The sequence below is a fragment of the Cherax quadricarinatus genome, chromosome 48, assembly GCF_038502225.1.
Source record: "Cherax quadricarinatus isolate ZL_2023a chromosome 48, ASM3850222v1, whole genome shotgun sequence".
NCBI lineage: Eukaryota > Metazoa > Arthropoda > Malacostraca > Decapoda > Parastacidae > Cherax > Cherax quadricarinatus.
In genome coordinates, this window is record NC_091339.1 from 31039779 (window position 1) to 31183957 (window position 144179).

General features: G+C 42.9%; 1 protein-coding gene across 3 annotated transcripts; it reads left to right on the forward strand.

The window, feature by feature from the left end:
• Positions 1-30966: 30966 nt before the first annotated feature.
• LOC138854080 (zinc finger protein 84-like) lies at positions 30967-92985 on the forward strand. Of its 3 annotated transcripts, none has more exons than XM_070095062.1 (2): positions 30967-31139; positions 75170-92985. In XM_070095062.1, exon 2 carries the CDS (start codon positions 88351-88353, stop codon positions 89338-89340), a length of 990 nt encoding a protein of 329 aa, XP_069951163.1. In that variant the 5' UTR covers positions 30967-31139; positions 75170-88350; the 3' UTR covers positions 89341-92985. The 3 variants fall into 3 exon arrangements, with proteins under 3 accessions (XP_069951163.1, XP_069951161.1, XP_069951162.1); XM_070095060.1 differs by having other exon boundaries at positions 30985-31139; positions 75170-77541; XM_070095061.1 differs by lacking the exon at positions 30967-31139 and adding an exon at positions 37597-37720 and having other exon boundaries at positions 75170-77541.
• The last annotated feature ends 51194 nt before the right edge of the window (positions 92986-144179 follow it).

Sequence of the window (144179 nt, forward strand, 5' to 3'; positions counted from 1 at the left end):
AGGTAACTGTGTGAGGTAACTGTGTGAGGTAACTGTGTGAGGTAACTGTGTGAGGTAACTGTGTGAGGTAACTGTGTGAGGTAACTGTGTGAGGCAACTGTGTGAGGTAACTGTGTGAGGTAACTGTGTGAGGTAACTGTGTGAGGTAACTGTTTGAGGTAACTGTGTGAGGCAACTGTGTGAGGTAACTGTGTGAGGTAACAGTGTGAGGTAACTGTGTGAGGTAACTGTGTGAGGTAACTGTGTGAGGTAACTGTGTGAGGTCTCTGTGTGAGGTAACTGTGTGAGGTAACTGTGTGAGGTAACTGTGTGAGGTAACTGTTTGAGGTAACTGTGTGAGGCAACTGTGTGAGGTAACTGTGTGAGGTAACTGTGTTAGGTAACTGTGTGAGGTAACTGTGTGAGGTAACTGTGTGAGGTAACTGTTTGAGGTAACTGTGTGAGGCAACTGTGTGAGGTTACTGTGTGAGGTAACTGGGTGAGGTAACTGTGTCAGGTAACTGTGTGAGGTAACTGTGTGAGGCAACTGTTTGAGGTAACTGTGTGAGGCAACTGTGTGAGGTAACTGTGTGAGGTAACTGTATGAGGTAACTGTGTGAGGTAACTTTGTCAGGTAACTGTGTGAGGTAACTGTGTGAGGTAACTGTGTGAGGTAACTGTGTGAGGCTTCTGTGTGAGGTAACTGCGTGAGGCTTCTGTGTGTGGTAACTGTGTGAGGTAACTGTGTGAGGTAACTGTGTGAGGTAACTGTGTGAGGCTTCTGTGTGAGGTAACTGTGTGAGACTTCTGTGTGTGGTAACTGTGTGAGGTAACTGTGTGAGGTAACTGTGTGAGGTAACTGTGTGAGGTAACTGTGTGAGGTAACTGTGTGAGGCTTCTGTGTGAGGTAACTGTGTGAGGTAACTGTGTGAGGCTTCTGTGTGAGGTAACTGTGTGAGGTAACTGTGTGAGGTAACTGTGTGAGGTAACTGTGTGAGGTAACTGTGTGAGGCAACTGTGTGAGGTAACTGTGTGAGGTAACTGTGTGAGGTAACTGTGTGAGGCAACTGTGTGAGGCATCTATGTGAGGTAACTGTGTGAGGTAACTGTGTGAGGTAACTGTGTGAGGTAACTGTGTGAGGTAACTGTGTGAGGTAACTGTGTGAGGTAACTGTGTGAGGTAACTGTGTGAGGTAACTGTGTGAGGTAACTGTGTGAGGTAACTGTGTGAGGCAACTGTGTGAGGCATCAATGTGAGGTAACTGTGTGAGGTAACTGTGTGAGGTAACTGTGTGAGGTAACTGTGTGAGGTAACTGTGTGAGGTAACTGTGTGAGGTAACTGTGTGAGGTAACTGTGTGAGGTAACTGTGCGGGGTAACTGTGTGAGGTAACTGTGTGAGGTAACTGTGTGAGGTAACTGTGTGAGGTAACTGTGTGAGGTAGCTGTGTGAGGTAACTGTGTGAGGTAACTGTGTGAGGTAACTGTGTGAGGTAACTGTGTGAGGTAACTGTGTGAGGTAACTGTGCGGGGTAACTGTGTGAGGTAACTGTGTGAGGCAACTGTGTGAGGCATCTGTGTGAGGTAACTGTGTGAGGTAACTGTGTGAGGTAACTGTGTGAGGTAACTGTGTGAGGCAACTGTGTGAGGTAACTGTGTGAGGTAACTGTGTGAGGTAACTGTGTGAGGTAACTGTGTGAGGTAACTGTGTGAGGTAACTGTGTGAGGTAACTGTGTGAGGTAACTGTGTGAGGTAACTGTGCGGGGTAACTGTGTGAGGTAACTGTGTGAGGCAACTGTGTGAGGCATCTGTGTGAGGTAACTGTGTGAGGTAACTGTGTGAGGTAACTGTGTGAGGTAACTGTGTGAGGCAACTGTGTGAGGTAACTGTGTGAGGTAACTGTGTGAGGTAACTGTGTGAGGTAACTGTGTGAGGTAACTGTGTGAGGTAACTGTGTGAGGTAACTGTGTGAGGTAACTGTGTGAGGCAACTGTGTGAGGTAACTGTGTGAGGTAACTGTGTGAGGTAACTGCGTGAGGTAACTGTGTGAGGTAACTGTGTGAGGTAACTGTGTGAGGTAACTGTGTGAGGTAACTGTGTGAGGTAACTGTGTGAGGTAACTGTGTGAGGTAACTGTGTGAGGTAACTGTGTGAGATAACTGTGTGAGGTAACTGTGTGAGGTAACTGTGTGAGGTAACTGTGTGAGGTAACTGTGTGAGGCAACTGTGTGAGGTAACTGTGTGAGGTAACTGTGTGAGGTAACTGTGTGAGGTAACTGTTTGAGGTAACTGTGTGAGGCAACTGTGTGAGGTAACTGTGTGAAGTAACTGTGTGAGGTAACTGTGTGAGGTAACTGTGTGAGGTAACTGTGTGAGGTAACTGTGTGAGGTCTCTGTGTGAGGTAACTGTGTGAGGCAACTGTGTGAGGTAACTGTGTGAGGTAACTGTTTGAGGTAACTGTGTGAGGCAACTGTGTGAGGTAACTGTGTGAGGTAACTGTGTTAGGTAACTGTGTGAGGTGACTGTGTGAGGTAACTGTGTGAGGTAACTGTGTGAGGTAACTGTGTGAGGTAACTGTGTGAGGTAACTGTGTGAGGTAACTGTTTGAGGTAACTGTGTGAGGCAACTGTGTGAGGTTACTGTGTGAGGTAACTGGGTGAGGTAACTGTGTGAGGTAACTGTGTGAGGTAACTGTGTGAGGCAACTGTGTGAGGTAACTGTGTGAGGCAACTGTGTGAGGTAACTGTGTGAGGTAACTGTGTGATGTAACTGTGTGAGGTAACTTTGTCAGGTAACTGTGTGAGGTAACTGTGTGAGGTAACTGTGTGAGGGAACTGTGTGAGGTAACTGTGTGAGGTAACTGTGTGAGGTAACTGTGTGAGGCTTCTGTGTGAGGTAACTGTGTCAGGTAACTGTGTGAGATAACTGTGTGAGGCTTCTGTGTGAGGTAACTGCGTGAGGCTTCTGTGTGTGGTAACTGTGTGAGGTAACTGTGTGAGGTAACTGTGTGAGGTAACTGTGTGAGGCTTCTGTGTGAGGTAACTGTGTGAGGCTTCTGTGTGTGGTAACTGTGTGAGGTAACTGTGTGAGGCTTCTGTGTGATGTAACTGTGTGAGGTAACTGTGTGAGGCTTCTGTGTGAGGTAACTGTGTGAGGTAACTGTGTGAGGTAACTGTGTGAGGTAACTGTGTGAGGTAACTGTGTGAGGCTTCTGTGTGAGGTAACTGTGTGAGGTAACTGTGTGAGGCTTCTGTGTGAGGTAACTGTGTGAGGTAACTGTGTGAGGTAACTGTGTGAGGTAACTGTGTGAGGTAACTGTGTGAGGCAACTGTGTGAGGTAACTGTGTGAGGTAACTGTGTGAGGCAACTGTGTGAGGTAACTGTGTGAGGTAACTGTGTGAGGTAACTGTGTGAGGTAACTGTGTGAGGTAACTGTGTGAGGTAACTGTGTGAGGTAACTGTGTGAGGTAACTGTGTGAGGTAACTGTGTGAGGTAACTGTGTGAGGTAACTGTGTGAGGTAACTGTGTGTGGTAACTGTGTGAGGTAACTGTGTGAGGTAACTGTGTGAGGTAACTGTGTGAGGCAACTGTGTGAGGTAACTGTGTGAGGTAACTGTTTGAGGCAACTGTGTGAGGTAACTGTGTGAGGTAACTGTGTGAGGTAACTGTGTGAGGTAACTGTGTGAAGTAACTGTGTGAGGCTTCTGTGTGAGGAAACTGTGTTAGGCAACTGTGTGAGGTAACTGTGTGAGGTAGCTGTGTGAGGTAACTGTGTTAGGTAACTGTGTGAGGTAACTGTGTGAGGTAACTGTGTGAGGTAACTGTGTGAGGTAACTGTGTGAGGTAACTGTGTGAGGTAACTGTGTGAGGTAACTGTGTGAGGTAACTGTGTGAGGCAACTGTGTGAGGTAACTGTGTGAGGTAACTGTGTGAGGTAACTGTGTGAGGCAACTGTGTGAGGTAACTGTGTGAGGTAACTGTGTGAGGCAACTGTGTGAGGTAACTGTGTGAGGTAACTGTGTGAGGTAACTGTGTGAGGTAACTGTGTGAGGTAACTGTGTGAGGTAACTGTGTGAGGCTTCTGTGTGAGGTAACTGTGTGAGGTAACTGTGTGAGGTAACTGTGTGAGGTAACTGTGTGAGGTAACTGTGTGAGGCTTCTGTGTGAGGTAACTGTGTGAGGTAACTGTGTGAGGTAACTGTGTGAGGTAACTGTGTGAGGTAACTGTGTGAGGTAACTGTGTGAGGTAACTGTGTGAGGTAACTGTGTGAGGTAACTGTGTGAGGCAACTGTGTGAGGTAACTGTGTGAGGTAACTGTGTGAGGTAACTGTGTGAGGTAACTGTGTGAGGTAACTGTGAGGCATCATTCGCTGCCTAACCACGGTAGAGTGAGGTTGTGCTCTGCACCTTTCTGCTGTGTTTAGGCGAGCTCCCTTGTCAGTTACCTGGCGGCCGTGGTGTCATGTGGTGCTGTTGCGCCTCTGCTGACAATATAGGCGTAGTGCGGTTGTCAAAATGGTGGTTAGTCTGAGACGCCGGATGAATACTGTCGGCATAGAGCTACTTCGAGGAACGATAACGCCTAGTTCTGTGCAAGTTTCATTGCCAAAGATCAACCGGGAGACGTATGGCATACAAGATGGTGACTTATATGGAGTAGCATTAAATGGAGCCCAGACCTTGAACTGCACCTCTGTAATGTTCTCAGTACCACCCACATTGTAGCACAGACTTCAAACTGCACCTCTGTAATGTTCTCAATACCACTTACGCTATGTAACCTACAGCATGAACTGCACCTATGTAATGTTCTCAATACGACCCACACTATGTAGCCCAGACCTTGAACTGCACCTCTGTAATGTTTGTAATACAATCCACACTATGTAGCCCAGACCTTGAACTGCACCTCTGTAATGTTTGTAATACAATCCACACTATGTAGCCCAGGACTTGAACTGCACCTCTGGAATCTTTTCAATACCACACTCACTATGTAGCCCAGATCTTGAACTGTACCTCTGTAATGTTCTCAATACCTCTCACACTATGTAGCCCAGACGATGTACTGCACCTCTGTAATTTTCTCAATACCTCTGACACTATGTGACCCAGACCTTCAACTGCACCTCTGTAATGTTCTCATACCACCCATGCTATGTAGCCTAGACCTTGAACTGCACCTCTGGAATGTTCTCAATGCCTCTCACACTATGTAAATCAGACGTTCAATTGCACCTCAGTTATGTTCTCAATATCAAACACACTATGTTGCCCAGATCTTGAACTGCACCTCTGTAATTTTCTCAATACCACCCACACTATGTAGTCCAGACCTTCAACTGCACCTCTGTACTGTTTGTAATACATTCCACACTATGTAGCCCAGACCTTGAACTGAACCTCTGGAATGTTTTCAATACCACCCTCACTATGTAGCCCAGACCTTGAACTGCACCTCTGTAATGTTCTCAGTACCTTGAACTACACCTTGAACTACACCTCTGTAATGTTCTCAATACCACCCACACTATGTTGCCCAGACCTTGAACTGCACCTCAGTAATGTTCTCAATACCACCCACACTATGTAGCCCAGACCTTGAACTGCACCTCAGTAATGTTCTCAATATCACCCACACTATGTAGCCCAGACCTTGAACTGCACCTCTGTAATGTTCTCAATATCACCCACACTATGTAGCCCAGACCTTGAACTGCACCTCGGTAATGTTCTCAATACCACCCACACTATGTAGCCCAGACCTTGAACTGCACCTCAGTAATGTTCTCAATATCACCCACACTATGTAGCCCCGACCTTGAACTGCACCTCTGTAATGTTCTCAATATCACCCACACTATGTAGCCCAGACCTTGAACTGCACCTCAGTAATGTTCTCAATACCACCCACACTATGTAGCCCAGACCTTGAACTGCACCTCAGTAATGTTCTCAATATCACCCACACTATGTAGCCCAGACCTTGAACTGCACCTCAGTAATGTTCTCAATACCACCCACACTATGTAGCCCAGACCTTGAACTGCACCTCAGTAATGTTCTCAATACCACCCACACTATGTAGCCCAGACCACGAACTGCACCTCAGTAATGTTCTCAATATCACCCACACTATGTAGCCCAGACCTTGAACTGCACCTCAGTAATGTTCTCAATATCACCCACACTATGTTGCCCAGACCTTGAACTGCACCTCAGTAATGTTCTCAATATCACCCACACTATGTAGCCCAGACCTTGAACTGCACCTCAGTAATGTTCTCAATATCACCCACACTATGTAGCCCAGACCTTGAACTGCACCTCAGTAATGTTCTCAATATCACCCACACTATGTAGCCCCGACCTTGAACTGCACCTCAGTAATGTTCTCAATATCACCCACACCATGTAGCCCAGACCTTGAACTGCACCTCAGTAATGTTCTCAATATCACCCACACTATGTAGCCCCGACCTTGAACTGCACCTCAGTAATGTTCTCAATATCACCCACACCATGTAGCCCAGACCTTGAACTGCACCTCAGTAATGTTCTCAATATCACCCACACTATGTAGCCCAGACCTTGAACTGCACCTCAGTAATGTTCTCAATATCACCCACACTATGTAGCCCCGACCTTGAACTGCACCTCAGTAATGTTCTCAATATCACCCACACCATGTAGCCCAGACCTTGAACTGCACCTCAGTAATGTTCTCAATATCACCCACACCATGTAGCCCAGACCTTGAACTGCACCTCAGTAATGTTCTCAATATCACCCACACTATGTTGCCCAGACCTTGAACTGCACCTCAGTAATGTTCTCAATATCACCCACACTATGTTGCCCAGACCTTGAACTGCACCTCAGTAATGTTCTCAATATCACCCACACCATGTAGCCCAGACCTTGAACTGCACCTCAGTAATGTTCTCAATATCACCCACACCATGTAGCCCAGACCTTGAACTGCACCTCAGTAATGTTCTCAATATCACCCACACTATGTTGCCCAGACCTTGAACTGCAACTCTATAATGTTCTCAGTACCACTAACACTATGTAGCCCAGACCTTGAACTGCACCTCAGTAATGTTCTCAATATCACCCACACCATGTAGCCCAGACCTTGAACTGCACCTCAGTAATGTTCTCAATATCACCCACACTATGTAGCCCCGACCTTGAACTGCACCTCAGTAATGTTCTCAATATCACCCACACCATGTAGCCCAGACCTTGAACTGCACCTCAGTAATGTTCTCAATATCACCCACACTATGTAGCCCAGACCTTGAACTGCACCTCAGTAATGTTCTCAATATCACCCACACTATGTAGCCCCGACCTTGAACTGCACCTCAGTAATGTTCTCAATATCACCCACACCATGTAGCCCAGACCTTGAACTGCACCTCAGTAATGTTCTCAATATCACCCACACCATGTAGCCCAGACCTTGAACTGCACCTCAGTAATGTTCTCAATATCACCCACACTATGTTGCCCAGACCTTGAACTGCACCTCAGTAATGTTCTCAATATCACCCACACTATGTTGCCCAGACCTTGAACTGCACCTCAGTAATGTTCTCAATATCACCCACACCATGTAGCCCAGACCTTGAACTGCACCTCAGTAATGTTCTCAATATCACCCACACCATGTAGCCCAGACCTTGAACTGCACCTCAGTAATGTTCTCAATATCACCCACACTATGTTGCCCAGACCTTGAACTGCAACTCTATAATGTTCTCAGTACCACTAACACTATGTTGCGCAGACGCTGATCAGCACCTTTGTAAAGTTCTCAGTACCACCAACACTGTAGCACAGACTTTGAACTGCACCTCTGCAATGTTCTCGGCTCCACTTACACTATGTAACCCGCAGCATTAACTGCACCTCTGTAATGTTCTCAGTACCACTAACACTATGTAGCCCAGACCTTGAACTGCACCTCAGTAATGCTCTCAATACCACCCACACTATGTAGCAAAGACCTTGAACTGCACCTCTGTAATGTTCTGAACACCACTCACACTATGTAGCCGAGACCTTAAGTTGCACCTCAGTAATGTTCTCAATACCACTCACTCTATGTAGCCCAGACGTTGAACTGCACCTCTGTAATGTTCTCAGTACCATCCAGACTGTAGCACAGACCTTGAACTGCACCTCTGTAATGTTCTTAATAACACTCACATTATGTAGCCCAGACCTAGAACAGCACCTCTGTAATATTCTCAATACTAATCACACTTTGTGGCCCAGACCTTCAACTGCACCTCTGTAATGTTCTCAGTACCACCCACACTATGTAGCCCAGACCTTGAACTGCACCTCTGTAATGTTCTCAATGCCTCTCACACTAAGTAATGTTCTCAATACCACCCACTATGTAGCCCTGACCTTGAATTGCACCTCTGTAATGTTTGTAATACAACCCACACTATGTAGCCTAGACCTTGAACTGCACCTCTGTAATGTTCTCAGTACCACCCATACTATGTAGTCCAGACCTTGGACTGCACCTCTGTAATGTTCTCAATACCACAAATACTATGTAGCTTAGACCTTGAAATGCACCTCTGTTATGTTCTCAATGCCTCTCACACTATGTAGATCAAACGTTCAACTGCACCTCTGTAATGTTCTCAATACCACTCACACTATGTAGCCCAGACCTTGAACTGCTCCTCTGTAATGTTCTCAGTACCACTAACACTATGTAGCCCAGACCTTGAACTGCACCTCAGTAATGCTCTCAATACCTCCTACACAATGTAGCAAAGACCTTGAACGGCACCTAAGTAATGTTCTCAATACCACACATAGTATGTAGCCTAGACCTTGAACTGCACCTCTGTAATGTTCTGAACACCACTCACACTATGTTGCCGAGACCTTGAGCTGCACCTCTGTAATGTTCTCAACATCACTCACACTATGTAGCCCAGACGTTGAACTGCACCTCTGTAATGTTCTCAGTACCATCCAGACTGTAGCCGAGACCTTGAGCTGCACCTCTGTAATGTTCTCAATATCACCCACACTATGTAGCCCAGACCTTGGACTGCACCTCTGTAATGTTCTCAATACCACAAATACTATGTAGCTTAGACCTTGAAATGCACCTCTGTTATGTTCTCAATACCACTCACACTATGTAGCCCAGACCTTGAACTGCTCCTCTGTAATGTTCTCAGTACCATTAACACTATGTAGCCCAGACCTTGGACTGCACCTCTGTAATGTTCTCAATACCACAAATACTATGTAGCTTAGACCTTGAAATGCACCTCTGTAATGTTCTCAATACCACCCTCACCATGTAGCCCAGACCTTGAACTGCACCTCAGTAATGTTCTCAATACCACCCTCACCTTGTAGCCCAGACCTTGAACTGCACCTCTGTAATGTTCTCATTACCACCCTCACCTTGTAGCCCAGACCTTGAACTGCACCTCAGTAATGTTCTCATTACCACCCTCACCTTGTAGCCCAGACTTTGAACTGCACCTCTGTAATGTTCTCAATACCACCCTCACCATGTAGCCCAGACCTTGAACTGCACCTCAGTAATGTTCTCAATACCACCCTCACCATGTAGCCCAGACCTTGAACTGCACCTCAGTAATGTTCTCAATACCACCCTCACCATGTAGCCCAGACCTTGAACTGCACCTCAGTAATGTTCTCAATACCACTCACACTATGTAACCCAGACATTTAACTGCACCTCTGTAATGTTCTCAGTGCCACCCTCACCATGTAGCCCAGACCTTGAACTGCACCTCTGTAATGTTCTCAATACCACTCACCCTATGTAGCCCAGACGTTGATCTGCACCTCTGCAATGTTCTCAGTACCACCCACACTCTAGCACAGACTTTAAACTGCACCTCTGTAAAGTTGTCAATACCACTGACACTATGTAACCCACAGCATGAAATGCACCTATGTAATGTTCTCAATACCCGTCACACTATGCAGCCCAGACCTTCACCTGCATTTCTGTAATGTTCTCAATACCACCAACACTATGAAGCCCAGACCTGGAACTGCACATTTGTAATGATCTCAATACCACTCACACTATTTAGCTACAGACCTTGAACTGCACCTCAGTAATGTTCTCAATACCACCCACACCATGTAGCCCAGACCTTGAACTGCACCTCTGTAATGTCCTCAATACCATTCACACTATGTAGCCCAGTCGATGAACTGCACCTCTGTAATGTTCTCAATACCACTTACGCTATGTAACCCAGAGCATTAACTGCACCTATGTAATGTCATCAATACCACTCACACTATGTAGAACAGACCGTGAACTGCACCTCTGAAATATTCTCAATACCACTCACACTATGAAGCCCAGACCTTGATCTGCACCTCTGTAATGTTCTCAATAACGCTCACACTATGTAGCCTAGACCTTGAACTGCACCTGGAGTTTACCTGGAGAGATTTCCGGGGGTCAACGCCCCCGCGGCCCGGTCTGTGACCAATCCTCCTGGTGGATCAGAGCCTGATCAACCAGGCTGTTGCTGCTGGCTGCACGCAAACCAACGTACGAGCCACAGCCCGGCTGATCAGGAACTGACTTTAGGTGCTTTTCCAGTGCCAGCTTGAAGACTGCCAGGGGTCTGTTGGTAATCCCCCTTATGTGTGCTGGGAGGCAGTTGAACAGTCTCGGGCCCCTGACACTTATTGTATGGTCTCTTAACGTGCTAGTGACACCCCTGCTTTTCATTGGGGGGATGGTGCATCGTCTGCCAAGTCTTTTGCTTTCGTAGTGAGTGATTTTCGTGTGCAAGTTCGGTACTAGTCCCTCTAGGATTTTCCAGGTGTATATAATCATGTATCTCTCCCTCCTGCGTTCCAGGGAATACAGGTTTAGGAACCTCAAGCGCTCCCAGTAATTGAGGTGTTTTATCTCCGTTATGCGCGCCGTGAAAGTTCTCTGTACATTTTCTAGGTCGGCAATTTCACCTGCCTTGAAAGTGCTGTTAGTGTGCAGCAATATTCCAGCCTAGATAGAACAAGTGACCTGAAGAGTGTCATCATGGGCTTGGCCTCCCTAGTTTTGAAGGTTCTCATTATCCATCCTGTCATTTTTCTAGCAGATGCGATTGATACAATGTTATGGTCCTTGAAGGTGAGATCCTCCGACATGATCACTCCCAGGTGTTTCGCTCTATTTTGTGGCCAGAATTTTTTTTGTACTCTGATGAAGATTTAATTTCCTCATGTTTACCATATCTGAGTAATTGAAATTTCTTATCGTTGAACTTCATATTGTTTTCTGCAGCCCACTGAAACATTTGGTTGATGTCCGCCTGGAGCCTTGCAGTGTCTGCAATGGAAGACATTGTCATGGAGATTCGGGTGTCATCTGCAAAGGAAGACACGGTGCTGTGGCTGACATCCTTGTCTATGTCGGATATGAGGATGAGGAACAAGATGGGAGCGAGTACTGTGCCTTGTGGAACAGAGCTTTTCACCGTAGCTGCCTCGGACTTTACTCTGTTGACGACTACTCTCTGTGTTCTGTTAGTGAGGAAATTATAGATCCATTGACCGACTTTTCCTGTTATTCCTTTAGCACGCACTTTGTGCGCTATTACGCCATGGTCACACTTGTCGAAGGCTTTTGCAAAGTCTGTATATATTACATCTGCATTCCTTTTGTCTTCTAGTGCATTTAGGACCTTGTCGTAGTGATCCAATAGTTGAGACAGACAGGAGCGACCTGTTCTAAAAGCATGTTGCCCTGGGTTGTGTAACTGATGGGTTTCTAGATGGGTGGTGATCTTGCTTCTTAGGACCCTTTCAAAGATTTTTATGATATGGGATGTTAGTGCTATTGGTCTGTAGTTCTTTGCTGTTGCTTTACTGCCCCCTTTGTGGAGTGGGGCTATGTCTGTTGTTTTTAGTAACTGAGGGACGACCCCCGTGTCCATGCTCCCTCTCCATAAGATGGAAAAGGCTCGTGATAGGGGCTTCTTGCAGTTCTTGATGAACACAGAGTTCCATGAGTCTGGCCCTGGGGCAGAGTGCAAGGGCATGTCATTTATCGCCTGTTCGAAGTCATTTGGCGTCAGGATAATATCGGATAGGCTTGTGTTAATCAAATTTTGTGGCTCTCTCATAAAAAAATCATTTTGATCTTCGACTCTCAGTCTGGTTATCGGCTTGCTAAAAACTGAGTCATACTGGGACTTGAGTAGCTCACTCATTTCCTTGCTGTCATCTGTGTAGGACCCAACTTGTTTAAGTAGGGGCCCAATACTGGACGTTGTTCTCGATTTTGATTTGGCATAGGAGAAGAAATACTTTGGGTTTCTTTCGATTTCATTCATGGCTTTTAGTTCTTCCCGCGATTCCTGACTCCTAAAGGATTCTTTTAGCTTAAGTTCGATGGTTGCTATTTCTCTGACCAGTGTCTCCCTACGCATTTCAGATATATTGACCTCTTTTAGCCGCTCTGTTATTCTTTTCCGTCGCCTGTAAAGGGAGCGCCTGTCTCTTTCTATTTTACATCTACTCCTCCTTTTTCTTAGAGGAATAAGCCTTGTGCAAGCATCGAGTGCCACCGAGTTAATCTGTTCTAGGCATAAGTTGGGGTCTGTGTTGCTTAGTATATCTTCCCAGCTTATATCGGTTAGGAATTGGTTTACTTGGTCCCACTTTATGTTTTTGTTATTGAAGTTGAATTTGGTGAATGCTACCTCGTGACTAGTCTCATTATGTCTGTCTGGGGCTCCACGCATACATGTCTGAACCTCAATTATGTTGTGATCTGAGTATGTTGTTTTTGATATGGTGACATTTCTTATCAGATCATCATTGTTAGTGAAGATGAGGTCTAGTGTATTCTCCAGTCTAGTAGGCTCTATTATTTGCTGGTTTAAATTGAATTTTGTGCAGAGATTTAAAAGCTCGTGTGAGTGTGAGTTTTCATCAGAGCTGCCTCCTGGTGTTATTACTGCAACAATATTATTTGCTATATTCCTCCATTTTAGGTGCCTTCAGTTGAAATCCCCCAGGAGCAAGATGTTGGGTGCAGGAGCTGGAAGATTTTCCAGACAGTGGTCAATTTTTAACAGCTGTTCCTGGAATTGCTGGGATGTTGCATCCGGAGGCTTGTAGACTACCACAATGACTAGGTTTTGGTTCTCGACCTTTACTGCTAAAACTTCCACTACATCATTTGAGGCATTAAGCAGTTCTGTGCAAACAAGTGACTGCAATGTACAGGCCAACCCCCCCCCTTTTGCCTGTTCACTGTGTCACATCTGTATAGGTTGTAACCTGGGATCCATATTTCGTTGTCCAAGTGATCCTTTATGTGGGTCTCAGTGAAAGCCGCGAACATTGCCTTTGCCTCTGCAAGCAGTCCACGGATGATAGGTATTTTGTTGTTTGTTGCTGGCTTTAGACCCTGTATATTTGCAAAGAAGAATGTTATCGGACTGAGTAATGTTCTGAATAACACCCGCACTGTGTAGCCAAGACCTTGAACTGCACCTGTGTAATATTCTCAATACCGCACATAGTATGTAGGCTAATCCTTTAACTGCACCTCTGTAATATTCTGAATACCACTCACACTATGTAGCCGAGACCTTGAACTGCTCCTCTATCATATCATATCCCATATCATAAAAATCTTTGAAAGGGTCCTAAGAAGCAAGATCACCACCCATCTAGAAACCCATCAGTTACACAACCCAGGGCAACATGCTTTTAGAACAGGTCGCTCCTGTCTGTCTCAACTATTGGATCACTACGACAAGGTCCTAAATGCACTAGAAGACAAAAAGAATGCAGATGTAATATATACAGACTTTGCAAAAGCCTTCGACTATTGTGACCATGGCGTAATAGCGCACAAAATGCGTGCTAAAGGAATAACAGGAAAAGTCGGTCGATGGATCTATAATTTCCTCACTAACAGAACACAGAGAGTAGTCGTCAACAGAGTAAAGTCCGAGGCAGCTACGGTGAAAAGCTCTGTTCCACAAGGCACAGTACTAGCTCCCATCTTGTTCCTCATCCTCATATCCGACATAGACAAGGATGTCAGCCACAGCACCATGTCTTCCTTTGCAGATGACACCCGAATCTGCATGACAGTGTCTTCCATTGCATACACTGCAAGGCTCCAGGCGGACATCAACCAAATCTTTCAGTGGGCTGCGGAAAACAATATGAAGTTCAACGATGAGAAATTTCAATTACTCAGATATGGTAAACATGAGGAAATTAAATCTTCATCAGAGTACAAAACAAATTCTGGCCACGAAATAGAGCGAAACACCAACGTCAAAGACCTGGGAGTGATTATGTCGGAGGATCTCACCTTCAAGGACCATAACATTGTATCAATCGCATCTGCTAGAAAAATGACAGGATGGATAATGAGAACCTTCAAAACTAGGGAGGCCAAGCCCATGATGACACTCTTCAGGTCACTTGTTCTATCTAGGCTGGAATATTGCTGCACTCTAACAGCACCTTTCAAGGCAGGTGAAATTGCCGACCTAGAAAATGTACAGAGAACTTTCACGGCCCGCATAGCGGAGATAAAACACCTCAATTACTGGGAGCGCTTGAGGTTTCTAAACCTGTATTCCCTGGAACGCAGGAGGGAGAGATACATGATTATATACACCTGGAAAATCCTAGAGGGACTAGTACCGAACTTGCACACGAAAATCACTCACTACGAAAGCAAAAGACTTGGCAGACGATGCACCATCCCCCCAATGAAAAGCAGGGGTGTCACTAGCACGTTAAGAGACCATACAATAAGTGTCAGGGGCCCGAGACTGTTCAACTGCCTCCCAGCACACATAAGGGGGATTACCAACAGACCCCTGGCAGTCTTCAAGCTGGCACTGGACAATCACCTAAAGTCAGTTCCTGATCAGCCGGGCTGTGGCTCGTACGTTGGTTTGCGTGCAGCCAGCAGCAACAGCCTGGTTGATCAAGGGCTGATCCACCAGGAGGCCTGGTCACAGACCGGGCCGCGGGGGCGTTGACCCCCGAAACTCTCTCCAGGTAAACACTCCAGTACATAATGACGCAAAGTGTGACAATAGACAATAGTCCATCTGGCAAAGTTTACATTTCGTTTGGTCTACATCTGGTGGTGGTGATTTAACCTGCCATAGATACTTGTAACCCAGCCGGAGCCGGGCAGTAGTGACATCCAAGAGTCTGCTTATCTTGTTGGATGCACCATAGACATGTGGCTCCTCCTGCATGATGGAATGATGATAGATGGACTGACTGGTGTCAATCTCCCTAAGTCTTAAGTCAATGAAGTTCATTTGAAGTTCTTTTCGTATTATTGTTCTCAAACTGCTAACTGACAACCCAAGATTGTAATCTACCCCCTCTTTAAAAGCATACAGCTTAGCCAATTTATCAGTTCTATCATGCATCTGAAGACCAATGTGAGATGGAATCCACAGCATGTGCACTCTGACTCCACTGTCCACAATCTTACCATACCTATGTCTGGCTTCTGACACAAGCATGCCACAATTTATACTTAATGAGTTGAGAGCATTTTTGGATGACAGAGAATCAGTTACAATTAAAGTGTCAACCTTAGATACATGGACACATCTGAGTGCAAGGAGTATGGCAAACAGTTCTGTTTGAAGGGTAGAGGCCCAGTTATTGATGCGTGCTCCAATTTCTTTATGAGAGCCATCACTCTGAGTGACAACAGCAGCACTACCAGCTGCACCAGTGGACTGGTGAACAGAACCATCGACGTAAATAATTTGTGAAAGAGTGTTCTGTGTGACTAAGTTATCAATACAGCTTAAGGCATCATGTTTGGCTTCAAGACGAAGCTTTGGTTGTGATTTAAGAAGAGTTTTGGGGGGAAATGGAGGAATGGTAGTTTGGAAAGGGGTAATATCCCATGGAGCAGGGAAATGTCTCTGTTGTCTAACTTGATGTAGATCATGTAGCTGGTTCATGCGGAGGTCGGTTCCAGTTTTTTCGATCCATCTGGAAGGATGTTCACCAGTGCTGAGGAAAGTTTGGAGGGCTTCTGTGCAGGGGTTTGAATGGGCTAGCCTAAGCATATTAACCCCAATAAGGATATTTCTTTCAGTAACACGATCTCTAATGCTTGGAATATTAAGTTCTTTCCGCATATTTAAAATTTTAGCAGTACGAGGGGATCCTAGGATGATCCTCATTGCTCCATGTAATGTATGGTAGGATTCCTCGTAATAATAATTCATGACTAGAGGGAACTACAAATACCATAACTGTGTGTCTTACTCATGAAGTCGTGCCCTAGTATGATTCTTCCATAGAGGATGGAGTTTACCTGGAGGTGTTGAGCCAGTGCATAAATCGTGGGAATTAGACAGCATTGGAATAAGTGTAAATGAAGAAAGTCCAGACGATTCTTTTACTCAGGAGCAATACCTGAGAGATGTAAAATTTGAATCTGGACAATACTGGGTACGACTTCCGTGGAGACTGAACCATCCAGAATTGCCCACTAATTACAGAATGGCATATGGACAATTAAAGGCTCAGCTCCGCGAACTGAGTAAGACACCAGAATTGTTAACTGCCTATAATGATATAATTGCTGAGCAGTTAATTAATAAATTTATAGAAGAGGTACCTCCTGAGCAAGCCAAAATTTATGGTCACTATTTGCCACATCACCGAGTGAAGAAGTATTCTAAGACCACTCCTCTTTGAATTGTGTTTAATTGTAGTGCCAGGAGTAACAAAAATGTACCTAGTTTAAATGACTGATGACAGGTCCGTCGTTGACGGAAAAATTAGGAGATATCTTATTAAATTTCAGAGTGAAGCATTATGCCTTTACGGCTGACATAAGTAAAGCTTTCCTAAGAGTGGGTTTACAAGAGGCTGACCGGGATTGTACCCGCTTCTTATGGCCTGAGAATCCTAGTGACCCACTTAGCACTCTGAAAACCTTTCGCTTTAGGAGCGTATTATTTGGTGCTACATCCAGTCCATTCCTACTTCAAGCGACGATAAATGCACACCTTAAATGTATGGAAAGTCCATTGAGTAAGGTAATGAGCAAACAATTTTATGTGGACAATTTCCTGGGTGTGACGTCAACTGAAGAGGAACTGTTAATGACTTATGGAGAGGCTAATAAAATAATGCAAAGTGCAAATATGCCTCTGAGGGAATGGAATAGTAATTCGTCCAAATTAAAGGACAAAATAAGTAAAGATTACCCTGGAGATGAAGTGCCAAAATGTAGTAATGTATTGGGTTTAACTTGGGATACTGAGAGAGATTTGATAATGTTAAAACCTAATAATTACAGTATGCTCAATAAATTAACTAAGAGAGTCTTGCTTGCTGAAGTTTCCAAATGTTTTGATCCACTAGGTTTAGTGTCACCCCTTACTATAAGAGGGAAATTATTAATTCAGGAAGCATGGAAACTTAAATGTGCTTGGGATGAAATTCTACCTGAGGAATTCATTAACAGGTGGGATGAATTAATTGGTGATTATGAGAAAATTCCAATGTTGGAGTTCCCACGCCAGGTGGCCAATCAAAATCGGAAAAATGTACTCCACATTTTTTGTGATGCTTCAAAATTGGTATATGGAGCAGTTGCTTACCTTCAATGTAATAGTGTTATTTCTCTTGTTATGTCTAAGGTTAAAGTGTCTCCAATTAAATCACGTACCTTACCTCAGTTGGAATTCACAGCCATTTATGTAGGTATCAAATTAGCTAATTATATAAGAAATAAGTTGCAGCAGATAATATTAGCGACACTGTAATTTGGTCTGATAATGAGGTATCCTTACAATGGATTCATAATGGAAACAGTAAAATTGTGTACCTACAAAACAGTCGCTGGTGAGGAGAATCCAGCTGATTTCTTGTCTCGAGGTTTACCTTATACTAAATTTGTAAATGCTGTATCATGGTTTAAAGGACCGAGTTGGTTGGTAAATAAAGCTAATTGGCCTGTGCAAAAGGCGTATATTGCTCCTGTTGAAATTACTGTGACCACCACTCCAATAGTTTGTCCTTCGTTAGCCATTGATATAAATAGTTATTCCTCTTTACCCAAACTAATCAATGTAACTAAGTTGGTGTTTAAATTTCTAAACAAGATGAATATTTCACATAAGTTTTCACATCCTCTTGAATATTGGATAAAGAGGGTACATGAGGAAATCTATGGAAATGAGATTAAATTGATGATGGAAAGAAAAATTGTGAAAGGTTCCATAATAGAGAAATTGGGGCTGTATTTAGAGAACAATGTAATTAGGTGCAGAGGTAGTGTGAAAATTTGTGTGGACTGCCTCCAAGTGAGTCGCCTATCCTGGCAAACTCTGTTGACACCGAGCTCTGAGGTGGGTATGTCAGCCTCACAAGTGCCTTATAGGACAGCTTTTCACAAATGATTGATGTTGCAAGAAACTCGCCTGCGTGCATGTATAAAGGACTAACTTACTTGGTGTTGCAGCATTTATGCTGATCTTCAACTTCCCTAAGCTTAGCCTTAGCCCCCTTTGAACTTCCCCTCAGAAACCACGTGCAACTGGGAGCCTTAATTCCTGCAATATTCAATCGTTATTAGTGACCTACCTGCACCTCAGAAATTCCTATATCCAAGAGGGTGTGTATCCCCTAGTATAACTATGCAGACACGGACACTAGCTTCCAGACTGCCAAGAGACACTGGTACTTACTGGGCATGCACTGCCTGCTGCACACCAGGCCCACAGATCAAACTCACTCACAATTCTCCCCAGACACTGGCCAGAAATCTACGAGATAAAGTGGAGGTCTTGTCTTACTGTATGGGCCTGACGGAGGTCATCTACGGTACATCGAGGTGCCTCTACCAGATTTCCCTAGGTCTCAAATGTGAAGACACGTGGGGGTGCCGTCTGCTGATCACGGCATGTCTTGTCCAGTTGGTGTCTGTCTTAAGAAGAACGAGCTGGTCTCTCTTCCAGACCCTCATCTCGTCATTCAAACTAGGGCTGCCAGTTCTCCCTAGCTAACTTATCCTAGTGTTTGCCTACATTATCGGCCTATTACTACCTATGTTAAGGTCTTAGGTCTACATTATTATTATCTACAGTTGCCTCAATGATCCTAATATTAGTGTACTACCAGTAAAACTACCTACTCCTTCGCTGAAGGGTAAATCTATAAATTAAATAAGCTTACCAACCACGCCAACTCGGGGAGAATGCTTTTTGTTTGGGTGGGTTTAAGGGCCACTCAGCTCAGCCATTCCATTACGGCTATGCTGGGACCCCTTCATACGCCATATCTGTCCTGTGGAACTTTAGGGACCAAATAAATTTCCACATCCTCCCGCCGGCGAAGGTAGGCGCTAAGTCTAAATCAAGTTCACCTTCCGCGAGCCCCCACAGCGGACCCTGGACAGGAGTGCTGTCCGGCCACTCTCGTCGAGCAGACTCCGGTCTAACTTCAACCGTCCAGTTTCCCCTGCATGGACCTCTGGGGGTGTAAACTTGTTGGTTCCGGTGGTCTTAGCATCCTTTCCTTTAACTTTAATGTATTTCGTATGTCTAGCCTTGACTGAGTGGCTCCGTACTTTCCCACCCAGTGGCCCACATGCCTTGGTAGCCTTTCCTCCCACTGTTACGAGGTTCCCTAGATTTAATGGCAATCTATCTCCCTCTTTATGTACCCTGTAAAAGTGTTTTCCCAAGGTGGCCGAGTGTTCGTCACTACCTATCTGGTTCAGCTTCCCTGGCGGTTCATAGTGTATACTGGTATTCATTATCACTACTTCCCCAACTATCATGGGGACAGCTTCTCCTCTATCTGGCGTGGCAGGGAATTCAGGTGGAATCCTGCCACCTATGATGTATCCTACTGGGGATCCGTCGTGTAGACAGGAAGTCATCTATATGATTGGCTCCCACCAGGATACCTACATTTCTGACTGTGTCAGTGGTAATTCCCTGGTCTGCCAGCTTCACGTCAAGGTCTTTCAATCACTTAGCTGCTGCAGCAAGACCTCTCGCTGTAATTGCCCTGGGTAATGTCTCTACCACCAAGGCTGTAATGTCTCTGCGATGTCCACCTAATTTGACTGTGACATCCACCACATCATAAGATTTGGGTGGGACCTGACTTATAGCCCCTCCCAACATCATACTAACTTTCTTTGAGGCCTTCAACTTTAATTTAGCCACCAACTTCTTTGTTATCAAGGATACTTGTGCTCCTGGGTCAAAGAATAATCGGGTTGTTTCGGACCTGTGCCCACTCACAACCTTTGCCATGACTGTAGGTAGGGCAGCACCTCCGTGATTCTCACTCGGATTAGAGACTTCACTCCCACTAATCACGCTGGCTACCATTTCAGGCTCGGACTCACTTTCTATCTCTACCTGAGAGATATCCCTACTAGCTTGGGGTTCCCTTAAATTATTGGGACATAGTGCGGTATGGTGCTTACCTTTGCAACAAACTCGACACTCACTGAGCTGGGTGCCACAGTCTCTCACAGTGTTCCCCACAACACTTAAAGCAGAGTCTCAACTCCCTAAGTCTCTGTTGCCTACTGCTCAGTGTTGTATACTCCGAGCAACTCCTGCTAGTGTGTTCGCCTTCGCAGAACACACATATTCTGGCATGAGTGCCTCTAAGGTTCTGCTTAGAGGTTCTTACCTTAGACACTTCTTTACCATAGTACACTCCAACGTTAGTCGTACGAGCTTTAGACTGATCTCTCGAGATCTTTGAGTAACTGTCTGGGTATTTATGTGGTGATGGGGGTGACTCTTCTCTCACACCTATACTCAAATGAGAAACGAGATCTCCCAACCCCTCAACAATTTGTTTTATCGTGAACCTATTCGTCCGATATTTTAAGTGCAACTCATGCACTGTAGTGCTAGCCAGTTTCCTCTGAATCACCTGACTGATGAACCATTCCGACTTACCCCAATCATGTAAATCTTTAAGACTATTCGTCAAACTCATAACTTCGATTCGGAACTTCTCTAGGCTCTGACGGTCATGGCGACAAGCCTCTAGATCCAACAACCGATAAAGTATAGCTACTTTTATCTCCTCAGTGTTGCCAAACGTGTCCTTTAATTGGTCTTTGGCATGTTGGTAATTGGTGTCGGTGGTTTGGTAATGCCGGACCAAGTCCAAGGCTTTACCCTTGAGCTGTGAACGTAAATATTGTAATTTGACGGCATCTGACAAATCGTCTCTGTCATCTATCTGGGCTTTAAACTGATCCCAGAAAGCAATGTACTCTGTTAAGGTTCCGTCGAACGTTGGTAAATTCAACTGGGGCAATCTGGGCAACACATTAACAGGTGTGCTGTTGTTCGTGTTCCTTGAAACATTTGCTCCCCCTGCTGTACTGGCCTTCAAAGTCTTTATTAACTGCCTGCAGAGTCTCATCTCTGCATTACACTCTGCCCTTCGTTCGTCATAGTCCGTCCGTGCTACTTCGACTGTATATTCAGACTCGCCTGTAGTATAGGCCTCTGTATCATAAAGGATAAATGATCTCTCAAAGGCCTCCAGTCTTTGCTCCAAAGGTTTCAGGCAACTCTCTAGTTCCTCCCACTCTACGTCTTGATCTTGCCTGACCGTACGACACTCCTCACATGCTTTGCTCAGGTGTCCCTTATAGGCTCCCATAGACCGCTTTAATTGACTTAGAGCTGGGACAGCTAGTACTACATCTTCACCTACCATAGTTGCGGTTTAGTTAAGATCACGGTACTAATTTGTACTTCAATTAGCCCACCCCACAGCACGAACGGTATTAGGTGAGAATGAACGAGTCTCAAGGCTTCTCAACAAGCTTAACAATTCCCTTTATTATATTGACTCTACTCTGAATCAAAAATGTACATGTTAGCTCTCAAATCCCAATCGAAATGTGTATTGGTGTGAAAGCTTAACCTAGCAATTTCCTGTACAATGTCAGCTAATAATTACAGGACTTAACCTAGTCTCAGGTACAATTCACAAATCCCATATTAAAATGAATCAAAGACAATGAAAATCACACAATAAAAAGTGCAGTATACAAATTAAAATCACTTGGTTAACACAAATAAATTCAACAATTCAACTTGTTAAACAGTAAGTGAATAATGTATGTAAACAGCTTGGCCTAGCTTACTCACTCTAGCATGGATGGTTGGATAAGGTAAATCCTAACCTAACTAGTGTGCTAGCTTAATTTAACCTAGCTTTAGAAATTCCTGTAAATAATAACTAGGTTAAATCTGTCCTAGCTACTATAACTGTTGTAAATATTGCACAAGCCTAGCCTAACAATAGCTACCTTGCAAATCCACTGTAAGTAATTAACACACAAGTCTCCTACTCTGGATTACTTGTAATCACTGCTGTAAATAATTAAATTCACAAGCTTCTCTAGCCTACCTGGCCTGCCTGTAAATTACTGCAAATAATAACTTGTGTATAGTCAGCTTGGCCTAGCCTGTGTAACTCTTGGCCTAGGTGTGCTAACTTAACCTAACTCTGTTAAACTGGTTCCTAACTGAGGCCTAGCTATGATAGCTTAACCTAGCTATTCCACATCACGGTTTCGAAGGACCACTTTTGTGAAAATTTGTGTGGACTGCCTCCAAGTGAGTCGCCTACCCTGGCAAACTCTGTTGACACCAAGCTTATAGGTGGCTTATAGGACAGATTTTCACAAATGATTGATGTTGCAAGAAACTCTCCTGCGTGCACGTATAAAGGACTAACTTACTTGGTGTTGCAGCATATATCCTGATCTTCAACTTCCCTAAGCTTAGCCTTAGCCCCCTTTGGACTTCCCCTCAAAAACCACGTGCAACCGGGAGCCTTAATTCCTGCAATATTCAATCGTTATTAGTGACCTGCCTGCACCTCAGAAATTCCTATATCCAAGAGGGTGTGTATCCCCTAGTGTAACTATGCAGGCACGGACACTAGCTTCCAGACTGCCAAGAGACACTGGTACTTACTGGGCATGCACTGCCTGCTGCACACCAGGCCCACAGATCAAACTCACTCACAATTCTCCCCAGACACTGGCCAGAAATCTACGAGATAGAGTGGAGGTCTTGTCTTACTGTATGGGCCTGACGGAGGTCATCTATGGTACATCGAGGTGCCTCTACCAGATTTCCCTAGGTCTCAAATGTGAAGACACGTGGGGGGCGCCGTCTGCTGATCACAGCACGTCTTGTCCAGTTGGTGTCTGTCTTAAAAAGAACGAGCTGGTCTCTCTTCCAGACCCTCGTCTCGTCGTTCAAACTAGGGCTGCCAGATCTCCCTAGTTAACTTATCCTAGTGTTTGCCTACATTATCAGCCTTTTACTACCTATGTTAAGGTCTTAGGTCTACATTATTATTATCTACAGTTGCCTCAATGATCCTAATATTAGTGTACTACCAGTAAAACTACCTACTCCTTCGCTGAAGGGTAAATCTATAAATTAAATAAGCTTACCAACCACGCCAACTCGGGGAGAACGCTTTTTGTTTGGGTGGGTTTAAGGCCCACCCAGCTCAGCCATTCCATTATGGCTATGCTGGGACCCCTTCGTACGCCGTATCTGTCCTGTGGAACTTTAGGGACCAAATAAATTTCCACAGGTAGGTTACAAAATGCTGAATTGGGTGATTATGCTAAACACCCTATCTTATGTGTGTACTCACCTAGTTGTACTCACCTAGTTGAGGTTGCAGGGGTCGAGTCCAAGCTCCTGGCCCCGCCTCTTCACTGGTCGCTACTAGGTCACTCTCCCTGAACCATGAGCTTTATCGTACCTCTGCTTAAAACTATGTATGGATCCTGCCTCCACTACATCGCTTCCCAAACTATTCCACTTCCTGACTACTCTGTGGCTGAAGAAATACTTCCTAACATCCCTTTGATTTGTGTGTGTGTGTTTGTGTGTGTGTGTGTGTGTGTTTGGGCGTGAGTGTTTGTGTGTGTGTGTGTTTGTGTGTGTGTGTGTTTGTGTGTGTTTGTGTGTGTGTGTGTGTGTGTGTGTGTGTGTGTGTGTGTGTGTGTGTGTGTGTGTGTGTGTGTGTGTCTGTGTGTGTGCGCTCGTGTGCGCGCGCGTGTGTTTGTGTGTGTGTGTCTGTGTGCGCGCGCTCGTGTGCGCGCGCGTGTTTGTGTTTGTGTGTGTGTGTTTGTGTGCGTGTGTGCGTGTGTGTGCGTGTGTGCGTGTGTGTGTGTGTGTACTCGCCTAATTGTGGTTGCAGGGGTCGAGACTCAGCTCCTGGCCCCGCTGAGTGTGTGTGTGTGTGTATACTCACATATTTGTGGTTGCCTGGATCTCTGCTATGTTTGTGTATGTGTGTTCACATATTTATGGTTGCATGGGTCTCTGCTGTGTGTGTGTACTCACCTAGTTGTACTCACCTAGTTGAGGTGTGTGTGTGTGTGTGTGTGTGTGTGTGTGTGTGTGTGTGTGTGTGTGTGTGTGTGTGTGTGTGTGTGTGATTATGTGTGTGTGTGTATGAATTTGTATGTGTGTGTGTGTGTGTGTGTGAGAGAGACTCAGCAATCAACATTTGCACCAATAACTCACTACAGTTGTGACCGGGTGTGGAAGTGTGAATTGCTCATTACTCTAAAATTTGTTCATGATTGCAGCCATGTATACACGTAAGTAACCATTCTTACAGTATTCATTACCTTTGTAACTTGTGAGTTCATTACCTTTGTAACTTGTGAGTTCATTACCTTGTACCTAGTTCAGCCATCAAAACTTTGGAGCTCGGTCCCTGGACCCATTATGTACCTCTGTAATCTGTAAATACCTTTGTAACTTGTCATGATTGTGACTAGACCTACCTGGAGTTCATTACCTTTGTAAATTGTGAGTTCATTACCTTTGTAAATTGTGAATTCATTACCTCTGTAACTTGCTCAACTATCAAAACTTTGAGGCCCAGTCCCTGGACCAATTATGTACCTCTGTAATCTTTTGACTACCGCCCACTGGATGGGTATGGGGTGCATAATAAACATATTAAACTAACTAACTAACTTACTGCCCGAAACTCATCATCTAACAAATATTTTTGTTCTAAATGCCCATAAAAATGTAATGCATGGTGGGGTACAAGATACCTTAAATTGTATTAGGGAAACTTTCTGGATTCCACAAGGACGGCATAGTGTAAAAAGAGTGATTAAATCTTGTGTAATATGTCGCCGTGTGGATGCCAGATCCTATATGTACCCAGGTCCTCCACCATTGTCAAATGAGCAATTTGAGTCGTTTAGCCTGGTTGATCAGGCGCTGATCCACCAGGGGGCCTGGTCACAGACCCGGCCGCGGGGGCGTTGACCCCCGAAACTCTCTCCAGGTAAACTCCAGGTAGCAACGAACTCCGACCGGCCTCAGTGTGGAAAATACTGTATATATTTTCCGGAAATACGGTAATTTATAGGTAAATAGATGCCCTATATTGTATTTTTAAAAGAAGTATGTTATCGAAAATGGGAAACCTGCGGCTGGGGAGGTTAGTCGCCATTTTGTTTGAATTGAATAACACCTTATGTATGTGTGTATATATAATCCTTTTTTAATTTTAATATACAGTCCACAAATTTACATATTTACCAGAATACCAGGTGTTGTATTTTTCATTTGTAAATAATAGGTCCAGAGCAACTTGTGGATATGAGAGTGGTAGGTATCGAAGGGGGACATTTTTTGCGTCCTAGGTGTCCCAAATTCCTACTTGTCTAATTGATAAATAATAATTATCTATGTTCATTTACTGTTATGTATATAATGATACATTCAGATAAATGCAATTTTCCACAATTATTATTATTATTATTATTATTATTATTATTATTATTATTATTATTATTATTATTATTATTATTATTATTATTATTATTACTATTTAACATTTGCAAATTATTTTTAATATTGATATTACCGTAAAAGTAATAAATTTACAGATTTAGATTTTTTAGATTTTGCCACCGAAGTGGCTAGTTTATTGTGCACCCCATATCCATCCTGCGGACGGTAGCGCGAGAGCATATGGATACACAAAAGGCCTAGGAACTAGGCCCCAAAGGGTTAACAGGAATACATATGGATTTATATCTACATATCTATAGTTCACTTATCTGTTAAAAGCAAATTTAGGAAATTTGCTTAGTATATCTGGTATCTTATTTTCATTAATAAGATATCTTGACATGTCACATAGGTTATTATACTGTCTGTCTCTGTATTCCTCAATAAGTGGACAATTAAGCACATAGTGTTCAAGAGAGTGACCATATGCCTGATCACATAATTTACATTTAGTTTGATCATCATCTGTGTGTCTCCCAAACTGCCAGAAGTACTTGTAACCAAGCCTAAGCCTGGCCACTACAACATCAGTCAGTCTGTTCACATTGCAAGTTGCTCCATAAACATACTTATCTACGTTCATGTTATCATAGTGGGTTATAGATCTACTCAGGCTTCTAACTGCATTCCTATAACAATCATTTTCATTATTTACTTCTCTCCTAATATTATTCCTAATGCTAGACACAGTTATACCAAAGTTATATTCTACATTCTCCTTCTTGGTACTCTTTTTGGCTAACATATCAACTTTATCATGAAGGAGTAATCTAATGTGTGATGGGATCCATAGCAATTGTACATTAATTCCTTTGTCCCTAATTTTTGAGTATCTATACCTGGCTTCCCCAATGAGCATGTTGTTGGAGTCATTATATGAGTCAAGAGCCTTCAATGATGACATAGAATCAGTAATGATGATAGAGTCAAGCTCAGTGTCATAGGTTAGCTTTAGCGCCATTAGGATTGCAAACAATTCAGTTTGCAGTGTAGACGCCCAGTTGTTAATTCTTATGCCTAACTCAACAAATTTATTATCGTTCTTAACTAGGGAGGTGGCAACAAGAGCAGATGCAGCCCTGCCAGAAGACTCCTGTTTAGATCCATCAGTGTATATAACTTGTGATAACTTATTACTACCAGCTAGGTGAGAAATTTCTTCTTGAGCAGTTGCTCTAACAAGAGATTTAAGGAAGGGATTACTAGCAATGAGCTTCTTGGGAGGGACTTGTAGGTATGTGATATTAAATGAACACATCATCCATGGAGGGGTGAAATGCTCTTGTTGCCTACAGTGATACAGTTCATGTAGGTTATAAAACTTAATGCAATTGCACGTTTTCACAACCCATTTAGATCTGCGTGTATTTACCTCTAGACACTTGGTAAGATTCACTGTGACAGTGTCTGGTTCGTTTCTCAACATTCTAATACCGAGTACAGTGTTAATTTCAACAATCCTATCACTGATACTAGAAATACCAAGCTCCTTCCTCATGTTAAGAACTTTTGTAGATCTGGGACAGCCACGAATAATCCTGAGAGCTTCATTTTGCATTAACTCCAAGGGTCGGAGAGAACTTTCTCTAGCTAATATCAACATGGGAGCAGCATAATCAATTTACAGTAGAAGCGTATACTGAAGCGTTACTGAATTCACAAACACAATGAGTAACTGTATGTTGCTACCAACAGTAACAAAACCTACAAGAGTTACAGAGACTAGTGTTTCCCTACTTGACCACATCTGGACCAACACCATATCCCCTTTAAAATCAGGCATAATTACAGATAATACCACAGACCACTACCCTACTTTCCTCATAACAACTCTTGGTAAATTACCCCAAGACACTACTAAAGTCACCTTCAGACTTCACAATGAGGCAGCCATTAATAACTTCACAACAGCAGTAGCAAACATTGACTGGCACACTGAGCTAGAAATCTATACAGATATTGACGAATGTATTAATAATTTTCTAAAAAAGACCCAATACCTCTATAACAAGCACTGCCCTAAAAAAACTAAACAGATAACAGCTAAGAGACTGAACAGTCCCTGGCTAACACCCAGCATTCTCAAATCCATAAATACAAAACACCAATATGAAAAACAGTACAGAATGGGTCACATAACCAGAGACCAAACAAAACGTTACTCGTCAATCCTAACCAGCCTGATAAGAAGGGCAAAAAAATTGTATTATGAGAACAGATTATCCAACTTACGAGGTGATATAAAAAAGACCTGGAAAACCCTATCAGAAATTCTAGGAACAAAAAAGATATCACGAAATATCGAAATAAAATTAGCAAAATCAGATGAACCCCAACTCCCACCAACAGAAACAGCAAACAGACTCAATGATTTCTTCTCCACTATAGGACAAAACCTTGCCAATAAAATCCCAAGCTCAGATACCCCACCAAATGACTACCTCACCGGCAACTACCCGGACACACTGTTCCTAGCTCCGACTAACCCATACGAAGTCTCCCTTATTATCAACACACTAAAAAACAAGGCAGGAGATTTAAATACCTTACCACCCTTTATATACAAAAAAGTGTCACAGGTGCTATCACCAATCATTGCAACACTCTTTAACAAATCCATTGAATCCTCCACCTTCCCTACAGTACTCAAAATAGCAAGGGTCACCCCGATCCACAAAGGAGGAGACCAAACAGAGTTGAATAACTATAGGCCAATATCCAACTTACACCCTCTCTCAAAAATCTTCGAAAAATTAATTCATAAACGAATCTACTCCTACCTTATCTCCCAGAACATACTCAACCCCTGCCAATTTGGATTCAGGCCTAATAAAAATACTAATGATGCTATTATATACATGCTAGAACATATATACACTGCAATAGAGAAAAAAGAAGTCCCACTGGGGATCTTCATTGACTTACGTAAAGCTTTTGATACAGTTGACCATGACTTGCTCCACGTAAAATTGTCACACTATGGTATAAGAGGGCACTCCCTCAACTACCTCAAGTCATACCTCAGCAACAGAAGCCAATATGTGTATGCAAATGGGGCAAACTCTTCTGCACAACCAATTACAGTTGGTGTCCCACAGGGAAGTGTCCTTGGCCCTCTTCTCTTTCTCCTATACATAAATGACCTACCAAATGCTTCGCAATTACTCAAACCCACACTATTTGCAGATGACACTACATACGTCTTCTCCCACCCGAGCCCAGTCACGCTAGCCAATACTGTAAATACCGAATTACAGAAAATATCTACCTGGATGAGGACTAACAAACTTACACTAAACATTGACAAAACCTACTTCATTCAGTTTGGTAACAGAGCTACAGATGTCCCTCTTAACATAATGATAAACGGATCACCTATCACAAAGCTAACAGAGGGAAAATTCTTAGGAATCCACCTTGATAATAGACTCAAATTTCATACACATATACAACAAATTTCTAAGAAAATTTCCAAGACTGTAGGCATACTATCGAAGATACGGTACTATGCTCCACAGTCAGCCCTCCTGGCCCTATATCACTCTCTTATTTACCCCTATCTCACCTATGGAATTTGTGCATGGGGCTCAACAACAAGTAACCATCTCAGACCACTAATTACCCAACAAAAGGCTGCAGTTAGAATGATAACAAATTCTCACTACAGGCAGCACACTCCACCAATATTCAATACACTAAACCTACTCACCATACAAAACATCCATACTTATTACTGCACCTATTACATACATAGAACACTTAACTCTGATATTAACCCTCCCCTCAAACATCTCCTTGCCAACCTCAACAGAACACATGACCATAACACAAGGCACAGATCACTCTTTGATGTTCCTCGTGTCCATCTCACGCTATGCAAAAACTCACTGCACATAAAAGGCCCTAAAATCTGGAATTCATTACCTGTAAATATAAAAGAAACACAACCTGTTTATAAATTCAAGTCTCTTCTCAAAGAGAAGAGACTTGAATAATAAATACTGAATAAATACTGAATAATAAATACTGAATAACTGAACCTTATAAATTGTATATCTTAAATGTTTCTCACAATTATATCACAGAAATGTTAAACCTAAAACCCAATCTAACTTTATTATTTTTTAAATACACTACCTAACAGAATACTCCATTCTACTGAATGTACAACAATGCATGCAACCATATGACCTGTCTTTGCCCCATTTGCGTACTGCACCTATTACATACATAGAACACTCAACTCTGATATTAACCCTCCCCTCAAACATCTCCTTGCCAACCTCAACAGAACACATGACCATAACACAAGGCACAGATCACTCTTTGATATTCCTCGTGTCCATCTCACGCTATGCAAAAACTCAATGCACATAAAAGGCCCTAAAATCTGGAATTCATTACCTGTAAATATAAAAGAAACACTACCTGTTTATAAATTCAAGTCTCTTCTCAAAGATCACTTACTCACCCAAAACCAAATAAATACTGAATAACTGAACCTTATAAATTGTATATCTTAAATGTTTCTCACAATTATATCACGTAAATGTTAAACCTAAAACCCAATCTAACTTTATTATTTTTTTAAATACACTACCTAACAGAATACTCCATTCTACTGAATTTATAACAATGCATGCAACCATATGACCTGTCTTTGTAATAATCACTTGTGCTTTATAGTAATCAGTTTACATTAATGTTTTTCACTGATTTCATCATTGCTTAGTTAATCTTAAGTTAATTTTAAGCCAGCCCGTAATGCTATGCATAGTATAAGTGGCTTTGGCATGCTGCTCTTATCTGTATTTTTTTGTACCTCTGTATGTGTGCTCAAATTGTAAATAAATAAATAAATAAATAAATAAAAAATATGAAGACTCACGCTTGTTGATCTTCTCTTGATCAGAGGTTCCAATATTATTTCACTACAATATTGTTTAGCTGAAATATTTTGTATTAATTCAGTTACAAAAGTTGGGTGAATGTTCTAAGAGTTATTATTCATTGCAATAATTATTATCTGCAATAACAAGAAGAAATAAATAAGTGTGAGCCACTGTTATGGTGTTTTACAAAGATTTTATATAGATACTTGGTAAGTAGCGGATACTGGTAGTAAACACTGGAGTCAGACTGAGGTACACAATAATTTATACTTCACCTTATCGCTGCCTTAACCTGCACTTTTCAAGTATCAATATGGATTCCTGCTGCTCACAAGTAAGTCCATAACCAGTGTCAAGGTGTCTAGAAGTTAGATAAGCAAAAGTATTAATATAAAGATATTTTATGATGAAATAACCAAGACAAAAAATCGGCTCTGGATAATCCAGGATAGCGTGTGTTATCCTCCCAGGATAATCCAGGATAGCAAGTGTTATCCTCCCAGGATAATCCAGGATAGCGAGTGTTATCCTCCCAGGATAATGCAGGGTAGCGAGTATTATCCTCCCAGAATAATCCAGGATAGCGAGTATTATCCTCCCAGGATAATCCAGGGTAGCAAGTATTATCCTCCCAGGATAATCCAGGGTAGCGAGTATTATCCTCCCAGGATAATCCAGGGTAGCGAGTATTATCCTCCCAGGATAATCCAGGGTAGCGAGTTATCCTCCCAGGATAATCCAGGATAGCAAGTGTTATCCTCCCAGGATAATCCAGGAAAGCAAGTGTTATCCTCCCAGGATAATCCAGGGTAGCGAGTTATCCTCCCAGGATAATCCAGGATAGCGAGTGTTATCCTCCCAGGATAATCCAGGATAGCGAGTGTTATCCTCCCAGGATAATCCAGGGTAGCAAGTTATCCTCCCAGGATAATCCAGGATAGCGAGTGTTATCCTCCCAGGATAATCCAGGATAACGAGTGTTGTCCTCCCAGGATAATCCAGGATAGCGAGTGTTGTCCTCCCAGGATAATCCAGGATAATCCAGGATAGCGAGTGTTGCCCTCCCAGGATAATCCAGGATAGCGAGTGTTGTCCTCCCAGGATAATCCAGGATAGCGAGTGTTGTCCTCCCAGGATAATCCATTGCAGACACTGCAAGGCTCCAGGCGGACATCAACCAAATCTTTCAGTGGGCTGCAGAAAACAATATGAAGTTCAACGATGAGAAATTTCAATTATTCAGATATGGTAAACACGAGGAAATTAAATCTTCATCAGAGTACAAAACAAATTCTGGCCACGAAATAGAGCGAAACACCAACATCAAAGACCTGGGAGTGATTATGTCGGAGGATCTCACCTTCAAGGACCATAACATTGTATCAATCGCATCTGCTAGAAAAATGACAGGATGGATAATGAGAACCTTCAAAACGAGGGATGCCAAGCCCATGATGACACTCTTCAGGTCACTTGTTCTATCTAGGCTGGAATATTGCTGCACACTAACAACACCTTTCAAGGCAGGTGAAATTGCTGACCTAGAAAATGTACAGAGAACCTTCACGGCACCATAACATACATGATTATATACACCTGGAAAATCCTAGAGGGACTAGTACCGAACTTGCACACGAAAATCACTCACAACGAAAGCAAAAGACTTGGCAGACGATGCAACATCCCCCTAATGAAAAGCAGGGGTGTCACTAGCACGTTAAGAGACAATACAATAAGTGTCAGGGGCCCAAGACTGTTCAACTGCCTCCCAGCATACATAAGGGGGATTACCAACAGACCCCTGGCAGTCTTCAAGCTGGCACTGGACAAGCGCCTAAAGTCGGTTCCTGACCTGCCGGGCTGTGGCTCGTACGTTAGTTTGCGTGCAGCCAGCAGTAACAGCCTGGTTGATCAGGCTCTGATCCACCAGGAGGCCTGGTCACAGACCGGGCCGCGGGGGCGTTGACCCCTGGAGAGGGGTAAACTCCAGGTTATCCTCCCAGGATAATCCAGGATAGCGAGTGTTATCCTCCCAGGATAATCCAGGGTAGGGAGTGTTAGCCACTCAGGATAACCCTGAGTAGGAGTGTTATCCACCCAGGATAATCCAGGATAGAGAGTGTTATCCTCCCAGGATAATCCAGGGTAGGGAGTGTTATCCACCCAGGATAATCCAGGATAGCAAGTGTTATCCACCGAGGATAATCGAAGGTAGGAGTGTTAGCCACCCTGGATAGGGAGTGTTAGCCACCCAGGATAACCCAGGGTAGGGAGTGTTAGCCACCCAGGATAACCCAGGGGAGGAATGTTAGCCACCCAGCATAACCAAGGGTAGAAGTGTTAGCCACCCAGGATAACCCAGGGTAGGAGTGTTATCCACCCTGGAAAATCCAGGATAGGGAGTGTCATCCACCCAGTATAATCCAGAATAGGAAGTGTCATCCACCCTGGATAATCCAGGATAGGGAGTGTTGTCCACCCAGGATAATCCAGGATAAGGAGTGTTATCCATCCAGGATAATCCAGGATAGGGAGTGTTAGCCACCCAGGATAACCCAGGGGAGGAATGTTAGCCACCCAATATAACCTAGGATAGAAGTGTTAGCCACCCAGGGTAGAAGTGTTATCCACCTTCGAAAATCCAGGATAGGGAGTGTCATCCACCCAGGATAATCCAGAATAGGGAGTGTCATCCACCCTGGATAATCTAGAATAGGGAGTGTTATCCACCCAGGATAATCCAGGGTAGGAGTGTTAGCCTCCCAGGATAGGGTGTGTCACTCACCCAGGATAATTCCTGGATAGGGAGTGTTATCCACCCAGGATAATCCAGGGTAGTAGTGTTAGCCACCTAGGATAACCCAGTGTAGGGAGCGCTAGCCATCCAGGTTAGGGAGTGTTAGCCACCCAAAATAACCCAGGGTAGGAGTGTTAGCCACCCAGGATTACCCAGGGTAGGAGTGTTAATCACTCAGGATAACCTAGGGTAGGAGTGCTAGCCACCCAGGATAACCCAAAGTTGAAGTGTTAGCTACCCAGGATAACCCAGAGTCGGAGTGTTATCCACCCAGGATAATCCAGGATAGGGAGTGTTATCCTTCCAGGATAATCCAGGATAGGCAGTGTTATCCACCCAGGATAATCCAGGATAGGAAGTTATCCACCCAGGAAAATCCAGGGTAGGAGTGTTAGCCACCCAGGATAATCGAGGGTAGGAGTGCTAGCCACCCAGGATAGGGAGTGTTAGCCACCCAGGATAATCCAGGATAGGGAGTGTTATCATAAGAGCATAAGAAAGGAGGAACACTGCAGCAAGCCTGTTGGCCCATACTAGGCAGGTCCTTTACAATCCATCCCACTAACAAAATATTTGCCCAGCCCAATTTTCAATGCTACCCAAGAAATAAGTTTTGATGATTCTTTTTACTCATTACACAAGTCTCACTCAAATCCAACCCCTCTCACTCATGTATTTATCTAACCTAAATTTGAAACTACCCAATATTTTAGCTTCAGTAACCCTACTAAGCAGACTGTTCCACTCATCAACTACCCTATACCCAAACCAATACTTTCCTATATCCTTTCGAAATCTAAACTTATCTAATTTGAATCTATTATTGCGGGTTCTTTCTTGAAGTGATATCCTCAACACCTTATTTATATCCCCTTTGTTAATACCCATCTTCCACTTATACACTTAGATCATGTCTCCACTCATTCTTCATCTTACAAGTGAATGTAGTTTAAAAGTCTTCAATCGTTCTTCGTACGGAAAATTTCTAATGCTATGTATTAATTTGGTCATTCTACGCTGGATATTTTCTAACGAATTTATATCCATTCTGTAATATGGAGACCAGAACTGAGTTGCATAATCTTGGTGATGCCTTACTAATGATGTATAAAGCTGTAAAATAACCGCTGGACTTCTGTTGCTTACACTTCTAGATATAAATCCTAGTATTCTATTTGCTTTGTTATGTACGCTTAGGCACTGCTGTCTTGGTTTAAGGTTGCTGCTTACCATAACCCACAAATCCTTTTCGCAATCTGTATGGCTTAGTTCTACGTTATTTAACTGATAAGTACTAGGGTTATGTACACTCCCAAGCTTCAGAACCTTGCATTTATCTACATTGAACTGCATCTGCCACTTTTCTGACCAGGAATTGAGTTTGTCTAAATCCTCCAGAAGTTCCGTGACATCTAAGTTTGAATCAATTATCCTACCTATCTTTGTGTCATCGGTGAATTTGCTCATTTTATTTTATTTTATTATCACACTTGCCGATTCCCACCAAGGCAGGGTGGCCCGAAAAAGAAAAACTTTCACCATCATTCACTCCATCACTGTCTTGCCAGAAGGGTGCTTTACACTACAGTTTTTAAACTGCAACATTAACACCCCTCCTTCAGAGTGCAGGCACTGCACTTCCCATCTCCAGGACTCAAGTCCGGCCTGCCGGTTTCCCTGAACCCCTTCATAAATGTTACTTTGCTCACACTCCAACAGCACGTCAAGTATTAAAAACCATTTGTCTCCATTCACTCCTATCAAACACGCTCACGCATGCCTGCTGGAAGTCCAAGCCCCTCGCACACAAAACCTCCTTTACCCCCTCTCTCCAACCTTTCCTAGGCCGACCCCTACCCCGCCTTCCTTCCACTACAGACTGATACACTCTTGAAGTCATTCTGTTTCGCTCCATTCTCTCTACATGTCCGAACCACCTCAACAACCCTTCCTCAGCCCTCTGGACAACAGTTTTGGTAATCCCGCACCTCCTCCTAACTTCCAAACTACGAATTCTCTGCATTATACTCACACCACACATTGCCCTCAGACATGACATCTCCACTGCCTCCAGCCTTCTCCTCGCTGCAACATTCATCACCCATGCTTCACACCCATATAAGAGCGTTGGTAAAACTCTTATATGGGTGTGAAGCATGGGTGATGAATGTTGCAGCGAGGAGAAGGCTGGAGGCTCATATCACTAGTAATTCCCTCATCAAGGTCATTGATATATATTATATATCAATATATATTATCCAACCAGGATAATCCAGGGTAGGAGTGTTAGCCACCCAGGATAACCCAGGGTAGGAGTGTTAGCCACTCAGGATAACCCAGGGTAGGAGTGTTAGCCACCCTGGATAGCCCAGAAAGGAGTGTTAGCCACCCAGGATAATCCAGGATAGGTAGTGTTAGCAACCCAGGATAACCAAGAAAGGAGTGTTAGCCACCCAGGATAATCCAGGATAGGGAGTGTTAGCCACCCAGGATAATCCAGGATAGGGAGTGTTAGCCACCCAGGATAACCCAAGGTAGGAGTGTTAGCCACCCAGGATAACCCAGGGTAGGAGTGTTGTCCACCCAGGATAATCCAGGATAGGGAGTGTTATCTTTCCAGGATAATCCAGGATAGGGAGTGTTATCCACCCAGGAAAATCCAGGGTAAAAGTGTTAGCCACCCACGATAGGGAGTGTTAGCCACCCAGGATAATTGATGGTAGGAGTGTTAGCCACCCAGGTTAGGGAGTGTTAGCCACCCAGGTTAGGGAGTGTTAGCCACCCTGGATAATCCAGGATAGGGAGTATTAGCCACCCAGGATAATCCAGTGTTGGAGTGTTAGCCACCCACAATAGGGAGTGTTAGCCACTCAGGATATTCGAGGGTAGGAGTGTTAGCCACCCAGGATAGGGAGTGTTATCCACCCAGGATAACTCAGGATAGGAAGTCTTAGCAATCATAACTGCACTAGCGCACATAGAACCCAGCATGACCCAAGATAAACAGCAGTGATACCTACAAACTGAGAAATTACCGATTGAAGCGAAGACTGCCCCTCAAACTCCAAGCACAGCCTCTCTGCCAAACGACTACCTACTCCAAGCTCTTGACTAATTTAGTTTCTTCACCTGACCACAGCAACTCCTGTACTACTATGAGACCAACTCATAGAAGAAACAGCACTAAGAACAGCAAGGCAGCACCTAGAAACCAACTATTCCATAAGACGACCCAGCAGGACGCCGGTGCCCCATCCAGCCCCCTCACCACCCAGAGCGACTCATCACCAACAACAAACATGGCCAACTCCACCTCACCCACCAACCAAGGCGACTCCACTACAACAACCGTGACTGACTCCCTCTCTACATCTACTACCTTCATAGGATTTAACCCATCTGATACGCTCCCAGGTATGACTAATGATCCTGACACTAAAGGTTAGGGAGTGTTAGCCACCCAGGTTAGGGAGTGTTAGCCACCCAGGATAATCCAGGATAGGGAGTGTTAGCCACCCAGGATAATCCAGTGTAGGAGTGTTAGCCAACCACAATAGGGAGTGTTAGCCACTCAGGATAATCGAGGGTAGGAGTGTTAGCCACCCAGGATAGGGAGTGTTATCCACCCAGGATAACTCAGGATAGGAAGTCTTAGCAATCATAACTGCACTAATGCACGTAGAACCCAGCATGACCCAAGATGAACAGCAGTGATACCTACAAACCGAGAAATTACCGATTGAAGCGAAGACTGCCCCTCAAACTCCAAGCACAGCCTCGCTGCCAAACGACTACCTACTCCAAGCCCTTGACTAATTTAGTTTCTTCACCTGACCACAGCAACTCCTGTACTACTATGAGACCAACTCATAGAAGAAACAGCACTAAGAACAGCAAGGCAGCACCTAGAAACCAACTATTCCATAAGACGACCCAGCAGGATGCCGGTGCCCCATCCACCCCCCTCACCACCCAGAGCGACGCATCACCAACAACAAACATAGCCAACTCCCCCTCATCCACCAACCAAGGCGACTCCACTACAACACCAACCGTGACTGACTGCCTCTCTACATCTACTACCTTCATAGGATTTAACCCATCTGATACGCTCCCAGGTATGACTAATGATCTTGACACTAAAGAACTACATCACCACCCTAACAGCGTATAACTTGAATCTTTGTACTGAAAATATGGCCCTTAGTGCAACAATAACAAACCATGAATCTAGGTTACTTCACCTAGAGAATAAGATCAGCAGCCTTGAACAACAACTAAAATCAACTGGCATGGCTGATTTTGGCAAGACCCTCCAGGCAGTCATAGCCAGTCACACAGATCAAATAACTTCCCTAAACACGAAGGTTGAAGATGCCGTCAAGGACTGGAAAATAAATATGGATACCCAATTGAACAATTATTTTGCTCACCAAGATGATAAGGCAGAGCAAGATAAGCTAGCCGATGCAGTAGTGATTAACAGTCCACTCTTTCCTAGTGAATTAAACCATACCAACTGCAAAGCTACAACTCTTCAGATCATACAAGACCACCTACATGTTAGTGTGCCAGTGTCAGAAATAAAAGAATCACGGTTACTACGGAATCAAAGGAGAAAAAGTGTTATTCTCAGATTTCACACACAAGACAGAAAAAAAGATATACAGTGGACCCTCGACCAGCGATCGCATCGATTAACGATAAATCTGACTAGCGATACATTTTATCGCAAAAATTTTGCCTCGATTAGCGCTAAAAAACTCGACCAACACTATTCGTTCCGTCTGAGACACGTCCACTTCTGGCCAATGTTTACAAGCCAGCCACCCACCGTGGTCGCTTCCAAGCATACAATCGGAACATTTCATATTATCACAGCCTTTTTAGTGATTGCACCTGCAAAATAAGTCACCATGGGCCCCAAGAAAGCTTCTAGTGCCAACCCTACAGCAAAAAGGGTGAGAATTACTATGGATATGAAGAAAGAGATCATTGCTAAGTATGAAAGTGGAGTGCGTGTCTCCGAGCTGGCCAGGTTGTACACAAAACCCCAATCAACCATCGCTACTATTGTTTCCAAGAAAACGGCAATCAAGGAAGCTGTTCTTGCCAAAGGTGCAACTATGTTTTCGAAACTGAGATCGCAAGTGATAGAAGATGTTGAGAGACTGTTATTGGTGTGGATAAACGAAAAACAGATAGCAGGAGATAGCATCTCTCAAGCGATCATATGTGAAAAGGCTAGGAAGTTGCATGACGATTTAATTAGAAAAATGCCAGCAACTAGTGGTGATGTGAGCGAATTTAAGGCCAGCAAAGGTTGGTTTGAGAGATTTAAGAATCGTAGTGGCATACATAGTGTGATAAGGCATGGTGAGGCTGCCAGTTTGGACCAAAAAGCAGCTGAAAAATATGTGCAGGAATTCAAGGAGTACATAGACAGTGAAGGACTGAAACCTGAACAAGTGTTTAATGGTGACACTGACAATGTTGTGAAACACTTTAGGAATGTCATAAAGGAATGGGAGGTACAGGCCTCTATGGGCAGATATGTTGTGCGACAGAGGTCCAGTGACTCTCAAGCTGGTCCTAGTGGCATTAAAAGAAGAAGGGAAGTAACCCCGAAAAAGGACTTGCCACCTCAAGTCCTAATGGAAGGGGATTCCCCTTCTAAACACTAAGACCATCAACACACTCCCCTCTTCCCATCCCATCAATCATCACCAGATCTTCAATAAAGGTAAGTGTCATGTAACTGTGCATGTCTTCTTCAGTTTGTGTGTATTAAAATTAATATTTCATGTGTTAAAATTTTTTTTTCAATACTTTTGGGTGTCTTGCACGGATTAATTTGATTTCCATTATTTCTTATGGAGAAAATTAACTTGACTAACGATTATTTTGACTAACGATGAGCTCTCAGGAACGGATTAATAGCGTTAGTCGAGGGTCCACTGTATACATAAATGAGTGTCTCACAAGAAAACGACAGAACCTCTTGTACAGAGTGAGAAAACTGAAACGTGAGAATAATGATAAAATTCACCAGTGCTTTGTACGTGATGGATGAATTCTAGTAAGAAAAACAAATGTAGGCCATGTGTACTATATTACAAATGAAAACGAACTATCAAACTTCTTTTATAATGCAAACATTGCAGAGTCTGACTGATATTAGTGACCAAATCTTTGTACTACGTTAGTGTACGTTATTATGCCATTATTGAATTAATCCCTGTACTATCACCTCCTGGATAGTATTTACTACCTCATTATCCCATGTGTCCCACACAGTTCCTTGTGTGACTCAGTTTGTATTATCTTCCCAGATGTCACATTCACAATTTATTATTTGATAATAAGATACTTATTCTATAATAATATTTGTGTTACCATTTATTCCTGCTTAAGCACTTATAATTCTCTTATAATCTTGCCAAATTTTCCCTTTGCTACCAAACTACAAATAGCCAACTAGTGTATGTTCCTACTACACTACTGTGCAATTCCTTGTACCATCTTTCACTAGCTAGTATCTGGAGTTTACCTGAGTTTACCTGGAGAGAGTTCCGGGGGTCAACGCCCCCGCGGCCCGGTCTGTGACCAGGCCTCCTGGTGGATCAGAGCCTGATCAACCAGGCTGTTGCTGCTGGCTGCACGCAAACCAACGTATGAGCCACAGCCCGGCTGATCCGGAACTGACTTTAGGTGCTTGTCCAGTGCCAGCTTGAAGACTGCCAGGGGTCTGTTGGTAATCCCCCTTATGTGTGCTGGGAGGCAGTTGAACAGTCTCGGGCCCCTGACACTTATTGTATGGTCTCTTAACGTGCTAGTGACACCCCTGCTTTTCATTGGGGGGATGGTGCATCGTCTGCCAAGTCTTTTGCTTTCGTAGTGAGTGATTTTCGTGTGCAAGTTCGGTACTAGTCCCTCTAGGATTTTCCAGGTGTATATAATCATGTATCTCTCCCTCCTGCATTCCAGGGAATACAGGTTTAGGAACCTCAAGCGCTCCCAATAATTGAGGTGTTTTATCTCCGTTATGCGCGCCGTGAAAGTTCTCTGTACATTTTCTAGGTCGGCAATTTCACCTGCCTTGAAAGGTGCTGTTAGTGTGCAGCAATATTCCAGCCTAGATAGAACAAGTGACCTGAAGAGTGTCATCATGGGCTTGGCCTCCCTAGTTTTGAAGGTTCTCATTATCCATCCTGTCATTTTTCTAGCAGATGCGATTGATACAATGTTATGGTCCTTGAAGGTGAGATCCTCCGACATGATCACTCCCAGGTCTTTGACGTTGGTGTTTCGCTCTATTTTGTGGCCAGAATTTGTTTTGTACTCTGATGAAGATTTAATTTCCTCATGTTTACCATATCTGAGTAATTGAAATTTCTCATCGTTGAACTTCATATTGTTTTCTGCAGCCCACTGAAAGATTTGGTTGATGTCCGCCTGGAGCTTTGCAGTGTCTGCAATGGAAGACACTGTCATGCAGATTCGGGTGTCATCTGCAAAGGAAGACACGGTGCTGTGGCTGACATCCTTGTCTATGTCAGATATGAGGATGAGGAACAAGATGGGAGCGAGTACTGTGCCTTGTGGAACAGAGCTTTTCACCGTAACTGCCTCGGACTTTACTCTGTTGACGACTACTCTCTGTGTTCTGTTAGTGAGGAAATTATAGATCCATCGACCGACTTTTCCTGTTATTCCTTTAGCACGCATTTTGTGCGCTATTACGCCATGGTCACACTTGTCGAAGGCTTTTGCTCCCTCTCCATAAGATGGAAAAGGCTCGTGATAGGGGCTTCTTGCAGTTCTTGATGAACACAGAGTTCCATGAGTCTGGCCCTGGGGCAGAGTGCATGGGCATGTCATTTATCGCCTGTTCGAAGTCATTTGGCGTCAGGATAACATCGGATAGGCTTGTGTTAATCAAATTTTGTGGCTCTCTCATAAAAAATTAATTTTGATCTTCGACTCTCAGTCTGGTTAGCGGCTTGCTAAAAACTGAGTCATATTGGGACTTGAGTAGCTCACTCATTTCCTTGCTGTCATCTGTGTAGGACCCATCTTGTTTAAGTAGGGGCCCAATACTGGACGTTGTTCTCGATTTTGATTTGGCATAGGAGAAGAAATACTTTGGGTTTCTTTCGATTTCATTTATGGCTTTTAGTTCTTCCCGCGATTCCTGACTCCTAAAGGATTCTTTTAGCTTAAGTTCGATGCCTGCTATTTCTCTGACCAGTGTCTCCCTACGCATTTCAGATATATTGACCTCTTTTAGCCGCTCTGTTATTCTTTTCCGTCGCCTGTAAAGGGAGCGCCTGTCTCTTTCTGTTTTACATCTACTTCTCCTTTTTCTTAGAGGAATAAGCCTTGTGCATACATCGAGTGCCACCGAGTTAATCTGTTCTAGGCATAAGTTGGGGTCTGTGTTGCTTAGTATATCTTCCCAGCTTATATCGGTTAGAACTTGGTTTACTTGGTCCCACTTTATGTTTTTGTTATTGAAGTTGAATTTGGTGAATGCTCCCTCGTGACTAATCTCATTATGTCGGTCTGGGGCTCCGCGCATACATGACTGAACCTCAATTATGTTGTGATCTGAGTATATTGTTTTTGGTATGGTGACATTTCTTATCAGATCATCATTGTTAGTGAAGATGAGGTCTAGTGTATTCCCCAGTCTAGTAGGCTCTATTATTTGCTGGTTTAAATTGAATTTTGTGCAGAGATTTAAAAGCTCGCGTGAGTGTGAGTTTTCATCAGAGCTGCCTCCTGGTGTTATTACTGCAACAATATTATTTGCTATATTCCTCCATTTTAGGTGCCTTAAGTTGAAATCCCCCAGGAGCAAGATGTTGGGTGCAGGAGCTGGAAGGTTTTCCAGACAGTGGTCAATTTTTAACAGCTGTTCCTGGAATTGCTGGGATGTTGCATCCGGAGGCTTGTAGACTACCACAATGACTAGGTTTTGGTTCTCGACCTTTACTGCTAAAACTTCCACTACATCATTTAAGGCATTTAGCAGTTCTGTGCAAACAAGTGACTCTGCAATGTACAGGCCAACCCCCCCCTTTTGCCTGTTCACTGTGTCACATCTGTATAGGTTGTAACCTGGGATCCATATTTCGTTGTCCAAGTGATCCTTTATGTGGGTCTCAGTGAAAGCCGCGAACATTGCCTTTGCCTCTGCAAGCAGTCCACGGATGAAAGGTATTTTGTTGTTTGTTGCTGGCTTTAGACCCTGTATATTTGCAAGGAAGAATGTTATCGGACTGGTGGTATTGTTGGTACTGGGGGGGGGATTTTTTTTCCGGCATTAGTATCTGTATCTGTTGGTTTGGAGTGGAGGCCATCGACTGTGGTTCCACTCCAGGAATGACTGGATTTGGTGTACGATTTCTGCCATTTCCTGCCAGTTTTTTTTCCTTCTTGGCACTAAAAAGCCTCTCCCTCTTGAGTGGCTGTGGCTACCCAGGTTTTCCCATGGCCTGGATGTTTTGTATCTTTTTGTCCCCTTTAGATGGTATGCCTGGCAATTTAAGTTATAGCACAGTCTTTCCTGTACTGAAGAGGTACACAGTTCAGGGTGAAAAAGCTTACAGGAAGGGAGTTTGCATTTTCCTGTTGTCATATGGGCATGGCATTTTCTAGGGTGGTCATAGTATCAACTATGTATCTCAAATAATAATTCTTTTTGTGATATTAATTGCTCAAACTTTATGCTATAAGGCAAATCCTACTCTCTGGTTAATTTCACATCATAGTGACTATCTCTCCTTTAACCCTTTCAGGGTCCCCAGGCCCTCTCTGAGACTTGTTCTCAGGGTCCCCAAATTTAAAAAAAAAATTATTTTTTCTTATGAAAAGATAGAGAATATTTTCCTAATCATAATGACGCCAAAAGTATGAAATTTGATGGAAAACTTACGGAATTATGCTTTCGTGAAGTTAGCAGTCTCGACGATGTTTACGCATCGGCGATTTTGCCCACTTTGAGCCCTATTTTTGGCCAATTCGTACTAGTCAACAAAAATCATAACTATTTCGCTAGAACTCCATTTTTTCTATCGAATGAGTACAAGAAACCACCCATTTACCAATTTCAACTATCCAATAAAGTGGTCAGAATTTAGCAATTTTGCGAATTTCACACAAATTTCAAAAGATGGGGAAGTGGAAAAGAATCTTTCCTCCGTAAGCCATGCGTGTCGTATGAGGCGACTAAAATGCCGGGAGCAATGGGCTAGTAACCCCTTCTCCTGTATACAATTACTAAAAAAGAGAAGAAGAAAAACTTTATAAAACTGGGTTGCTTAAATGTGCGTGGATGTAGTGCGGATGACAAGAAACAGATGATTGCTGATGTTATGAATGAAAAGAAGTTGGATGTCCTGGCCCTAAGCGAAACAAAGCTGAAGGGGGTAGGAGAGTTTCAGTGGGGGGAAATAAATGGGATTAAATCTGGAGTATCTGAGAGAGTTAGAGCAAAGGAAGGGGTAGCAGTAATGTTAAATGATCAGTTATAGAAGGAGAAAAGAGAATATGAATGTGTAAATTCAAGAATTATGTGGATTAAAGTAAAGGTTGGATGCGAGAAGTGGGTCATAATAAGCGTGTATGCACCTGGAGAAGAGAGGAATGCAGAGGAGAGAGAGAGATTTTGGGAGATGTTAAGTGAATGTATAGGAGCCTTTGAACCAAGTGAGAGAGTAATTGTGGTAGGGGACTTGAATGCTAAAGTAGGAGAAACTTTTAGAGAGGGTGTGGTAGGTAAGTTTGGGGTGCCAGGTGTAAATGATAATGGGAGCCCTTTGATTGAACTTTGTATAGAAAGGGGTTTAGTTATAGGTAATACATATTTTAAGAAAAAGAGGATAAATAAGTATACACGATATGATGTAGGGCGAAATGACAGTAGTTTGTTGGATTATGTATTGGTAGATAAAAGACTGTTGAGTAGACTTCAGGATGTACATGTTTATAGAGGGGCCACAGATATATCAGATCACTTTCTAGTTGTAGCTACACTGAGAGTAAAAGGTAGATGGGATACAAGGAGAATAGAAGCATCAGGGAAGAGAGAGGTGAAGGTTTATAAACTAAAAGAGGAGGCAGTTAGGGTAAGATATAAACAGCTATTGGAGGATAGATGGGCTAATGAGAGCATAGGCAATGGGGTCGAAGAGGTATGGGGTAGGTTTAAAAATGTAGTGTTAGAGTGTTCAGCAGAAGTTTGTGGTTACAGGAAAGTGGGTGCAGGAGGGAAGAGGAGCGATTGGTGGAATGATGTAAAGAGAGTAGTAAGGGAGAAAAAGTTAGCATATGAGAAGTTTTTACAAAGTAGAAGTGATGCAAGGAGGGAAGAGTATATGGAGAAAAAGAGAGAAGTTAAGAGAGTGGTGAAGCAATGTAAAAAGAGAGCAAATGAGAGAGTGGGTGAGATGTTATCAACAAATTTTGTTGAAAATAAGAAAAAGTTTTGGAGTGAGATTAACAAGTTAAGAAAGCCTAGAGAACAAATGGATTTGTCAGTTAAAAATAGGAGAGGAGAGTTATTAAATGGAGAGTTAGAGGTATTGGGAAGATGGAAGGAATATTTTGAGGAATTGTTAAATGTTGATGAAGATAGGGAAGCTGTGATTTCGTGTATAGGGCAAGGAGGAATAACATCTTGTAGGAGTGAGGAAGAGCCAGTTGTGAGTGTGGGGGAAGTTCGTGAGGCAGTAGGTAAAATGAAAGGGGGTAAGGCAGCCGGGATTGATGGGATAAAGATAGAAATGTTAAAAGCAGGTGGGGATATAGTTTTGGAGTGGTTGGTGCAATTATTTAATAAATGTATGGAAGAGGGTAAGGTACCTAGGGATTGGCAGAGAGCATGCATAGTTCCTTTGTATAAAGGCAAAGGGGATAAAAGAGAGTGCAAAAATTATAGGGGGATAAGTCTGTTGAGTGTACCTGGTAAAGTGTATGGTAGAGTTATAATTGAAAGAATTAAGAGTAAGACGGAGAATAGGATAGCAGATGAACAAGGAGGCTTTAGGAAAGGTAGGGGGTGTGTGGACCAGGTGTTTACAGTGAAACATATAAGTGAACAGTATTTAGATAAGGCTAAAGAGGTCTTTGTGGCATTTATGGATTTGGAAAAGGCATATGACAGGGTGGATAGGGGGGCAATGTGGCAGATGTTGCAAGTGTATGGTGTAGGAGGTAGGTTACTGAAAGCAGTGAAGAGTTTTTACGAGGAAAGTGAGGCTCAAGTTAGAGTATGTAGGAAAGAGGGAAATTTTTTCCCAGTAAAAGTAGGCCTTAGACAAGGATGTGTGATGTCACCGTGGTTGTTTAATATATTTATAGATGGGGTTGTAAGAGAAGTAAATGCGAGGGTCTTGGCAAGAGGCGTGGAGTTAAAAGATAAAGAATCACACACAAAGTGGGAGTTGTCACAGCTGCTCTTTGCTGATGACACTGTGCTCTTGGGAGATTCTGAAGAGAAGTTGCAGAGATTGGTGGATGAATTTGGTAGGGTGTGCAAAAGAAGAAAATTAAAGGTGAATACAGGAAAGAGTAAGGTTATGAGGATAACAAAAAGATTAGGTGATGAAAGATTGAATATCAGATTGGAGGGAGAGAGTATGGAGGAGGTGAACATATTCAGATATTTGGGAGTGGACGTGTCAGCGGATGGGTCTATGAAAGATGAGGTGAATCATAGAATTGATGAGGGAAAAAGAGTGAGTGGTGCACTTAGGAGTCTGTGGAGACAAAGAACTTTGTCCTTGGAGGCAAAGAGGGGAATGTATGAGAGTATAGTTTTACCAACGCTCTTATATGGGTGTGAAGTGTGGGTGATGAATGTTGCAGCGAGGAGAAGGCTGGAGGCAGTGGAGATGTCATGTCTGAGGGCAATGTGTGGTGTGAATATAATGCAGAGAATTCGTAGTTTGGAAGTTAGGAGGAGGTGCGGGATTACCAAAACTGTTGTCCAGAGGGCTGAGGAAGGGTTGTTGAGGTGGTTCGGACATGTAGAGAGAATGGAGCGAAACAGAATGACTTCAAGAGTGTATCAGTCTGTAGTGGAAGGAAGGCGGGGTAGGGGTCGGCCTAGGAAGGGTTGGAGGGAGGGGGTAAAGGAGGTTTTGTGCGCGAGGGGCTTGGACTTCCAGCAGGCATGCGTGAGCGTGTTTGATAGGAGTGAATGGAGACAAATGGTTTTTAATACTTGACGTGCTGTTGGAGTGTGAGCAAAGTAACATTTATGAAGGGATTCAGGGAAACCGGCAGGCCGGACTTGAGTCCTGGAGATGGGAAGTACAGTGCCTGCACTCTGAAGGAGGGGTGTTAATGTTGCAGTTTAAAAACTGTAGTGTAAAGCACCCTTCTGGCAAGACAGTGATGGAGTGAATGATGGTGAAAGTTTTTCTTTTTCGGGCCACCCTGCCTTGGTGGGAATCGGCCGGTGTGATAATAAAAAAAAAAAAAATTGTGAATAGGGTCCAGAGTAAACAAGAAAGACATTCCTGGTGCTAAAATAACAAGTTGTCTGTTCGTTAGTCACATCCCCAGGCCCCTCTTATATTTCTTTGGCTTTCCACTTTGAATTTTTATTCTTACAAAAAATAGAAGATTTACTGTTATGCAGACTACTGCATTAGTGTAGAAATGGTATAAATAATATCAGCGCACTTGTGAAAGAATATTAGATTCGCCAGTTGACGTGTATTGGACGCTTGGCATGATTTGTTTACTTTTGAACTTTGGTAAAAATCGAACATTTCTGCTCATTTGAGCTCAATTTCAAGGTACTTTTCATTGTAAAACCAGTCAAAATCATCTTATTTTCTGTAATATGTCTTCCATTCTATAAAATGAGACCAGGAAAACTAGAATACAACAATAAATACCATACAAAAATACAGTGCAAAGTCGCTGTTTTAGTACAAAAACACGGTCAAAGTTTTTTTTTTTCTCATTATGCACTGTGTGGCAGGATTTTTTTTATATTGTGCACACTGACCACATAGACCCATTCTTTCACATGTAGGCCTACCAGCTTTCTCTCACTAGATTTGAGTGCGCTAGAATTTAGGCATACTAGTATGTCAAAAACCCTGGGGCGTAAGCCGTACTAGTACGGCTTAAACCCTGACAAGGTTAAAGGTTGTTTACCACTACTTAATTTAGTCCCTTTTTTACATTTCTCCTTAAATAATTCTCTATATACCAATACAATACCGCCCTTTATTCAGTAATTGCTATACTCTTAATTTTAACCCTTAAACTGTCCAAACAGATATACGTTCACATGCGTAGTGCTCCAAAAGTAGATCTATATTTTTTTGCATGTTTTCAAATATAACAAAAAAAAACGTAGATCTAAGTTTTTTTACACATTTTCAAATGTAAAAAAAAAAAAATAGGTTATGTTTTTTTACGTACTTTCAAATGTTGAAAAAACGTAGATCTACGTTTGGACAGTTTAAGGGTTAATAACATTTAAAGGGCCACTTTCAGGTGATATAATATTTTTCCCTCTTGTCCATATAGTCACATTTATTAAAATACTCCAGGTGTTATTGACTATCTCAGGTGCTACTGTTTTTGTTTTTTAATTCATTCTTTGATTATTATATTCAATAGCTCCTTTATTTTAGCTGTAAATATTTACCGTAGTTCATAAGCTCACATTTGTTAAAATAATTAAGGTGCTATTTAGATCCCAAAGTGTATAACTGAATTATCTATTCTATAATAATCCATAGTTCTTTTATATTTTTAAAAGTTTTAGAATAATTACATAGTATTATTCCTAAGTCTAGTTGTAGATTCAATATAACTCTTATATTATTTTACTCAGAAAATCTAGTTTGTAAAATTACTCTCATCTTATGATTACAGGCATAGATCCTGATGTAAACTTTTTACTAAATGAATTACATGAATCAAACAGCAACTGTAATTACTATACAGGAGACCAAGCAAAGACATTACTCAGTGCAAACAATGACATATCCATCTTTAACTACAATGTCAGATCCTTGAGCAAACATTATGATGACCTTACTGTATTTCTCAATTCCCTTCATTCCAATATATCAATCATCACACTGACAGAAACCTGGCTTAAGCCTGATATTACAGATGTCTATACCATTCCTGGCTACATGGCCATACACAACTGTAGAACAGATCAGCATGGGGGAGGAACAGCTATATACTACTCAAATCAACTCCAATATATCAATAAATCTTGCACAAGGGATGAACATGGAGAATTTATCATAGCCAAATTTAAATCAAAACACCTGCAAAAACCCCTCGCAGTTATAAACATCTACAGAGTACCACAGTCAAACATTTACCACTTTAGTGAAAAACTAGGAAACATGATTACTGATGCACACATGAATAAAGACCACCTGCTACTAACAGGTGATTTCATCATAAACATACTACACGACCAGGACCCAGAAGTAACCAAATTCACAAACACTATGAGCAACTGCCTGTTGCTACCAACAATATCTAAACCTACAAGAATCACCGAAACAAGTATCTCCTTAATAGACCACATCTGGACAAACACCATATCCCCTTTAAAATCAGGCATAATCACAGATAACACTACATACCGCTACCCAACCTTTCTCATAAATAATCTGGGCAAATTGCCACAAGACATTACTAAAGTAACCTTCAGATTACATAACGAGACAGCAGTTAACAACTTTATAGCAGCTATGAATAACATCGAATGGCAAAATGAGCTTGAAACATATACAGACATGAATGAATGTATAAATAATTTTCTGAAAAAAGCCCAGTGCCTGTACAACAAACATTGCCCCCAAAAAACAAAACAGATCACAGCAAAGAGACTGAATAGTCCCTGGCTAACACCAAGCATCCTCAAATCTATTAACACACAGCAGAAATATGAAAGACAGTATAGAATGGGTCAAATAACTAGAGAACAGTCTAAACACTACTCGTCAGCTCCTACCAGCCTGATAAGAAGATCAAAAAAATTGTACTATGAAAATAGATTACATAACATCAAAGGTGATATGAAAAAAAACCTGGAAAACTCTATCTGAAATTCTTGGAACTAAAAAGTTATCCAAAAACAAAACAATCAAAGTAACAAAATCAGACGAACCCGTACTCACACCAACTGAAACGGCAAACAGACTCAATGTTTTCTTCTCCACCATAGGAAAAAATCTAGCGAACAAAATACCAAGCTCAAACATCGGTCCATCAGACTACCTCATAGGTACCTGCCCAAATAAGCTATTCCTAGCTCCAACCAACCCACTAGGAGTCTCGCTCAATATCAACACCCATAATAACAAGGCAGGTGACATAAACAACTTGCCTGCTTTTATGTACAAAAAAGCTTCTCAAGTATTGTCACCAATTATTGCAACACTCTTTAACAAATCCATTGAATCATCTACCTTCCCAACAATCCTCAAAATAGCGAGGGGTCACTCCAATCCATAAAGGAGGTGACCAAGCTGACTTGAATAACTATAGACCAATATCTAACTTACCACTGCTCTCTAAAATCTTCAAAAATTTAATTCATAGATGGATCTATTCCTACCTCGACTCTCACAACATATTAAACCCTTGTCAGTTTGGATTCAGGAATAATAAAAGCACAAATGATGCTATCATACACATGCTAGAACTAATATATACCGCGCTCGAAAAGAAAGAAATCCCGCTGGGCAATGTCATTGATTTACGTAAAGCTCTTGATACAGTCGACCACGAACTGCTGTACTCCAAATTAACACACTGTGGTATCAGAGGCCATTCCCTCAACTACCTAAAGTCATACCTTAGTAACAGAACTCAATATGTGTATGTAAATGATGCAAACTCTTCCACCCAACCAATCACAGTAGGAGTCCCACAAGGAAGTGTCCTTGGACCACTCCTCCTTCTCATCTACATCAATGATCTACCGAATGCATCACAGCTACTCAAACCCATATTGTTTGCAGATAACACAACATACGTCTTCTCTCACCCAAACCCAGTCATACTAGCAAACACTGTCAATGCCGAATTGCAAAAAATATCTGCCTGGATGATGACTAATAAACTTACCCTGAATACTGATAAAGCATATTTCATTCAGTTTGGAAACAAAGCTGCAAATCATCCAATTAACATAACGCTAAACGGATCATCTGTCACAAGACTTACAGAGGGAAAATTCCTAGGTATCCACCTTGACAGTAGCCTTAAGTCCCAGACACACATACAACAAATCACCAAGAAAATCTCTAAGACTGTAGGTATATTATCAAAGATAAGGTACTATGTTCCACAATCAGCTCTCTTGGCACTGTACCATTCACTCATATACCCTTACCTCACCTATGGAATTTGTGCATGGGGATCAACAACATTTAATCACCTAAGACCTCTAATAACCCAGCAAAAAGCAGCAGTCAAAATGATGATAAATTCCCACTCCCGCCAGCATACTCCACCAATTTTCAAAAGTCTGAATTTGCTCACCATTAAGAACAGCCATACTTACTCATGTGCCTACTACATGCACAGAACAGTACACGCAAATATAAACCCCCCACTCAAACTTCTCCTTACCAACCTTAGCAGGACACATGACCATAACATAAGACACAGATTTCTTTTGATATACCTCGTGTCCATATCACACCGTAAAAACTCTTTGCACATAAAGGGCCCCAAAATTTGAAATTCATTACCAGAAGATACTAAAGTAACCTGGTCTGAAAATCAATTTAATACTCTTCTCAAAAGCCACTTAAATGCTAAATACTCAGTACACATATATTCTCACGTACTTCCACATCATAATTTCAACAATTACCTTGAACCTTTAATCCATTGTTGACAAGAATATAATTGAATCATTGTTTTCACAAAAAGCATTTTTGAATTATTGTTTTCACAAAAAGCAGTTTTTGAATATATGAATATAGCTTTTGTCTTATATAAATTAGATTCACTTATAATTAATAATCTACTGTACAACTATGATATAATTAATATTCTACTGTACAACTATGATATAATTCTTAGTGTTAAGTAGTCTGTAAGCCAATAATGTTAAGTCAGCCCATAATGCCTAAGCATAATAGAGGCTGTCTTTGCATTGCAACCCATTATTGTAAATACAAAATATCAATGTTCTATTTGCAAAGACATAAATAAATAAAACAATATGTTCACCCATAAGTAAGTGGGTACCTGGGTGTTAGTGGACTAGTGTGGGTGTTATCCTGGGACACTGACCTAATTCGCTTGAAATGCTTAGCATAGCTAGGCCTGTATACCATGTACAGGAAGGCCCCGCTTTACGGCGTTTCACTTTACGGCGTTCCGCTAATACGGACATTTCAAATTATGACCAAAACTCACTATACGGCTCCCCCCACCTGACTTTCTAATACGGTCACCGTGCCCCACCCTGTTTGTTTACATTCTCCATGAGCTCAGTAAGCACTAAGTCTCTCCATTTTGTCTGGAAACTCCAAAATTTCAAATGTTTTTAAAAGTTATTTCATATTTTATATATACTCTGATAATTATACTTATGTATACCTGTACCTAAATAAACTTACATACATCGAGTCATTTAAATGTCGTATATTACGTTAATATACACATTTTCATTAATCCATCCATGATATTTTTTTCAAAATCATATAATAAACACGATGCATAACATATAAATAAGATAAATACACCCCACAGTAGAATAAATAAACAAATGTGAGATGTCGTAGCAGACGACTTGCACAAGTGGTGATAATAACAATACCGAGTCTCATTAAATGTCGTATATTACGGTAATATACACATTTTCATTAATCCATCCATGATATTTTTTTCAAAATTATATAATAAACACGATACATAACATAAAAAGATGATAAATACACCCCACAATAGAATAAATAAACATAAATATAAGATGTGGGAGCCACATAACTTGTACAAGTGACGCCAAGAATAACATTTTCTCTAATCTAACATAAGAGTAAATGTGTTACTGGGGGTAACTGTAGAAAATTATTCCTTTCGTATGTATGTAAGTAAGTTTATTCAGGTATACACAAATACAGTTACATAGATTATCATACATAACAACATACGTGTAGAGAACCTAGGATAACCCAAAAAAGTCAGTGTGACTTATTTCCATTGCCTTCACTCAGAGCTTCATTTCTTCTCAAAATGATGTTACATGAGAATGGGAGTGTTCTTCTTTATTAATTCTACCGTATCAATGTAGAGACAACCTGTACACAATGTAACTTGTACACAAACCAGACGTGTACACTTCGTTTGTTTACAAAACTTACCTTCGCCTGGTTTGTTTACATAACTGCGCCTGCCCCCTCTCATGTATTCATTCTTTCTCTCTCTCATTTATTCGTTTTATCTCATTTACTTACTCCTGACCCTACATTAAGACTACAAATATTTTAAGGTAAGTAATGAGTGAACTGTATATACATTTTATCGCTCTGGGATGCTTAAATATCATAGAATAGTATGTGTGGGTGGGGTGGCCTGGTGAGGCTATTACAATACATACCACACTTGATTTCTTACAATAAATACTACTTGTCTCACCCTAGATTAAGACTATAAATATTTTAAGGTAAGTAATGAGTGCACTATGTGTGTATTGTACCTTTTTATTGTTTTTTGATGCCTGGTTCTATTGCTAACTTAATATATGTTAGTGTAAACTTGTTATCTAGTGTTTGTATGCATTTATAAGTGGAAAAAAAGGGTGTTCCACTTTACGGCGATTTCCGCTTTACGGCGGTAGCCTGGAACCTAACCCGCCGTATAAGTGGGGCCTTCCTGTACATGTAGTAAATAATAAAGATATTATTGTTATTATTATTATTATTTTTTTTTCTCTCAGTTGTTTGTTGGGCTATCTTATTGAAAACTTGGGCAATGTATGATAGAAAGATGCTTCTTAACGTACACCAAAAATTAAAAAAAAAAAATGGACGATAAATAAGGGAGTTTACTTCTCAGCCATTAGCCGCCTCGTAGGGTTTTTCTGGTTGTATTTTCATTTTTTTGGTCTCATTTGATAGAATGGAAGATGCATTACAGAAATATATGATTTTGATTGATTTCACAACGAAAAGTACTTTGAAATTGAGCTCAAAGTAGCAGAAATGTTCGATTTTTGCCGATCAATGAACTTTGTGTAAGTCAAGTTGGTTAATTTTATTAAGTGTATTCTAACCTAACCACTCTGTAATCCGGCAAACTCAGTAATCTGGTACACTGCAGGCTCCAGTGATGCCGGATTTGTGATGGAGGACTTGTAGTAGGTTTTGTCTAGGTATGTAAGAGTATGTCTGCTGACTGCCTAATGTTCTAATTTAAGGTGGAGGATATTGTGGTCTACTGCATTGAATGCTTTCTGCAGGTCAATGAAGAGTCCCAGAGAATATTAATTTTTTTCAAGAGCTGATACACTGCTCTCCCAACCAGTCACAATGCAGGAAAAATCAAGTAAATTTGCTAAAACTAAATAAAACTTACAAGATCAAATCTTGCCATCAAAATACAATAAACTCTAATGCCCAAGTTAGTGATTACCTCACTGATAATTACCCAGTCTCTCTATACTTAGCATCAACCAAGTCTACAAAGGTAATTTTAACCCTTTCACTGTCCAGACTCACCAAATAAAACTTGCATTTCATGTCCAAAATTACTTCCCCCCCCCTCCCCCTTCCCTTCCCTCCCCCGGCCTCCCCACACAAAAAAAAATTATATAATAATATCTTTATTTACTACAAGTACATGTACATGGTATACAGGCCTAGCTGACAACAATGACATACTACTACATAGAAAGCCCCTTAGAGAATCATCTGAAGGTAATGAGACAAAGATGATGAAGTATGATGATAAAAAATCTTTTTTTGAAGGTAAAGAAACCAAAGGCACGATATTTGATGGATACTTAGGAATTACACTCTCATGAAGTTAGCGGTCTCGGCGATATTTACGCACTGGGGATCTTGCACGCTTTGAACCCTATTTTGGGCCAGTTCCATTGGTCCAGTTGACCAGACTCATAGCTGCTTAGCTAGAACTCCTTTAATTCTATTGACTGAGTATTTACTGAGAATTTACTGATTTGGCCAATTTCACACAAAATTCAAGAAAGGCCAATTTCAAAATGGGTCCATAATAAATAATATAGACATTCCCAGCACTAAAATAACATTTTCTCTGTTCATTAGTCATGTCTCCAGGACCCTTTTATATTAAGCTTGCTTTTCGTTTTGAATTTTTATTCACAAAAAAAAATAGAGAACTTACCGTCATTCATTCTACTGCATAATGGTAATAATTGTACAAATAATGTCAGTACCTTTGTGAGTGCATATTAGACTGGCCAGTTGATGTGTATTGAATGCATGACTTGTTTTGTTTACTCTTGAGCATCAGCTAAAATCAATCATATCTGCTATTTTGAGCTCAATTTCAAGCTACTTTTTAACTGTAAACATTTAAAATCATCTCTATTTCTGTATTAAATCTTCAGTTCTATCACATGAGACCAAAAACCAAGAATACAACCATAAAAACCATATGAAAATACATACGACACAAAGTCGATGTTTTACAGTGAGTCTCAAGAAATGTCCCTATGTACACCACAGGGAGGAGTTCTCATTCCTATGCTATTTAATGCTGTGATTAATACTCTCTTAAATGCTCTACCTGCCTCACCTAAGCATATAGCTATAAGCTATTCTGATGACATCATGATACATACAAGAGGGAATAAGATGAGTACCATTCTTAATGAAATTCAAGCAATTTGTAATCAATTAGGCCTCATAATATCTTCCTCTAAGACAAAGATATTAACAAGCAAACAACATCCCCCAGCTGTCTATTTGCAGGGTGAAAACATTAGCTACATTAAATCTTACAGATATCTTTGTGTAGTTGTACCCTTCAATAAATCCACCATACCACAACTAAATAAGAAATGCAAAGATAGGCTAAATGCTCTAAAAGCTGTTGCTGGCTGCAACCTCAACTATGGTGCTAATGTGAGAATCGTGAGAATGATGTACATAGCCTATATTAGATCCATAATTGATTATGCTGCTCCCATGTTGATATTAGCTAGAGAAAGTTCTCTCCGACCCTTGGAGTTAATGCAAAATGAAGCTCTCAGAATTATTCCTGGCTGTCCCAAATCTACAAAAGTTCTTAATATGAAGAAGGAGCATGGTATTTCTAGTATTAGTGATAGGATTATTGAGATTAACACTGTACTCGGTATTAGATGTTAAGAAATGAGTCAGACACAGTCACTATGAATCTTACTAAATGTCTTGAAGTAAATACACACAGAACTAAACGGATTGTAAAAACATGCAATTATATTAAGTTTTATAACCTGCATGAACTGTATCACTGTAGACAACAAGACCATTTCACCCCTCCATGGAAGGTGTGTTCATTTAATCCTTTCATGGTCCACAGGCCCTCTCAGAGACTTGTTCTCAGGGTCCTCCAAATTTAAAAATAAAATAAATTATTTTTTCTTATGAAAAGATAGAGAATCTTTTCCCGATCATAATGACACCAAAAGCATGAAATTTGACGGAAAACTTACGGAATTATGATCTTGCGAAGTTAGCAGTCTCGACGATGTTTACACATCGGTGATTTTGCCCACTTTGAGCCCTATTTTTGGCCAATTCATACTAGCCGACAAAAATCCTAACTATTTTGCTAGAACTCCATTTTTTCTATCGAATGAGTACAAGAAACCACCCATTTACCAATTTAAACTATCCAATACAGTGGTCAGAATTTAGCAATTTTGCCAATTTCACACAAATTTCAAAAGATGCCAATTTCCAAATAGGGTCCAGAATAAACAAGAAAGACATTCCTGGCACTAAAATAACATTTCCTCTGTTCATTAGTCACGTCCCCATGCCCCTTTTACATTCTTTTGCTTTCCACTTTGAATTTTTATTCTCACAAAAAATAGAAGATTTACTGTTATGCAGACTACTGCATTAGAGTAGAAATGGTATAAATAATATCGGCGCACTTGTGAAAGAATGTTAGACTCACCAGTTGACGTGTATTGGACGCTTAGTATGATTTGTTTACTTTTGAACTTTGGTAAAAATCGAACATTTCTGCTATTTTGAGCTCAATTTCAAGGTACTTTTCATTGTAAAACCAGTCAAAATCATCTCACTTTCTGTAATATGTCTTCCATTCTATAAAATGGGACCAGGAAAACTAGAATTCAACAATAAATACCGTATGAAAATACAGTGCAAAGTCGCTGTTTTAATCCAAAAACACGGTCAAAGTTTTTTTTTCTCATTATGCACTGTGTGCTGCAGGATTTTTTTTTATACTGCACACACTGACCACATAGACCCATTCTTTCATATGTAGGCCTACCAGCTTTCTCTCACTAGATTTGAGGGCACTAGAATTTAGGCGTATTAGTACGTCAAAAACCCTGGTGTGTAAGCCGTACTAGTACGTCCGAAACCCTGAAAGGGTTAAAATTACATACCTGCAAGTCCCTGCCAAGAAGTTCGTTGTTAGTATTCCCTTTCTTAAATCACTTGTTAAAGCAACTTCCCAAAAAGAAATTTCTCACCTAGCTGATATTACCTGGAATATACCTGGAGAGGGTTTTGGGGGTCAGTGCCCCCATGGCCTGGTCTGTGACCAGGCCTCATGGTGGATCAGGGCATGATCAACCAGGCTGTTACTGTTGGCCGCACACAACCCGACGTACGAACTACAGCCCAGTTGGTCAGGTACCGAGTTTAGGTGCCTGTCCAGTGCCTTCTTGAAGACAGCCAGGGGTCTATTGGTAATCACCCTCATATATGCTGGGAGGCAGTTGAACAGCCATGGGCCCCTGACACTTATTGTGTTGTCTCTTATCATGCTAGTGGCACCCTTGCTTTTCATTGGGGGATGTTCCATTGTCTGCCCAATGAAAAGTAGGGGTGCCACTAGCACAATAAGAGACAACACAGTAAGTGTCAGGGGCCCAAGTTATCACAAGTTATATACACTGATGGATCTGAACAGGGCTACATCTATTCATGTTGCCACCTCCCTAGTTAAGAACAATAATATATTTGATGAGTTAGGAATGAGAATTAGCAACTGGGCATCTACACTGCAAACTGAATTGTTTGCAATCCTAATGGCACTAAAGCTAACTTATGACTCTGAGCTAGACTCTGTCATCATTATTGATTCTATATCATCACTGAAGGCTCTTGACTCATATAATAACTAAAACAACATGCTCATTTGAAAAGCCAGGTATAGATACTCAAAAATCCAGGAAAAGGGAATTATTAACCCTTTCAGGGTCCAGAGCCAGATTGCAAAGTGCTCACCAGTGTCCAAGAATTTTCAAAAAAAATTTTGTTTTTTTTCTTATGAAATGGTAGAGAATCTTTTTCTGAATGTAATAAAACAAAAAGTATGAAATTTGATGGAAAATTGATGAAATTATGCTCTTGTGAATTTTGATGTGTCAGCAATATTTATGCATCGGCGATTTTGCCGACTTTGACTCCCATTATAGGCCAATTACCTTATTCCAGTTGAACAAATTCTTAGCTATTTCACTTGTATTACTTCTATTCTATCGATTGAGCACATGAAATCACCTATTACAAAATAAAGTGATTGAAAAATTGGCAATTTGGTCAATTTAGTGCAAAGTTCAAAATATTCCAGTTTCAAAATAGGATCCAGAATAAACAATGCAGGCATTCCTGGCACTAAACTAACATTTCCTCTGTTCATTAGTTATGTTTTCAGGCTTTACAAATGAATTCCATTTTGATTTTTAATTCACATAAGGAATTTTTATTCAAACCAAAAAAAAAAAAAAAAAAGATTTACTGTCATGCAATATTGAAATAATATCAGCACATTCGTGAATGTATATTAGACCCACCAGCTGGCGTGTATTAGACGTGTGAGGTCATTTGTTTACTCTTGAACATCGGCAAAAATTTAACATTTCCGCTACTCTGAGCTCAGTTTCAAAATCATCTCTATTTCTGTAATATATCTTCCATTCCATCAAATGAGACCAAGAAATCGCAAAAACAGCTATAAAAAACATACAAAAAACACTGCAAAGTCTCAGTTTTTTCTCTCATTATGCACTGTGTGCTGCAAGATTTCTTTTATGTTGTGCACACATACATTGATGTATTTTCTCATATCTAAGCCCAAATTTACCGCTCAAAGCTTATCAGAGTGAGCTGAGCTCATGGCGTAGATCTACGGTTTGGACCCTGAATGTAAAGCCATAGATCTATGGCACGGACCCTGAAAGGGTTAAAAAAATTACCATGGATCCCTTCACACATTGAATTACTCCTTCATGATAAAGTTGATATGTTAGCCAAGAAGAATACCCTGAAGGAGAATGCAGAATACAGTGGTCCCTCGTTAATCCATTCTGGAAGTGCGACAATTATCGAAATAGACGATTTTCAAATCAATTTTCCCCATAAGAAATAATGTAAATACAATTAATCCATTCCTGACACCCAGAAGTATTAAAACAAAATTTTTTACATGAAATATAGATGTAGTACATAAACAATACAATGGGACATGATGAATGAAACATTAACAGCATAACACTTACCTTTATTACCTGGAGTTTACCTGGAGAGAGTTTCGGGGGTCAACGCCCCCGCGGCCCGGTCTGTGACCAGGCCTCCTGGTGGATCAGCCCCTGATCAACCAGGCTGTTGCTTATTGGCGATTCTTTTTAGTGTATGGGAGACTGGAGGAGGAGAGAGATTGGATTAGTTACTGTTTGGAAGGGGAATCCCCTTCCATCAGTACCTTAGGTACCAAGTCCTTTTTTGGGGTTACATACTTCTCTGTTTCTTAATGCCACTAGGACCAGCTTGAGAGACACTGGAGTCCTGTCTCGCAAAAAAAAAAGTGTTCATAGAGCTCTGTTTTTGGCATCTCTTTAAAACTTCCCTAAAATAGGCCAAGACTCTTTCACTGTACAAGTGCCAATATGACTTGCAACATCCTTCTCAGGGTGATGTTTCTCCATAAATCTTCTCATCCTACCCCACATTTCAAAAATCTCCATAATTTCTGAAGAAGGCACCTTCTTCCATCTCTCTTCCTCCTCCTCTGCAGCAAGATTCTGAGCTGTGATCTGTTGCTGTTCCTGCTGCAGCTCTTGCAGCTCCTCAGTGGTTAGCTCTCCATTGTGGTCCTCCACCAACTCTTCCACATCCTCCAAACTCACATCCAACCCCATGGAACTCCCCAGTGCCACAATAGAGTTCACAACTGACATAGGCTCATCAGGGTCAGCCACAAACCCTTCAAAATCCCTCTTGTGGACACAATCTGGCTACAATTTTCTCCAGAGTTCAAAGTCCTGGTAGTCACTGAAGTGTTCTTTCCAGAACTCTCTTAGGGTCAAGCGAGTGTCTGAGGTCACATTAATCCTTTCAGGGTCCATCCTGTAGATCTACGGCTTTACGTTCAGGGTCCAAACCGTAGATCTATGCCAAAATTCTAGCAGCGTCAAATTTAGCGCGATAAGGCTGGTAGGCCTACATCTGAGAGAATGGGTCTGGGTGGTCAGTGTGCACACCATCGAAAAAATCTGGACGCCTGCATGGCATTGTGGGAACGCCCGCAAAGTAGCTTTGTTCATTGTGCCTGGCGGCAAGGAAGCTCTCACTCCCCGCTCACTCTCCGTGCGAATTCTGACTCTCCTCTTCACAACTTACAGTTCTAAAACTGATGGAAGTGGAGATGAAGACGAATTCTATGGTTTTGAGCCATATGGTACCATTGTGCCGTATGGTGCAATGGGACCATATGATACAGTGGTGCCATGTCATACAATGGTATATGGTACAATGGCATTGTATGGTAGAGTGGTACCATATTTCCATAGTTATCCCTGTATCTGTACCATATGGTGTCCTGTACTGTATGGTACCCTGTACCATATGGTATCCTATACCATATGGTACCATATGGTACCCTGCACCATATGTTATCCTGTACTGCATGGTACCCTATACCATATAGTACAATGTACCATATGGTACCCTGTAACATATGATACCATGTACCATATGGTCAATAGGTGTTGGTGGCATGAGACACCAGCCAAGACTGAGTGAGTGGCAAAGCAAGCTAGCTACTGACTCTGCAGTTTCCAAGATAAAGTGCTTTGTCATCCACCTCAAGGAACACGTCAGGTTCCTGTACACTTGTAAATATATAATAGAACATTACTAATATACAACATTTTTGCATATTTTTGCTGTAAACAACTATTGTAAACAAAATAATAATGAAAATATTAGTGTGTTTATTGTATTGAATACAACAGTACCATATGGTACAATGAACCATATGGTATCATTGTACTGTATGGTACAATGTACCATGTGGTACCATTGCATCATATGGTACCATTACACCATATGGTACCATTGTATCATATGGTACCATTGTACCAAGTGGTGCCATTGTACCATATGGTACCATTGTATTATATGCCATTGTACCATATTGTACCATATGGTACTATTGTATCATATGGTGCCATTGTACCATATGGTGCTATGGCACCATTGTACCATATGGTACTATATGGTACTGTTGTATTCAACACAATAACCGCACTAATATTTTCATCATTTTGTTTACAATAAACTTGTAAACAAGTTTTGTAAGCAATATAATGATAAACAAATTAGTGCAGTTATTGTGTTGAATACAATGAGTGTACACTTATACAATATACATTATACTGGTCTCACAGGCCAAAAATGTTATTAGAAAAAAGAAAAAAATTAAAAAAGAAAATAAAAAAGTATAAAAAAATGTAAAATAAAAAAATGGGATTTTGCGGAAGTCACTGATGTTGCCGCCACCCGGTCATTTTGGGTCAACTTCCCGCCACTGTATCTCAGTAAGTACTGATCAGAAATTTTTTTTTGTCTTATTACCTTCACAAAAATATACTCTTTAATTCTGTAAGAAAAAAATATTTTTTTTTTTTTTATAATTTTTTTTTTTTTTTTTTTTTTTTTTTTTTTTTTTTTTTTTTCAAAATTTCTTGGACACTGGAACACTACTACAGATTTTGGCCTTGGACCCCGAAGGGGTTAAAGCACCTTTGAAACATTGCTTTGGTGTAGAGTTTTATAAAGTTTGAAATGACCTGCTGGTCCATGGACTGGAGGAGAGGAGTGGTATTCAGAGGCAAGAACTTTACTATGATGAACCCAAGCTCCTGCAGAATTAGGTCATCCAAGTTTGGAGGATGAGCAGGTGCATTGTCTATTACTAGGAGGCACTTGAGATCCAATTTCTTTTCCAGGAGGTAATTCTTCACACTAGGGCCAAACACTTCATTGAACCACTCGACGAAAATTTCCCTCGTGACCCATGCCTTATTATTAGATCTCCAAAACACACACAATTTACTCTTCATAACATTGTTTTTCCTGAGCACTCTGAGATTTTCAGAATGGTACACTAGTAACGGCTTCACTTTGAAATCCCCACTAGTATTAGCACAGAACATGAGCGTCAGTCTGTCTTTCATAGGCTTGTGGCCTGGCAGTCCCTTTTCCTCCTGAGTAATGTAGGTCCTCCTTCGCATTTTCTTCCAAAAGAGGTCTGTTTCGTCACAATTGAACACTTGTTCAGGTTTCAGTCCTTCAGCCTCTATGTACTCCTTGAATTCACTTACGAATTTTGTAGCTGCAATTTTGTTCGAACTGGCAGCCTCACCATGCCTTATCACACTGTGTATGCCACTACGGTTCTTATATCTCTCAAACCAACCTTTGTTGGCCTTAAATTCACAAATATCAGTACTTGTTGCAGGCAGTTTCTTTACCAGATCGTCATGCAACTGCCTAGCCTTTTCACAAATAATTGACGTCATAAGACTATCTCCTGCTCATTGTTTCTCGTTTATCCGCACCAATAATAACTTCTCAACCTCTTCGAGTACTGGTGATCTTATTTTTGTCAGCATATTTATCCCCTTTGCAACAACAGCTTCCTTGATTCCCTTTTTCTTGGCCAAATTGGAAGATATGGTTGTACGGGATTTGTTATACATCCTGGCCAGTTCGGCCACACATACGCCACTTTCATATTGTTCAATGATGTTTTTCTTAAATTCAGTCATATTTCTCACCTTCTTTACCAAAAGCTTGGCACTAGGAGCTTTCTTTGGAGCCTTGGTAGCTTATTTAGCACTTGCAAGCACTGAAATGAATGGAAAATTATGAAATATTTCGTATGAACAAGTGAGGGAACCGTAAACAATGGCACACTGGCTGGGAAGGGAGCCCAAGGTGGCTCAGAGCCGTGAGTACGTGTCCAGGACGACCGACGATTAGCGAGTCAACCGACCATTTGCGAGCCAATGTTTGGACTAACGCGGCGATTTCCGAAAAGGACGACTATCGAGCCCGATGATTATCGAGGGACCACTGTATAACTTTGGTATATCTGTGTCTAGTATATTAGGAATAATGTTAGGAGAGAAGTAAAGAATGAAAATGAATGTTATAGTAATGCAAGTAGAAGCCTGGGTAGATATATAACCCAGTATGATAACATGAATGTAGATAAGTATGCTAATGGAACAATTTGCAGTGTGAACAGACTGACTGATGTTGTAGTGGCCAGACTTGGGCTCGGTTACAAGTACTTCTGACAGTTTGGGAAACACACAGATGATGATCAAACCAAATGCAAATTATGTGATCAGGCATATGGTCACTGTCTTGAACACTATGTGCTTAGTTGTCCACTTATTGAGGAATATAGAGACAGACAGTATAATAACTTATGTGACATGTTAAGATATCTTATTAATGAAAATAAGATACCAGATATACTAAGCAAATTTCCTAAATTTGCTTTTAACAGATAAGTGAACTGTAGATATAAATCCAGATGTATACCTGTTAACCCTTTTGGGGCCTAGTTCCTAGGCCTTTTGTGTATCCATATCCTCTTCATCTACTGTCCATAGGATTGATATGAGGTGCACAATAAACTAGCCACTAAGGTGGCAAAATCTAGTTTAACAGGGTCACAGTTTTTTTCTCATTATGCACTGCGTGCATCAGGATTTTATTTTATACTGTGCACATTGACCACGCAAACCCATTCTCTCATATGTAGGCCTACCAGCTTTCTCCTGCAAGATCGGAAACCGCTAAAATTTTGGCGTAGTACAGGTCCGCCACCACAAATCGGGCAATCAGTTATTCAGTTCCTTCAGTTATTCGGTTCCTTCAGTTATTTGGTTCCTTCAGTTATTCGGCACTAATTTTGGCTAGCATAATTTCAAATTTCCAGGGTTGCCACACCAACCTGCTGGTACTGTTTGGTGGTGCTACTTGCTGCGTAAGTCATTCCAATTTCTTTTTCTCCATTTATTGTTTTAACCTGCTTACTTTTAGCCCTAGCTATGGTTCTAATGAATAAAAGAAATTCTTCTCATTATGTAAAGCACCTACACAGTACATTATCCATTAAAGATAAGGTGGCTTTGAAACCACTGTCGGTTGTCATGAACTCTGTCTCATGAAGCAGGAGAATGTGCTTTATTATTATGCTAATATCGACACTACAGCTTATTTGCCTATCACAATTGATCTAATATGACATAATAAACAATATAAATAACATAAAACATGTTAAATCCTCCGGAATAAATAATATTTGGCATAATACCGAGCAGTTCGACGGAGATATGAAGAGGATATGGTACACAAATACCATTCTCCTATCCCTGTCTTGGGGGCTTATATTAGAGAAAACGGAGTATAGCACAGGACTAACTGTGATATACACTCGTACTGCACCATAAACCTGAAACAAAAAAGTTATTTTCTCTATATAGATTATCACACATAGCAGCATATGTGTCGAGAACCTAGGATAACCCAAAAAAGTCAACGTGGCTTATTTTTAGTACCTGGCTTGGGTTAGCCATATGTGATTTTTGGTAAATATTCGATTCTCAGCCTGGGTAGAAACATTAGGTGTGTTCCTTTACACCTGTTGTCTATGTTTACCCATCAGTAAATGGGTACCTGGGTGTTAGCCGACTAGTGTGGGTGTTATCCTGGGACACTGACCTAATTTTCTTGAAATACTCTGCATAACAGGTGGCTTTTTATATAGTAGTGTCACTGATGTCAGCTAGGCCTGTATACATTGTACATGTACGTGTAGTAAATAAAGATATTATTATTATTATTATTATTATTATTATTATTATTATTATTTTCTCAGTTGTTTGTTGGGTTATCTTATTCAAACTTGGGCAATGTATGATGGAAAGATACTTCTTAACGTATATAAAAAATGAAAGAAATCTGACCATAAATAGCGGAGTTCACTTCTCAGCCATTAGCAGCCGCTTAGTGGTATATTTTTGTATGTTTTTTATGGTTATACACCTACCATCCGACTTACGACCTGCTCGACATACGTCCACTCGACTTACGACCGTGCATCTGGCAGCTGGGCTGGGCCGGCTGAAGCACACCGCTGTACAATATTTGACAATACTCGTGGCGGTAATGTGTCATGCAGGCAGTATCAGTTTGAGTAACCCTGTCCTATCAGCAGCATCATACTGTATTAACTGTACTAACTGGACAGTAAATTTCACCATGGCCCCTAAGATGAATTCTGAATCTTGCACTGGAGATTGTGGCAAGAAAGGCTCCTAATCTCGAACTCTCTATTTGTTTTCACTGTTGCACATAAACGTGTCTGTATCTGTCTGCCTGTATATCTGTCTGTATCTCTGTGTGTCTGTTTATCTGTCTGTCTACTAGTGTGTCTGTCGTTCTGTCTACCTGTGTGTCTTTATGTCTACCTGTGTGTCTGTCTTTCTGTCTACCTGTGTGTCTTTCTGTCTACCTGTGTCTGTCTTTATGTCTACCTGTGTCTGTGTCTACCTGTGTGTCTGTCTTTCTGTCTGTCTGTCTACCTGTGTGTCTGTTTTTCTGTCTACCTGTGTATCTGTCTTTGCTTGTCTGTCTCAGAGCCACTCATTAAGAGTGTACTTGGTCTTGAAGACGCCATATTAATAATGATAATAACAATAATAATCACTGAGGTGCATTAAATGTGTATAAAACGTTAATATAGACATTTTGCTTAATCCATCTATGATTTTTTTTCAAAATTATATAATAAACATGCTACATAACATATAAATTAACAAATATGATTTGTTTTTCTGGTCGGCTTGACAGTGAACAGGAATCATTCATGTCTGGGCTGGTAACAACAACAACAACGTTTGTTTACATAACTCGTGAACATTCTACATTCTCATTCTCTCTCTCACTTATTCATTTAATCTTGTTTACTCACCTCTCTCTCTACATTAAAACTACAGATATTTTAAGGTAAGTAATGAGTGGACACAATTATTATATTATAGCTTAATAATAATAATATTAATATTAGTACATATGTATTATTGTAATAATAATGATTATTAACATTATTATTAATTTAGGGCACTGGAGCACAGATCCACTGTATAGCACTTTGTCTGGATTTTTTGGGTTATCCTAGGTAATTTATAATATGTATGATAACTTGACTTACGTGTACCAGTGAGAGAGAGAGATACAGAGTGAGAGAGATACAAAGAGACAGCCACATTCGGTCAGCCAGTCAGCCAACTACCCACCCACCCACCCACCCATCCAGCCACCCACCCACCCACCCACCCATCCAGCCACCCACCCACCCACCCACCCACCCATCCAGCCACCCACCCACCCACCCACCCATCCAGCCACCCACCCACCCATTCAGGCACCCACCCACCCATCCAGCCACCCACCCATCATCCAGCCACCCACCCACCTAGCCACCCACCAGGCCACCCACCCACCCACCCATCCAGCCAGCCAACCACCCACCCACCCACCCATCCAGCCAACCACCCACCCACCCACCCATCCAGCCAACCACAGACCCGGCCATCCAGCCAGCCAGCCGGATACGTATTACACATGTTCCAGAGTTGTTTCTCTTTACTTAGGGTATAGGTTACACAACAATCTGGCAGGATGACACTACCAGTGGTATTCTCCCATTCCACACTGTCGACAATACATAAAGATAATAGTAACATATGATACTGTATGCGATGTAAAATTTACAATACATATCACTACCACATATACATTATATACAGTACATAAATAATTAAAATACAACAATAGAAGTAAATTATGGTAAAAAGAATGAAATAATGATTGTACATTACATTACAGTATTATGTAGGTAGTTTATATAGGAAAGTTTTGACATTATGCCCTACCCAATATGTCGGCAATTTTCAAAGGTTCGACTTACATCTGGTTGGTTGGAACCAAGCTTGGTCGTAAGTCAGACGGTAGGTGTATTCCCATTTTTTTGGTCTCATCTGATAGAATGAAAGATATATTACAGAAATAGATATGATTTTGATTGCTTTTATGACGAAAAGTACCTTGAAATTGCGCTCACAGTAGCGAAAATGTTCTATTCTTTAGCGAAGCTCAAGAGTAAACAAATGACATCACCGTCCAATACCTGTCCGCCTGCCAGTCTAAATTCCAGTACGGAGTCAAGAATGGGTTCATATTATTTATACAATTATTACAATAATGCATCAGTCTGCATAACAGTAAATCTTCTATTTTTTTGTGAATAGAAATTCCAAATGGTAAGCAAGAGTAATATAATAGGGGCCTGGAGCCATGACTAATGAACAGAGAAAATGTTATATTAGTGCCAGGAATGTCTGCATTGTTTATTCTGGACCCTATTTTGAAATTGGCATCTGTTGAAATTTGTGTGAAATTGGCCGAATTGCCAATTTCTGACCACTTTATTGGGTAGTTGAAATAAGTGAATGGGCGGTTTCTTGTACTCAGTTGACAGACTAGAAGTAAATAAGTTTATTCAGGTATACACAAATACAGTTACATAGATTATCATACATAGCAGTGTATGTATAGAGAACCTGGGATAACCCAGAAAAGCCAGACAAAGTGACTTATTTCCAGTACCTGGCTTGGACTTGCCATACATGATTTTTGGTAAATATTTTTTTTTTTCTCGGTTGTTTGTTGGGCTATCTCATTGAAACTTGGGCAATGTATGATGGAAATATGCTTCTTAACGTACAACAAAAATAAAAAAGACAGACGATAAATAAGGGAGCTCACTTCTCAGCCATTAGCCGCCTCTTTGCAGTATATTTTCATATGGTTTTTATGGTTGTATTCTCAATTTTTTGGACTCATTTGATAGAATGGAAGATATATTACAGAAATAGACATGATTTTGATTGCTTTCATGATGAATAGTACCTTGAAATTGTGCTCGAAGTAGTGGAAATGTTCGATTTTTGCTAATGTTCAATGAACTTTGTGTAAGTCAAGTTGGTTAATTTTATTAAGTGTATTCTAACCTAACCACTCTGTAATCCGGCAAACTCAGTAATCTGGTACACTACAGGTCTCAATGATGCCGGATTTGTGATGGAGGACCTGTATTACGAAACTGACCCTGGCTTCAAAGCCATAATATTATGGGACTGACTCCGAAAGGGTTAAGCATTTACAAGCAACTTTTATTTAATGTAACATGTGATAATAGAGAGAAAACCTTTTGTTTTGTAATTCAGTATCCTCTTCAAGGGGGGCTCCTTGGCGTGGTGAAGAGGCTCTTGGTCTGAGGAATTAGCCCTGTCGGTCTTCTTCCTCAGACCGAACCTAATTACCCCCCATTCTCCCCTCCCCTATCCCATCCTCCCCATCCTCCCCTTTTTCCATTCCTCCTCCTCCTCACCCCTCCCTTTTGCCCTTCCTCTTTTTGGCCTTTGGGATTTCTCCCACAGGCACGCTAGTTCCTAGGTAGGGGAAAGGACACCAGGGTCCATCCCATTCCGTTGAGGTTCTTGGCGGTGGCGTAGTTTGCCGTGGAATCTGGATTGCCTGGGGATGTCCCGATCCCTCTCCGGTATCCCGGAGTAGCTTTGGGTGTCTTTCGGGCGACGGGGGTATCTCTGGAAGCCACCTTTCGGATTCCGGGGGTGGTGGCCGAAGGAGGTATGCTTTGTGGTGGATATCCGGCCGCCCTCTCTTTTGTCCACCGAGGTAGCTCGGCAGATGTGAGGTTGCTATCCCGGATTGCTGGTTTACTGGCATGAAGGGTAGGGTATGGCACGGGTTCCATGCTGCATCTGCGCTACTAGCGGTGTTGAGGTCCTCTTGGGCGCGGAGGGAGATTTCCGGCCCTTTCATTCCTCCTGGGAGCTATTCCTCCCCGCTCCCCCCTTTTTTTATTCTTTTTTTTATTTTTATTTTCTTTTCTTCTTTCTTTTTTTTTCTTAAAAACAAAAAGCAAAGGAGTAACCTAACCATGGCAGCCCTAGTCCATGAACCCACTACCCCCGGGCCCCTTCTTGATACCGCACCCCATTCTGACCCTGCCTTGTGTTTAGACCACTCTTCAGACATTCCTGATGCCCCTGTACCTGTTGCTGGTGCTGTTTCCTCACCCGCTTCAGGTACCGGGGCTTCGACTGACTCCTTCGATTTGTCTGAACTCCGCTCTCCTTTGACTATGCTTCCGGCTTCTCCCTCTACGGTACGGCAATTTTCGAATCGCCCGCCCATTTCACGCCGGACCAACTCCGGTCCTACTCCTAAACGCCAACGTCAATCTCCTGATGATGCTCCTTCGTTACCTTCCCATTCTACTCGGAAAAGACCGACACGTCAAGCACTCCCTCTCCACGCTCAGTTTCGGACCACACAATGGACTAAATTCTTTACTTTAAGACCGACTTCTTCTTCTGCCTTCCTTTCTGACCATAGTATGTGTGTATTGGCAAAGCGCTCCTGCGTCATGTTGGCAGAGATATTTCATTTCATGCTCTCAAGAGCAGTACGCGCATCGTCACTGTCCAGAATGCTACCCAAGCTCATGATCTTTCTCTTCTTTCGAATATCGATACTACTCCTATCACTATTGAAAAACATCTTTCTCTCAATTCTTGTAGTGGTACTGTCATTCTGCCCCATACCATAGTCCAACAGAATTTCCAGTCATGTGGCAATGACATTTTTGAACAGCTGGAACTCCAGGATCTCCCAATCCTCAAAGTAGACACTTATGTCCTTCCTGCCCGGGGGCGGAGACTTTACCCTTGCGGTGTGGCTTGTTTAACTTTTGACAGCCGAGAACTCACGTCCTCTGTATATGTCGCGGGACATCGGTTACAAGTTTGAAAGGTGATACCTACACTGCAACAATGTAGAAATTGCTGGCGTTTTGGTCACCCAGCGAAATATTGCAGATCTATGGCCGAATGCCCAGTCTGTGGTGCCGACGACCATTCTAATACATCTTGCAGTCAACCTCCATCTTGCCTTAATTGTAATGAAGCTCACCCTTCGTACTCCCGCCGTTGCCAGGTCTACTTAAATGAACGTGAAATCCGTTGCCTCAAAGAGGCAGAAGGTCTCCCTTATGCTATGGCAGTTATTCATCTCCGCCTCCAAGGGAGACTACCCTGTGTTTCTTATTCTCGTGTTTCCAAACATCCCCCCACTTCTGGGGTCCCATCTTCTGCAGCCTCCTCTGTTGTTACCCCTCCCATAGCCACTACGGCATCTAATCCTTTTGCTGTCCTTGGCTCTGACGTCCCGACTACAACTCAGTCTGTTCTCACATCTTCGCGTCCTTCCTCACAAGCCCCAGTATCGACAAGACCTCGTACGACACCTAATACCAATCTCCCCTCGACTCAGAAGTCCAAAAAATCCACATTGCTCAAATCTTCTTTGCCCCTTCCTTCCCTTCTTCCACCTACACACTTTACCTTTCCAGTCTCTGTACCTAGTTCTTCCCCTCTCTCTGGCTCTATTACAAGTGTGGAGATTCACCCTCCTCCTCGTACTATGCCTTCCACCCCCGTCCCCTATCAAGTTTCTCCCTCTTCTGCCACCTCCCAGGTTTCTGCCTCTTCTGTCCCCCCCCACACTTCATCTCCAGTCCCTTACACTCTTTCGTCCCCCTCTACTTTGGTACAGTCCATTACTGTCCCAATCTTTACTCACCCTCCTTCTATCTCCAATATGGTCTCCCATTCATCTTTGAATTCAGAAACACTTGAAGCCATTTCAGAATATATTGCAGAGACTAAACCTTCAATGGACACTGATTCACTTCCTGTTCCTTCTCTTCCCTCTCCTCCATCTTCACAACCCCATTCTTCGCAACGCTCCGTTCCTTCGCTACTTGAACGTCTTCCAATGCCACCACACGTTGACTTTTCTAACCCCTCTAGTCCGTAGGTGCCTTTACCTACAGATTCCTGGTATTTTCTTCATCGCCAATCATGGCCTATTTACAGTGGAATATCCGCGGCCTCAGGGGTAATCGGGGTGAGCTTCAGATGTTGCTTTCCAGGTTTTCCCCTGTTGGTGCTTGCTTACAAGAACCAAAATTACACTCGGCTGTTTTCCAACCTATCTCAGGCTATAATTTATTGTATTCTTCGGATTCTTTCTCAGATGGGACCTTTAATGAAAATGCCCTTCTTCTACGCAATGATATTCCGTACTGTCAACTATTTGTCCATACCTCGCTGCATTACACTGCAGCCCGTATCCACTTGAATAAGTGGTTTACAATATGTTCTTTATATCTCTCTCCTTCTCGGGCATTTTCTATCCCAGACTTTGCCTTTCTTATTTCATCCTTACTGCCACCACTTCTGTTACTTGGTGATTTTAATGCCCACCATTTCCTCTGGGGGGGGGTCTCATAGTGACTCACGTGGCATCCAGTTGGAGGCTTTTCTCGCCTCTCACCCCGTCCATGTTTTAAATACAGGTACTCCCACCCATTTTGATCCTCGTACTCATACTCTCTCTTGCATCGATCTATCAGTCTGCTCTTCCTCCACTGCACTAGACTTCACCTGGTCTGTTCTACCAGACTTACATGACAGCGATCATTCTTCTCCTTCCTATTCACCACATTTCCGTAGCCCTCGCTGGCAATTTGATTGGGCAAATTGGGATCTTTACTCACACCTCACTGCCTTTAGTGAGGTTCCTTCTTCATCCTCCATTGATGAGCTCCTACACATCTTCTCGACGTCAGTTTATACCGCAGCTTCTCATTCTATACCCCAAACCTCAGGCAGGCATTCTCAGAAGTGCGTGCCTTGGTGGTCTCCTGCTTGTGCTCGTGCAGTACGTTTGAAACGTGCTGCATGGGGCAGGTACCGGTACAATAGAACCGCTGAGAGACTTCTTAATTTTAAGCAGAAGCATGCGATCACTCGCCGTGTCATCCGTGAAGCTAAACGCACTTGTTGGCAAGACTATGCTTCCACCATCACCTCTGCTTCTTCTATGAGTGCAGTCTGGAAAAAAAGTGAGGAAATTGAGTGGTAAATACTCTCCTGACCTGGCTCCTGTTCTACGGGTCGCTGGTGTTGATGTAGCAAACCCTCTCGACGTTGCCATTGAACTTGGCACACATCTGGTCCGTATTTCCCGAGGGCTCCATCTATGCCCCTCGTTTCTTTCCTGAAAGTCTGCCAGAGAGTTAGTACCCTTGGACTTTTCTTCTCTCAGAGAAGAACAGTATAATGTGCCTTTTACACTTCAAGAACTGGAGGCAACGCTCTCAGCTTGCCGATCATCGGCAGCTGGGCCTGACGACATTCATATTTGTATGTTACAACATTTACATCGGTCAGCCCTTGTAGTCCTCTTACACCTCTTCAATCTTATTTGGGCACAAGGAGTTCTTCCCCAGCTGTGGAAATCTGCCATTGTTCTTCCTTTCCGCAAACCGGGTACTACAGGACATGATGCCTCCCACTATCGCCCCATCGCTCTTACTAGTGCAGTTTGCAAAGTGATGGAACGTCTCGTAAATCGACGTTTAATGTGGTATTTAGAGACACACAACAGTCTCTCCGCTAGTCAACATGGCTTTCGTAAGGGTCGTTCTACCATAGACCCCTTACTACGCTTGGATACGTATGTTCGTAATGCCTTTGCGAATAATCACTCAGTTATTGCCATATATTTTGACCTTGAGAAGGCATATGACACAACTTGGAGGTATAATATTTTGGCCCAGGCCCATTCCTTAGGCCTCCGAGGCAATCTACCATCCTTCCTTAAGAACTTTTTAACTGACAGACATTTCCGTGTTCGAGTCAGTAATGTTCTTTCCCCGGACTTCGTCCAAGCTGAAGGTGTCCCTCAGGGATGTGTTCTAAGCACAACACTTTTTCTCCTTGCTATAAATGATTTGGCCTCTGTTCTTCCACCCAGTATTTGGTCATCACTATGTTGTTGACTTTGCTATTGCTTGTGCAGGCGCTAACTGTCACCTTATTGCAGTTTCTCTCCAGCATGAGGTCGACCGTGTTTCCACTTGGGCCACCACGCATGGGTTTAAATTTTCAAGTACCAAAACTCACCAAATTACTTTCACTAGGCGCTCTGTTATCTCCGATCATCCTTTGTATCTCTATGGCTCCCGTATCCCCGAACATGATACAGTCAGGTTTCTAGGCCTTCTCTTTGACTGTCAGTTATCCTGGAAACCTCACATTACCTCTCTGAAGGCAACTTGTCACAGCCGGCTAAACCTTCTTAAAACCCTTGCTCATCTTTCCTGGGGAGCTGATCGTTGAACTCTGCTTCGCCTACATTCAGCCCTCGTTTTATCGAAACTCGATTATGGTGACCAGATTTATTCCGCGGCCTCTCCTGCTACTATCTCTAGCCTTAACTCTATCCATCACCAAGGATTACGTTTGTGCCTTGGTGCTTTTCGCTCTTCCCCTGTTGAGAGCCTCTATACAGAAGCAAATGTTCCATCCTTGTCTGATCGCCGTGATGCCCATTGCCTTCGCTACTATGTACATTCTCACGGTCTACACAATCCTTCCATTTACAGAATGGTCACCGATATTAGTAGACATTCTTTATTTGTTCGCCGCCCCTGTTTGCTCCGTCCCTTTTCTCTTCGCCTACATTCACTCTTGTCTTCCCTTCAGTTACCACCTTTATATACACAAATAACCCGCACATAAAAGAGAGAAGCTTTTATGTGCTTTCATGTAGCATCTCACTTTTCCCTACCCTCCTGGGAAGTTCCAGCTGTTCGGGTCTGTTCTTTCTCACTCCCTTGCTCGAAAGCTCAACTGCCTACGGTGGCTTCCCGCTCTCTTTTTCTTGATCACTTCCACTCCCATTCTCATGCCACCGCTGTGTACACAGATGGCTCTAAGTCTTCAGACGGCGTCGGATTCGCAGCAGTGTTTCCGGACAGCATCGTGCGGGGGCATTTACTATCTGCAGCTAGCATTTTTACTGCTGAACTGTATGCCATTCTTGCAGCACTTATTCGTATTGCATCTATGCCTGTGTCATCATTTGTAGTAGTCTCAGACTCCCTTTGTGCTCTACAGGCTATACGAAAATTTGATACATCTCATCCCCTAGTTCTCCGTATCCAAATTTGGCTACGCCGTATCTCTACCAAACATAAAGATATTGTTTTTTGTTGGGTCCCTGGTCATGTCGACGTACAGAGCAATGAACAGGCAGACACTGCTGCGCGGTCAGCAGTGCATGACCTACCAATTTCCTATTGAGGTGTTCCATATCTGGACTATTTTGCTGCAATAGCTACCCACCTTCGCACCCGTTGGCAACAACGTTTGTCAACTCTGCTCAGTAACAAACTTCATTCTATTAAACCGAGCATAGGTTACTGGCCGTCTTCTTGTCATCAGTGCCGAGGTTGGGAGACCACTCTCTCCCGCCTTCGCATTGGCCACACTCGTCTTACTCATGGGTATCTCATGGAGAGGCACCCTGTTCCTCTCTGTGAGCAGTGTCAAGTTCCAGTATCGATTAGCCACATTCTGTTAGACTGCCCTCTCTATCAACGAGCACGCAGAATTTACCTCCAACGTCGTCTTCGTTCTACTACTCTCTCTTTACCTTCCCTTCTTGCTGATGGACCCTCCTTTAATCCTGACTCTCTCATTGACTTCTTGACAACGACTGATTTACTCCACAAACTCTGATGATGCTTTTCGCACTCCCCTCAGCCCTTTCTAGTTCAGTCTCTTGCTGCCCTTTACCCTTTCACCATCCACTACCCCGCTGTTATCCGTAACCTATTACTCATCCATCTCCCTTTTGCCACCTGATGCCCTCGCTTCCTTCCTGCCCTGCAGCGCTGTATAGTCCTTGTGGCTTAGCGCTTCTTTTTGATTATAATAATAATAATAATAATGTAATTCAGTATGTGTTTGATATTGGTGGAATATTGTACTATATTGACTCATGTTTCTATTGCAGAAATATTTTGTGGAATGCTATTAGGCTGTATCTTCCCAGACACTATATCTTCAGTACTTCAAGAAGCACCAGTGTAAGTGTCTTGAACAACAACTGATGTTGCAGAAGGTTGTATCTTCCCAGACACTCTACTTTCAGTACTTCAAGAAGGCCAACACCTGTTATTCACCACTCTTCAAGAGCTTGAACTTAATAAACAAAATGTACACATTATTGTGCATACTATATATACAGAACATTAAACTCCAATATAAACCCTTCACTCAAACTTCTAGTCAGCTACAACAGAATGCACTGACATAACATGAGGCACAAAACACTTTTTGACATCCCTCATGTCCATCTCACACTGTGCAAAAATGCATTGCACGTAAAGGGCCCGCAGATCTGGAACTCTTTGTCTGAACCAGCAAGAAGTCCTCTGCCCACAGATCAATTTAGCACTATACTTCAAAATCATTTCATATCTCAATAATAACCACACTCACGCTATGCTAATTTCTGACCAGTTTTGAAGCAACTCTCCCAAATGTTTTATTACCCCTTATCTCTTAAACCATTACTGCATACTTAAAAATGTATGTTTGTATCATAAATTGTACTACCTTGTGTTAATAATAGAGCAAAAGTATTAACTTATGTAGTCTTTAAAAGTATTAGGTTTAGTCTGCCCAAAATGCCCTTGCATGATAATGACTTTCTTTGTACCAATCAAATTATGAAATGTAAACATACATTGTAACCTTTGCAAATAAATAAACTTTTGTTTTAGTTAATTATTACTAATTAAACAATTTTCCTTTTGATATCTGAAATTCTATAAAAAATTGCATGGCAGTTCATAGAAAAATAAAGTCAGTAATACTGTAGTGAAGAGTTTCCAGAAAAATGTGTGTTTAAACACAGAAAATAACAAAAATTTTGTTCAGTATATCTATAGTGTTTTAGTACAAACATTAGTCTTTTAACATACACAAATTAAACTTTATCAGTAATCATAGCTAGAAATAATTTTGACTAAAAAATCTTAACATGGGAATGTATTGATGAGGAAAACTTTGCTTCTGTACTGTCCAGAAATGTTTACCAAAAAATAAATCTTGAAATTCACACAAAAGTATTCATGGAAAATTAATTATACCACCTTTGAATGACTAAAATATTTTATAATGAAATACCTTCTTTTGAAAAATATGAAGAAATCTAAAGGAGATAAACCATATCAGTGTTCAGAGTGTCTGAAATATTTTGGTAAGAAAAGTGATATTGTGAGACACATGAGAACACATACAGGAGATAAACCATATCACTGTTCACAGTGTTTGAAATGTTTTACTCAGAAAGGCAGTCTTGTGATGCACATGCGAGTACATACAGGAGATAAACCATTTCAGTGTTCAGAATGTTTGAAATGTTTTAGTCAAAAAGGTAGTCTTGTGAAACATATTCAGATACATACAAGAAATAAACCATATCAGTGTTCAGAGTGTCTGAAATATTTTGGTAAGAAAAATGATATTGTGAGACACATGGGAGTGCATACAGGAGATAAACCATATCATTGTTCAGAGTGTCTGAAATGTTTTAATCTAAAAGGCAGACTTGTGAAACATATGCAGGTGCATACAGGAGATAAACCATTTCAGTGTTCACAGTGCCAGAAATGTTTTAGTCTAAAAGGCAATCTTGTGACACATATGCGAGTACATACAGGAGATAAACAGTTTCATTGTTCACAGTGTCTGAAATGTTTTACTCACAAAAGCAATCTTGTGAAACATATACGAGTTCATACAGGAGATAAACCATTTCAGTGTTCACAGTGTCTGAAATGTTTTACTCAAAAAGTCAGTCTTGTGACACATATGCGTGTACATACAGGAGATAAACCTTTCCAGTGTTCTGAGTGTCTGAAATGTTTTAGTCTAAAAGGCAGTCTTGTGAAACATATGCGAGTACATACAGGAGATAAACCATTTCATTGTTCAGAATGTCTGAAATGTTTTACTCAAAAAGGCAGTCTTGTGACACACATGCGAGTACATACAGGAGATAAATCATTTCAGTGTTCAGAGTGTCTGAAATGCTTTGCTCAAAAAAGCAATCTTGTGACACATATGCAAGTACATACAGGAGATAAAACATTTCAGTGTTCAGAATGTCTGAAATGTTTTAATGTAAAAAGCAGTCTTGTGAGACATATGCGAGTACATACAGGAGATTAAAACATGTTAGTGTTTAATGTATTAGGAATATTTTAGTTATAAACACATGAGAATATATACAAGGGATATCAGTTGACAAGAGATATCAGTGTTGAGAAAGAAAGATGTTAATAAAATGTCAGTCTTGTAAATCATATAAGAAGTTCATAGAGGTGATAAGTTATATTAACCCTTTGAAGGATGACAGGCCCTCTTCCAAACTCGTTCTCAGAGTCGAAAAATTAAAAAAAAAATTTTTTTTTCTTATGAAATGATAGAGAATCTTTTTCCGATTGTAATGACACCAAGAGTATGAAATTTGATGGAAAACCTACTGAATTATGTTGTCGCAAAATTATCGGTCTTGACAAAATTGATGCATCGGCGATTTCGCCCACTTTGAACGCTGTTTTCAGCCACTTGCAATGTTCCAGTCAACTAAAATCATAGCTATTTTGCTAGAACTCCATTTGTTCTATTGACTGAGTACCAGAAACTGCCCATTTAGCGATTTCAACCTCTTCAAGGGGGACTCCTTGGCGTGGTGAAGAGGCTCTTGGTCTGAGGAATTAGACCTGTCGGTCTCTTTCCTCAGACCGAACCTAATTACCCCCCAATCCCCCGTTCCCTATCCTATCCTCCCCATCCTCCCCTTTTTCCTTTCCTCCTCCTCCTTCCCACCCCTCCCTTTTGCCATTCCTTTTTGGCCTTTGGGATTTTTTTTTTTTTCCCACAGGCACGCTAGTTCCTAGGTAGGGGAAAGGGTACCGGGGTCCATCCCATTCCGTTGAGGTTCTTGGCGGTGGCGTAGTTTGCCGTGGAATCTGGATTGCCTGGGGATGTCCCGATCCCGATCCCTCTCCGGTATCCTGGAGGGTGGCTTTGGGTGTCTCTCGGGCGACGGGTGTATCTCTGGAAGCCACCTTTCGGATTCCGGGGGTGGTGGCCGAAGGAGGTATGCTTTGTGGCGGATTTCCGGCCGCCCTCTCTTTTGTCCACCGAGGTAGCTCAGCAGATGTGAGGTTGCTATCCCGGATTGCTGGTTTACTGGCATGATGGGTAGGGTATGGCACGGGTTCCATGCTGCATCTGCCCTACTTGCGGTGCTGAGGTCCTCTTGGGCACAGAGGGAGATTTCTGGCCCTTTCATTCCTCCTAGGAACTATCCCTCCCCGGCCCCCCCTTTTTTTATTCTTTTTTTTATTTTTATTTTCTTTTCTTCTTTTTTTTTTTTCTTAAAAACAAAAAGAAAGAAGTAACCTAACCATGGCAGCCCTGGTCCATGAACCTGCTACCCCCGGGCCCCTTCTTGATACCACACCCTGTTCTGACCCCGCCTCGTCTTTGGACCACTCTTTGGACACTCCTCATGCCTCTGTACCTCTTGTCGGTACTGTTTCCTCACCTGCTTCAGGTACTGAGGCCTCGACTCACTCCTTCGATTTATCTGACCTTCGCTCTCCTCTGACTATGCTTCCGGCCTTTCCCTCTATGGTGTGACAATTTTCGAATCGCCGGCCCATTCCACGTCGGACCAACTCTGGTCCCACGCCTAAACGCCAACGACAGTTACCTGCTGATGATACTCCTCCACCTTTTCGTTCTTCTCAGAAAAGATCGACACGTCCTTCACTACCATTCCACGCTCAGTTTCAGACTGCACAATGGACTAAATTCTTCACTTTACGACCGACTTCCTCTACTGCCTATCTTTCTGACCACAGTATTGGCAAGGCATTCCTACGCCATGTTGGTAAAGATATTTCTTTTCATGCTCTTAAGAGCGGTACGCGCATCATCACCGTACAGAATGCTGCGCAGGCTCATAAGCTTTCTCGTCTTTCCCATGTCGATACTGTTCCTGTCACTATTGAAAAACATCATTCCCTCAATTCTTGTAGTGGTACCGTCATTCTGCCCCATACCATAGTTCAACAAAATTTCCAGACATGTGGCACTGACATTCTTGAACAGCTGGAACTCCAAGATCTCCCAATCCTCAAGGTAGACACTTACGTTCTTCCTGCCCACGGGCAGAGACAATACCCTAGCAATATGGCTCACTTAACTTTTGACAGCCATGAGCTCTCATCCTCTGTTTATGTAGCAGGACATTGATTACAAGTTCAGAAGGTGATCTCTACACCGCAACAGTGTAGGAATTGCTGGTGATTTGGCCAGCCAGCAAAATATTGCAGATCTATCGCCAAATGCCCAGTCTGTGGTGCCGATGACCATTCTAATACGTCTTGCAGTCGAACTACCTCTTGCCTCAATTGTCATGAGGCTCACCCTTTGTACTCTCGCCATTGCTAAGTCTACTTAAATGAGTGGGAAATTTGTTGCCTCAAAGAGGCAGAAGGTCTCCCTTATGCTATGGCGGTTTTTCATCTCCGCCTCCAAGGGAGACTACCCTGTGTTTCTTAATCTCGTGTTTCAAAGCATCCCCCCACTTCTGGGGTCACATCTTCTGCAGCATCCTCTGCAGTTGCCAGTCCCATAGTCACTCCTGTATCTAATTCTTTTGCTGTCCTGGGCTCAGACATCCCTACTTCAACTCCTCAGTCTGTCCTCACTTCTTCGTGTCCTCCCTCACAAACCCTGGTTTCGACAAGACCTCGTACGACACCTCCTCCCAATCATCCTTCTACTTCTCAGAGGCCCAAAAAATCTCCTTTAACCCCTCCTTCTCTTCATTCACCTCCACATTTTACCTTTCAGGTCTCTGTGCCTGAGTCTTCCTTTTCACTGGCTCTGTTACAAGTGTGGAGATTCATCCTCCTCCTTGTACTGTGCCTTCCTTCCCTGTCCCCTCCCACGTTTCTTCCTCTTCTGCCACCTCCCAGGTTTCTGCCTCTTCTGTCCCCTCCCACACTTCTCCAGTTCCCTCCACCCTTTCATCCCCCCTACCTTGGTACAGTCCATTACAGTTCAAACTCCTCCTCCTTCCATCTCCAATATTGTCTCCCATATGACGTCTCTGAAATCCAAAACACTTGAAGCAATCTCTGAATATTTTGCAGAGACTAAAGCATCAATGGACACTGATCCACCCTCTGTTCCTTCTCTTTCCTCTTCACCATCTGCGCAACTCCTTTCTTCACAACGCACCGTTCCTTCGCTACTTGAACCGTATATGGACTTTTCTAACCACTCTAGTCTGTAGGTACCTTTACCTGCAGATTTCATGTATCTTTATCATTGGCAATCATGGCCTATTTACAGTGGAATATTCGTGGCCTCGGGTAATCAGGGTGAGCTTCAGATGTTGCTCTCCCAGTTTTCCTCTGTTGGTGTTTGCTTACAGGAACCAAAATTACACTCTGCTGTTATCTATCCTTTCTCAGGCTATAATTTATTGTATTCTTCAGATCCTTTTCCTGATGGGACCTTTAATGAAAGTGCCCTTCTTCTATGCACTGACATTCCAAACCATCAGCTATTTGTTCGTACTTCGCTGCATTACACAGCAGCCCGTATCCACTTGCATAGGTAGTATACACTCTGTTCTTTGTATCTCTCTCCTTCTCAGGCATTATCTATCCCAGATATTGCCTTTCTTGTATCATCATTACCGCCACCACTTCTGTTGACAATTTTAATGCCCATCATTTCCTCTGGGGGTCTCACTGTGATTCCCGTGGCATTCAGTTAGCGGCTTTTCTTGCTACCCACCCCCTCCATGTTTTAAATACAGGTACTCACACTCATTTTGATCCTCGGACTCATACTCTCTCTTGCATCGATCTCTCAGTCTGCTCTTCCTCCGCTGCATTAGACTTCACCTGGTCTGTTCTCCCGGATTTACATGACGGCGATCATTTCCCAATCATTCTTACTTCCCCTTCATATTCACCACCTCTTCGTAACCCACGCTGGCAATTTGATCAGGCAAATTGGAACCTTTACTCACAACTGTTTTTAGTGAGGTTCCTTCTTTGTCCTCCATTGATGAGCTTTTACACCTCCTCTTGTCCTCCGTTTTAACCACAACTTCTCATTCTGTACCCCAAACTTCGGGCAGGCATTCTCAGAAATGCATGTCTTGGTGGTCTCCTGCTTGTGCTCGTGCAGTACGTTTGAAACACGCTGCATTGGGCAGGTACCGGTACAATAGAACCATGGAGAGACTTCTTGATTTTAAGCAGAAGCACTCGATCACTCGCCGTGTCATCCGTGACGCTAAACGCACTTGCTGGTGAGATTGTCTCCACCATCACCTCTGTTTCCTCTTTGAGTGCAGTCTGGAAAAAAGTACGAAAACTGAGTGGTAAATATTCTGACCCGGCTCCTGTTCTGCGGGTTGCCGGTGTTGATATAGCAAACCCACTAGATGTTGCCAATGAAATTAGCAATCATCTGGTGTGTATTTCTCAGGGGCTCCATCTATTCCCCTCATTTCTTTCCTCAAAGTCTGCCAGAGTTAGCGCCCTTGGATTTTTCTTCTCAGAGAAGAACAGTATAATGTGCCTTTTACACTTAAGAACTGGAGGAAACACTCTCAGCTTGCCAATCATCGGCAGCTGGGCCTGACGACATTCATATTCATATGCTACAACATTTACATCAGTCAGCCCTTGCAGTCCTATTATGCCTTTTCAATCTTATTTGGTCACAGGGAGTTCTTCCACAGTTGTGGAAATCTGCCATTGTTCTCCCTTTCCACAAACCGGGTACTACGGGACATGAAGCCTCCCACTATTGTCCCATTGCTCTTACCAGTGCAATTTGCAAAGTGATGGAATGCCTGGTAAATAGACGTTTAGTGTGGTATTTAGAGGCACACAACAGTCTCTCCACTCATCAATATGGCTTTCGTAAAGGCTGTTCTACCATAGACCCCTTACTACGCTTGGATACATATGTTCGTAATGCCTTTGCGAATAACCACTCAGTTATTGCCATGTTTTTTGACCATGAGAAGGCATATGACATAACTTCTAGGTATAATATTTTGGCCCAGGCCCACTCCTTAGGCCTTCGAGGCAATCTACCATCCTTCCTTAAGAACTTTTTAACTGACAGACATTTCCGTGTTCGGGTTAATAATATGCTCTCCCCAGACTTTATCCAAGCTGAAGGTGTTCCCCAGGGATGTGTTCTGAGCACAACACTTTTTCTTCTTGCTATAAATGATTTGCCTCTAGTCTTCCATCCAATATTTGGTCATCACTCTATGTTGATGACTTTGCTATTGCATGTGCAGGTGCTGACTGTCACCTCATTATAGTTTCTCTCCAACATGCGGTCAACCATGTTTCCAATTGGACCACCACACATGGGTTTAAATTTTCCAGTACCAAAACTCCCCAAATTGCTTTCACTTGATGCTCTGTCATCTCCAATCATCCTTTGTACCTCTATGGCTCCCGTATCCCTGAATGTGATACAGTCAGGTTTAGAGGCCTCCTCTTTGACCGTAGGTTATCCTGGAAACCTCACATTACCTCTCTGAAGGCAACTTTTCACAGCCGGCTGAACCTTCTTAAAACCCTTGCTCATCTTTCATGGGGAGCTGATCGTCGAGCTCTCCTTCACCTACATTCCGCCCTCATTTTATCGAAACTTGATTATAGTGACCAGATCTATTCAGCAGCCTCTCCTGCTACTCTCTCTAGCCTTAACGACATTCCTCACCAAGGATTATGTTTATGCCTTGGTGCTTTTCGCTCTTGCCCTGTTGAGAACCTCTATGCAGAAGCGAACGTTCCATCCTTATCCTATTGCCGTGAAGCCCATTGCCTTTGCTACTATGTACGCTCACATGCTCTCCGCAATCCTTCCATTTATAGAATTGTCACCGATATTAGTAGACATTATTTGTTTGCCGCCCCTGTTTGCTCCATCCCTTCTCTCTTCGCCTACATTCGCTCTTGTCTTCTCTTCAATTACCACCTCTCTATGTTCATGTAGCATCTCCCTTTTCCCTACCCCCCTGGGAAGTTCCAGCTGTTCGAATCTCTTCTTTCTCACTCCCTTGCTCGAAAGCCCAACTGTCTACGGTAGCTTCCCACTCTCTTTTTCTTGACCACTTCCACTCTCATTCTCATGCCATTGCAGTGTACACAGATGGCTCTAAGTCTTCTGACGGCATAGGATTCGCAGCAGTGTTTCCGGACAGCGTTGTACGAGGGCATTTACTGTCTTCAGCTAGTATCTTTACTGCTGAATTGTATGCCATTCTTGCAGCACTTATCCGTATTGCATCTATTCCTGTGTCATCATTTGTGGTTGTCTCAGACTCCCTTAGTGCTTTACATGCTATACAGAAATTTGATACACCTCACCCCTTAGTCCTCCGTATCCAACTTTGGCTATGCCGCATCTCTTCCAAGCATAAAGATATTGTTTTTTGTTAGGTCCCTGGTCATGTTGACGTACAGGGCAATGAACAGGCAGACACTGCTGCGCGGTCAGCAGTACATGACCTACCAGTTTCATATAGAGGTGTTCCATTTATGGACTATTTTGCTGCAATAGCTACCCACCTTCACACCCATTGCAACAACGTTGGTCTACTCTGCTCGGTAACAAACTTCAATCTATTAAACCGAGTATAGGTTACTGGCCGTCTTCTTGTCACCAGTGTCGAGGTTGGGAGACTACTCTCTCCCGTCTTTGCATTGGACATACTCGTCTTACTCTTGGTTATCTCATGGAGAAGCGCCCTGCTCCTCTCTGTGAGAATTGTCAGGTTCCTTTATCGGTTAGCCACATTCTATTAGGCTGCCCACTTTATCAATAAGCATGCAGAATATACCTCCAACGTTGTCTCTGCTCCACTGCTCTCTCTTTACCTTCCCTTCTCGCTGATGGACCCACCTTTCATCCGGACTCATTGACTTTTTGACAACAACTGACTTCACAAACTCTGATTATACCTTCAGCCCTTTCTGCCTCAATCTCTTGCTGCCCTCTACCCCTGCACTATCCCCTGCCCCGCTGTTTTCTGTAACCTTCTGATCATCCCTCCCCCCTTCTACCGCCCAATACTCTTGCTTCCTTCCCTACCCTGCAGCGCTGCATAGCCCTTGTGGCTTAGCGCTTCTTTTTGATTATAATAATAATTTTGCTGTCCTTTGCTCAGAAGTACCTACTTCAACATCTCAGTCTGTTCTCACTTCTTTGTGTTCTCCCTCACAAGCCCCGGTATTGATAAGACCTTGTACAACACCTCCTCCCAATCATCCCTCTACTTCTCAGAGGTCCAAAAAGCCTCCATCGCTCAAATCTCCTTTAACCCCTCCTTCCCTTCTTCCTCCTCCTCATTTTACTTTCCCAGTCTCTGTACCTGGTTCTTTCCCTCTCACTGGCTCTGTTACAAGTGTGGAGGTTCACCCTCCTCGTGCTGTGCCTTCCTCCTCTGTCCGCTCCCAAGTTTCTTTCTCTTCTGCCACCTCCCAGGGTTCTGCCTCTTCTGTCCCCTCCCACACTTCTCCAGTTCCCTCCATCCTTTTGTCCCCTCCCTACTTTGGTACAGTCCATTACTGTCCCAATCTTTACTCACCTTCCTCCTTCCATCTCCAATAGTGTCTCCCATACAATGTCTTTGAATTCCAAAACACTTGAAGCTATCTCAGAATATATTGCAGAGACTGCACCATCATTGGACACTGATCTACCCCCCTGTTCCTTCTCTTTCCTCTCCTCCATCTGCGGAACCCCTTTCTTCACAATGCTCCGTTCCTTCACTACTTGAACATTGCTGCCGCCACATGTGGACTTTTCAAACCCCTCTAGCGTGTAGGTACCCTTACCTGCAGATTTCTGGTATCTTTATCGTTACCAATCATGGCTTATTTACAGTGGAATATCCACGGCATCAGGGGTAATCAGGGTGAGCTTCAGATGTTGCTTTCCTGGTTTTCCCCTCTTGGTGTTTGCTTTCAAGAACCAAAATTACACTCCACTGTTATCTATCCCATCTCAGGCTATAATTTATTGTATTCTTTGGATCCTTTTTCTGATGGGACCTTTAATGAAAGTGCCATTCTATGCACTGATATTCCCTACCATGAGCTATTTGTTCATACTTCGCTGAATTACACTGCAGCCCGTATCAACTTGCGTAAGTGGTATGCAATCTGTTCTTTGTATTTCTCTCCTCATGCATTATCTTGCCCTGATGTTGCCTTTCTTGTCTCATCTTTATTATGACCACTTTTGTTACTAGGCAATTTTAATGCTCATCATTTCCTCTGGAGGGGTCTCATTGTGATTCCCATGGCAATCAGTTAGAGGCTTTTTTTGCTTCTCACCCCCTCCATGTTTTTAATACAGGTACTCCCACCCATTTTGATTCTCGTACTCATACTCTCTCTTGCATCGATCTCTCAGTCTGCTCTTCTTCCGTTGCACTAGACTTCACCTGGTCTGTTCTTCCGGATTTACATGACGGCAATTATTTTCCAATCATTCTTACTTCTCCTTCATATTCAGCACCTCTTCATAGCCCACACTGGCAATTTGATCAAGCAAATTGGGACCATTACTCGCAGCTATCTGCTTCTCATTCTATACCCCAAACCTCGGGCAGGCATTCTCAGAAGTGTGTGCCTTGGTGCTCTCCTGCTTGTGCTCATGCAGTACATTTGAAACACGCTGCGTGGGGCAGATACCAGTACAATAAAACCACTGAGAGCCTTATTGATTTTAAGCAGAAGCGTGCGGTCACTCGTCGTGTCATCCATGATGCTAAACGCACTTGCTGGCGAGATTGTTTCCACCATCACCTCTGCTTTCTCTATGAGTGCAGTCTGGAAAAAAGTATTGAAACTGAGTGGTAAATACTCTCCTGACCCGGCTCCTGTTCTGCGGGTTGCCGGTGTTGATATAGCAAACCCTCTTCACGTTGCCATTGAAATTGGTAATTATCTGGTCCGTATTTCTCAGGGGCTACATCTATGACCCTCGTTTCTTTCCTCAAAGTCTGCCAGAGAGTTAGCACCCTTGGACTTTTCTTCTTTCAAAGAAGAATCTTATAATGTGCCTTTTACACTTCAGGAACTGGAGGTGACACTCATCTTGCCGATCATTGGCAGCTGGGCCAGACAACATTCATATTCGGATGTTACAACATTTACATCAGTCAGACCTTGCAGTCCTCTTACACGTCGTCAATCTTATTTGGTCACAAGGAGTTCTTCCCAAGCTGTGGAAATCTGCCATTGTTCTCCCTTTCCACAAGCTGGGTACTACGGGACATGATGCCTCCCATTATCATCCCATTGCTATTACCAGTGCAGTTTGCAAGGCGGTGGAATGTCTGGTAAATCGACATTTAATATGGTATTTAGAGACACACAACATTCTCTCCACTAGTCAATATGGCTTTTGTACGGGCCGTTCTACCCTAGACCCCTTACTACGCTTGGATACGTATGTTCATAATGCTTTTGCAAATAACTACTTAGTTATTGCCATATTTTTTGACCTTGAGAAGTAATATGACACAACTTGGAGGTATAATATTTTTGCTCAGGCCCACTCCTTGGGTCTCCAAGGCAATCTACCATCCTTCCTTAAGAACTTCTTAACTGACAGACATTTCCATGTTCGGATTAATAATATGCTCTCCCTGGACTTTGTCCAAGCTGAAGGTGTCCCCCAGGGATGTGTTCTGAGCACAACACTTTTTCTCCTTGCTATAAATGATTTGGCGTCTCTTCCATCCAATATTTGGTCATCACTCTATGTTGATGACTTTGCTATGGCTTGTGCAGGTGCTGACTGTCACCTCATTACATTTTCTCTCCAGCATGCAGTCAACTGTGTTACCAATTAGGCCACCATGCATGGATTTAAATTTTCCAGTACTAAAACTCACCAAATTACTTTCACTAGACACTCTGTCATCTCTGATCATCCATTGTACCTATGGCTCCCATACCCCTGAACATGATATGGTCAGGTTTCTAGGGCTTCTCTTTGATCGTAGGTTATCCTGGAAACCTCACATTACCTCCCTGAAGGCAACCTGTCAGAGCTGGCTGAACCTTCTTAAAACCCTTGCTCATGTTTCATGGGGATCTGATCATCGAACTCTCCTTTGCCTACATTCAGCCCTCATTTTATCAAAACTCGATTATTGTGATCAGATCTATTCAGCGGCCTCTTCTACTACATTCTCTAGCCTTAATCACATCCATCACCAGGTATTACATTTGTGCCTTGGTGCTTTTCGCTTTTCCCCTGTTGAGAGCCTCTATGCAAAAGCGAATATTCCATCCTTGTCTGATCGTCATGATGCCCATTGCCTTCACTACTATGTTCGCTCTCATGATATCCGCAATCCTTCCACATATAGAATAGTCACAGATGTTAGTAGACATTATTTGTTTGTCTCCCCTGTTTACTCCGTCCCTTTTCTCTTCACCTACATTCGCTCTTGTCTTCCCTTCAGTTACCACCTTTATATGTTCATGTAGCATCTCAGTTTTCCCTGCCCCACTGGGAAGTTCCAGCTGTTCGAGTCTGTTCTCTCTCCCTTGCTCGAAAGCCCAACTGCCTATGGTAGCTTCCCACTCTCTTTTTTCTTGACCACTTCTGCTCTCATTCTCATGCCATCGCAGTGTACACAGATGGCTCTAAGTCTTCTGATGGCATTGGATTTGCAGCAGTGTTTCCGGACAGTGTCGTGCGAGGACATTTACTATCCTGGGCTAGCATTTTTACAGCTGAATTGTATGCCATTCTTGCAGCACTTATCTCACTTATCTGTATTGCATCTATGCATGTGTCATCATTTGTGGTTGTCTCAGACTCCCTTAACCCTTTGAGGGTTTTGGTCGTACTAGTACGTCTTACGCGTAGGGGTTTTTGACGTACTAGTACGCATAAATTCTAGCGGCCTCAAATCTCGTGCGAAAAGGCTGGTAGGCCTAGGTGTGAGAGAATGGGTCTGTGTGGTCAGTGTGCGCGGTAGAAAAAAAATCTGGGACCCAGTGGTGCATTGTGGGAATGCCCTCTTAGTAAACAATGTCCACCATGCCTCGCGGTAAGAAGGTCCTCACTCCTCGGCGAATTGGGACACTTTTGTTCCCCAGTGACAGTTCTAATAGTGATGGAAGTGCCAGTGAAGATGAGTTTCGTGGTTTTAGTGAGGTTTTGACCGAAACTAATGACCATAATATCGGTAATAGTGAGGAAAACCCAGACGACCCTCAGCCTTCCACCTCTGGTGCTGGGCTCTCTTGTTCACGTTCAGTTGTTCCAGAACCCAAGAGGAAACTTCTATTTTCCCAAATCCCAGACTCAGATGAGAGCATGGGTGATGATAGTGATAGTGAATATGAACTACAAGCTCTTCAAACTAGTTCCAGTAGTGATAGTGAAGTGCAATATTCACCAGTGAAGCGTCAGTATATACGACGATATATGCGCTCTGGTAGTGTGCCATATGTTATACCAAGGGGAAGGAGTGTATCTCGGAGTACATCCCGTGGCTGTACAACAGGAACAGACAGTGAAAATGACGAAGATACTGTTGCAATTGGGATGGAAAATGTGCGTGGTGGTAGTGGTGCCGGCGGTGAGGCACCAGCAGTGGGCCATGCTGCCACCCACGCCGCTGCCTCAGCTGATCTAGAACAAAGGCCACCACCCCCCACTCACCCACCACACCAGCCTCCACAACCACAACCTCCACAACCACAACCTCCACAACCACAACCACCTGTCATTGTCCAGTACCCACCAGCAGACCGCACCTGGGATTGGCAAGAAGCTGTCAATTTTGTTCCAAATCCCCACCAGTTTGATGACAGCCAAAGTGGAATACGGCCATCTTGTGCACTTGGGAACAATGCCACTGAACTGGAATGTTTCGAGTCATTCTTTGACGAACCACTGATGAAAAGTATTGTCATGGAAAGCAACACATACTACGAGTACACCATGGCAAACACATTACTTTCACCAAAATCACGTCTACACCAGTGGAAGGAGGCAGCTGTGGCTGAGATGTAACTTTTCTTTGCCACAATAATGCTTATGCCACATGTGTATAAGCACAAAGTGAAATCATACTGGTCAACAGACCCCCTGATTGCAACACCAGGTTTCAGTGATATAATGCCAGTGAATCGACTTGTGCTAATGTTACGTATGCTTCACTTCTCATATAAAACCAGGCCTGACAGAACTGACAGGTTATATAAGATTAGGAATGTGTTTGTGTATCTGAAACAGAAATTCAGTACGCATTTTTATCCCTTCAGGAAGCTTGTAATTGACGAGTCTTTGATTCTGTTCAAAGGAAGACTCTCTTTCAAGCAGTACATACCAAGCAAGAGGAAACGCTTTGGTATAAAGTTGTTTGTGCTTTGTGATTGTTACAGTGGTCTGGTATTGGATATTATTGTGTACACTGGAAGTTATACATTGCAAAATACCAGGAAGTTATTGGGCATCTCAGGTGATGTGGTTCGAACAATGATAGAACCATACCTTGGTAAGGGGCATATATTATATACAGATAACTGGTACACAAGCCCCTCACTCAGTGATTTTTTGTGAGTGAACATGACAGATGTGTGTGGCACAGTGCGTGCAAATCGGAAACATATGCCCAGGTTTGACGCTGGCACTCGTAGAGGTGAGGTGCAGGCGTTTGCTGCCAATGACATCATGGCATTTCGGTGGCATGACAAACGAGATGTCACACTGTTGTCATCAATTCACCCTAATGAAATGGCAGACAGTGGCAGGCAGCATAGAGAGAGAAATGAACCCATTCTAAAACCTGCAGCTGTGATTGATTACACCTTCAACATGCGTTCAGTGGACAAATGTGACATGCAGATTGGGTTTGCTGATTGTGTTCGCAAGAGTTATAAGTGGTACATCAAACTGTTTTTCCATCTTCTGGACATTTCCATGCTCAATGCTTATAATATGTATAAGATGAGCACCAGAAACAAACCACAGTACGGCGAATTCTGTTTGTCTGTCATCAGACAAATAGTATTCAAGTACCAAGGAACAGCACCTGCAATTGACCGCCCACCAAATTATCAACAACTACCTGCTCGTCTGAAGCATGGTAATCACTTCCTGGTAAAACTGCCTGCTACTGCTTTGAAGAAAAAGGCTCAGAAGAGGTGTTACGTCTGTGCACATACAAAAAAACGCCCACAACAACACAGAGACACTCATTTTATGTGTGAGGAGTGTAAAACTCCACTGTGCATGACACCATGTTTCAAAGAGTTCCACAGGCTTCAGAACTTCTAGAAACATTCCCTGTGACTGTATATGTGTATATAAAATATAGAAAAATAGTAATAAACAACATTTCATATCGTTTGTTTGTGTAAATATTTTCTGTAAACAAAATAATGACAACAGTGTTTACGCCCTTATTGTGTAGTATTGAAAAAGAAATAACTTACAAAATACTGATCATGTTGGCCTCAGAGGCCATAAAAGTTACTCAGAAAAAGAAAAATTGAAAAATAATTGAAAATAGTACATAAAAAAGTAAATAGAAAAATACCGGGTGACGGCAGTCAGCGATGTTACCATATGTTGTTCAATTTTGGCAAATTTCACGCCTCCATATCTCGGTAAGTATTGACGTTAAAATTTTTTTGTTTAGCCTATAATGTTTAGAAAAAAAAACTATTTTTTCATAAGAAAAAATTGTTTTTTTTTTTTAAATTTGGCCGACCCTGAGAACGAGTTTCGGAGAGGGCCTGTCGACCCTCAAAGGGTTAATGCTCTACAAGCTATACGAAAATTTGATACACCTCCCCCTAGTTCTCCGTATCCAACTTTGGCTATGCTGTATCTCTACCAAGCATAACGATATTGTTTTTTATGTCCCTGGTCATGTTGACGTACAGGGCAATGAACAGGCAGACACTGCTGTGCGGTGAGCAATACATGACCTACCAGTTTCATATGGAGGTGTTCCATTTATGGGCTATTTTGCTGTAATAGCTACCCACCTTCACACCCATTGGCAACAACGTTGGTCTAATCTACTCGGTAACAAACTTAATTCTATTAACCCCTTCAGGGTCCAAGACCAAAATCTGAAGTTGTGCTCCAGTGTCCAAGAAATTTTGAGAAAAAAAAAAAATTTTCTTACAGAATTAAAGAGTATATTTTGTGAAGGTAATAAGACAAAAAAAAAATTATTGATCATTACTTACCGAGATACAGTGCCGAGAAGTTTACTCAAGGTGACCTAGTGGCGGCAACACCGACGATTTCCACATATGCACATTACTTTAACGTTTTTTCTAGATTTTTTCTTGTCTAATTTTTTTCTTTTCCTACTAACATTTGGGGCCTGAGAGACCAGTACTGTATATAATGTATATATATATATATATATATATATATATCTTTCTTTCAACACACTGGCCATATCCCACCGAGGCAGGGTGGCCCAAAAGGAAAAACGAAAGTTTCTCCTTTTACATTTAGTAATATATACAGGAGAAGAGGTTACTAGCCCCTTGCTCCCGGCATTTTAGTCGCCTCTTACAACACGCATGGCTTACGGAGGAAGAATTCTGTTCCACTTCCCCATGGAGATAAGAGGAAATAAACAAGAATAAGAACTAGAAAGAAAATAGAAGAAAACCCAGAGGGGTGTGTATATATGTGCTTGTACATGTATGTGTAGTGTGACCTAAGTGTAAGTAGAAGTAGCAAGACATACCTGAAATCTTGCATGTTCATGAGACAGAAAAAAGGACACCAGCAATCCTACCATCATGTAAAACAATTACAGGCTTTCGTTTTACACTCACTCGGCAGGACGGTAGTACCTCCCTGGGCGGTTGCTGTCTACCAACCTACTACCTATATATATATGGATTATGTATTGGTAGATAAAAGACTGTTGAGTAGACTTCAGGATGTACATGTTTATCGAGGGGCCACAGATATATCAGATCACTTTCTAGTTGTAGCTACACTGAGAGTAAAAGGTAGATGGGATACAAGGAGAATAGAAGCATCAGGGAAGAGAGAGGTGAAGGTTTATAAACTAAAAGAGGAGGCAGTTAGGGTAAGATATAAACAGCTATTGGAGGATAGATGGGCTAATGAGAGCATAGGCAATGGGGTCGAAGAGGAATGGGGTAGCTTTAAAAATGTAGTGTTAGAGTGTTCAGCAGAAGTTTGTGGTTACAGGAAAGTGGGTGCAGGAGGGAAGAGGAGCGATTGGTGGAATGATGATGTAAAGAGAGTAGTAAGGGAGAAAAAGTTAGCATATGAGAAGTTTTTACAAAGTAGAAGTGATGCAAGGAGGGAAGAGTATATGGAGAAAAAGAGAGAGGTTAAGAGAGTGGTGAAGCAATGTAAAAAGAGAGCAAATGAGAGAGTGGGTGAGCTGTTATCAACAAATTTTGTTGAAAATAAGAAAAAGTTTTGGAGTGAGATTAACAAGTTAAGGAAGCCTAGAGAACAAATGGATTTGTCAGTTAAAAATAGGAGAGGAGAGTTATTAAATGGAGAGTTAGAGGTATTGGGAAGATGGAGGGAATATTTTGAGGAATTGTTAAATGTTGATGAAGATAGGGAAGCTGTGATTTCGTGTATAGGGCAAGGAGGAATAACATCTTGTAGGAGTGAGGAAGAGCCAGTTGTGAGTGTGGGGGAAGTTCGTGAGGCAGTAGGTAAAATGAAAGGGGGTAAGGCAGCCGGGATTGATGGGATAAAGATAGAAATGTTAAAAGCAGGTGGGGATATAGTTTTGGAGTGGTTGGTGCAATTATTTAATAAATGTATGGAAGAGGGTAAGGTACCTAGGGATTGGCAGAGAGCATGCATAGTTCCTTTGTATAAAGGCAAAGGGGATAAAAGAGAGTGCAAAAATTATAGGGGGATAAGTCTGTTGAGTGTACCTGGTAAAGTGTATGGTAGAGTTATAATTGAAAGAATTAAGAGTAAGACGGAGAATAGGATAGCAGATGAACAAGGAGGCTTTAGGAAAGGTAGGGGGTGTGTGGACCAGGTGTTTACAGTGAAACATATAAGTGAACAGTATTTAGATAAGGCTAAAGAGGTCTTTGTGGCATTTATGGATTTGGAAAAGGCGTATGACAGGGTGGATAGGGGGGCAATGTGGCAGATGTTGCAAGTGTATGGTGTAGGAGGTAGGTTACTGAAAGCAGTGAAGAGTTTTTACGAGGATAGTGAGGCTCAAGTTAGAGTATGTAGAAAAGAGGGAAATTTTTTCCCAGTAAAAGTAGGCCTTAGACAAGGATGTGTGATGTCACCGTGGTTGTTTAATATATTTATAGATGGGGTTGTAAGAGAAGTAAATGTGAGGGTCTTGGCAAGAGGCGTGGAGTTAAAAGATAAAGAATCACACACAGGGTGGGAGTTGTCACAGCTGCTCTTTGCTGATGACACTGTGCTCTTGGGAGATTCTGAAGAGAAGCTGCAGAGATTGGTGGATGAATTTGGTAGGGTGTGCAAAAGAAGAAAATTAAAGGTGAATACAGGAAAGAGTAAGGTTATGAGGATAACAAAAAGATTAGGTGATGAAAGATTGAATATCAGATTGGAGGGAGAGAGTATGGAGGAGGTGAACGTATTCAGATATTTGGGAGTGGACGTGTCAGCGGATGGGTCTATGAAAGATGAGGTGAATCATAGAATTGATGAGGGAAAAAGAGTGAGTGGTGCACTTAGGAGTCTGTGGAGACAGAGAACTTTGTCCTTGGAGGCAAAGAGGGGAATGTATGAGAGTATAGTTTTACCAACGCTCTTATATGGGTGTGAAGCATGGGTGATGAATGTTGCAGCGAGGAGAAGGCTGGAGGCAGTGGAGATGTCATGTCTGAGGGCAATGTGTGGTGTGAATATAATGCAGAGAATTCGTAGTTTGGAAGTTAGGAGGAGGTGCGGGATTACCAAAACTGTTGTCCAGAGGGCTGAGGAAGGGTTGTTGAGGTGGTTCGGACATGTAGAGAGAATGGAGCGAAACAGAATAACTTCAAGAGTGTATCAGTCTGTAGTGGAAGGAAGGCGGGGTAGGGGTCGGCCTAGGAAGGGTTGGAGGGAGGGGGTAAAGGAGGTTTTGTGTGCGAGGGGCTTGGACTTCCAGCAGGCATGCGTGAGCGTGTTTGATAGGAGTGAATGGAGACAAATGGTTTTTAATACTTGACGTGCTGTTGGAGTGTGAGCAAAGTAACATTTATGAAGGGATTCAGGGAAACCGGCAGGCCGGACTTGAGTCCTGGAGATGGGAAGTACAGTGCCTGCACTCTGAAGGAGGGGTGTTAATGTTGCAGTTTAAAAACTGTAGTGTAAAGCACCCTTCTGGCAAGACAGTGATGGAGTGAATGATGGTGAAAGTTTTTCTTTTTCGGGCCACCCTGCCTTGGTGGGACTCGGCCAGTGTGATAATAAAATATATATATATATATATATATATATATATATATATATATATATATATATATATATATATAAGGGGATTACCAACAGACCCCTGGCAGTCTTCAAGCTGGCACTGGACAAGCACCTAAAGTCAGTTCCGGATCAGCCGGGCTGTGGCTCGTACGTTGGTTTGCGTGCAGCCAGCAGCAACAGCCTGGTTGATCAGGCTCTGATCCACCAGGAGGCCTGGTCACAGACCGGGCCGCGGGGGCGTTGACCCCCGGAACTCTCTCCAGGTAATATATATATATATATATATATATATATTATATAAACTCACTGTATTGAACACAATAACTGCACTAAAGTTATTATATTATTGTTTACCACTTTTGTTTATTACAATAAACGTGCACAAATCTTGTATAATACTAATGTTCTATCATATATTTACATATTTACAATCACTGGACATGGTTTTAGAACTGCTGGAGCTTGTGGAACTCCTTGAAACAAGGCACCATGCACAGAGGCACCTTACATTCCTCACACATAAACCGAGTGTCTTTGCTTCTTTGTTGCCGTCGTTTTGTTTGTGCACAGACAATGCATCTCTTCTAGGCAAATTTCTTCTTAGTTGAAGGAAGCTGTATTATGAAATGATCACCTTCCCTCAAATGCTTGGGTATATTCTCAGGAATTCGAGGACCTTGTTGTATAGCAGGTGTTGTTACCTGGTACTTCATTATGAGTTGTCTGACAACAGACGAACAAAATTCACCATACAGTGGTCTGTTGCCAGTCTTCATTTGGTACATATTTGCATTGAGCATTGAAATGTCCATGAGATGGAAGAAAAGTTTCATGTACCACTTGTAACTTATGAACACAATCAACAAAGCCAATCTGCCTGGAGTTTACCTGGAGAGAGTTCCGGGGGTCAATGCCCCTGCGGCCCGGTCTGTGACTAGGTCTCCTGGTGGATCAGAGCCTGTTCAACCAGGCTGTTAATGCTGGCTGCATGCAAACCAACGTACGAGCCACAGCCCGGCTGGTCAGGTACTGACTTTAGGTGCTTGTCCAGTGCCAGCTTGAAGACTGCCACGGATCTGTTGGTAATCCCCCTTATGTATGCTGGGAGGCAGTTGAACAGTCTCGGGCCCCTGACACTTATTGTATGGTCTCTTAACGTGCTAGTGATACCCCTGCTTTTCATTGGGGGGATGTTGCATTGTCTGCCAAGTCTTTTGCTTTCGTAGAGAGTGATTTTCATGTGCAAGTTTGGTACTAGTCCCTCTAGGATTTTCCATGGGTGTAATCATGTATCTCTCCCGCCTGCGTTCCAGGGAATACAGGTTCAGAACCTCAAGCGCTCCCAGTAATTGAAGTGTTTTATCTCTGTTATGCGAGCCGTGAAGGTTCTCTGTACATTTTCTAGGTCAGCAATTTCACCTGCCTTGAAAGATGCTGTTAGTGTGCAGCAATATTCCAGCCTAGATAGAACAAGTGACGTGAAGAGTGTCATCATGGGCTTGGCATCCCTAGGTTTGAAGGTTGTCCTTATCCATCCTGTCATTTTTCTAGCAGCTGCGATTGATACAATGTTATGGTCCTTGAAGGTGAGATCCTCCGACATGATCACTCCCAGGTCTTTGACGTTGGTGTTTCGCTCTATTTTGTGGCCACAATTTGTTTTGTACTCTGATGAAGATTTAATTTCCTCATGTTTACCATATCTGAGTAATTGGAATTTCTCATCGTTGAACTTCATGTAATTTTCTGCAGCCCACTGAAAGATTTGGTTGATGTCCGCCTGGAGCCTTGCAGTGTCTGCAGTGGAAGACACTGTCATGCAGATTCGGGTGTCATTGCAAAGGAAGACACGGTGCTGTGGCTGACATCCTTGTCTATGTCAGATATGAGGATGAGGATGTATGTTACATTTGTCAGCCAAGTGCGTGTTTTGTGTATAGTCAATCACTGTCACTGGTTTTCGAATACGTTCATTAGTCACTCGATCAACTTTGCCACTGTCTTGCATTTTGTTACAGTGAATGGTTGTCAACAATGTAACATCTCGTTTGTCATGCCACTGTAATGCCATGATGTCATTGGCAGTAAACACCTGCTCGTCATCACCACGAGTACCTGCGTTGAACCTGGGCATATGTTTACGATTACAACTTACTGTGCCACACACATCTGTCTTGTTCACTCGCAAGAAATCACTGAGTAAAGGGCTTGTATACCAGTTATTGGTATATAATGTATGCCCCTTACCAAGGTAAGGTGCCATCATGCTTCTCATTACGTCACCTGAGATACCCAATAACATCTTGGTATCTTTCAATGTTTTACTTCCCGTGTATACAACAATATCCAATACCAGGCAACTGTCACAGTCACAGAGTACAAACAGTTTTATACCAAAGCGTTTCCTCTTGCTAGGTATATACTGCTTGAATGACAGTCTACTTTTGAACAAAATCAAAGACTAGTCAATTACAAGATTCTTGAATGGATAAAAGTACATGCTGAACTTTTGTATGAGATACATAAAAACATTTCTAATCTTGTATAACCTGTCACTTCTGTCAGGCCTGGTTTTGTCAGAGAAGTGCAACATATGTAACAGTGAGATAAACCTGTTCACTGGGATGATTTCACTGAAGACCGGGCTAGAAATTAGCCGATCTGTGGACCAGTATGCTTTTATATTATGCTTATAGACATGAGGCATAAGCATTATTGTTGCAAAAAGCAAATACATTTCTGCAACAGTCGTCTCTTTCCACCCGTGTAGTCTTGACTGTGGTGATATGATCGTATTTGCCATGGTGTACTCAAAATACTTTTTACTTTCCCTGACAATAATTTCCATCAAGGGCTGGTCAAAGAATATTTAAAAAAATTCCAGTTCATTGGCCGTGCTTCCAAGGGAACAAGTAGGTAGAATTCCACTTTCAGAGTCATCAAATTGGTGGGGCTAGGGAACAAAATTGGGATTTTGCTGCCAATCCCAGATACGGTTTGCTGGTGGATACTGGACATCATAGGCTGGTTGTGCAGGTAGTTGTGGTTGTGGTGGGCTGGTGGCTAACGCTCCGCTTTGTCCTTGAATTGCGGAATCAGCAGCGTGGGTCCCAGCCTGGGCTGGTGAGTCACTCATGGCCGTGGCACTACCATCACCACTACTACCATCTACTGATGCCTGTGGTCTATCCATGCCAAGTGTAGCCACATCATCCTCACTTTCACTGTATATTCCTGGTGTAGGGCCACGGGATGTACTCCGGGATTGCTCCGTCCCCTGGGCACTGCATAGGGTACACTACCCGAGCGCCCCTCAAGGAAGGTTCCTTGATGTTGGTGAGGGGCTCTTGATTTAGGGAATTGGATCTGTGCTCCAGTTCCCCGAATTAAGCCTGAATGCCTTCCACATCCCCCCCCTAGGCGCTGTATAATCCTCCGGGTTTAGCGCTTCCCCTTGATTATAATAATAATAACTACCCGAGCGCATACAGCAGTGTACATACCGATGCTTCACTGATGAATGTTTCCTCACTATCACTACCCAAATGATCGTCAAGAGCAATAAAATCACAATCCACGTCACTATCATTATCATTACTGAAGTCAGAGGCCTGGCCACGCGAAAATAATAGTTTTCTCTTGCGTTGAGGTACAACTGACCATGACTGAGGAGTGCCCACACCAGAGGTAGAAGGTTGAGGATCGTCAGGGTTTTCTGCACTATTATCGATATTCTTGTCATTCCTTTTGGTCACTAACCTGGAGTTTACCTGGAGAGAGTTTCGGGGGTCAACGCCCCCGCGGCCCGGTCTGTGACCAGGCCTCCTGGTGGATCAGCGCCTGATCAACCAGGCTATTGCTGCTGGCTGCACGCAAACCAACGTACGAGCCACAGCCCGGCTGATCAGGAACTGACTTTAGGTGCTTGTCCAGTGCCAGCTTGAAGACTGCCAGGGGTCTGTTGGTAATCCCCCTTATGTGTGCTGGGAGGCAGTTGAACAGTCTCGGGCCCCTGACACTTATTGTATGGTCTCTTAACGTGCTAGTGACACCCCTGCTTTTCATTGGGGGGATAGTGCATCGTCTGCCAAGTCTTTTGCTTTCGTAGTGAGTGATTTTCGTGTGCAAGTTCGGTACTAGTCCCTCTAGGATTTTCCAGGTGTATATAATCATGTATCTCTCCCTCCTGCGTTCCAGGGAATACAGGTTTAGAAACCTCAAGCGCTCCCAGTAATTGAGGTGTTTTATCTCCGTTATGCGCGCCGTGAAAGTTCTCTGTACATTTTCTAGGTCGGCAATTTCACCTGCCTTGAAAGGTGCTGTTAGAGTGCAGCAATATTCCAGCCTAGATAGAACAAGTGACCAAAAAACAAGCCAAAAAATTCGTCTTCATTTCCACTTCCATCAGTGTCACAACTATGAGATAGGAAGAGGAGAGTCCCAATTTGCCTTGGAGTGAGAGCTGCCTTGCATGGTGAACAAGGGTAACTGAGCCAGCATTCCCACAATGCTATGCGGGCACCTAGATTTTTTGTTTATGGTGCACATCCACCATGCAGACCTGTTCTCTCACATGTAGGCCTATGAGCATTTTTGCGCTAAATTTGATGGCGCTAGAGTTTTGGCGTAGATCTCTGGTTTGGACCCCGAACGTGAAGCCAGAGATCTACAGGACGGACCTTGAAAGGGTTAAACCGAGTATAGGTTACTGGCTGTCTTCTTGTCATAAGTGTCAAGGTTGGGAGACTACTCTCTCCCATCTTCACATTGGCCACGCTCGTCTTACTCATGGGTACCTCGTGGAGAGGCATCCTGTTCCCCTCTGTGAGAAGTGTCGGGTTCCAGTATCGGTTAGCCACATTCTGTTAGACTGCCCTCTCTATCAACAAGCATTCAGAATTTGCCTTCAACATTATCTCGCTCTAATACTCTTTCTTTACCTTCCCTTCTTGCTGATGGACCCTCCTTTAATCCTCTCTCATTGACTTCTTGACAACAACTGACTTACTCCACAAACTCTGTTGATGATGCCTTTCACACTCCCCTCAGCCCTTTCTACCTCAATGTCTTGCTACCCTCTACCCCTGCACTATCCACTGCCCCATTGTTCTCTGTAACCTATAATCATCCTTCTCCCTTTTGCCACCTGATACCCTCCCTTCCTGCCCTGCAGTGCTGTATAGCCCTTGTGGTTTAGTGCTGCTTTTTATTATAATAATCCTATCAAATATGCTCATGCATGCTTGCTAGAAATCCAAGCCTCTCACACACAAAACCTCCTTTACCCCCTCCCTCCAACCCTTCCTAGGCTGACCCCTACCCCACCTTCCCTCGACTACAAATTTATACACTCGAAGTCATTCTGTTTTGTTCCATTCTCTCTACATGTCAGAACCACTTCAATAACCCCTCCTTAGCCCTCTGGATAATAGTTTTGGTAATCCCATACCACCTCCTAATTTCCGAACTACGAATTCTCTGCATTATATTCACACCACACATCGCCCTCAGACATGACATCTCCACTGCCTCCAGCCTTCTCCTCGTTGCAACATTCATCACCCATGCTTCACACCCATACAAGAGTGTTGGTACAACTATACTCTCATACATTCTCCTTTTTGCTTCCAGGGACAAACTTCTTTTTCTCCACAGACTCCTAAGTGCACCACTCACTGTTTTCCCCTCATCATTTCTGTGATTCACCTCATCCTTCATAGACCCATCTGCTGACATGTCCACTCCTAAATATCTGAATACATTCACCTCCTTTCAGGTAGTAGGTTGGTAGACAGCAACCACCCAGGGAAGTACTACCGTCCTGCCAGATGACTGTGAAACAGAAACCTGTAACTGTTTTGCATGATGGTAGGATTGCTGTTTTCTTTTTCTGTCTCATAAACACGCTAGATAACAGGGATATCTTGCTACTCCTACTTACACTTAGGTCACACTTCACAGACACGCACATGCATATATATATATACATACATCTAGGTTTTTCTCCTTTTTCTAAATAGCTCTTGTTCTTCTTTATTTCTTCTATTGTCCATGGGGAAGTGGAAAAGAATCTTCCTCCGTAAGCCATGCGTGTCGTATGAGGCGACTAAAATGCCGGGAGCAATGGGCTAGTAACCCCTTCTCCTGTAGACATTTACTAAAAAAGAGAAGAAGAAAAACTTTATAAAACTGGGATCCTTAAATGTGCGTGGATGTAGGGCGGATGACAAGAAACAGATGATTGCTGATGTTATGAATGAAAAGAAGTTGGATGTCCTGGCCCTAAGCGAAACAAAGCTGAAGGGGGTAGGGGAGTTTCAGTGGGGGGAAATAAATGGGATTAAGTCTGGAGTATCTGAGAGAGTTAGAGCAAAGGAAGGGGTAGCAGTAATGTTGAATGATCAGTTATGGAAGGAGAAAAGAGAATATGAATGTGTAAATTCAAGAATTATGTGGATTAAAGTAAAGGCTGGATGCGAGAAGTGGGTCATAATAAACGTGTATGCACCTGGAGAAGAGAGGAATGCAGGGGAGAGAGAGAGATTTTGGGAGATGTTAAGTGAATGTATAGGAGCCTTTGAACCAAGTGAGAGAGTAATTGTGGTAGGGGACCTGAATGCTAAAGTAGGAGAAACTTTTAGATAGGGTGTGGTAGGTAAGTTTGGGGTGCCAGGTGTAAATGATAATGGGAGCCCTTTGATTGAACTTTGTATAGAAAGGGGTTTAGTTATAGGTAATACATATTTTAAGAAAAAGAGGATAAATAAGTATACAAGATATGATGTAGGGCGAAATGACAGTAGTTTGTTGGATTATGTATTGGTAGATAAAAGACTGTTGAGTAGACTTCAGGATGTACATGTTTATAGAGGGGCCACAGATATATCAGATCACTTTCTAGTTGTAGCTACACTGAGAGTAAAAGGTAGATGGGATACAAGGAGAATAGAAGTATCAGGGAAGAGAGAGGTGAAGGTTTATAAACTAAAAGAGGAGGCAGTTAGGGTAAGATATAAACAGCTATTGGAGGATAGATGGGCTAATGAGAGCATAGGCAATGGGGTCGAAGAGGTATGGGGTAGGTTTAAAAATGTAGTGTTAGAGTGTTCAGCAGAAGTTTGTGGTTACAAGAAAGTGGGTGCGGGAGGGAAGAGGAGCGATTGGTGGAATGATGATGTAAAGAGAGTAGTAAGGGAGAAAAAGTTAGCATATGAGAAGTTTTTACAAAGTAGAAGTGATGCAAGGAGGGAAGAGTATATGGAGAAAAAGAGAGAGGTTAAGAGAGTGGTGAAGCAATGTAAAAAGAGAGCAAATGAGAGAGTGGGTGAGATGTTATCAACAAATTTTGTTGAAAATAAGAAAAAGTTTTGGAGTGAGATTAACAAGTTAAGAAAGCCTAGATAACAAATGGATTTGTCAGTTAAAAATAGGAGAGGAGAGTTATTAAATGGAGAGTTAGAGGTATTGGGAAGATGGAGGGAATATTTTGAGGAATTGTTAAATGTTGATGAAGATAGGGAAGCTGTGATTTCGTGTATAGGACAAGGAGGAATAACATCTTGTAGGAGTGAGGAAGAGCCAGTTGTGAGTGTGGGGGAAGTTCGTGAGGCAGTAGGTAAAATGAAAGGGGGTAAGGCAGCCGGGATTGATGGGATAAAGATAGAAATGTTAAAAGCAGCTGGGGATATAGTTTTGGAGTGGTTGGTGCAATTATTTAATAAATGTATGGAAGAGGGTAAGGTACCTAGGGATTGGCAGAGAGCATGCATAGTTCCTTTGTATAAAGGCAAAGGGGATAAAAGAGAGTGCAAAAATTATAGGGGGATAAGTCTGCTGAGTATACCTGGTAAAGTGTATGGTAGAGTTATTATTGAAAGAATTAAGAGTAAGACGGAGAATAGGATAGCAGATGAACAAGGAGGCTTTAGGAAAGGTAGGGGGTGTGTGGACCAGGTGTTTACAGTGAAACATATAAGTGAACAGTATATAGATAAGGCTAAAGAGGTCTTTGTGGCATTTATGGATTTGGAAAAGGTGTATGACAGGGTGGATAGGGGGGCAATGTGGCAGATGTTGCAAGTGTATGGTGTAGGAGGTAAGTTACTGAAAGCAGTGAAGAGTTTTTACGAGGATAGTGAGGCTCAAGTTAGAGTATGTAGGAAAGAGGGAAATTTTTTCCCAGTAAAAGTAGGCCTTAGACAAGGATGTGTGATGTCACCGTGGTTGTTTAATATATTTATAGATAGGGTTGTAAGAGAAGTAAATGCGAGGGTCTTGGCAAGAGGCGTGGAGTTAAAAGATAAAGAATCACACACAAAGTGGGAGTTGTCACAGCTGCTCTTTGCTGATGACACTGTGCTCTTGGGAGATTTCCTCTTCAAGGGGGGGCTCCTTGGTGTGGTGAAGAGGCTCTTGGTCTGAGGAATTAGCCCTGTCGGTCTTCTTCCTCAGACCGAACCTAATTACCCCCCATTCTCCCCTCCCCTATCCCAGCCTCCCCTTTTTCCATTCCTCCTCCTCCTCCTCACCCCTCCCTTTTGCCCTTCCTCTTTTTGGCCTTTGGGATTTCTCCCACAGGCGCGCTAGTTCCTCTGTAGGGGAAAGGACACCGGGGTCCATCCCATTCCGTTGAGGTTCTTGGCGGTGGCGTAGTTTGCCATGGAATCTGGATTGCCTGGGGATGTCCCGATCCCTCTCCGGTATCCCGGAGTAGCTTTGGGTGTCTTTTGGGCGACGGGTGTATCTCTGGAAGCCACCTTTCGGATTCCGGGGGTGGTGGCCGAAGGAGGTATGCTTTGTGGCGGATATCCGGCCGCCCTCTCTTTTGTCCACCGAGGTAGCTCGGCAGATGTGAGGTTGCTATCCCGGATTGCTGGTTTACTGGCATGAAGGGTAGGGTATGGCACGGGTTCCATGCTGCATCTGCGCTACTAGCGATGTTGAGGTCCTCTTGGGCGCGGAGGGAGATTTCCGGCCCTTTCATTCCTCCTGGGAACTATTCCTCCCCGCTCCCCCCTTTTTTTATTCTTTTTTTATTTTTATTTTCTTTTCTTTCTTTTTTTTCTTAAAAACAAAAAGCAAAGGAGTAACCTAACCATGGCAGCCCTAGTCCATGAAACCACTACCCCCGGGCCCCTTCTTGATACCGCACCCCATTCTGACCCTGCCTTGTATTTAGACCACTCTTCGGACACTCCTGATGCCCCTGTACCTCTTGCTGGTGCTGTTTCCTCACCCGCTTCAGGTACCGGGGCTTCGACTGACTCCTTCGATTTGTCTGAACTCCGCTCTCCTTTCACTATGCTTCCGGCTTCTCCCTCTACGGTACGGCACTTTTCGAATCGCCCGCCCATTTCACGCCGGACCAACTCCGGTCCTACTCCTAAACGCCAACGTCAATCTCCTGATGATGCTCCTTCATTACCTTCCCATTCTACTCGGAAAAGACCGACACGTCAAGCACTCCCTCTCCACGCTCAGTTTCGGACCACACAATGGACTAAATTCTTTACTTTAAGAGATCAACTTCTTCTGCCTACCTTTCTGACCATAGTATTGGCAAAGTGCTCCTGCGTCATGTTGGCAGAGATATTTCATTTCACGCTCTCAAGAGTGGTACGCGCATCGTCACTGTCCAGAATGCTACCCAAGCTCATGATCTTTCTCTCCTTTCGAATATCGATACTACTCCTATCACTGAAAAACATCTTTCTCTCAATTCTTGTAGTGGTACTGTCATTCTGCCCCATACCATAGTCCAACAGAATTTCCAGTCATGTGGCAATGACATTTTTGAACAGCTAGAACTCCAGGATCTCCCAATCCTCAAAGTAGACACTTATGTCCTTCCTGCCCGGGGGCGGAGACGTTACCCTTGCAATGTGGCTCATATAACTTTTGACAGCCGAGAACTCCCATCCTCTGTATATGTCGCGGGACATCGGTTACAAGTTCGAAAGGTGATGCCTACACCGCAACAATGTAGAAATTGCTGGCGTTTTGGTCACCCAGCGAAATATTGCAGATCTATGGCCGAATGCCCAGTCTGTGGTGCCGACGACCATTCTAATACATCTTGCAGTCAACCTCCATCTTGCCTTAATTGTAATGAAGCTCACCCTTCGTACTCCCGCCGTTGCCAGGTCTACTTAAATGAACGTGAAATCCGTTGCCTCAAAGAGGCAGAAGGTCTCCCTTATGCTATGGCAGCTATTCATCTCCGCCTCCAAGGGAGACTACCCCGTGTTTCTTATTCTCGTGTTTCCAAACATCCCCCCACTTCTGGGGTCCCATCTTCTGCAGCCTCCTCTGTTGTTACCCCTCCCATAGCCACTACGGCATCTAATCCTTTTGCTGTCCTTGGCTCTGACGTCCTGACTACAACTCACTCTGTTCTCACATCTTCGCGTCCTTCCTCACAAGCCCCAGTATCGACAAGACCTCGTACGACACCTAATACCAATCGCCCCTCTACTCAGAAGTCCAAAAAATCCACATTGCTCAAATCTTCTTTGCCCCTTCCTTCCCTTCTTCCACCTCCACACTTTACCTTTCCAGTCTCTGTACCTAGTTCTTTCCCTCTCTCTGGCTATTACAAGTGTGGAGATTCACCCTCCTCCTCCTACTATGCCTTCCACCCCTGTCCCCTCCCAAGTTTCTCCCTCTTCTGCCACCTCCCAGGTTTCTGCCTCTTCTGTCCCCCCCACACTTCATCTCCAGTCCCTTACACTCTTCCCTCCCCCTCTACTTTGGTACAGTCCATTACTGTCCCAATCTTTACTCACCCTCCTTCTATCTCCAATATGGTCTCCCATACATCTTTGAATTCAGAAACACTTGAAGCCATTTCAGAATATATTGCAGAGACTAAACCTTCAATGGACACTGATTTACTTCCTGTTCCTTCTCTTCCTTCTCCTCCATCTTCACAACCCCATTCTTCGCAACGCTCCGTTCCTTCGCTACTTGAACATCTTCCAATGCCACCACACGTTGACTTTTCTAACCCCTCTAGTCCGTAGGTGCCTTTACCTACAGATTCCTGATATTTTCTTCATCGCCAATCATGGCCTATTTACAGTGGAATATCCGCGGCCTCGGGTAATCGGGGTGAGCTTCAGATGTTGCTTTCCAGGTTTTCCCCTGTTGGTGCTTGCTTACAAGAACCAAAATTACACTCGGCTGTTTTCCAACCTATCTCAGGCTATAATTTATTGTATTCTTCGGATCCTTTCTCAGATGGGACCTTTAATGAAAGTGCCCTTCTTCTACGCAATGATATTCCGTACTGTCAACTATTTGTCCATACCTCGCTGCATTACACTGCAGCCCGTATCCACTTGAATAAGTGGTTTACAATATGTTCTTTATATCTCTCTCCTTCTTGAGCATTTTCTATCCCAGACTTTGCCTTTCTTGTTTCATCCTTACCACCACCACTTCTGTTACTTGGTGATTTTAATGCCCACCATTTCTTCTGGGGGGGGGTCTCATTGTGACTCACGTGGCATTCAGTTGGAGGCTTTTCTCGCCTCTCACCCCCTCCATGTTTTAAATACGGGTACTCCCACCCATTTTGATCCTCGTACTCATACTCTCTCTTGCATCGATCTCTCAGTCTGCTCTTCCTCCACTGCACTAGACTTCACCTGGTCTGTTCTACCAGACTTACATGACAGCGATCATTTTCCGATCATTCTTACTTCTACTTCCTATTCACCACCTTTCCGTAGCCCTCGCTGGCAATTTGATCGGGCAAATTGGGATCTTTACTCACACCTCACTGCTTTTAGTGAGGTTCCTTCTTCATCCTCCATTGATGAGCTCCTACACATCTTCTCGACGTCAGTTTATACCACAGCTTCTCATTCTATACCCCAAACCTCAGGCAGGCATTCTCAGATGCGAATAATCACTCAGTTATTGCCATATTTTTTGACCTTGAGAAGGCATATGACACAACTTGGAGGTATAATATTTTGACCCAGGCCCATTCCTTAGGCCTCCGAGGCAATCTACCATCCATCCTTAAGAACTTTTTAACTGACAGACATTTCCGTGTTCGAGTCAATAATGTTCTTTCCCCAGACTTCGTCCAAGCTGAAGGTGTCCCTCAGGGATGTGTTCTAAGCACAACACATTTTCTCCTTGCTATAAATGATTTGGCCTCTGTTCTTCCACCCAATATTTGGTCATCACTCTATGTTGATGACTTCGCTATTGCTTGTGCAGGCGCTGACTGTTATCTTATTGCAGTTTCTCTCCAGCATGCGGTCGACCGTGTTTCCACTTGGGCCACCACGCATGGGTTTAAATTTTCAAGTACCAAAACTCTCCAAATTACTTTCACTAGACGCTCTGTTATCTCCGATCATCCTTTGTATCTCTATGGCTCCCGTATCCCCGAACGTGATACAGTCAGGTTTCTAGGCCTTTTCTTTGACCGTCGGTTATCCTGGAAACCTCACATAACCTCTCTGAAGGCAACTTGTCACAGCCGGCTAAACCTTCTTAAAACCCTTGCTCATCTTTCCTGGGGAGCTGATCGTCGAACTCTGCTTCGCCTACATTCAGCCCTCCTTTTATCGAAACTCGATTATGGTGACCAGATTTATTCCGCGGCCTCTCCTGCTACTCTCTCTAGCCTTAACTCTATCCATAACCAAGGATTACGTTTGTGCCTTGGTGCTTTTCGCTCTTCCCCTGTTGAGAGCCTCTAAGCAGAAGTGAATGTTCCATCCTTGTCTGATCGCTGTGATGCCCATTGCCTTCGCTACTATGTACCTGGAGTTTACCTGGAGAGAGTTTCGAGGGTCAACGCCCCCGCGGCCCGGTCTGTGACCAGGCCTCCTGGTGGATCAGCTCCTGATCAACCAGGCTGTTGCTGCTGGCTGCACGCAAACCAACGTACGAGCCACAGCCCAGCTGATCAGGAACTGACTTTAGGTACTTGTCCAGTGCCAGCTTGAAGACTGCCAGGGGTCTGTTGGTAATCCCCCTTATGTGTGCTGGGAGGCAGTTGAACAGTCTCGGGCCCCTGACACATATTGTATGGTCTCTTAACGTGCTAGTGACACCCCTGCTTTTCATTGGGGGGATGGTGCATCATCTGCCAAGTCTTTTGCTTTCGTAGTGAGTGATTTTCGTGTGCAAGTTCGGTACTAGTCCCTCTAGGATTTTCCAGGTGTATATAATCATGTATCTCTCCCTCCTGTGTTCCAGGGAATACAGGTTTAGAAACCTCAAGCGCTCCCAGTAATTGAGGTGTTTTATCTCCGTTATGCGCGCCGTGAAAGTTCTCTGTACATTTTCTAGGTTGGCAATTTCACCTGCCTTGAAAGGTGCTGTTAGAGTGCAGCAATATTCCAGCCTAGATAGAACAAGTGACCTGAAGAGTGTCATCATGGGCTTGGCCTCCCTAGTTTTGAAGGTTTTCATTATCCATCCTGTCATTTTTCTAGCAGATGCGATTGATACAATGTTATGGTCCTTGAAGGTGAGATCCTCCGACATAATCACTCCCAGGTCTTTGACGTTGGTGTTTCGCTCTATTTTGTGGCCAGAATTTGTTTTGTACTCTCACGATCTACACAATCCTTCCATTTATAGAATGGTCACCGATATTAGTAGACATTCTTTATTCGTTCGCCGCCTCTGTTTGCTCCGTCCCTTTTCTCTTCGCCTACATTCACTCTTGTCTTCCCTTCAGTTACCACCTTTATATGTTCATGTAGCATCTAACTTTTCCCTACCCCCCTGGGAAGTTCCAGCTGTTCGGGTCTGTTGTTTCTCACTCCCTTGCTCCAAAGCTCAACTGCCTACGGTGGCTTCCCGCTCTCTTTTTCTTGATCACTTCCACTCCCATTCTCATGCCACCGCTGTGTACACAGATGGCTCTAAGTCTTCAGACGGCATCGGATTCGCAGCAGTGTTTCCGGACAGCGTCGTGCGGGGACATTTACTATCTTCAGCTAGCATTTTTACTGCTGAACTGTATGCCATTCTTGCAGCACTTATTTGTATCGCATCTATGCCTGTGTCATCATTTGTAGTAGTCTCAGACTCCCTTAGTGCTCTACATGCTATACGAAAATTTGATACATCTCATCCCCTAGTTCTCCGTATCCAACTTTGGCTACGCCGTATCTCTACCAAACATAAAGATATTGTTTTTTGTTGGGTCCCTGGTCATGTCGACGTACAGGGCAATGAACAGGCAGACACTGCTGCGCGGTCAGCAGTACATGACCTACCAATTTCCTATTGAGGTGTTCCATTTCTGGACTATTTTGCTGCAATAGCTACCCACCTTCGCACCCGTTGGCAACAACGTTGGTCAACTCTGCTCGGTAAGAAACTTCATTCTATTAAACCGAGCATAGGTTACTGGCCGTCTTCTTGTCATCAGTGCCGAGGTTGGGAGACCACTCTCTCCCGCCTTCGCATTGGTCACACTCGTCTTACTCATGGGTATCTCATGGAGATGCACCCTGTTCCTCTCTGTGAGCAGTGTCAAGTTCCAGTATCGATTAGCCACATTCTGTTAGACTGCCCTCTCTATCAACGAGCATGTAGAATTTACCTCCAACGTCGTCTTCGTTCTACTACTCTCTCTTTACCTTCCCTTCTTGCTGATGGACCCTCCTTTAATCCTGACTCTCTCATTGACTTCTTGACAACGACTGATTTACTCCACAAACTCTGATGATACTTTTTGCACTTCCCTCAGCCCTTTCTAGTTCAGTCTCTTGCTGCCCTTTACCCTTTCACCATCCACTGCCCCGCTGTTATCCGTAACCTATTACTCATCCATCTCCCTTTTGCTACCTGATGCCCTCGCTTCCTTCCTGCCCTGCAGCGCTGTATAGTCCTTGTGGCTTAGTGCTTCTTTTTGATTATAATAATAATCTTGGGAGATTCTGAAGAGAAGTTGCAGAGATTGGTGGATGAATTTGGTAGGGTGTGCAAAAGATGAAAATTAAAGGTGAATACAGGAAAGAGTAAGGTTATAAGGATAACAAAAAGATTAGGTGATGAAAGATTGAATATCAGATTGGAGGGAGAGAGTATGCAGGAGGTGAATGTATTCAGATGTTTGGGAGTGGACGTGTCAGCGGATGGGTCTATGAAAGATGAGGTGAATCATAGAATTGATGAGGGGAAAAGAGTGAGTGGTGCACTTAGGAGTCTGTGGAGACAAAGAACTTTGTCCTTGGAGGCAAAGAGGGGAATGTATGAGAGTATAGTTTTACCAACGCTCTTATATGGGTGTGAAGCATGGGTGATGAATGTTGCAGTGAGGAGAAGGCTGGAGGCAGTGGAGATGTCATGTCTGAGGGCAATGTGTGATGTGAATATAATGCAGAGAATTCGTAGTTTGGAAGTTAGGAGGAGGTGCGGGATTACCAAAACTGTTGTCCAGAGGGCTGAGGAAGGGTTGTTGAGGTGGTTCGGACATGTAGAGAGAATGGAGCGAAACAGAATGACTTCAAGAGTGTATCAGTCTGTAGTGGAAGGAAGGCGGGGTTGGGGTCGGCCTAGGAAAGGTTGGAGAGAGGGGGTAAAGGAGGTTTTGTGTGCGAGGGGCTTGGACTTCCAGCAGGCATGCGTGAGCGTGTTTGATAGGAGTGAATGGAGACAAATGGTTTTTAATACTTGACGTGCTGTTGGAGTGTGAGCAAAGTAACATTTATGAAGGGGTTCAGGGAAACCGGCAGGCCGGACTTGAGTCCTGGAGATGGGAAGTACAGTGCCTGCACTCTGAAGGAGGGGTGTTAATGTTGCAGTTTAAAAACTGTAGTGTAAATCAACCTTCTGGCAAGACAGTGATGGAGTGAATGATGGCGAAAGTTTTTCTTTTTCGGACCACCCTGCCTTGGTGGGAATCGGCCAGAGTGATAATAAAAAAAAAATAATTCACCTCCTCCATACTCTCTCCCTCCAATCTTATATCCAGTCTTTCATTACCTAATCTTTTTGTTATCCTCATAACCTTGCTCTTTCCTATATTCACTTTTAATTTTTTTCTTTTACATACCCTGCCAAATTCATCCACCAACCTCTGCAACTTCTCTTCAGAATCTCATAAAAGCACCATGTCATCAGCAAAGAGTAACTGTGATAACTCCCACTTTGTGTTTGATTCTTTATCCTTTAACTCCATACCTCTTGCCAAGATCCTAGCATTCACTTCTCTTACAACCCCATCAATAAATATATTGAACAATCACAGTGACATCACACATCCTTATCTAAGGCCTACTTTTCCTGGGAAATAATCTCCCTCTCTCCTACATACTCTAACTTGAGCCTCACTATCATCGTACTGTATAGTCCTTGTGGCTTAGCACTTCTTTTTGATTATAATAATAACTATCATCGTAAAAACTCTTCATTGCTTTCATTAACCTACCTCCTATACCATACACCTGGAGTTTACCTGGAGAGAGTTCCGGGGGTCAACGCCCCAGCGGCCCGGTCTGTGACCAGGCCTCCTGGTGGATCAGAGCCTGATCAACCAGGCTGTTACTGCTGGCTGCACGCAAACCAATGTACGAGCCACAGCCCGGCTGATCAGGAACTGACTTTAGGTGCTTGTCCAGTGCCAGCTTGAAGACTGCCAGGGGTCTGTTGGTAATCCCCCTTATGTATGCTGGGAGGCAGTTGAACAGTCTTGGGCCCCTGACACTTATTGTATGGTCTCTTAACGTGCTAGTGACACCCCTGCTTTTCATTGGGGGGATGGTGCATCGTCTGCCAAGTCTTTTGCTTTCGTAGTGAGTGATTTTCGTGTGCAAGTTTGGTACTAGTCCCTCTAGGATTTTCCAGGTGTATATAATCATGTATCTCTCCCGCCTGCGTTCCAGGGAATACAGGTTCAGGAACCTCAAGCGCTCCCAGTAATTGAGGTGTTTTATCTCCGTTATGCGCGCCGTTGAGGTTCTCTGTACATTTTCTAGGTCAGCAATTTCACTTGCCTTGAAAGGTGCTGCTAGTGTGCAGCAATATTCCACCCTAGATAGAACAAGAGACCTGAAGAGTGTCATCATGGGCTTGGCATCCCTCGTTTTGAAGGTTCTCATTATCCATCCTGTCATTTTTCTAGCAGATGCGATCGATACAATGTTACGGTCCTTGAAGGTGAGATCCTCCGACATGATCACTCCCAGGTCTTTGACGTTGGTGTTTCGCTCTATTTTGTGGCCAGAATTTGTTTTGTATTCTGATGAAGATTTAATTTCCTCATGTTTACCATATCTGAGTAATTGAAATTTCTCATCGTTGAACTTCATATTGTTTTCTGCAGCCCACTGAAAGATTTGGTTGATGTCCGCCTGGAGCCTTGCAGTGTCTGCAATGGAAGACACTGTCATGCAGATTCGGGTGTCATCTGCAAAGGAAGACACGGTGCTGTGGCTGACATCCTTGTCTATGTCAGATATGAGGAAGAGGAACAAGATGGGAGCGAGAACTGTGCCTTGTGGAACAGAGCTTTTCACCGTGCCTGCCTCGGACTTTACTCTGTTGACTACTACTCTCTGTGTTCTGTTAGTGAGGAAATTATAGATCCATCGACCGACTTTTCCTGTTATTCCTTTAGCACGCATTTTGTGCGCTATTACGCCATGGTCACACTTGTTGAAGGCTTTTGCAAAGTCTGTATATATTACATCTGCATTCTTTTTGTCTTCTAGTGCATCTAGGACCTTGTCGTAGTGATCCAATAGTTGAGACAGACAGGAGCGACCTGTTCTAAACCCATGTTGCCCTGGATTGTGTAACTGATGGGTTTCTAGATGGGTGGTGATCTTGCTTCTTAGGACTCTTTCAAAGATTTTTATGATATGGGATGTTAGTGCTATCGGTCTGTAGTTCTTTGCTGTTGCTTTACTGCCCCCTTTGTGGAGCGGGGCTATGTCTGTTGTTTTTAGTAACTGTGGGACGACCCCCGTGTCCATGCTCCCTCTCCATAGGATTGTAAAGGCTTGTGATAGGGGTTTCTTGCAGTTCTTGATGAACACGGAGTTCCATGAGTCTGGCCCTGGGGCAGAGTGCATGGGCATGTCATTTATCGCCTGTTCGAAGTCATTTGGAGTCAGGATAACATCAGATAGGCTTGTGTTAACCAAATTCTGTGGCTCTCTCATAAAAAATTCATTTTGATCTTCGGCTCTCAGTCTGGTTAGTGGCTTGCTAAAAACTGAGTCATATTGGGACTTGAGTAGCTCACTCATTTCCTTGCTGTCATCTGTGTAGGACCCATCTTGTTTAAGTAAGGGCCCAATACTGGATGTTGTTCTCGACTTTGATTTGGCATAGGAGAAGAAATACTTTGGGTTTCTTTCGATTTCATTTATGGCTTTTAGTTCTTCCCGCGATTCCTGACTCCTATAAGATTCCTTTAGCTTAAGTTCGATGTTTGCTATTTCTCTGACCAGTGTCTCCCTACGCATTTCAGATAGATTGAGCTCTTTTAGCCGCTCTGTTATTTCCATCGCCTGTAAAGAGAGCGCCTGTCTCTTTCTATTTTACATCTACTCCTCCTTTTTCTTAGAGGAATAAGTCTTGTGCATACATCAAGTGACACCAAGTTAATCTGTTCTAGGCATAAGTTGGGGTCTGTGTTGCTTAGTATATCTTCCCAGCTTATATCGGTTAGGACTTGGTTTACTTGGTCCCACTTTATGTTTTTGTTATTGAAGTTGAATTTGGTGAATGCTCCCTCGTGACTAATCTCATTTTGTCGGTCTGGGGCTCTGCGCATACATGTCTGAACCTCAATTATGTTGTGATCTGAGTATATTGTTTTTGATATGGTGACATTTCTTATCAGATCATCATTGTTAGTGAAGATGAGGTCTAGTGTATGCTCCATTCTAGTAGGCTCTATTATTTGCTGGTTTAAATTGAATTTTGTGCAGAGATTTAAAAGCTCGTGTGAGTGTGAGTTTTCATCAGAGCTGCCTCCTGGTGTTATTACTGCAACAATATTGTTTGCTATATTCCTCCATTTTAGGTGCCTTAAGTTGAAATCCCCCAGGAGCAAGATGTTGGGTGCAGGAGCTGGAAGATTTTCCAGACAGTGGTCAATTTTTAACAGCTGTTCCTGGAATTGCTGGGATGTTGCATCCAGAGGCTTGTAGACTACCACAATGACTAGGTTTTGGTTCTCGACCTTTACTGCTAAAACTTCCACTACATCAATAGAGCGAAACACCAACGTCAAAGACCTGGGAGTGATCATGTCGGAGGATCTCACCTTCAAGGACCATAACATTGTATCAATCGCATCTGCTAGAAAAATGACAGGATGGATAATGAGAACCTTCAAAACTAGGGAGGCCAAGCCCATGATGACACTCTTCAGGTCACTTGTTCTATCTAGGCTGGAATATTGCTGCACACTAACAGCACCTTTCAAGGCAGGTGAAATTGCCGACCTAGAAAATGTACAGAGAACTTTCACGGCGCGCATAACGGAGATAAAACACCTCAATTATTGGGAGCGCTTGAGGTTCCTAAACCTGTATTCCCTGGAACGCAGGAGGGAGAGATACATGATTATATACACCTGGAAAATCCTAGAGGGACTAGTACCGAACTTGCACACGAAAATCACCCACTACGAAAGCAAAAGACTTGGCAGACGATGCACCATCCCCCCAATGAAAAGCAGGGGTGTCACTAGCACGTTAAGAGACCATACAATAAGTGTCAGGGGCCCGAGACTGTTCAACTGCCTCCCAGCACACATAAGGGGGATTACCAACAGACCCCTGGCAGTCTTCAAGCTGGCACTGGACAAGCACCTAAAGTCAGTTCCGGATCAGCCCAGCTGTGGCTCGTATGTTGGTTTGCGTGCAGCCAGCAGCAACAGCCTGGTTGATCAGGCTCTGATCCACCAGGAGGCCTGGTCTCAGACCGGGCCGCGGGGGCGTTGAACCCCGGAACTCTCTCCAGGTAAACTCCAGGTAAACATCATTTGAGGCATTAAGCAGTTCTGTGCAAACAAGTGACTCTGCAATGTACAAGCCAACCCCTCCCCCCTTTTGCCTGTTCACTCTGTCACATCTGTATAGGTTGTAACCTGGGATCCATATTTCGTTGTCTAAGTGATCCTTTATGTGGGTCTCAGTGAAAGCCGCGAACATTGCCTTTGCCTCTGCAAGCAGTCCACTGATGAAAGGTATTTTGTTTGTTGCTGGCTTTAGACCCTGTATATTTGCAAAGAAGAATGTCATTGGACTGGTGGTATTGTTGGTACTGGGGGGGGGATTTTTTTTCCGGCATTAGTATCTGTATCTGTTGGTTTGGAGTGGAGGCTATCGACTGTGGTTCCACTCCAGGAATGACTGGATTTGGTGTACAATTTCTGCCATTTCCTGCCAGTTTTTTTTCCTTCCTGGCACTAGAAACCTCTCCCTCTTGAGTGGCTGTGGCTACCCAGGTTTTCCCATGGCCTGGATGTTTTTTATCTTTTTGTCCCCTTTAGATGGTGTGCCTGGCAATTTAAGTTATAACACAGTCTTTCCTGTACTGAAGAGGTACATATTTCAGGGTGAAAAAGCTTACAGGAAGGGAGTTTGCATTTTCCTGTTGTCATATGGGGACGGCATTTTCTAGGGTGGTCATAGTTGTATGTCCCATCTGTTTTTCCAGATTTCCCATGTCTGCAGATACCAAGTGCATAGTATGTGCACAGGCTTGGTTTCCGTTTGCCTTGGGTTTCTTTGACTGTATTCCCTGTTGGTGCATGTTTCCCTGTCTTATTCCTATCTTCTCTAGCACCAACAATGGAGCTTCCACCAGTTGTTTTTGGTAATATATCCTCACTATTGCTAGTGGAGTCCTCTTGTTTGCTATTTCCTGTTGTATTTCTTGTTTGCAATATTGGTTTTATCTTATCTTTGACTACACTTGTTTCCCCACTACGGCTCCTGTCCCCTATGAGGTCATTTATATGCATTCCTTCCTGCGTATAATTCCCGACTACCTGGACAAAATCTCCAGCTTCACCATTACTGTCTCCCAGGACAGCATCTCCAACTTCACCATTACTGTCTCCCAGGACAGCATCTCCAGCTTCACCATTACTGTCTCCCAGGACAGCACCTCAAGCTTCACCATTTCTGTCTCCCAGGACAGCACCTCCAGCTTCACCATTACTGTCTCCCAATACAGCACCTCCAGCTTCTCCATTACTGTCTCCCAGGACAGCACCTCCAGCTTCACCATTACTGTCTCCCAGGACAGCACCTCCAGCTTCACCATTACTGTCTCCCAGGACAGCACTATCAGCCCCACATTTACTGACTACCAGGACATCACCTCCAGCCTTACAGTTTCTGACTACATGGCCAGTATCAAGGGCAGTGCCATTCAGCCCAGACTTTTTATGTTCCCATCTGTTGTAGAAAGCTTCGAGGTTGTCTATGAAAGCAGCTTTGGTGTTATCCTCTTTTAATACCCTTGTGATTTTAGTCCACAGATTTATCTCCTTTGGGCATACCCAAAAACACTTCCCTGTTTTAATACTGTTTGTAGCTAGTTCTTGGACATCTGCACATGGGGCGTGACACCAATTTCCACAAAAATGACAATTTATCCATGTGGAAGCCCGTTTGTTTGATTTATTGCAGACTACACACAGCTTCATAATGATTTGAATGGTTGATTTACTGTAATTCTACTAGCAACCTCTTGAATACTCTATTAATAACCTCTTTAAGTAAAGCTCTAGCTATCTGTATTTCTATTTCTAACTGTACTTTTATATCAGGACAGCTTACAGGAGTACGCTCCTGGAGTTTGTTTTATATTTATTGTTTGTGTTTATAAGGGCACCTACAACCCCATCCGTTTACAGTCTGCTTTATTGTCCAACGAATCCGTTTGAAACCGGCCAAGGGTTCGACCAGTCGATGGTTCGGTCCAGTCGAGGGTTCGGAGCCAGTCTGATCTGATCAGTGGGTCACTTATTTAAAACATACTGGTCGGTGATTTGGGCTAACACATGAAAGATCTACTGGAAAATTCTACCCGAGTAATATGTTATTTGATTGATACAAAAGTATAACTTGCGTGTTGAAGAAACCGGTGACTGCTGGCAACTCCTACAGTGACGAACGGTCGAGCCTCAACCCTTGTTTATCAATCGCTGTATCTAGCTTTTCTAGTTTTTCTTTTTTGCCTCCACAATAAATGCTATATTATCACTATAGTTGACTGGTGGAAATTTTGGAGGAGGGACGCTTTTTGTGTAGTAATAATTGCTTCTCGTTGTGTATATTGTGACCGCTGGTAACTAGAGGTTATATGAAATTCACAGTTACGTCTGGTATTTCAAGAAAAAGAAACTAATGAAAGTAACTCCACTCCACTAAGTATCATTATAATACTGGTTAGTTGCTACTACAGCACTGTATTCTGCTATTCACTGGTATCACTAGATTATATGTGAGTACACTAGCAGGCCAGGAAGATTATTAAAAACAGCTGACCACTGTGGTAAGTTTCTGGCGACTTCAGCTGTAGTCCTTGTGGCTTAGCGCTTCTTTTTGATTATAATAATAATAATAATCTGGCGACTTCTGGCACCTGCCTCTATAGGCTTATCACTTCATTTACAAATTCACCTGTTTTCAAATGATACACCTGCAACATCTGCCATATTGCCCCCCCCTATCCACCCTGTCATATGCCTTTTCTAAATCCATAAATGCCACAAAAACCTCTTTACTCTTATCTAAATACTGTTCACCTGTATGTTTCACTTTAAACACATGGTCTAGACATCCCCTACCTTTCCTAAAGCCTCCTTGTTCATCTGCTATCCTACTCTCTCCTCTTCAATGGGGGCTCCTTGGCGTGGTAAAGAGGCTCTTGGTCTGAGGAATTAGACCTGTCAGTCTCCTTCCTCAGACCAAACCTAATTATCCCCCAATCCCCCCTTCCCTATCCTATCCTCCCCTTTTTCCTTTCCTTCTCCTCCTCCCCACCCCTCCTATTTGCCCTTCCTCTTTTTGGCCTTTGGGATTTTTCCCACAGGCATGCTAGTTCCTAAGTAGGGGAAAGGGTACTGGGGTCCATCCCATTCTGTTGGGGTTCTTGGCAGAGGTGTAATTTGCTGTGGAATCTGGATCTCCTGGGGATGTCTCGATCCCTCTCTGGTATCCCGGAGGATGGCTTTGATTGTCTTTCGGGCGGCGGGTATATCTCTGGAAGCCACCTTTCGGATTCTGGGGGTGGTGGCCGAAGGAGGTATGCTTTGTGGCAGATATCTAGCCACCCTCTCTTTTGTCCACCGAGGTAGCTCGGCAGATGTGAGGTTGCTATCCTGGTTTGCTGGTTTATTGGCATGAAGGGTAGGGTATGGCATGGGTTCCATGCTGCATCTGTGCTACTTGCGGTGCTGAGGTCCTCTTGGGCACAGAGGGAGATTTCTGGCCCTTTCATTCCTCCTACGAACTATCCCTCCCTGGTCCTCCCTTTTTTTTATTTTTTTATTTTTATTTTCTTTTCTTCTTTCTTTTTTTCTTAAAAACAAAAAGAAAGAAGTACCCTAACCATGGAGTCCCCAGTCCATGACCCCGCTACCTCCTGGAGTTTACCTGGAGAGAGTTTCGGGAGTCAACGCCCCCGCGGCCCGGTCTGTGACCAGGCCTCCTGGTGGATCAGCGCCTGATCAACCAGGCTGTTGCTGCTGGCTGCACGCAAACCAACGTACGAGCCACAGCCCGGCTGATCAGGAACTGACTTTAGGTGCTTGTCCAGTGCCAGCTTGAAGACTGCCAGGGGTCTGTTGGTAATCCCCCTTATGTGTGCTGAGAGGCAGTTGAACAGTCTCGGGCCCCTGACACTTATTGTATGGTCTCTTAACGTGCTAGTGACACCCCTGCTTTTCATTGGGGGGATGGTGCATCGTCTGCCAAGTCTTTTGCTTTCGTAGTGAGTGATTTTCGTGTGCAAGTTCGGTACTAGTCCCTCTAGGATTTTCCAGGTGTATATAATCATGTATCTCTCCCTCCTGCGTTCCAGGGAATACAGGGTTAGAAACCTCAAGCGCTCCCAGTAATTGAGGTGTTTTATCTCCGTTATGCGCGCCGTGAAAGTTCTCTGTACATTTTCTAGGTCGGCAATTTCACCTGCCTTGAAAGGTGCTGTTAGAGTGCAGCAATATTCCAGCCTAGATAGAACAAGTGACCTGAAGAGTGTCATCATGGGCTTGGCCTCCCTAGTTTTGAAGGTTCTCATTATCCATCCTGTCATTTTTCTAGCAGATGCGATTGATACAATGTTATGGTCCTTGAAGGTGAGATCCTCCGACATAATCACTCCCAGGTCTTTGACGTTGGTGTTTCGCTCTATTTTGTGGCCAGAATTTGTTTTGTACTCTGATGAAGATTTAATTTCCTCATGTTTACCATATCTGAGTAATTGAAATTTCTCATCGTTGAACTTCATATTGCTTTCTGCAGCCCACTGAAAGATTTGGTTGATGTCCGCCTGGAGCCTTGCAGTGTCTGCAATGGAAGACACTGTCATGCAGATTCGGGTGTCATCTGCAAAGGAAGACACGGTGCTGTGGCTGACATCCTTGTCTATGTCGGATATGAGGATGAGGAACAAGATGGGAGCTAGTACTGTGCCTTGTGGAACAGAGCTTTTCACCGTAGCTGCCTCGGACTTTACTCTGTTGACGACTACTCTCTGTGTTCTGTTAGTGAGGAAATTATAGATCCATTGACCGACTTTTCCTGTTATTCCTTTAGCGCGCATTTTGTGCGCTATTACGCCATGGTCACACTTGTCGAAGGCTTTTGCAAAGTCTGTATATATTACATCTGCATTCTTTTTGTCTTCTAGTGCATTTAGGACCTTGTCGTAGTGATCCAGTAGTTGAGACAGACAGGAGCGACCTGTTCTAAACCCATGTTGCCCTGGGTTGTGTAACTGATGGGTTTCTAGATGGGTGGTGATCTTGCTTCTTAGGACCCTTTCAAAGATTTTTATGATATGGGATGTTAGTGCTATTGGTCTGTAGTTCTTTGCTGTTGCTTTACTGCCCCCTTTGTGGAGTGGGGCTATGTCTGTTGTTTTTAGTAACTGAGGGACGACCCCCGTGTCCATGCTCCCTCTCCATAGGATGGAAAAGGCTCGTGATAGGGGCTTCTTGCAGTTCTTGATGAACACAGAGTTCCATGAGTCTGGCCCTGGGGCAGAGTGCATGGGCATGTCATTTATCGCCTGTTCGAAGTCATTTGGCATCAGGATAACATCGGATAGGCTTGTGTTAATCAAATTTTGTGGCTCTCTCATAAAAAATTCATTTTGATCTTCGACTCTCAGTCTGGTTAGCGGCTTGCTAAAAACTGAGTCATATTGGGACTTGAGTAGCTCACTCATTTCCTTTCTGTCATCTGTGTAGGACCCATCTTGTTTAAGTAGGGGCCCAATACTGGACGTTGTTCTCGATTTTGATTTGGCATAGGAGAAGAAATACTTTGGGTTTCTTTCGATTTCATTTATGGCTTTTAGTTCTTCCCGCGATTCCTGACTCCTAAAGGATTCTTTTAGCTTAAGTTCGATGCTTGCTATTTCTCTGACCAGTGTCTCCCTGCGCATTTCAGATATATTGACCTCTTTTAGCCGCTCTGTTATTCTTTTCCATCGCCTTATTGTTACCGCACCCCGTTCTGACCTCGCCTCATCTTTTGGCCACTCTTCGGACACTCCTAAGGCCCCTGTACCTCTTGCTGGTGCTGTTTCATCACCCACTTCAGGTGCCAGGGTTTTGACTGACTCCTTCGATTTGTCTGATTTCCACTCTCCTTTGACTATGCTTCCAGCCTCTCCCTCTACGGTGTGGCAATTTTCGAATCGCCAGCCCATCCCACGTCGGACCAACTCTGGTCCCACTTCTAAATGCCAACGACAATCTCCTGATGATATTACTTCATTACCTTCCCATTCTACTCTGAAAAGACCGACATGCCATGCACTCCCTCTCGACACTCAGTTTCGAATCACACAATGGACTAAATTCTTTACTTTAAGACCCACTTCTTTTACTGCCTATCTTTCTGGCCATAGTATTGGCAAAGCGCTCCTACGGCATGTTGGTAGAGATATTTCCTTTCATGCTCTTCAGAGAGGTACATGCATCATCACAGTCCAGAATGCTACCCAAGCTCATGATCTTTCTCTTTCACATATCGATACTATTCCTATCACTATCGAAAAACATCATTCCCTCAATTCTTGTAATGGTACTGTCATTCTGCCCCATACCATAGTCCAACAGAATTTCCAGACATGTGGCAATGACATTCTTGAACAGCTAGAATTCCAAGATCTCCCAATTCTCAAGGTAGACACTTATGTTCTTCCTGCCCGCTGGTGAAGACGATACCCTTGCAATGTGGCTTGTTTAACTTTTGACAGCCGTGAACTCCTATCCTCTGTTTATGTAGCAGGACATTGGTTACAGGTTCGAAAGGTTATCCCTACACCACAACAGTGTAGAAATTGCTGGCGATTTGACCACCCAGCAAAATATTGCAGATCTATAGCTGAAAGCCTAGTTTGTGGTGCCAATGACCTATCTAATATGTCTTGCAGTCGACCTCCCTCTTGCCTTAATTGTCATGAGGCTCACCCTTTGTACTCTCGCCATTGCCAGGTCTACTTAAATGAGCGTGAAATTCGTTGCCTTAAAGAGGCAGAAGGTCTCCCTTATGCTATGGGGGTTTCTAGTCTCTGCCTCCAAGGGAGGCTACCCTGTGTTTCTTATTCTCGTGTTTCAAAACGTCTCCCCACTTCTAGGGTCCCATCTTCTGCAGCCTCCTCTGCGGTTGCCAGTCTCATAGTCACTCCTGTATCTAATTCTTTTGCTGTCCTGGGCTCAGACATCCCTACTTCAACACCTCAGTCTGTTCTCACTTCTTCGTGTTCTCTCTCACAAACTCCAGTATCGACAAGACCTCTTACGACACCTCCTCCCAATCGTCCCTCTACTTCTTATAAGTCCAAAAAAATCTCCTTTAACCCCTCCTTCCCTTCATCCACCTCCATACTTTACCTTCCCGGTCTCTGTACCTGGGTCTTCCCCTTTCACTGGCTCTGTTACAAGTGTGGAGGTTTATCCTCCTCGTACTGTGCCTTCCTCCCCTGTCCCCTCCCAAGTTTCTTCCTCTGCCACCTCCCAGGGGTTTCTGCCTCTTCTGTCCCCTCCACTCTTTCGCCCCCTCCACCTTGGTACAGTCCATTGCAATTCCGATCTTTACTCAGACTCCTGCTCCTTCCATCTCCAATATTGTCTCCCATACGATGTCTCTGAACTCCGAAACACTTGAAGCAATCTCTGAATATATTGCAGAGACCAAACCAGCAATGGACACTGATCCACCCTCTGTTCCTTCTCTTTCCTCTTCTCCATCTGCACAACTCCTTTCTTCACAGCGCACCGTTCCTTCACTTCTTGAACATTTTCTACTGCCACCGTGTGTGGACCACTGTAAATAGGCCAATCATGGCCTATTTACAGTGGAATATATGCGGCCTCAGGCATAATCGGGGTGAGCTTCAGATGTTGCTCTCCCAATTTTCCTCTGAACGAAAATTACACTCTGCTGTTATCTATCCCATCTCAGGCTAAAATTTATTGTATTCTTCGGACCCAGATCCTTTTCCTGATGGGACCTTTAATGAAAGTGCCCTTCTTCTACGCACTGATATTCTGTACCATCAGCTATTTGTTTGTACTTTGCTGCAATGCACAGCAGCCCGTATCCACCTGCATAGGTGGTATACACTCTGTTCTTTGTATCTCTCTCCTTCTCGAGCATTATCTATTCTGCACATTGCCTTTCGTTTTTTCGTCATTTCCGCCACCACTTCTGTTACTTTGCGATTTTAATGCCCATCATTTCCTCTGGGGAGTCTGGCTGTGATTCCCTTGGCATTCAGCTAGAGGCTTTTCTTGCTTCCCACCCCCTCCATGTTTTAAATACAGGTACTCACACCCATTTTGACACTCGTACTCATACTCTCTCTTGTATCGATCTCTCAGTCTGCTCTTCCTCTGCTGCACTAGACTTGACCTGGTATGTTCTCCTGGATTTACATGACAGCGATCATTTTCCAATCATTCTTACTTCCCTTTCATACTAACCACCTCTTCGTAACCCACGCTGGCAATTTGATCAGGCAAATTGGGACCTTTACTCACAACTAACTGTTTTTAGTGAGGTTCCTTCTTTGTCCTCCATTGATGAGCTTTTACACCTCTTCTCATCCTCAGTTTTAACCGCAGCTTCTCATTCTATACCCCAAACCTCGGGCGGGCATTCTCAGAAATGTGTGCCTTGGTGGTCTCCTGCTTGTGCTCGTGCAGTACGTTTGAAACGTGCTGCGTGGGGCAGGTACTGGTATAATAGAACCACTGAGAGACTTCTTGAGATTAAGCAGAAGCGTGCGATTGCTCACCATGTTATCCATGACGCTAAACGCACTTGCTGGTGAGATTATGTCTCCACCATCACCTCTGCTTCCTCTATGAGTGCAGTCTGGAAAAAAGTACGGAAACTGAGTGGTAAATATTCTCCTGACCCGGCTCCTGTTCTGCAGGTTGCCTGTGTTGATATAGGAAACCCTCTAGATGTTGCCTTTGAAATTGGCAATCATCTGGTCCATATTTCTCAGTGGCTCCATCTCTGCCCCTCGTTTCTTTCCTCAAAGTCTGCCAGAGAGTTAGCACCATTGGACTTTTCTTCTCTCAGAGAACAGTATAATGTGCCTTTTACACTTCAGGAACTAGAGGTGACACTCTCAGCTTGCTGATCATCGACAGCTGGGCCCGACGACACTCATATTGGTATGTTACAACATTTACATCAGTCAGCCCTTGCAGTCCTCTTATGCCTTTTCAGTCTTATTTGGCCACAAGGAGTTCTCCACAGCTGTGGAAATCTCCCATTGTTCTCCCTTTCTGCAAACTGGGTACTACAGGACATGAAGCCTCCCACTATTGTCCCATCGCTCTTACCAGTGCAGTTTGCCAATTGATGGAACGTCTCATAAATAGACGTTTAATGTATTATTTAAGAGACACACAACAGTCTCTCCACTCTTTAATATAACTGTCGTAAGGGATGTTCTACCATAGACCCCTTACTCCTTTTGGATATGTATGTTCAAAATGGCCTGGCAAATAACCACTCAGTTATTGCCATATTTTTTGACCTTGAGAAGACATATGACACAACTTGGAGGTATAATATTTTTGCAAAAGCCCACTCCTCAGGTCTCCGAGGGAATCTACCATCTTTCCTTAAGAACTTTTTAACTGACAGACACTTCCGTGTTCGAGTCAATAATGTGCTCTCCCCGGACTTTGTTCAAACTGAAGGTGTCCCTCAGGGATGTGTTCTGAGCACAACACTTTTTCTCCTTGCTATAAATGATTTGGCCTCTGTTCTTCCATCCAATATTTGGTCATCACTCTATGTTGATGACTTTGCTATTGCATGTGCAGGCGCTGACTGTCACCTCCCTACAGTTTCTCTCCAGAATGCAGTCAACTGTGTTTCCAATTGGGCCACAATGCATGGGTTTAAATTTTCCAGTACCAAAACTCACCAAATTACTTTCACTAGATGCTCTGTCATCTCCGGTCATCCTTTGTACCTCTATGGTTCCTGTATCCCTGAACGTGATACAGTCAGGTTTCTAGGCCTTCTCTTTGACCGTATGTTATCCTGGAAACCCCACATTACCTCTTGTGAGGGAAAAGTTCAATAGATAGGTATAGAAGGAATATATAGCATCAGTAGTTTCACTGCCGGCTTCTAGTTAAGGTAGGGTAAGTCAATCTCCCGTTTTTCCCGCCTTTTCTCCCCCTCCCTGAAATTGATAGTTTGTCTGCCGGCTACTAGTTAAGGTAGGGTAAGTCACGCTCCCATTTTTCCCGCCTTTTCTCCCCCTCCCTGAAATTGATAGTTTGTCTGCAGGCTACTTGTTAAGGTAGGGTCAGTCTAGCTCCCGCTATCCCTTCCCCTCCCTCTTCCCCCCCCCCCCCGAAAGGTGACGTGTGGGGCTCTGGTTAAGCAGTAAATCACTAGACTCACAGCTCCCAACTCTACTGTAAGTACATGCCTGCCTTGTATTCTAGTGGATTTATTGGTTGAAAGCTTCACTTTTGACCAATAATAAACTTAGTCCTTTCAGTCTTGCTCTAGGTTGACTGTTGTAATAATCACCACGTCTTTTGAATATTGTACACTACCATGAAGAGTGATTATGTAAGCAGTGGGTAACCTGTCTATCTTTCCAGCTTGGATGTCAGAGAGGGTCACTTGGCAATCAACGAGTAGAACGGATGGAGTAGGACTAACGTCCAGAGACTTCGCCAATTTGATCTCACTACCTGTACACCTGTATGAAATTGCAGGACGTAACTCCACAGCATTGCAGCGGTAAAGAACCTGCTTTCCTGTCTTCGGGATAGAATACTCACTGGTATACTGTGAAGAACTAGCCAGTGGATGGTCACCAACACCTGTGACCCCCCCCTTATCCTCAGCAACGGCTACGGTTTCAACAACAGTGTCACCAACACCAGACACCATTGTAGATATTAGTGTTGAGTTCAAATGTTATTTTATTCATTTCATTTTTCATTTTTCTTTCAAATAGGATATACCTTTCATGTTTTGTTGTTTTATGTTTGATTTAATAAATAGTGTTTATCTTTGTGAATTATTATTTCTTTTTCTATTCATTAATTTTCCTGAGGAGGAGCCAGCCTGAGTAATACTGTCTGAAGTTGTTTCAGGGCTGAGTAAGCCTTCACAAGTGGCGACCTTGCCAGGATTAACACTACTGAATCAAGATTCAACTCCATCTCGAATCTACCATTGGAACTTCAACGCCGCATACCACAGACGGTTACCACCAGCCATGAGTAATCATTCTCTATGGTAGGACTACAGTACAGGTATTTAAAAGATTTGGTGATTGTTATAGTCTCAATTTATTGTAAGTCAAGTCAGGCAGGATATAATATTTAATTCTGCCACCTAATTGTATGTGAGCTTGAAACACTTTGGAGGATTAGACTCTAGGGACCCGAGATTTTCCAGTGACAACTTGTTTCATTGAGCTCTTCATTTTATCAAGGGAACTGTCATAGGACACTCTTGATTTGTTGGTGAGAAGATTGGATGGTCAAGGGACCCCATTCTACTTACTGTTTGCTCAGAGCCGGCATAGAACCCTTCGTTTTCGTTAATACATATTGTTTAATTGAAGCAGGGATCGAGCCCTCTGGTTTATTTACAGTTTGAGCGGAGCAGGAATTGAACACTCTGTTTTCTTTAATACCCGTTTCATTTCCCCTGATAGTTTAAGTTATTCTTGCAAGCATGGAGGAATACCAGTTTTGGATGAATGCTGGAAGTCAGTTAGGAATAACAGGGAACAATTTAGAATCTTTCATTAGTGCTAAGATCCAGGAAAGACTTGAAAGAGAAGAGAAAAAGGAGAGAGAGAGAATCGAAAGAGAAGAGAAAAAGGAGAGAGAGAGAATTGAAAGAGAAGACAAAAAGGAGCGTGATAGACTTGATCGTGAAGAAAGAAATAGAGTACGTGAGGAAAAAGTTAAATTAAGGGAACTTGAGGAAAGAGCAAAGGACAGAGAATATGAGTTAAGGGAGAGAGAAAAAGATCGCGAGCTCGAACAAGCTCACCTTGAATTAGAGAATAAGAAGTTAACTTTCTCACAACAGCAATTAGATGAAGGAGTAATGGAACAACGTACAGCTAGTGCACATATTCCAACACCTAATTTACCTGTTGATAAATTAGACACATATACAACTCTTGGGAATCTTCATTGAGGAAACGTTTCACCACACAGTGGCTTCATCAGTCCATACGAAGGAGAAACTTGAAGAACAGGAGGAGAATGAGGTAATCAGTCCCTCAACCTTGAGTCGATGTGTTCAGTCCATCAATCTTGAATAGAATACGGCATATCAGTGGAGAAGCAGCTTATAAACCGTATGGCAGGAGAGGTGCAGCAGTCATAGGTCGTGTCACATTTGTTCAATGTGGAAGTAGGTCGTGCCCAAGAATTAGGCAAGCGAAGAATTCCTAAGTATTAAGATCCCAAGAAGTTGCAGTGTCTGACAGATTTGTATGGACAGATTCGTATGGACTGATGAAGCCACTGTGTGGCGAAACGTTTCCTCAATGAAGATTCCCAAGAGTTGTATTTGTGTCTAATTTATCAACATGTCGGTTCTCTGAACCATTCATCTACAAATCTGTCAGACACTGCAACTTCTTGGGATCTTAATACTTAGGAATTCTTCGCTTGCCTAATTCTTGGGCACGACCTACTTCCACATTGAACAAATGTGACACGACCTATGACTGCTGCACCTCTCCTGCCATACGGTTTATAAGCTGCTTCTCTGCTGATATGCCATATTCTATTCAAGATTGATGGACTGAACACATCGACTCAAGGTTGAGGGACTGATTACCTCATTCTCCTCCTGTTCTTCAAGTTTCTCCTTCGTATGGACTGATGAAGCCACTGTGTGGCGAAACGTTTCCTCAATGAAGATTCCCAAGAGTTGTGTGTCTAATTTATCAACATGTCGGTTCTCTGAACCATTCATCTACAAATCTGTCAGGCACTGCAACTTCTTGGGATCTTAATACTTAGGAATTCTTCGCTTGCCTAATTCTTGGGCACGACCTACTTCCACATTGAACAAATGTGACACGACCTATGACTGCTGCACCTCTCCTGCCATATGGTTTATCAGCTGCTTCTCCGCTGATATGCCGTATTCTATTCAAGATTGATGGACTGAACACATCGACTCAAGGTTGAGGGACTGATTACCTCATTCTCCTCCTGTTCTTCAAGTTTCTCCTTCGTATGGACTGATGAAGCCACTGTTTACCTGGAGTTTACCTGGAGAGAGTTTCGGGGGTCAACGCCCCCGCGGCCCGGTCTGTGACCAGGCCTCCTGGTGGATCAGCCCCTGATCAACCAGGCTGTTGCTGCTGGCTGCACGCAAACCAACGTACCAGCCACAGCCCGGCTGATCAGGAACTGACTTTAGGTACTTGTCCAGTGCCAGCTTGAAGACTGCCAGGGGTCTGTTGGTAATCCCCCTTATGTGTGCTGGGAGGCAGTTGAACAGTCTCGGGCCCCTGACACTTATTGTATGGTCTCTTAACGTGCTAGTAACACCCCTGCTTTTCATTGGGGGGATGGTGCATCGTCTGCCAAGTCTTTTGCTTTCGTAGTGAGTGATTTTCGTGTGCAAGTTCGGTACTAGTCCCTCTAGGATTTTCCAGGTGTATATAATTATGTATCTCTCCCTCCTGCATTCCAGGGAATACAGGTTTAGAAACCTCAAGTGCTCCCAGTAATTGAGGTGTTTTATCTCCGTTATGCGCGCCGTGAAAGTTCTCTGTACATTTTCTAGGTCGGCAATTTCACCTGCCTTGAAAGGTGCTGTTAGTGTGCAGCAATATTCCAGCCTAGATAGAACAAGTGACCTGAAGAGTGTCATCATGGGCTTGGCCTCCCTAGTTTTGAAGGTTCTCATTATCCATCCTGTCATTTTTCTAGCAGATGCGATTGATACAATGTTATGGTCCTTGAAGGTGAGATCCTCCGACATGATCACTCCCAGGTCTTTGACGTTGGTGTTTCGCTCTATTTTGTGGCCAGAATTTGTTTTGTACTCTGATGAAGATTTAATTTCCTCATGTTTACCATATCTGAGTAATTGAAATTTCTCATCGTTGAACTTCATATTGTTTTCTGCAGCCCACTGAAAGATTTGGTTGATGTCTGCCTGGAGCTTTGCAGTGTCTGCAATGGAAGACATTGTCATGCAGATTCGGGTGTCATCTGCAAAGGAAGACACGGTGCTGTGGCTGACATCCTTGTCTATGTCGGATATAAGGATGAGGAACAAGATGGGAGCGAGTACTGTGCCTTGTGGAACAGAGCTTTTCACCGTAGCTGCCTCGGACTTTACTCTGTTGACGACTACTCTCTGTGTTCTGTTAGTGAGGAAATTATAGATCCATCGACCGACTTTTCCTGTTATTCCTTTAGCACGCATTTTGTGCGCTATTACGCCATGGTCACACTTGTCGAAGGCTTTTGCAAAGTCTGTATATATTACATCTGCATTCTTTTTGTCTTCTAGTGCATTTAGGACCTTGTCGTAGTGGTCCAATAGTTGAGACAGACAGGAGCGACCTGTTCTAAACCCATGTTGCCCTGGGTTGTGTAACTGATGGGTTTCTAGATGCGTGGTGATCTTGCTTCTTAGGACCCTTTGAAAGATTTTTATGATATGGGATGTTAGTGCTATTGGTCTGTAGTTATTTGCTGTTGCTTTACTGCCCCCTTTGTGGAGTGGGGCTATGTCTGTTGTTTTTAGTAACTGTGGGACGACCCCCGTGTCCATGCTCCCTCTCCATAGGATGGAAAAGGCTCGTGATAGGGGCTTCTTGCAGTTCTTGATGAACACAGAGTTCCATGAGTCTGGCCCTGGGGCAGAGTGCATGGGCATGTCATTTATCGCCTGTTCGAAGTCATTTGGCGTCAGGATAACATCGGATAGGCTTGTGTTAATCAAATTTTGTGGCTCTCTCATAAAAAATTCATTTTGATCTTCGACTCTCAGTCTGGTTAGCGGCTTGCTAAAAACTGAGTCATATTGGGACTTGAGTAGCTCACTCATTTCCTTGTTGTCATCTGTGTAGGACCCATCTTGTTTAAGTAGGGGCCCAATACTGGACGTTGTTCTCGATTTTGATTTGGCATAGGAGAAGAAATACTTTGGGTTTCTTTCGATTTCATTTATGGCTTTTAGTTCTTCCCGCGATTCCTGACTCCTAAAGGATTCTTTTAGCTTAAGTTCGATGCTTGCTATTTCTCTGACCAGTGTCTCCCTACGCATTTCAGATATATTGACCTCTTTTAGAAGCTCTGTTATTCTTTTCCGTCGCCTGTAAAGGGAGCGCCTGTCTCTTTCTGTTTTACATCTACTCCTCCTTTTTCTTAGAGGAATAAGCCTTGTGCATACATCGAGTGCTACCGAGTTAATCTGTTCTAGGCATAAGTTGGGGTCTGTGTTGCTTAGTATATCTTCCCAGCTTATATCGGTTAGGACTTGGTTTACTTGGTCCCACTTTATGTTTTTGTTATTGAAGTTGAATTTGGTGAATGCTCCCTCGTGACTAATCTCATTATGTCGGTCTGGGGCTCCGCGCATACATGACTGAACCTCAATTATGTTGTGATCTGAGTATATTGTTTTTGATATTGTGATATTTCTTATCAGATCATCATTGTTAGTGAAGATGAGGTCTAGTGTATTCTCCAGTCTAGTAGGCTCTATTATTTGCTGGTTTAAATTGAATTTTGTGCAGAGATTTAAAAGCTCGCGTGAGTGTGAGTTTTCATCAGAGCTGCCTCCTGGTGTTATTACTGCAACAATATTATTTGCTATATTCCTCCATTTTAGGTGCCTTAAGTTGAAATCCCCCAGGAGCAAGATGTTGGGTGCAGGAGCTGGAAGGTTTTCCAGACAGTGGTCAATTTTTAACAGCTGTTCCTGGAATTGCTGGGATGTTGCATCCGGAGGCTTGTAGACTATCACAATGACTAGGTTTTGGTTCTCGACCTTTACTGCTAAAACTTCCACTACATCATTTGAGGCATTTAGCAGTTCTGTGCAAACAAGTGTCTCTGCAATGTACAGGCCAACCCCCCCCCCTTTTTCCTGTTCACTCTGTCACATCTGTATAGGTTGTAACCTGGGATCCATATTTCGTTGTCCAAGTGATCCTTTATGTGGGTCTCAGTGAAAGCCGCGAACATTGCCTTTGCCTCTGCAAGCAGTCCATGGATGAAAGGTATTTTGTTGTTTGTTGCTGGCTTTAGACCCTGTATATTTGCAAAGAAGAATGTTATTGGACTGGTGGTATTGTTGGTACTGGGGGGGGATTTTTTTTCCGGCATTAGTATCTGTATCTGTTGGTTTGGAGTGGAGGCCATCGACTGTGGTTCCACTCCAGGAATGACTGGATTTGGTGTACGATTTCTGCCATTTCCTGCCAGTTTTTTTTCCTTCCTGGCACTAAAAAACCTCTCCCTCTTGAGTGGCTGTGGCTACCCAGGTTTTCCCATGGCCTGGATGTTTTGTATCTTTTTGTCCCCTTTAGATGGTATGCCTGGCAATTTAAGTTATAGCACAGTCTTTCCTGTACTGAAGAGGTACACAGTTCAGGGTGAAAAAGCTTACAGGAAGGGAGTTTGCATTTTCCTGTTGTCATATGGGCATGGCATTTCCTAGGGTGGTCATAGTTGCACGTCCCATCTGTTTTTCCAGATTTCCCATGCCAGCAGATACCGAGTGCATAGTATGTGCACAGGCTTGGTTTCCGTTTGCCTTGGGTTTCTGTGACTGTATTCCCTGTTGGGGCATGTTTCCCTGTCTTACTTCTATCCTCCCTAGCACCAACAATGGAGCTCCCACCATTTGTTTTTTGGTAATATATCCTCACTATTGCTAGTGGAGTCCTCTTGTTTGCTATTTCCTGCAGTATTTCTAGTTTGCAATATTGGTTTTATCTTATCTTTGACTACACTTGTTTCCCTACTATGGCTCCTGTCCCCTATGAGGTCATTCATATGTATTCCTTCCTGCGTATAATTCCCGACTACCTGGACAAAATCTCCAGCTTCACCATTACTGTCTCCCAGGACAGCATCTCCAGCTTCCCCATTACTGTCTCCCAGGACAGCATCTCCAGCAATATTCCAGCCTAGATAGAACAAGTGACCTGAAGAGTGTCATCATGGGCTTGGCCTCCCTAGTTTTGAAGGTTCTCATTATCCATCCTGTCATTTTTCTAGCAGATGCGATTGATACAATGTTATGGTCCTTGAAGGTGAGATCCTCCGATATGATCACTCCCAGGTCTTTGACGTTGGTGTTTCGCTCTATTTTGTGGCCAGAATTTGTTTTGTACTCTGATGAAGATTTAATTTCCTCATGTTTACCATATCTGAGTAATTGAAATTTTTCATCATTGAACTTCATATTGTTTTCTGCAGCCCACTGAAAGATTTGGTTGATGTCCGCCTGGAGCTTTGCAGTGTCTGCAATGGAAGACATTGTCATGCAGATTCGGGTGTCATCTGCAAAGGAAGACACGGTGCTGTGGCTGACATCCCTGTCTATGTCGGATATGAGGATGAGGAACAAGATGGGAGCGAGTACTGTGCCTTGTGGAACAGAGCTTTTCACTGTAGCTGCCTCGGACTTTACTCTGTTGACGACTACTCTCTGTGTTCTGCTAGTGAGGAAATTATAGATCCATCGACCGACTTTTCCTGTTATTCCTTTAGCACGCATTTTGTGCGCTATTACGCCATGGTCACACTTGTCGAAGGCTTTTGCAAAGTCTGTATATATTACATCTGCATTCTTTTTGTCTTCTAGTGCATTTAGGACCTTGTCGTAGTGATCCAATAGTTGAGACAGACAGGAGCGACCTGTTCTAAACCCATGTTGCCCTGGGTTGTGTAACTGATGGGTTTCTAGATGGGTGGTGATCTTGCTTCTTAGGACCCTTTCAAAGATTTTTATGATATGGGATGTTAGTGCTATTGGTCTGTAGTTCTTTGCTGTTGCTTTACTGCCCCCTTTGTGGAGTGGGGCTATGTCTGTTGTTTTTAGTAACTGAGGGACGACCCCCGTGTCCATGCTCCCTCTCCATAGGATGGAAAAGGCTCGTGATAGGGGCTTCTTGCAGTTCTTGATGAACACAGAGTTCCATGAGTCTGGCCCTGGGGCAGAGTGCATGGGCATGTCATTTATCGCCTGTTCGAAGCCATTTGGCGTCAGGATAACATCGGATAGGCTTGTGTTAATCAAATTTTGTGGCTCTCTCATAAAAAATTCATTTTGATCTTCGACTCTCAGTCTGGTTAGCGGCTTGCTAAAAACTGAGTCATATTGGGACTTGAGTAGCTCACTTATTTCCTTGCTGTCATCTGTGTAGGACCCATCTTGTTTAAGTAGGGGCCCAATACTGGACGTTGTTCTCGATTTTGATTTGGCATAGGAGAAGAAATACTTTGGGTTTCTTTCGATTTCATTTATGGCTTTTAGTTCTTCCCGCGATTCCTGACTCCTAAAGGATTCTTTTAGCTTAAGTTCGATGCTTGCTATTTCTCTGACCAGTGTCTCCCTACGCATTTCAGATATATTGACCTCTTTTAGCCGCTCTGTTATTCTTTTCCGTCGCCTGTAAAGGGAGCGCCTGTCTTTCTATTTTACATCTACTCCTCCTTTTTCTTAGAGGAATAAGCCTTGTGCATACATCGAGTGCCACCGAGTTAATCTGTTCTAGGCATAAGTTGGGGTCTGTGTTGCTTAGTGTATCTTCCCAGCTTATATCGGTTAGGACTTGGTTTACTTGGTCCCACTTTATGTTTTTGTTATTGAAGTTGAATTTGGTGAATGCTCCCTCGTGACTAGTCTCATTTTGTCGGTCTGGGGCTCCACGCATACATGTCTGAACCTCAATTATGTTGTGATCTGAGTATATTGTTTTTGATATGGTGACATTTCTTATCAGATCATCATTGTTAGTGAAGATGAGGTCTAGTGTATTCTCCAGTCTAGTAGGCTCTATTATTTGCTGGTTTAAATTGAATTTTGTGCAGAGATTTAAAAGCTCATGTGAGTGTGAGTTTTCATCAGAGCTGCCTCCTGGTGTTATTACTGCAACAATATTATTTGCTATATTCCTCCATTTTAGGTGCCTTAAGTTGAAATCCCCCAGGAGCAAGATGTTGGGTGCAGGAGCTGGAAGATTTTCCAGACAGTGGTCAATTTTTAACAGCTGTTCCTGGAATTGCTGGGATGTTGCATCCGGAGGCTTGTAGACTACCACAATGACTAGGTTTTGGTTCTCGACCTTTACTGCTAAAACTTCCACTACATCATTTGAGGCATTAAGCAGTTCTGTGCAAACAAGTGACTCTGCAATGTACAGGCCATCCCCCGCCCCCCCTTTTGCCTGTTCACTCTGTCACATCTGTATAGGTTGTAACCTGGGATCCATATTTCGTTGTCCAAGTGATCCTTTATGTGGGTCTCAGTGAAAGCCGCGAACATTGCCTTTGCCTCTGCAAGCAGTCCACGGATGAAAGGTATTTTGTTGTTTGTTGCTGGCTTTAGACCCTGTATATTTGCAAAGAAGAATGTTATCGGACTGGTGGTATTGTTGGTACTGGGGGAGGATATTTTTTCCGGCATTAGTATCTGTATCTGTTGGTTTGGAGTGGAGGCCATCGACTGTGGTTCCACTCCAGGAATGACTGGATTTGGTGTACGATTTCTGCCATTTCCTGCCAGTTTTTTTTTCCTTCCTGGCACTAAAAAACCTCTCCCTCTTGAGTGGCTGTCGCTACCCAGGTATTCCCATGGCCTGGATGTTTTGTATCTTTTTGTCCCCTTTAGATGGTATGCCTGGCAATTTAAGTTATAGCACAGTCTTTCCTGTACTGAAGAGGTACACAGTTCAGGGTGAAAAAGCTTACAGGAAGGGAGTTTGCATTTTCCTGTTGTCATATGGGCATGGCATTTTCTAGGGTGGTCATAGTTGCACGTCCCATCTGTTTTTCCAGATTTCCCATGCCAGCAGATACCGAGTGCATAGTATGTGCACAGGCTTGGTTTCTGTTTGCCTTGGGTTTCTGTGACTGTATTCCCTGTTGGTGCATGTTTCCCTGTCTTACTTCTATCCTCCCTTGCACCAACAATGGAGCTCCCACCAGTTGTTTTTGGTAATATATCCTCACTATTGCTAGTGGAGTCCTCTTGTTTGCTATTTCCTGCGGTATTTCTAGTTTGCAATATTGGTTTTATCTTATCTTTGACTACACTTGTTTCCCTACTATGGCTCCTGTCCCCTATGAGGTCATTTATATGTATTCCTTCCTGCGTATAATTCCCGACTACCTGGACAAAATCTCCAGCTTCACCATTACTGTCTCCCAGGACAGCATCTCCAGCTTCCCCATTACTGTCTCCCAGGACAGCATCTCCAGCTTCACCATTACTGTCTCCCAGGACAGCACCTCCAGCTTCACCATTACTGTCTCCGAGGACAGCACCTCCAGCTTCACCATTACTGTCTCCCAGGACAGCACTATCAGCCCCCCATTTACTGACTACCAGGACATCATCTCCAGCCTTACAGTTTCTTACTACATGGCCAGTATCAAGGGCAGTACCATTCAGCCCAGACTTTTTATGTTCCCATCTGTTGTAGAAAGCTTCCAGATTTTCTATGAAAGCAGCTTTAATGTTGACCTCTTTTAATACCCTTGTGATTTTAGTCCACAGATTTTCCTCATTTGGGCATACCCAAAAACACTTCCCTGTTTTAATACTGCTTGTAGCTAGTTCTTGGATATTTGCACAAGGGGCGTGACACCAATTTCCACAAAAATGACAATTTATGCATGTGGAAGCCCGTTTGTTTGACTGACCACAGACTACACACAGCTTCGTAATGATTTGAATGGTTGATTTACTGCAATTCTACTAGCAACCTCTTGAATATTCTATTAATAACCTGCTAGGTAGTGCACAACGAAACCGTTTGAAACCAGTCCAGGGTTCGGACCAGTCAAGGGTTCGGACCAGTCTATCTGATCTGATCAGTGGGTCACTTATTTAAACCATATTGGTCGGTGATTTGAGCTAACACATGAAGGATCTACTGGAAATTATCTACCCGAGTAATATGTGATTTGTTTAATACAAAAGTATAACTTGCGTGTTGAAGAGCCGGTGAAAGCCGGTGGAAAGTAAAATGACTTCTTTTATTCCTGTTTGTCATTTGTGTGGTGTTAAGGGACATAAACGTCCAGATTGTCCTTCTAAGAAGGTCCAAAAAGTTGGAAGATGTTTTAAAGACTGTAATGACCAAGCACCCTTCTGTTCAGGAACAGTTAATGGACTTAATGTATCTACCATTTTACGAGACACTGGATGCACTTGTATAGTCATTTCTGATAAGCTATTCCCTAATCTTAAAGAAACTCATTCCTCTGCTATACTTTCAGACTACTTGGGCCGTACAGACAGTTTCCCTACCATCCGTTGTTACATTAGGTCTAAATGGTTCACAGGTTGGTCTGAAGCCGTACTAGCTCCCCTCACTTCTTGCTCCGTACTAATAGGTAATGTAAAAGGTGCCATTCTTCCTTCTGAGGTTGACCTTTCATCACCAAAGATGGATATAAGTGTTTCAGATCCTCTTCCTGTAGAGTCGGAGAAGCCCCTCGAAAGTTCAGATGAGACAATGTCTCGTGAGATTCATATGGGATTAAAAACCAGTGATGCTTCTCTCGAAAGCGAGGAAGAAGGATCACCGGTTCACTTGTTAGATGAAAGTGAAGATATCACCTCAGATACCATAAATGTCTTGACTAGGGCTCAGACCAAAGCCCAGGCTTCTCCTACTGTCCATCCTTTGGTTTTCCCTGACTTTAAGCCTTTAGATATATCGAAGGATTCCTTTGTCAATTTACAACGTAATTGCCCTTCTCTTCAGAATTGCCATAATGCCGCTAAACAAAATCAAGTGATCCAAAGGAAAAACTTTTCATATAAATTTGAATATATAAAAGGTATCTTGTACAAGTCAGTATTCAAATTAAATTCAGATGAGACAGACTATTCCATCTTAGTTGTTCCAAGTCAATGCAGAGAGACTGTTCTTAAAATGGCTCATGACCTGCCAGTGGCCGGACATTTCTCGCATCGTAAAACCTTAAATAAAATTAGGGAAACCTATTTTTGGCCTAAAATATCCTCAGATGTCACTACCTATTGTAGATCGTGTAAAGTTTGCCAACTGTCATCCTCCCGAGGTACCAGGCGAGTACCTATGGTCAAAATGCCTATCTTTACGGTACCTTTTGAAAGAGTAGCTATTGACATCGTTGGTCCTTTATCTCCACTTTCATCTGGGGGACATAGATATATATTAACATTGGTTGATTATGCTTCGAGTTTCCCTGAAGCCATACCCTTAAAGACCATAACTACTACAGAGGTGGCTGAAGCCCTTTTGTCCATCTTCTCCAGAGTGGGCATCCCTAGAGAAATTTTGTCTGACCGTGGGACACAATTCACATCTGACTTAATGCAACATCTATACCAACTTCTGGGAGTGAAGCCTCTCTTCACAACACCCTATCATCCCAGATGTAATGGGAGGATTGAGCGCCAGCATTCGATTCTCAAGTCCATTTTAAGGAAACTTTGCTCCCTTAAACCTAAGGAGTGGCATCGTTACCTAGCCTGTGCTTTGTTTGCCATGAGGGAAGTTCCCAGTGACTCTTTGGGGTTTTCACCTTTTGAACTTCTCTATGGTAGACAGGCCAGAGGTCCACTGTCCATCCTTCATGACTTATGGACTAATGAGGAGGTAAATGCTGAGGTTCAGTCTTCTTACCAGTTTCTCCTTGACCTTAGATCCAAACTGGAGGAGACCTCTGACATAGTTTCGAAGAACCTAGGCTTGTCAATGGACCAGTACAAAACCTATTTTGACTCCAAAAGTCAGAGGAGAAGTTTTAAAGTAGGAGATGAAGTTCTTGTACTTTTGCATATCAAGTCAAATAAATTATTAGTAGCATGGAAAGGTCCATATAAAGTATTAAAAATTTGTGGGAAAGTTGACTACCTCATAGAAGTCAAGGGGAAACCTAAGCTTTATCATATCAACATCCTGAAGAATATATTACTGAAGAAATTCAGTTAACTGCCTTAACAACTTTGACTTAGTTTTTCCCACACGAAGTTGATAAGACAACTGAAGAATGTAAAGTGTGCGTATTGACACCTCTAACTTAGACTATGATGAAGAACTACATGACTTGGTGACTCTTGACCACTCGGATGCAACCAACATTAATATTAATGAATCTTTGGATGACCATAAGAGACATGAACTACTTCAATGTGTGAGTAACTTTTCAGACGTCTTCACTGATATTCCAGGTGTTACCTCCACGGTAGTCCATAAGATTGACTTAGTGACGGACAATCCTATCAAACGGAAATTATACCCAGTTCCAGTTCACCTTAGGGATGCATTTGACCGAGAGGTAGACAAATTATTAAAACTAAAGATCATTGAACCTTCAGTATCTTCATATTGTTCACCAGTAGTCATGGTTAAGAAGGAGGATAATTCATATAGACTTGCTATTGACTTCAGAGGCCTTAATGCTATAACTCGGTGGGATGCTGAGCCTATGCCCTTAATAGATAGCGATCTACACAAATTTTATGACGCTTCCTTCTTTTCAGAGATTGATATTGCGCAGGCATATCATCAAGTAATGTTAGATCCTTCTTCTAAGCAGTACACCGCTTTTCCTACACACCAAGGACTGATGCAGTATAGAACTATGCCCTTCGGTTTGGTAACTGCCTGTGCTACCTACGTGAGACTGATGAGAAAGGTCTTGGGTAATATGCTAAATGTTTCAGTTTATTTGGATAACATTTACGTAATGACAGCTACGTGGGGCGAACATATCCAAACATTAACATCAGTTTTGCGTAGGTTACGCTCACATGGCCTCACTGCCAAACCGAAGAAATGCTTCCTTGGGTATAACAAGATTAGATATCTTGGACTGATACTTTCTAATAACTCTCTGCAGCCTCTCCCCAGTAAGATCAAAGCTTTATTAGAATTTAAATTCCCCAAAACCAAGAAACTCATGCGTAGCTTTCTTGGTTCTGTAAATTTTTATGCACGGTTTATCCCGAATCTTGCTGATCTTACAGGCATCTTATTGGACTTCCTTAAAAAGTCTGTGAAGGAACCTCTTGAACTTTCCGACGTAGCTCGGGAAAAGTTTAATGAGATTAAAAGTATCTTTTCGAAAGACCCTATACTTAAGATTCCAGATATTAATAAAACATTTTGTTTGAGAACTGATGCCTCCAATACTGGCTTAGGTGCGGTGTTACTACAATACCATGATGGTACTCCCTTCCCTGTATGCTTCCTAAGCCGGAAACTCCTTTCCGCAGAAACAAGATACTCCACAATAGAAAAGGAATGTTTAGCCCTTGTGTGGGGTATCTCCAAACTTAAATTTTATTTGTTGGGAAAAGAATTCATTTTAGAAACGGACCACAAACCTTTGATATACCTAGAAACTTTTAAGGGAACCAACAGTCGCCTCTTGAGGTGGACATTGGCACTTCAGGCTTTTAAGTTCCATATTGTGTATATCAATGGTTCATCCAATTATTTCTCTGACTGGTTAAGTCGTGACAGTCAATAGAAGATTTGTTGCCTTACACGACTTCCATATGTTAGAACTTTTTCCTCGCCTATTCTTCTTATACTCCTTGACTATAAGTCTTGGCATGGGGGAGTGTGAGGGAAAAGTTCAATAGATAGGTATAGAAGGAATATATATATAGTATCAGTAGTTTCACTGCCGGCTTCTAGTTAAGGTAGGGTAAGTCAATCTCCCGTTTTTCCCGCCTTTTCTCCCCCTCCCTGAAATTGATAGTTTGTCTGCAGGCTACTTGTTAAGGTAGGGTCAGTCTAGCTCCCGCTATCCCTTCCCCTCCCTGTTCTCCCCCCCCCCCAAAGGTGACGTGTGGGGCTCTGGTTAAACAGTAAATCACTAGACTCTCAGCTCCCAACTCTACTGTAAGTACATGCCTGCCTTGTATTATAGTGGATTTATTTGTTGAAAGCTTCACTTTTGACCAATAATAAACTTAGTCCTTTCAGTCTTGCTCTAGGTTGACTGTTGTAATAATCACCACGTCTTTTGAATATTGTACACTACCATGAAGAGTGATTATTTAAGCAGTGGGTAACCTGTCTATCTTTCCAGCTTGGATGTCAGAGAGGGTCACCTGGCAATCAATGAGTAGAACGGATGGAGTAGGACTAACGTCTAGAGACTTCGCCAATTTAATCTCACTACCTGTGCACCTGTATGAAATTGCAGGACATAACTCCACAGCATTGCAGTGGTAAAGAACCTGCTTTCCTGTCTTCGGGATAGAATACTCGCTGGTATACTGTGAAGAACTAGCCAGTGGATGGTCACCAACACCTGCGACCCCCCCCCCTTATCCTCAGCAACGGCTACGGTTTCAACAACAGTGTCACCAACACCAGACACCATTGTAGATATTAGTGTTGAGTTCAAATGTTATTTTATTCATTTCATTTTTCATTTTTCTTTCAAATAGGATATACCTTTCATGTTTTGTTGTTTTATGTTTGATTTAATAAATAGTGTTTATCTTTGTGAATTATTATTTCTTTTTCTATTCATTAATTTTCCTGAGGAGGAGCCAGCCTGAGTAATACTGTCTGAAGTTGTTACAGGGCTGAGTAAGCCTTCACACCTCTCTAAAGGCAACTTGTCACAGCCGACTGAATCTTCTTAAAGCCCTTGCTCATCTTTCATGGGGAGCTGATTGTGGAACTCTCCACCTACATTCAGCCCTCATTTTATCGATACTCGATTATAGTGACCAGATCTATTCAGCAGCCTCTCTTGCTTCTCTCTCTAGCCTTAACCCCACCCATCACCAAGGATTACGTTTATGCCTTGGTGCTTTTCGCTCTTTCCCTGTTGAGAGCCTCTATGCAGAAGTGAATGCTCCATCCTTGTCTGATCGCCGTGATGCCCATTGCCTTCGCTCTCACGATCTCCGCAATCCTTCCATTTATAGAATGGTCACTGATATTAGTAGACATTCTTTATTTGTTTGCCACCCCTTGTTCACTCCATCCCTTCTCTCTTCCCCTTCATTCGCTCTTGTCTTCCCTTCAGTTACCACCTTTATGTGTTCATGTAGCATCTCACTTTTCCCTACCCCCCTGGGAAGTTCCAGCTGTTCTGGTCTGTTCTTTTTCACTCCCTTGCTTGAAAGCCCAACTGCCTTTGGTGGCTTCCCGCTCTCTTTTTCTTGACCACTTCTACTCTCATTGTCATACCATCGCCGTGTGCACAGATTGCTCTAAATCTTCTGATGGCATCGGATTCGCAGCAGTGTTTCCGGACAGCGTCGTGCGAGGGCATTTACAATCTTCAGCTAGCATTTTTACTGCTGAATTGTATGCCATTCTTGCAGCACTTATTCGTATTGCATCTATGCCTGTGTCATCATTTGTGGTTGTCTCAGACTCCCTTAGCACTCTACAGGCTATATGGAAATTTGATTCACCTCACCCCCCTAGTTCTCCGTATCCAACTTTGGCTACACTGTATCTCTACCAAGCATAAAGATATTGTTTTTTGTTGGGTCCCTGGTCATGTTGACGTACAGGGCAATGAACAGGCAGACACTGCTGTGCGGTCAGCAGTACATGACCTACCAATTTCATATAGAGGTGTTCCATTTCCAGACTATTTTGCTGTAATAGCTACCCACCTTCACACCTGTTGGCAACAACGTTGGTCTGCTCTTCTCAATAACAAACTTTGTTCTATTAAACCGAGTATAGGTTACTGGCCGTCTTCTTGTCACCAGTGTCGAGGTTGGGAGACTACTCTCTCCCGCCTTTGCATTGGCCATACTCGTCTTACTCATGGATATCTCATGGAGAGGCACCCTGCTCCTCTCTGTGAGAATTGTCAGTTTCCATTATCGGTCAACCACATTCTGTTAGACTGCCCACTTTATCAACGAGCACGCAGAATTTACCTCCAACGTCGTCTTCGCTCCGCTGCTCTCTCTTTACCTTCCCTTCTCGCTGATGGACCCACCTTTGATCCAGACTCTCTCATTGACTTTTTGACAACAACTGACGTACTCCACATACTCTGATGATACCTTCAGCCCTTTCTACCTTAATCTCTTGCTACCCTCTACCCCTGCACTATCCCCTGCCCTGCTGTTTTCTGTAACCTACTAATCATCCTTCCCCCCTTCTGCCGCCCGATACCCTCGCTTCCTTCCCTACCCTGCAGCGCTGTATAGCCCTTGTGGCTTAGCACTTCTTTTTGATTATAATAATAATAATAATATCCTACTCTCTGTCTTACTATTAATTCTTTCAATAATAACTCTGCCATACACTTTACCAGGTATACTCAACAGACTTATCCCTCTATAATTTTTGCACTCTCTTTTATCCCCTTTGCCTTTATACAAAGGAACTATACATGCTCTCTTCCAATCCCTAGGTACCTTACCCTCTTCCATACATTTATTAAATAATAGCACCAACCACCCCAAAACTATATCCACTCCTGCTTTTAACATTTCTATCTTTATCCCATCAATCCCAGCTGCCTTACCCCCCTTTCATTCTACCCACTGCTTCATGAACCTCTCCCACACTAACAACTGGTTCTTCCTCACTCCTACAAGATGTTATTCCTCCTTGCCCTATACACGAAATCACAGCCTCTCTATATTCATCAGCATTTAGCTATTCCTCAGAATATTCCCTCCATCTTCCTAATACCTCTAACTCTTCATTTAATAACTTTCCTCTCCTATTTTTAACTGTCAAATCCATTTGTTCCCTAGGCTTCCTCAGCTTATTAATCTCACTCCAAAACTTTTTCTTATTTTCAAGAAAATTTGTTGATAACATCTTACCCACTCTCTCATTTGCTCTCTTTTTACATTGCTTCACCACTCTCTTCGCTTTTTCTCTCCATATACTCTTCCCTCCTTGTATCACTTCTTTGTAAAAACCTCTCATATGCTAACTTTTTCTCCCTTACTACTCTCTTTACATCATCATTCCATCAGTCGCCCTTCTTCCCTCCTGCACCCACTTTCCTGCAACCACAAACTTCTGCTGAACACTCTAACACTACTTTCTTAAACCTACCCCATACATCTTCAACCCCATTGCCTATACTCTCACTAGCCCATCTATCCTCCAGTAGTTGTTTATATCTTACCCTAACTGCCTCCTCTTTTAGTTTATACACCTTCACCTCTCTCTTGCTGCTTTTATTTTCCTTGTATCCCATCTACCTTCTGCTCTCACTGTAGCTACAGCTAGAAAGTGATCTGATATATCTGTGGCCCCCTCTATAAACATGTGCATCTTTAAGTCTACTCAACAGTCTTTTATCTACCAATTCATAGTCCAACAAACTACTGGCATTATGCCCTACATCATATCTTGTATACTTGTTTATCCTCTTTTTCTTAAAATATGTATTACTTATAAATAAACCCCTTTCTATACAAAGTTCAGTCAAAGGGCTCCCATTATCATTTACACCTGGCACTCCAAATTTACCTACCACACCCTCTCTAAATGTTTCTCCTACTTTAGCATTTAGGTCCCCTACCACAATTACTCTCTCACTTGGTTCAAAGGTTCCTATACATTTGCTTAACATCTCCCAAAATCTCTCTCTCTCCTCTCTTCTCCAGGTGCATACATGCTTATTATGACCCACTTTTCAAATCCAACTCTTATTTTAATCCACATAATCCTTGAATTTACACATTTATATTCCCTCTTTTCCTTCCATAATTGGTCCTTCAACATTATTGCTATCCTTCCTTAGCTCTAACTCTCTCAGCTACTCCTAACTTAATCTCATTTATTTCTCCCCACTGAAACTTGCCTACCCCCTTCAGCTTTGATTTGCTTAGGGCCAGGACATCCATTGTTGAAAATATTTTAATTTTCCGAAGCTATAGTGCCTAATGGGTGTTTAATGTGTTGATATGGGTCAAAAAAATGAATTTGAAAATGGAAGAGAACCAAGAGGGAACCTCTGCGCCTGCGCGGATGTACGTGGGAGAGGAAGTGGGAGTGTTTGGAAAGGAGCTAAGAGGTTGGGAAAGCATGGGACCAGGAAATTGGCATTCACAGCAGCCTAAGGATTAACATAGGCCTCACTTCATAAAAGGAAGTGTCGCAACTGTTCCTGGTGAAGAGAGAGGGAACGTGATTTACGGGACCTGGAGTTTACCTGGAGAGAGTTCCGGGGGTCAACGCCCCCGTGGCCCGGTCTGTGACCAGACCTCCTGGTGGATCAGAGCCTGATCAACTGCTGTAATAAGTGGCAAAATGAGTGAATAATGATAGATGCTATGGAGTGTTCAGGGGAAAATACCCGCGATTTAATCATCACTCATCGGTCTCAAATTTTAATGTGTTGACCTCTAACGTGTGTAAAATTTAAGAGGTGTTAAATCGTCTTGTGAATTGTAACGTAATCGGTGATAATAACACTAAGTTAAGAGAATGGGTGAATTAAAATAAGTCACCGTTCTCCAAGCGAACACATGTTACCTCATAGTCCCTGTCCCGAGGATAGT

Coding starts and splice junctions, on each gene's coding strand:
- LOC138854080 (XM_070095060.1), top strand. CDS start 76,339: ATGAAATACCTTCTTTTGAAAAATATGAAGAAATCTAAAGGAGATAAA.